The sequence below is a fragment of the Diabrotica virgifera genome, chromosome 6 (genome assembly GCF_917563875.1).
Source record: "Diabrotica virgifera virgifera chromosome 6, PGI_DIABVI_V3a".
NCBI lineage: Eukaryota > Metazoa > Arthropoda > Insecta > Coleoptera > Chrysomelidae > Diabrotica > Diabrotica virgifera.
In genome coordinates this window covers 117,892,209-118,036,387 of record NC_065448.1, presented here as the reverse complement: position 1 = coordinate 118,036,387, position 144,179 = coordinate 117,892,209, and positions in this window count along the sequence as shown.

Below are 144,179 nucleotides of genomic sequence, written 5' to 3'. Positions count from 1 at the left end.
CAGTGATTCTTTCCGACGTTAAACTGCTTCATCTTCTAACTTGGCTATACTGTACTGATGACCACTAGTGAGTCAGAAACACGAGTCTGCAGTTGCATTCCATCTTTTTTATATTGTTGATTCTGTATTCATATTCACATTGCGAGTTTTTTGCCAATGATTTTTCTTTTCTATATTTATAGTTGTACTCGCTTACTTAACATCCTTTATTGCATACGGTTTTGGCTTTTCTTTCCTCAGGTAGCTTTATCTCCGTGATTATGTTGGTAGTCGCCCTGAAAGGCAGGGTCTTCTGACATTGTTGGTACAAATGGTAACATTGCTCTTGTAGTGATACTTTCCCAAGTTAAGCCACTTCATCTTCTAACTTGGCTATACTCTACTGATGACGACTAATGAGTCAGAAACATGTGTCTGCAGTTGCATCCACCTTTTTTATATTGTTGATTTTGTATTCACATCCACATTGCGAGTTTTTGGCCAATGATTTTTCTTTTCTATATTTATAGTTGTACTCGCTTACTTAACATCCTTTATTTCATAAGGTTTTGACTTTTCTTTCCTCAGGTAGCTTTACCTCCGTTACTATGTTGGTCGTCGCCCTGAAAAGCAGGGTCTTCTGACATTGCTGTTAGAAATGGTAACATTGCTCCTGTGGTGATCCGTTCCCAAGTTAAACTGCCTCATCTTCTAACTTTGCTACACTGTACTGATGACGACTAATGAGTCAGAAACAGGTGTCTGCACTTGCATTCCATATTTTTTATATTGTTGATTCTGTATTCACATTCACACTGCGAGTTTTTTGCCAATGATTTTTCTTTTCTATATTTATAGTTGTACTCGCTTACTTAACATCCTTTATTGCATACGGTTTTGGCTTTTCTTTCCTCAGGTAGCTTTATTTCCGTGACAATGTTGGTAGTCGCCCAGAAAGGCAGGGTCTTCTGACATTGTTGTTACAAATGGTAACATTGCTCCTGGAATGATCCTTTCCGAAGTTAAACTGTTTCATCTTATAACTTGGCTATACTGTACTGATGACGACTAATGAGTCAGAAACACGTGACTGCAGTTGCATTCCATCTTTTTTATATTGTTGATTTTGTATTCACATTCACATTGCGAGTTTTTTGCCAATGATTTTTCTGTTCTATATTTGTAGTTGTACTCGCTTACTTAACATCCTCTATTACATACGGTCTTGGCATTTCTTTCCTCAGGTAGCTTTACCTCCGTGATTATGTTGGTCGTCGCCCTGAAAGGCAGGGTCATCTGACACTCTTGTTACAAATGGCAACTTTGCTCCTGTAGTGATCCTTTCCGAAGTTAAACTGCTTCATCTTCTAACTTGGCTACACTGTACTGATGACGACTAATGAGTCAGAAACAGGTGTCTGCAGTTGCATTCCATCTTTTTTTTATTGTTGATTCTGTATTCACATTCACATTGCGAGTTTTTTGCCAATGATTTTTCGGTTCTATATTTATAGTTGTACTCGCTTACTTAACATCCTTTATTGCATACGGTTTTGGCTTTTCTTTCCTCAGGTAGCTTTATTTCCGTGACTATGTTGGTAGTCGCCCTGAAAAGTAGGGTCTTCTGACATTGTTGTTACAAATGGTAACATTGCTCCTGTATTGATCCTTTCCCGAGTTAAGCTACTTCATCTTCTAACTTGGCTACACTGTACTGATGACGACTAATGAGTCAGAAACAGGTGTCTGCACTTGCATTCCATCTTTTTTTTATTGTTGATTCTGTATTCACATTCACATTGCGAGTGTTTTGCCAATGATTTTTCTTTTCTATATTTATAGTTGTACTCGCTTACTTAGCATCCTTTATTTCATACGGTTTTGGCTTTTCTTTCCTCAGGTAGCTTTACCTCCGTGACTATGTTGGTCGTCGCCCTGAAAGGCAGGGCCTTCTGACATTGTTGTTACAAATGGTAACATTGCTCCTGTAGTAATTCTTTCCGAAGTTACACCGCTTCATCTTCTAACTTTGCTATACTGTACTGATGACGACTAATAAGTCAGAAACACGTGTCTGCAGTTGCATTCCATCTTTTTTATATTGTTGATTTCGTATTCACATTCACATTGCGAGTTTTTGCCAATGATTTTTCTGTTCTATATTTATAGTTGTACTCGCTTACTTAACATCCTTTATTACATACGGTTTTGGCTCTTCTTTCCTCAGGTAGCTTTACCTCCGTGACTATGTTGGTCGTCGCCCTGAAAGGCAGGGTCTTCTGACATTGTTATTACAAATGGTAACATTGCTCCTGTAGTGATCCTTTCCCAAGTTAAACTGCTTCATCTGCTAACATGGCTATACTGTACTGATGACGACTAATGAGTCGGAAACACGTGTCTACAGTTGCATTCCATCTTTTTTATGTTGTTGATTTTGTATTCACATTCACATTGCGAGTTTTTGGCCAATGATTTTTTTTTCTATATTTATAGTTGTACTCGCTTACTTAACATCCTTTATTTCATAAGGTTTTGACTTTTCTTTCCTCAGGTAGCTTTACCTCCGTGACTATGTTGGTCGTCGCCCTGAAAGACAGGGTCTTCTGACATTGTTGTTACAAATGGTAACATTGCTCCTGTAGTGATCCTTTCCCAAGTTAAACTGCTTCATCTGCTAACATGGCTATACTGTACTGATGATGACTAATGAGTCAGAAACACGTGTCTGCAGTTGCATTCCATCTTTTTTATGTTGTTGATTTTGTATTCACATTCACATTGCGAGTTTTTGGCCAATGATTTTTCTTTTCTATATTTATAGTTGTACTCGCTTACTTAACATCCTTTATTTCATAAGGTTTTGATTTTCTTTCCTCAGGTAGCTTTACCTCCGTGACTATGTTGGTCGTCGCCCTGAAAGACAGGGTCTTCTGACATTTTTGTTACAAATGGTAACATTGCTCCTGTAGTGATCCTTTCCCAAGATAAACTGCTTCATCTGCTAACATGGCTATACTGTACTGATGACCACTAATGAGTGAGAAACAGGTGTCTGCAGTTGCACTCCATCTTTTTTATATTGTTGATTCTGTATTCACATTCACATTGCGAGTTTCAGGACAATGATTTTTCTTTTCTATATTTATAGTTGTACTCGCTTACTTAACATCCTTTATTGCATACGGTTTTGCCTTTTCTTTCCTCAGGTAGCTTTATTTCCGTGATTATGTTGGTAGTCGCCCTGAAAGACAGGGTCTTCTGACATTGTTGTTACAAATGGTAACATTGCTCCTGTATTGATCCTTTCCCGAGTTAAGCTACTTCATCTTCTAACTTGGCTATACTGTACTGATGACGACTAATGAGTCAGAAACACGTGTCTGCAGTTGCATTCCATCTTTTTTTTATATTGTTGATTTTGTATTCACATTCACATTGCGAGTTTTTTGCCAATGATATTTCTTTTCTATATTTACAGTTGTACTCGCTTATTTACCATCCTTTATTTCATACGGTTTTGGCTTTACTTTCCTCAGGTAGCTTTACCTCCGTGATTATGTTGGTCGTCGCCCTGAAAGGCAGGGTCTTCTGACATTCTTGTGATAAATGGTAACTTTGTTCCTGTAGTGATCCTTTCCCAAGTTAAACTGCTTCATCTTCTAACTTGGCTATGCTGTACTGATGACGACTAATGAGTCAGTAACACGTGTCTGCAGTTGCATTCCATCTTTTTTATATTGTTGATTTTGTATTCACATTCACATTGCGAGTTTTTTGCCAATGATTTTCCTTTTCTATATTTATAGTTGTACTCGCTTACTTAACATCCTTTATTGCATACGGTTTTGGTTTTTCTTTCCTCAGGTAGCTTTATCTCCGTGATTATGTTGGGAGTCGCCCTGAAAGGCAGGGTCTTCTGACATTGTTGGTACAAATGGTAACATTGCTCAAGTAGTGATACTTTCCCAAGTTAAGCCACTTCATCTTCTAACTTGGCTATACTCTACTGATGACGACTAATGAGTCGGAAACACGTGTCTGCAGTTGCATTCCACATTTTTTATATTGTTGATTTTGTATTCACATCCACATTGCGAGTTTTTGGCCAATGATTTTTCTTTTCTATATTTATAGTTGTACTCGCTTATTTAACATCCTTTATTTCATAAGGTTTTGACTTTTCTTTCCTCAGGTAGCTTTACCTCCGTTACTATGTTGGTCGTCGCCCTGAAAGGCAGGGTATTCTGACATTGTTGTTAGAAATGGTAACATTGCTCCTGTGGTGATCCGTTCCCAAGTTAAACTGCCTCATCTTCTAACTTGGCTACACTGTACTGATGACGACTAATGAGTCAGAAACAGGTGTCTGCAGTTGCATTCCATATTTTTTTTTATATTGTTGATTTTGTATTCACATTCACATTGCGAGTTTTTTGCCAATGATTTTTCTTTTCTATATTTATAGTTGTACTCGCTTACTTAACATCCTTTATTGCATACGGTTTTGGCTTTTCTTTCCTCAGGTAGCTTTATTTCCGTGACTATGTTGGTCGTCGCCCTGAAAGGCAGGGTCTTCTGACATTGTTGTTAGAAATGGTAACATTGCTCCTGTGGTGATCCGTTCCCAAGTTAAACTGCTTCATCTTGTAACTTGGCTATACTGTACTGATGACGACTAATGAGTCAGAAACACGTGTCTGCAGTTGCATTCCATCTTTTTTTTTATATTGTTGATTTTGTATTCACATTCACATTGCGAGTTTTTTGCTAATGATTTTTCTTTTCTATATTTATAGTTGTACTCGCTTACTTAACATCCTTTATTTCACACGGTTTTGGCTTTTCTTTCCTCAGGTAGCTTTACCTCCGTGACTATGTTGGTCGTAGCCCTGAAATGCAGGTTCTTGTGCCATCGTTGTTACAAATGGTAACATTGCTCCGGTAGTGATCCTTTCCGAAGTTAAACTGCTTCATCTTCTAACTTGGTTATACTGTACTGATGACGGCTAATGAGTCAGAAACACGTGTCTGCAGTTGCATGCCATCTTTTTTATATTGTTTATTTTGTATTCACATTCACATTGCGAGGTTTTTGCCAATTATTTTTCTGTTCTATATTTATAGTTGTACTCGCTTACTTAACATCTTTTATTTCGTACGGTTTGTCTTTTTTTCCTCAGGTATCTTTACCTCCGTGACTATGTTGGTCGTCGCCCTGAAAGGCAGGGTCTTCTGACATTTTTGTTACAAATGGTAACATTGCTCCTGTAGTGATCCTTTCCCAAGTTAAACTGCTTCATCTTCTAACTTGGCTATACTGTACTGATGACGACTAATGAGTCAGAAACAGGTGTCTGCAGTTGCATTCCATCGTTTTTGTATTGTTGATTTTGTATTCACTTTCACATTGTGAGTTTTTTGCCAATGATATTTCTTTCCTATATTTATATAGTTGTACTCGCTAACTTAACATCCTTTATTTCATACGGTTTTGGGTTTTCTTTCCTCAGGTAGCTTTACCTCCGTGACAATATTGGTCGTCGCCCTGAAAGGCAGGGTCTTCTGACATTGTTGTTACAAATGGTAACATTGCTCCTGTAGTGATCCTTTCCCAAGTTAAACTTCTTCCTCTTCAAACATGGCTATACTGTACTGATGACGACTAATGAGTCAGAAACACGTGTCTGCAGTTGCATTCCATTTTTTTATATTGTTGATTTTGTATTTACATTCAAATTGCGAGATTTTGGCCAATTATTTTTCTTTTCTATATTTATAGTTGTACTCGCTTACTTAACATCCTTTATTTCATAACGTTTTGACTTTTCTTTCCTCAGGTAGCTTTACCTCCGTTACTATGTTGCTCGTCGCCCTGAAAGAGGGTCTTATGACATTATTGTTAGAAATGGTAACATTGCTCCTGTAGTGATACTTTCCCAAGTTAAACTGCTTCATCTTCAAACATGGCTATGCTGTACTGATGACGACTAATGAGTCAGAAACACGTGTCTGCAGTTGCATTCCATTTTTTCATATGGTTGATTTTGTATTCACATTCGAATTGCGAGATTTTGGCCAATGATATTTCTTTTCTATATTTATATAGTTGTACTCGCTTACTTAACATCCTTTATTTCATACGGTTTTGGCTTTTCTTTCCTCAGGTATCTTTACCTCCGTTACTATGTTAGTCGTCGCCCTGAAAGGCAGGGTCTTATGACATTATTGTTAGAAATGGTAACATTGCTCCTGTAGTGATCCTTTCCCAAGTTAAACTGCTTCATCTTCTAACTTGGCTATACTGTACTGATGACGACTAATGGGTCAGAAATATGTCTCTGCAGTTGCATTCCATCTTTTTTATATTGTTGATTCTGTATTCACATTCACATTGCGAGTTTTTTGCCAATGATTTTTCATTTCTATATTTATAGTTGTACTCGCTTATTTAACATCCTTTATTTCATACGGTTTTGGCTTTACTTTCCTCAGGTAGCTTTACCTCCGTGATTATGTTGGTCGTCGCCCTGATAGGCAGGGTCTTCTGACATTCTTGTTCCAAATGGTAACTTTGTTCCTGTAGTGATCCTTTCCCAATTTAAATTGCTTCATATACTAACTTGGCTATGATGTACGGATGACGACTAATGAGTCATAAACACGTGTCTGCAGTTGCATTCCATCTTTCTTATATTGTTGATTTTGTATTCACATTCACATTGCGAGTTTTTTGCCAATGATTTTCCTTTTCTATATTTATAGTTGTACTCGCTTACTTAACATCCTTTATTGCATACGGTTTTGGCTTTTCTTTCCTCAGGGAGCTTTATCTCCGTGACTATGTTGGTAGTCGCCCTGAAAGGCAGGGTCTTCTGACATTGTTGGTACAAATGGTAACATTGCTCCTGTAGTGATACTTTCCCAAGTTAAGCTACTTCATCTTCTAACTTGGCTATACTCTACTGATGACGACTAATGAGTCAGAAACACGTGTCTGAAGTTGCATTCCATCTTTTTTATATTGTTGATTTTGTTTTCACATCCACACTGCGAGTTTTTGGCCAATGATTTTTCTTTTCTATAGTTATAGTTGTACTCGCTTACTTAACATCCTTTATTTCATAAGGTTTTGACTTTTCTTTCCTCAGGTAGCTTTACCTCCGTTAGTATGTTGGTAGTCACCCTGAAAGGCAGTGATCCTTTCCGAAGTTAAACTGCTTCATCTTCTAACTTGGCTATACTGTACTGATGACGATTAATGAGTCAGAAACACGTGTCTGCAGTTGCATTCCATCTTTTTTATATTGATGATTTTGTATTCACATTCACATTGCGAGTTTTTTGCCAATGATTTTTCTTTTCTATATTTATAGTTGTACCCGCTTACTTAACATCCTTTATTGCATACGGTTTTGGCTTTTTTTCCTCAGGTAGCTTTACCTCCGTGACTATGTTGGTGGTCGCCCTGAAAGGCAGGGTCTTCTGACATTGTTGTTACAAATGGTAACATTGCTCCTGTAGTGATCCTTTCCGAAGTTAAACTGCTTCATCTTCTGACTTGGCTATACTGTACTGATGACGACTAATGAGTCAGAAACACGTGACTGCATTTGAATTCCATCTTTTTTATATTGTTGATTTTGCATTCACATTCACATTGCGAGTTTTTGGCCAATGATTTTTTTTTCTATATTTATAGTTGTACTCGCTTACTTAACATCCTTTATTTCATAAGGTTTTGACTTTTCTTTCCTCAGGTAGCTTTACCTCCGTGACTATGTTGGTCGTCGCCCTGAAAGACAGGGTCTTCTGACATTGTTGTTACAAATGGTAACATTGCTCCTGTAGTGATCCTTTCCGAAGTTAAACTGCTTCATCTTCTGACTTGGCTATACTGTACTGATGACGACTAATGAGTCAGAAACACGTGACTGCATTTGAATTCCATCTTTTTTATATTGTTGATTTTGCATTCACATTCACATTGCGAGTTTTTTGCCAATGATTTTTCTGTTCTATATTTATAGTTGTACTCGCTTACTTAACATCCTTTATTGCATACGGTTTTGGTTTTTCTTTCCTCAGGTAGCTTTATTTCCGTGACTATGTTGGTAGTTGCCCTGAAAGGCAGGTCTTCTGACATTGTTGTTACAAATGGTAACATTGCTCCTGTATTGATCCTTTCCCGAGTTAAGCTACTTCATCTTCTAACTTGGCTATACTGTACTGATGACGACTAATGAGTCAGAAACACGTGTCTGTAGTTGCATTCCATCTCTTTTTTATATTGTTGATTTTGTATTCACATTGCGAGTTTTTTGCCAATGATTTTTCTTTTCTATATTTATAGTTGTACTCGCTTACTTGTAGAATGTAGAATGTAGAATGTAGAAAATGGGGCGGCCAATAGAGCCTGATACACTGCGACCTTAGTAGATCTATTGTGTTTCCCCTTTCTTTTAAAGCACTTCATCTAACTTACTCCTCTTAATGAGACTTAACAGCCTTGATAGTGGCCTTTTCATGTAGCCTGGTGCTTCCGGTTTTTCCTCACCGAGTTCTAGAGACCGCACTCGTGCGAGACCTTCGCAATGACACAGAACGTGTAGAGCGGTTTCCTCTTCTTCCAGACAGAACCGACAGGTGTCCTCTTCTGTCAGGCCTATGAGACTCAAGTGTCTATTGAGTCTACAGTGTCCAGTCAGCAGACCCACTATCATTCTGACAGTGCTTCGACTGCGCGAAAGTAAGTCTGTTGTAAATTTAGCCGAATGTCCTTTGATGAACTGTTTGGCCTGCCTCTGTCCTGGGGAGTTGTTCCACCATTCAAGAGACCTCTGTTGCGCCCATTTTTGTATAGCTGCTCTTTTTATCGTATTTGCGATTCCAAAGACGGGTTCCGGACCAACCAGTGGCGTAGATGCGCCTTCTCGGGCCAATTCATCGGCCTTCTCGTTGCCACGATAACCCTTATGTCCCGGCACCCAGGCAAGTGTCAATCTGTTTCGACTTCCCACCTGAGAGAGGACACTCAAACAGTTCCATACCAGCCATGAATCGACCTGTACCGAACTGAGAGCCTTCAGAGCCGCTTGACTATCCGAATAGATAACGATGGAGTCGTTATCTAGATTCCGACTGATTAGTTCCATAGCGCACCTTTGTATAGCAGCTACTTCGGCTTGAAATACGGTCGCATATGTCCCTAGACATACCCGGACTTCCGTCCTTGGTTTTAAGCCATATATTCCAGCCCCTGTACCTATATCGGTTTTGGAGCCGTCCGTATACCATATTGAGTTTGCCGTTATCGGCGGACCAGCTTCCCAGTCCTCTCTTTTTGGTATTGTGACTTGAAAATTTTTGTTAAAGCTATACCTCGTAACCATTCGGTCTACAGGCATTCCTAGAACGGGGTCTGCCTTTATGTCCTGGTATAGCCTTAAATTATCAGTTCCCTGCATCATACTTATTGGAGCTTGGCCCTGGATCAACCGATGTACTGTTGATCTGGCTTCACTCTGTATGTATATATGTAGAGGTGGTAGGTTTAGTATAACTTCTAGCGCGTCCGTTGGGACTGTTCTCATGGCTCCCGTAACACTCAAGCATGCAAGTCTTTGTGTGCTACTGAGCAATCGAATCGCCCCGGACTGTTGCGTTTTGTTCCACCACGCCACTGAACCGTAAGTTAGCATGGGCCTTATAACCCTTGTGTATAGCCAGAGGTTCATTTTAGGATTTAACCCCCAATTCTTGCCACACATTCGTCTACATCTGTTCAGGGCCATAATGGCCTTCTGTGTGACTTTTTGAATGTGTGCATTCCATGTCAGCCTCTGGTCGAATATTACACCTAAGTACTTGGCCTGACTTGTGAATGGGATTTCTACTCCCTTGAGCGCTAGTGGCTGTAAGCCTTGCAGTGCTCTTTTCCTGGTGAAGGGAACAACGGATGTTTTTTTAGGGTTAACCTTCAGGCCTTCTTTCTCACACCAGCTGTCCACCATCCTCAGAGCGACTTGAAGTCTCTCTGAAATTACTTTGGTAAAGCGTCCTCGAACTACAATTACCAAGTCGTCCGCATATCCCAGACAGTAAAAACCCTCCCTGGACAGCGTGTTAAGTAGGTCGTCCATAAGCGTTGCCCACAGTAATGGGGATAGAACTCCTCCTTGTGGGCAGCCGCTTACTGCCTTCGCTTCAATGGTGGCTTCACCTAACGAGGACACCATGATCCTATTTGCTAAGGTCGTCTTTGTCCACTCGCATATGAAGGCAGGAACTCCTCTCCTTTTAAGCGCTTCCGTTACAGACTCGAAGGAGACGTTATTAAATGCTCCCTCCACGTCCAGAAACGTCGCCACCGCTATCTCTTTGTCATCTAGCGACTTTGAGAGCAGTCTGTTAAGATCATCCAGTGCCAAGTCAGTTGACTTTCCTGGCTGGTATGCATATTGACGATCGCTAAGTGGTTTTTCCATCAGCACATCGTCCCTAATATACCTGTCTATCAATCTTTCCAGCGTTTTTGCTAGGAAAGAGGATAGACTTATTGGTCTGTATGACTTGGGGGTCTGGTCCATTACCCTAGCAACCTTGGGGATATATGTGACTTTCACCCTTCGCCATGCAGTTGGAATATATCTCCATGCCAAACTAGCTTTAAAGATCTTTGTTAGATGCGGGATAATCACATCCTGTCCCTTCTGTAGGAAGGCTGGATAGATCCCGTCCATTCCAGGTGATTTATATGGCTGGAATTTATTGATCGCCCACCTGACTTTTTCCGGTCTCGTGATGTCGGTAGCTAATTTCCAGTCCGCCTTAGTAGGCCTTCTGGGATAAGCTAGCTCTACCGGAGGATTATTGTCAATAGATGAGCCGGGGAAATGTGCCTTGGTGAGCATTATTAAGCTTTCCTCCAGGGTTTCCACATACGTTTCGTCCTCTTTCTTCAAGAGGCCGACCTGATTCACAATACCATCCTTAGCCAGGACCTTGTGGATTCTGGAGCATGCGGGAGCCTGTTCGACTTCCTCGCAGAACTTTCGCCACGAGTCTCTTTTGGCTTTTCGGATCTCCTTATTGTATTGCGTCAGTTTTTCTCTATATATGGACCACTCCTGGTTGAATTTGGCTTTATTGAATAGCCTTCTTACATCTGCCCTAAGCTTTTGTAAGTGTTCATTCCACCAGGGTGTGTTTTTCTTTCCTTTCTTTTCTCTCTCTGGACAATTCTCCTGGTAAGAGGCCAGAACAGCTCCGCTCACCGTTTCAATTGCCAGCTCGAGATCTTCCCTATCTCTTATGGTGCCGATTCCTCCCTCGAGAGACTTCTCGAGTGAGCCTCTATAGCCTTCCCAATCAGTCTCTCTCGGGTTCCTGAATCTTGCCACCATTCGAATCGAAGTAGCTAAATCGAATCGAATGTGCCTATGATCGGAACATGAAGGTTCCTCTGACACATGCCAATTCTTTATAGTATCATACGTTTTTTCACTGCAAAGTGTTACATCTAAGACTTCTCTGCGCGTGGCCGTAACGAAGGTAGGTTTATTTCCTATATTGGCTATTTCTAAACCCATGCTTAAGATGAACTGTAGTAAAGACTCACCTCGACTATTGATGTTCGTACTCCCCCATGCCAGATGGTGGGCATTGGCATCACATCCCAGTATTAGATGAAGGTTCTCCCTTCGACTGTAGGTTATAACGTCCTCTACTATGCCTGGGCGGAAGACCTTCTCTCCAGCGAAGTAGGCAGAACAGACCAACCATCTTTTACTACCTTCCTCGGTGGAAGCGGTTAGAATACCTGTAACAAAGTCTCCGCAGCAAAGATCCGGAATCAGTGTACAGTTTACTTCGTTGCCATATACAATGCATGCTCGAGGTGTCTCTCCTTTCGCATCGTATAGTAACTTACCTTGTTGCGGCTTTAAGCCTGCAACTCTCCCTCCGTGGAGCCATGGTTCCTGCAGTAGGGCCAAGTCCAGGCCTTCCATATCAAACCTTCTGCACAAAACCGCCGACGCAGATTTGGCATGATGTAGGTTGACCTGCAGGATCTTTATTCTGCCTTCCTCTAAATTGAAGGCTATCTTTCGGGTTTTCCCGTGTCCTCTACCCCTTCCATGGGAGAGACCACACGCTCAGTGGCTTCTAGCCTTCTGGGCGGGTCTGTAGCACTCCCCTGCAAGTCGGTGCGGACTTCTTCCGGGATTTTTCCTTCTTTTGCTCCTTCCCTTGACTTATCATCCTTAGGGGGAGCCTTGCTTTTGCTCGAAGTCTTAACCTTCTTTGACGCTACTTTAGAGCTTTGCGCCTCTGAAGGTTTCACTTCTTTTCTTTTTTGCTTAGACTTAACTGCCGAGGTTGTGGCAGTTACGCCTTGCAACCCCCTTGGTCCGGCCTCTGCAACCTTCTCAATGTGCCCATCATCCTTGACACGAAATTTAATTCTTCCTATGCCAAAGTAAGGACACATTTGAAGTTTTTTGAGTTCCTCAAAGGACTCTTTGTCCATTGAGAGGACCCATACCTGCCCTTTTCCTGCAGGCGTTTTGCCCAAAACGGTCCATAAAAGAGTGTTGAGCTTTCGGTTGCTGACCCTTAATCGAGTCAGCACACTTTCCGCCTCCAACCTCTTTCCGTCCTCGTCTGGGATGTAGACAGTGCAAGAACACGGCCTCTCGACTTCACTCTCGTCCTTAGCCTGGAGGTTTGCACCTTCCCAAGGCTTTAGAGCGGGAGTAGTGTCGATGAGCCATTGTGCGCTTGCACTATCCGCGCACGTCATTACCAGGTAACCGGGTTTGAACGTGCTCTTTAGCAGCCTGATTTGCGGCCCTCCTTCTGGCGTTCTCTCCAAAGCCTCCAAGATGGATGTTTGCACTGCCTTAAGCCTTGTGGGTTCCATCTTGACTTCGGGGAAGCCATCACATACTACCGCCACCTTTGCCGAGCAAAGGGCTTGTGTAAAAGTCATTTCTGACTTTCTCGGCCTCTTTTTGACTTCCGCTGGCGGCGTGCTGTGGTCCGACCTTTGCCGTTTCTTTGTAGGCTTTTGCGTAGCCATTTCCATTTCCAGCTTTTGCTCCGCCTTCTCTTTAGACTTAGCGGCACTGCCCTCCTGTCGTCCAAAGACCTTGGTAAAATTGGCCTTGATCACCGAGCGTTTGGCTTCAATGTAATCCTGGCCTTTTCCCACCAGATCTTTTACCTTCTTCTTGGAGGCCCCAGCCAGCCTGGCCTGAATGACCTCCTCGTCTGTCATCAGATCCACCTCCTCTAAGGAGGTGACTCTGACTGCCTTCCTTGTGGTCGGTTTCGCTATCTGCGTAGTAGTGCCTTCGGGGCTTTCTACTAAGGGTTGTTCGTGAATATTGGTTTCCATATTTTTGTCCATATTGTTCCCACGAGTAGCTAGGGAATTGCAGTCCACTCCACCAGAGCCCCGCATGCCGGAGTAACGCTAATTACTGTGAGGTGTCGCCTGGTTCCTCGCAGGAATCGCTCTCGACCAACTACGCATGGCCATTCATCCTTCGCCGCGATGTCTTCCAGCTTAGATTGCGGATTTTTTTAAAGCTGATTTTCTCCATCTGGACTCTTCTGTCTGGGTTACCATTCCATAGCCAAAGGTCCCCGTTTTGTGGCGCCAAGAATTCGCCATTCATCCCCCCTGAGGGTAAGGACTGGTCGGTGATGCATGCTGATATGCAGTTGGGCTGGTCTTCTCTTCTACTGGTATTTGTCGGAGTCCCTTATTTGGCGTCAGTGATCCCACCAGTGCCCCGCCGACAATTTCCGAGCTACGAGCTTCCTGTGGGGTATGGGGGGTGGGGGGTGGGGGTGAAGTTGGGTTGAGTGAGGCATGTCGGCTACTCCTAGATAGTGCGTCGAGAAAAACTCGAAAAAGTGTGTCGGGGGCGAGGGCGGGGGCCCGCGCACTGACAGATGCGGCCAATGCGCGGGACCCCACCGCCGCTCCCGGCGGCTTGGTTTTGGAGCTTGGCGACTGAGATTAGGGTGATTTGGAGTAGCCGTAGGGAAGTTGGAAGGGTAAACTAAAAGCTGAAGGCGAAGGCGCCGCAACTGTTCGCCTCAATTGCCACGCCTTTTTGCGTCCAGTGGCGGTGTCCGGCGGCCACCCGGTGCACAGGCGCTGGACGCTTAGGGACTGCGTTTAGTTTCACTGGTCGTGCTCCCCTCACAATTTCAAGGACCAAGACCAGTTACTCGGCCCTCCCACCGACGTCGAGGAAAAATTGCAGTCCCGGGGAGGGTACTCGCTTACTTAGCATCCTTTATTTCTTACGGTTTTGGCTTTTCTTTCCTCAGGTAGCTTTACCTCCGTGACTATGTTGGTCGTCGCCCTGAAATGCAGGGTCTTCTGAAATTGTTGTTACAAATGGTAACATTGCTCCTGTAGTGATCCTTTCCCAAGTTAAACTGCTTCATCTTCAAACATGGCTATACTGTACTGATGAAGACTAATGAGTCAGAAACACGTGTCTGCAGTTGCATTCCATCTTTTTTGTATTGTTGATTTTGTATTCACTTTCACATTGCGAGTTTTTTGCCAATGATATTTCTTTTCTATATTTATATAGTTGTACTCGCTTACTTAACATCCTTTATTTCATACGGTTTTGGCTTTTCTTTCCTCAGGAAGCTTTACCTCCGTGACAATGTTGGTCGTCGCCCTGAAAGGCAGGGTCTTCTGACATTGTTGTTAGAAATGGTAACATTGCTCCTGTAGTGATCTGTTCCCAAGTTAAACTGCTTCATCTTCTAACTCGGCTATACTGTACTTAAGACGACTAATGAGTCAGAAACAAGTGTCTGCAGTTGCATTCCATCTTTTTTATATTGTTGATTTTGTATTCACATTGCGAGTTTTTTGCCAATGATTTTTCTTTTCTATATTTATAGTTGTACTCGCTTACTTAGCATCCTTTATTTCTTACGGTTTTGGCTTTTCTTTCCTCAGGTAGCTTTACCTCCGTGGCTATGTTGGTCGTCGCCCTGAAAGGCAGGGTCTTCTGAAATTGTTGTTACAAATGGTAACATTGCTCCTGTAGTGATCCTTTCCCAAGTTAAACTGCTTCATCTTCAAACATGGCTATACTGTACTGATGACGACTAATGAGTCAGAAACACGTGTCTGCAGTTGCATTCCATCTTTTTGTATTGTTGATTTTGTATTCACTTTCACATTGCGAGTTTTTTGCCAATGATATTTCTTTTATATATTTATATAGTTGTACTCGCTTACTTAACATCCTTTATTTCATACGGTTTTGGCTTTTCTTTCCTCAGGAAGCTTTACCTCCGTGACAATGTTGGTCGTCGCCCTGAAAGGCAGGTCTTCTGACATTGTTGTTACAAATGGTAACATTGCTCGTGTATTGATCCTTTCCCGAGTTAAGCTACTTCATCTTCCAACTTGGCTATACTGTACTGATGACGACTAATGAGTCAGAAACACGTGTCTGCAGTTGCATTCCATCTTTTTTTTATATTGTTCATTTTGTATTCACATTGCGAGTTTTTTGCCAATGATTTTTCTTTTCTATATTTATAGTTGTACTCGCTTACTTAGCATCCTTTATTTCTTACGGTTTTGGCATTTCATTCCTCAGGTAGCTTTACCTCCGTGACTATGTTGGTCGTCGCCCTGAAAGGCAGGGTCTTCTGAAATTGTTGTTACAAATGGTAACATTGCTCCTGTAGTGATCCTTTCCCAAGTTAAACTGCTTCATCTTCAAACATGGCTATACTGTACTGATGACGACTAATGAGTCAGAAACACGTGTCTGCAGTTGCATTCCATCTTTTTTATATTGTTGATTTTGTATTCACGTTCAAATTGCGAGATTTTGGCCAATGATTTTTCTTTTCCATATTTATAGTTGTACTCGCTTACTTAACATCCTTTATTTCATAAGGTTTTGACTTTTCTTTCCTCAGGTAGCTTTACCTCCGTTACTATGTTGGTCGTCGCCCTGAAAGGCAGGGTCTTATGACATTGTTGTTAGAAATGGTAACATTTATCCTGTAGTGATCCTTCCCAAGTTAAACTGCTTCATCTTCTAGCTTGTCTACACTGTACTGATGACGACTAATGGGTCAGAAACAGGTGTCTGCAGTTGCATTCCATCTTTTTTTTTATATTGTTGATTTTGTGTTCAATTCCACATTGCGAGTTTTTGGCCAATGATTTTTCTTTTCTATATTTGTAGTTGTACTCGCTTACTTAACATCCTTTATTTCATAAGGTTTTGAATTTTCTTTCCTCAGGTAGCTTTATTTCCGTGACTATGTTGTTAGTCGCCCTGAAAGGCAGCGTCTTCTGACATTGTTGTTACAAATGGTAACATTGCTCCTGTAGTGATCCTTTCCGAAGTTAAACTGTTTCATCTTCTAACTTGGCTATACTGTACTGATGACGACTAATGAGTCAGAAACACGTGTCTGCAGTTGGATTCCATCTTTTTTTTTTATATTGTTGATTTTGTATTCACATTCACATTGCGAGTTTTTTGCCAATGATTTTTTTTTCTGTATTTATAGTTGTACTCGCTTACTTAACATCCTTTATTTCATACGGTTTTGGCTTTTCTTCCCTCAGGTAGCTTTACCTCCGTGACTATGTTGGTGGTAGCCCTGAAAGGCAGGGTCTTCTGGCATTGTTGTTACAAATGGTAACATTGCTCCTGCAGTGATTCTTTCCGACGTTAAACTGCTTCATCTTCTAACTTGGCTATACTGTACTGATGACCACTAGTGAGTCAGAAACACGTGTCTGCAGTTGCATTCCATCTTTTTTATATTGTTGATTTTGTATTCACATTCACATTGCGAGTTTTTTGCCAATGATTTTTTTGTTCTATATTTATAGTTGTACTCGCTTACTTAACATCCTTTATTACATACGGTTTTGGCTTTTCTTTCCTCAGGTAGCTTTACCTCCGTGACTATGTTGGTCGTCGCCCTGAAAGGCATGGTCATCTGACATTGTTGTTACAAATGGTAACATTGCTCCTGTATTGATCCTTTTCCAAGTTAAACTGCTTCATCTGCTAACATGGCTATACTGTACTGATGACGACTAATGAGTCAGAAACACGTGTCTGCAGTTGCATTCAATCTTTTTTATATTGTTGATTTTGTATTCACATTCACATTGCGAGTTTTTGGCCAATGATTTTTCTTTTTTATATTTATTGTTGTACTCGCTTACTTAACATCCTTTATTTTATAAGGTTTTGACTTTTCTTTCCTCAGGTAGCTTTACCTCCGTTACTATGTTGGTCGTCGCCCTGAAAGGCAGGGTCTTCTGACATTGATGTTAGAAATGTTAACATTGCTCCTGTAGGTATCCGTTCCCAAGTTAAACTGCTTCATTTTCTAACTTGGCAATACTGTACTGATGACGACTAATGAGTCAGAAACAGGTGTCTGCAGTTGCATTCCATCTTTTTTATATTGTTGATTCTGTATTTATATTCACATTGCGAGTTTTTTGCCAATGATTTTTCTTTTCTATATTTATAGTTGTACTCGCTTACTTAACATCCTTTAATGCATACGGTTTTGGCTTTTATTTCCTCAGGTAGCTTTATCTCCGTGACTATGTTGGTAGTCGCCCTGAAAGGCAGGTTCTTCTGACATTGTTGTTACAAATGGTAACATTGCTCCTGTAGTGATCCTTTCCCAAGTTAAGCTACTTCATCTTCTAACTTGGCTATACTGTACTGATGAAAACTAATGAGTCAGAAACACGTGTCTGCAGTTTCATTCCAACTTTTTTTTGTATTGTTGATTTTGTATTCACATTCACATTGCGAGTTTTTTGCCAATGATTTTTCTTTCCTATATTTATAGTTGTACTCGCTTACTTAACATCCTTTATTTCATACGGTTTTGGCTTTTCTTTCCTCAGGTAGCTTTACCTCTGTGACTATGTTGGTGGTAGCCCTGAAAGGCAGGGTCTTCTGGCATTGTTGTTACAAATGGTAACATTGCTCCTGCAGTGATTCTTTCCGACGTTAAACTGCTTCATCTTCTAACTTGGCTATACTGTACTGATGACCACTACTGAGTCAGAAACACGTGTCTGCAGTTGCATTCCATCTTTTTTATATTGTTGATTTTGTATTCACATTCACATTGCGAGTTTTTTGCCAATGATTTTTTTGTTCTATATTTATAGTTGTACTCGCTTACTTAACATCCTTTATTACATACGGTTTTGGCTTTTCTTTCCTCAGGTAGCTTTACCTCCGTGACTATGTTGGTAGTCGCCCTGAAAGGCAGGGTCTTCTGACATTGTTGTTACAAATGGTAACATTGCTCATGTAGTGATCCTTTTCCAAGTTAAACTGCTTCATCTGCTAACATGGCTATACTGTACTGATGACGACTAATGAGTCAGAAACACGTGTCTGCAGTTGCATTCAATCTTTTTTATATTGTTGATTTTGTATTCACATTCACATTGCGAGTTTTTGGCAAATGATTTTTCTTTTTTATATTTATTGTTGTACTCGCTTACTTAACATCCTTTATTTTATAAGGTTTTGACTTTTCTTTCCTCAGGTAGCTTTACCTCCGTTACTATGTTGGTCGTCGCCCTGAAAGGCAGGGTCTTCTGACATTGATGTTAGAAATGTTAACATTGCTCCTGTAGGTATCCGTTCCCAAGTTAAACTGCTTCATCTTCTAACTTGGCAATACTGTACTGATGACGACTAATGAGTCAGAAACAGGTGTCTGCAGTTGCATTCCATCTTTTTTATATTGTTGATTCTCTATTTATATTCACATTGCGAGTTTTTTGCCAATGATTTTTCTTTTCTATATTTATAATTGTACTCGCTTACTTAACATCCTTTAATGCATCCGGTTTTGGCTTTTATTTCCTCAGGTAGCTTTATTTCCGTGACTATGTTGGTAGTCGCCCTGAAAGGCAGGTTCTTCTGACATTGTTGTTACAAATGGTAACATTGCTCCTGCAGTGATTCTTTCCGACGTTAAACTGCTTCATCTTCTAACTTGGCTATAGTGTACTGATGACCACTAGTGAGTCAGAAACACGTGTCTGCAGTTGCATTCCATCTTTTTTATATTGTTGATTTTGTATTCACATTCACATTGCGAGGTTTTTTGCCAATGATTTTTTTGTTCTATATTTATAGTTGTACTCGCTTACTTAACATCCTTTATTACATACGGTTTTGGCTTTTCTTTCCTCAGGTAGCTTTACTTCCGTGACTATGTTGGTCGTCGCCCTGAAAGGCAGGGTCTTCTGACATTGGTGTTACAAATGGTAACATTGCTCCTGTAGTGATCCTTTTCCAAGTTAAACTGCTTCATCTGCTAACATGGCTATACTGTACTGATGACGACTAATGAGTCAGAAACACGTGTCTGCAGTTGCATTCCACCTTTGTTATATTGTTTATTTTGTATTCACATCCACATTGCGAGTTTTTGGCCAATGATTTTTCTTTTCTATATTTATAGATGTACTCGCTTACTTAACATCCTTTATTGCATACGGTTTTGGCTTTTCTTTCCTCAGGTAGCTTTATTTCCGTGACAATGTTGGTAGTCGCCCAGAAAGGCAGGGTCTTCTGACATTGTTGTTACAAATGGTAACATTGCTCCTGGAATGATCCTTTCCGAAGTTAAACTGTTTCATCTTATAACTTGGCTATACGGTACTGATGACGATTAATGAGTCAGAAACACGTGACTGCAGTTGCATTCCATCTTTTTTATATTGTTGATTTTGTATTCACATTCACATTGCGAGTTTTTTGCCAATGATTTTTTTGTTCTATATTTATAGTTGTACTCGCTTACTTAACATCCTTTATTACATACGGTTTTGGCTTTTCTTTCCTCAGGTAGCTTTACCCCCGTGACTATGTTGGTCGTCGCCCTGAAAGGCAGGGTCTTCTGACATTGTTGTTACAAATGGTAACATTGCTCCTGTAGTGATCCTTTTCCAAGTTAAACTGCTTCATCTGCTAACATGGCTATACTGTACTGATGACGACTAATGAGTCAGAAACACGTGTCTGCAGTTGCATTCCACCTTTGTTATATTATTGATTTTGTATTCACATCCACATTGCGAGTTTTTGGCCAATGATTTTTCTTTTCTATATTTATAGATGTACTCGCTTACTTAACATCCTTTATTTCATAAGGTTTTGACGTTTCTTTCCTCAGGTAGCTTTACCTCTGTTACTATGTTGGTCGTCGCCCTGAAAAGCAGGGTCTTCTGACATTGCTGTTAGAAATGGTAACATTGCTCCTGTGGTGATCCGTTCCCAAGTTAAACTGCCTCATCTTCTAACTTGGCTACACTGTACTGATGACGACTAATGTGTCAGAAACAGGTGTCTGCAGTTGCATTCCATATTTTTTATATTGTTGATTCTGTATTCACATTCACATTGCGAGTTTTTTGCCAATGATTTTTCTGTTCTATATTTATAGTTGTACTCGCTTACTTAACATGCTTTACTGCATACGGTTTTGGCTTTTCTTTCCTCAGGTAGCTTTATTTCCGTGACTATGTTGGTAGTCGCCCTGAAAGGTAGGGTCTTCTGACACTGTTGTTACAAATGGTAACATTGCTCCTGTATTGATCCTTTCCCGAGTTAAGCTACTTCATCTTCTAACTTGGCTACACTGTACTGATGACGACTAATGAGTCAGAAACAGGTGTCTGCACTTGCATTCCATCTTTTTTTTATTGTTGATTCTGTATTCACATTCACATTGCGAGTGTTTTGCCAATGATTTTAATTTTCTATATTTATAGTTGTACTCGCTTACTTAGCATCCTTTATTTCTTACGGTTTTGGCTTTTCTTTCCTCAGGTAGCTTTACCTCCGTGACTATGTTGGTCGTCGCCCTGAAAGGCAGGGTCTTCTGGTATTGTTGATACAAATGTTAACATTGCTCCTGTAGTGATCCTTTCGGAAGTTAAACTGCTTCATCTTCTAACTTGGCTATACTGTACTGATGACGACTAATGAGCCAGAAACACGTGTCTGCAGTTGCATTCCATCTTTTTTTTTATATTGTTGATTTTGTATTCACATTCACATTGCGATTTTTTTGCCAATGGTTTTTCTGTTCTATATTTATAGTTGTACTCGCTTACTTAACATCCTTTATTGCATACGGTTTTGGCTTTTCTTTCCTCAGGTAGCTTTATTTCCGTGAATATGTTGGTAGTCGCCCTGAAAGGTAGGGTCTTCTGACATTGTTGTTACAAATGGTAACATTTCTCCTGTATTGATCCTTTCCCGAGTTAAGCTACTTCATCTTCTAACTTGGCTACACTGTACTGATGACGACTAATGAGTCAGAAACAGGTGTCTGCACTTGCATTCCATCTTTTTTATATTGTTGATTCTGTATTCACATTCACATTGCGAGTTTTTTGCTAATGATTTTTCTTTTCTATATTTGTAGTCGTAATTGCTTACTTGACATCCTTTATTGCATACGGTTTGGCTTTTCTTTCCTCAGGTAGCTTTATTTCCGTGACTATGTTGGTAGTCGCCCAGAAAGGCAGGGTCTTCTGACATTGTTGTTACAAATGGTAACATTGCTCCTGGAATGATCCTTTCCGAAGTTAAACTGCTTAATTTTCTAACTTGGCTATACTGTACTGATGACGACTAATGAGTCAGAAACACGTGTCTGCAGTTGCATTCCATCTTTTTAATATTGTTGATTTTGTATTCACATTCACATTGCGAGATTTTTGACAATGATTTTTCTGTTCTATATTTGTAGTTGTACTCGCTTACTTAACATCCTCTATTACATACGGTTTTGGCATTTCTTTCCTCAGGTAGCTTTACCTCCGTGATTATTTTTGTCGTCGCCCTGAAAGGCAGGGTCATCTGACATTCTTGTTACAAATGGCAACTTTGCTCCTGTAGTGATCCTTTCCGAAGTTAAACTGCTTAATCTTCTAACTTGGCTACACTGTACTAATGACGACTAATGAGTCAGAAACAGGTGTCTGCAGTTGCATTCCATCTTTTTTTTTATTGTTGATTCTGTATTCACATTCACATTGCGAGTGTTTTGCCAATGATTTTTCTTTTCTATATTTATAGTTGTACTCGCTTACTTAACATCCTTTATTGCATACGGTTTTGGCTTTTCTTTCCTCAAGTAGCTTTATTTCCGCGACTATGTTGGTAGTCGCCCTGAAAGGCAGGGTCTTCTGGCATTGTTGTTACAAATGGTAACATTGCTCCTGTAGTGATCCTTTCCGAAGTTAAACTGCTTCATTTTCTAACTTGGCTACACTGTACTGATGACGACTAATGAGTCAGAAACAGGTGTCTGCACTTGCATTCCATCTTTTTTTTATTGTTGATTCTGTATTCACATTCACATTGCGAGTGTTTTGCCAATGATTTTAATTTTCTATATTTATAGTTGTACTCGCTTACTTAGCATCCTTTATTTCTTACGGTTTTGGCTTTTCTTTCCTCAGGTAGCTTTACCTCCGTGACTATGTTGGTCGTCGCCCTGAAAGGCAGGGTCTTCTGGCATTGTTGATACAAATGTTAACATTGCTCCTGTAGTGATCCTTTCGGAAGTTAAACTGCTTCATCTTCTAACTTGGCTATACTGTACTGATGACGACTAATGAGCCAGAAACACGTGTCTGCAGTTGCATTCCATCTTTTTTTTTATATTGTTGATTTTGTATTCACATTCACATTGCGATTTTTTTGCCAATGATTTTTCTGTTCTATATTTATAGTTGTACTCGCTTACTTAACATCCTTTATTGCATACGGTTTTGGCTTTTCTTTCCTCAGGTAGCTTTATTTCCGTGAATATGTTGGTAGTCGCCATGAAAGGTAGGGTCTTCTGATATTGTTGTTACAAATGGTAACATTGCTCCTGTATTGATCCTTTCCCGAGTTAAGCTACTTCATCTTCTAACTTGGCTACACTGTACTGATGACGACTAATGAGTCAGAAACAGGTGTCTGCACTTGCATTCCATCTTTTTTATATTGTTGATTCTGTATTCACATTCACATTGCGAGTTTTTTGCTAATGATTTTTCTTTTCTATATTTATAGTCGTAATTGCTTACTTGACATCCTTTATTGCATACGGTTTGGCTTTTCGTTCCTCAGGTAGCTTTATTTCCGTGACTATGTTGGTAGTCGCCCAGAAAGGCAGGGTCTTCTGACATTGTTGTTACAAATGGTAACATTGCTCCTGGAATGATCCTTTCCGAAGTTAAACTGCTTAATTTTCTAACTTGGCTATACTGTACTGATGACGTCTAATGAGTCAGAAACACGTGTCTGCAGTTGCATTCCATCTTTTTAATATTGTTGATTTTGTATTCACATTCACATTGCGAGATTTTTGACAATGATTTTTCTGTTCTATATTTGTAGTTGTACTCGCTTACTTAACATCCTCTATTACATACGGTTTTGGCATTTCTTTCCTCAGGTAGCTTTACCTCCGTGATTATTTTTGTCGTCGCCCTGAAAGGCAGGGTCATCTGACATTCTTGTTACAAATGGCAACTTTGCTCCTGTAGTGATCCTTTCCGAAGTTAAACTGCTTAATCTTCTAACTTGGCTACACTGTACTGATGACGACTAATGAGTCAGAAACAGGTGTCTGCAGTTGCATTCCATCTTTTTTTTATTGTTGATTCTGTATTCACATTCACATTGCGAGTGTTTTGCCAATGATTTTTCTTTTCTATATTTGTAGTTGTACTCGCTTACTTAACATCCTCTATTACATACGGTCTTGGCATTTCTTTCCTCAGGTAGATTTACCTCCGTGATTATGTTGGTCGTCGCCCTGAAAGGCAGGGTCATCTGACATTCTTGTTACAAATGGCAACTTTGCTCCTGTAGTGATCCTTTCCGAAGTTAAACTGCTTCATCTTCTATCTTGGCTACACTGTACTGATGACGACTAATGAGTCAGAAACAGGTGTCTGCAGTTGCATTCCATCTTTTTTTTATTGTTGATTCTGTATTCACATTCACATTGCGAGTGTTTTGCCAATGATTTTCCTTTTCTATATTTATAGTTGTACTCGCTTACTTAACATCCTTTATTGCATACGGTTTTGGCTTTTCTTTCCTCAGGTAGCTTTATTTCCGTGACTATGTTGGTAGTCGTCCTGAAAGGCAGGGTCTTCTGGCATTGTTGTTACAAATGGTAACATTGCTCCTGTAGTGATCCTTTCCGAAGTTAAACTGCTTCATCTTCTATCTTGGCTATACTGTACTGATGACGACTAATGAGTCAGAAACACGTGTCTGCAGTTGCATTCCATCTTTTTTTTATATTGTTGATTTTGTATTCACATTCACATTGCGAGTTTTTTGCCAATGATTTTTCTGTTCTATATTTATAGTTGTACTCGCTTACTTAACATGCTTTACTGCATACGGTTTTGGCTTTTCTTTCCTCAGGTAGCTTTATTTCCGTGACTATGTTGGTAGTCGCCCTGAAAGGTAGGGTCTTCTGGCATTGTTGTTACAAATGGTAACATTGCTCCTGTATTGATCCTTTCCCGAGTTAAGCTACTTCATCTTCTAACTTGGCTACACTGTACTGATGACGACTAATGAGTCAGAAACAGGTGTCTGCACTTGCATTCCATCTTTTTTTTTATTGTTGATTCTGTATTCACTTTCACATTGCGAGTGTTTTGCCAATGATTTTAATTTTCTATATTTATAGTTGTACTCGCTTACTTAGCATCCTTTATTTCTTACGGTTTTGGCTTTTCTTTCCTCAGGTAGCTTTACCTCCGTGACTATGTTGGTCGTCGCCCTGAAAGGCAGGGTCTTCTGGCATTGTTGATACAAATGTTAACATTGCTCCTGTAGTGATCCTTTCGGAAGTTAAACTGCTTCATCTTCTAACTTGGCTATACTGTACTGATGACGACTAATGAGCCAGAAACACGTGTCTGCAGTTGCATTCCATCTTTTTTTTTATATTGTTTATTTTGTATTCACATTCACATTGCGATTTTTTTGCCAATGATTTTTCTGTTCTATATTTATAGTTGTACTCGCTTACTTAACATCCTTTATTGCATACGGTTTTGGCTTTTCTTTCCTCAGGTAGCTTTATTTCCGTGAATATGTTGGTAGTCGCCCTGAAAGGTAGGGTCTTCTGACATTGTTGTTACAAATGGTAACATTGCTCCTGTATTGATCCTTTCCCGAGTTAAGCTACTTCATCTTCTAACTTGGCTACACTGTACTGATGACGACTAATGAGTCAGAAACAGGTGTCTGCACTTGCATTCCATCTTTTTTATATTGTTGATCCTGTATTCACATTCACATTGCGAGTTTTTTGCTAATGATTTTTCTTTTCTATATTTATAGTCGTAATTGCTTACTTGACATCCTTTATTGCATACGGTTTGGCTTTTCTTTCCTCAGGTAGCTTTATTTCCGTGACTATGTTGGTAGTCGCCCAAAAAGGCAGGGTCTTCTGACATTGTTGTTACAAATGGTAACATTGCTCCTGGAATGATCCTTTCCGAAGTTAAACTGCTTAATTTTCTAACTTGGCTATACTGTACTGATGACGACTAATGAGTCAGAAACACGTGTCTGCAGTTGCATTCCATCTTTTTAATATTGTTGATTTTGTATTCACATTCACATTGCGAGATTTTTGACAATGATTTTTCTGTTCTATATTTGTAGTTGTACTCGCTTACTTAACATCCTCTATTACATACGGTTTTGGCATTTCTTTCCTCAGGTAGCTTTACCTCCGTGATTATTTTTGTCGTCGCCCTGAAAGGCAGGGTCATCTGACATTCTTGTTACAAATGGCAACTTTGCTCCTGTAGTGATCCTTTCCGAAGTTAAACTGCTTAATCTTCTAACTTGGCTACACTGTACTGATGACGACTAATGAGTCAGAAACAGGTGTCTGCAGTTGCATTCCATCTTTTTTTTATTGTTGATTCTGTATTCACATTCACATTGCGAGTGTTTTGCCAATGATTTTTCTTTTCTATATTTATAGTTGTACTCGCTTACTTAACATCCTTTATTGCATACGGTTTTGGCTTTTCTTTCCTCAGGTAGCTTTATTTCCGCGACTATGTTGGTAGTCGCCCTGAAAGGCAGGGTCTTCTGGCATTGTTGTTACAAATGGTAACATTGCTCCTGTAGTGATCCTTTCCGAAGTTAAACTGCTTCATCTTCTAACTTGGCTATACTGTACTGATGACGATTAATGAGTCAGAAACACGTGTCTGCAGTTGCATTCCATCTTTTTTATATTGATGATTTTGTATTCACATTCACATTGCGAGTTTTTTGCCAATGATTTTTCTTTTCTATATTTATAGTTGTACCCGCTTACTTAACATCCTTTATTGCATACGGTTTTGGCTTTTTTTCCTCAGGTAGCTTTACCTCCGTGACTATGTTGGTCTTCGCCCTGAAAGGCAGGGTTTTCTGACATTGTTGTTACAAATGGTAACATTGCTCCTGTAGTGATCCTTTCCGAAGTTAAACTGCTTCATCTTCTGACTTGGCTATACTGTACTGATGACGACTAATGAGTCAGAAACACGTGTCTGCAGTTGCATTCCATCTTTTTTGTATTGTTGATTTTGTATTCACTTTCACATTGCGAGTTTTTTGCCAATGATATTTCTTTTCTAAATTTATATAGTTGTACTCGCTTACTTAACATCCTTTATTGCATACGGTTTTGGCTTTTTTTCCTCAGGTAGCTTTACCTCCGTGACTATGTTGGTCGTCGCCCTGAAAGGCAGGTCTTCTGACATTGTTGTTACAAATGTTAACATTGCTCCTGTATTGATCCTTTCCCGAGTTAAGCTACTTCATCTCCTAACTTGGCTATACTGTACTGATGACGACTAATGAGTCAGAAACACGTGTCTGCAGTTGCATTCCATCTTTTTAATATTGTTGATTTTGTATTCACATTCACATTGCGAGATTTTTGACAATGATTTTTCTGTTCTATATTTGTAGTTGTACTCGCTTACTTAACATCCTCTATTACATACGGTTTTGGCATTTCTTTCCTCAGGTAGCTTTACCTCCGTGATTATTTTTGTCGTCGCCCTGAAAGGCAGGGTCATCTGACATTCTTGTTACAAATGGCAACTTTGCTCCTGTAGTGATCCTTTCCGAAGTTAAACTGCTTAATCTTCTAACTTGGCTACACTGTACTGATGACGACTAATGAGTCAGAAACACGTGTTTGTAGTTGCATTCCATCTTTTTTTTATATTGTTGATTTTGTATTCACATTGCGAGTTTTTTGCCAATGATTTTTCTTTTCTATCTTTATAGTTGTACTCGCTTACTTAGCATCCTTTATTTCTTACGGTTTTGGCTTTTCTTTCCTCAGGTAGCTTTACCTCCGTGACTATGTTGGTCGTCGCCCTGAAATGCAGGGTCTTCTGAAATTGTTGTTACAAATGGTAACATTGCTCCTGTAGTGATCCTTTCCCAAGTTAAACTGCTTCATCTTCAAACATGGCTATACTGTACTGATGACGACTAATGAGTCAGAAACACGTGTCTGCAGTTGCATTCCATCTTTTTTGTATTGTTGATTTTGTATTCACTTTCACATTGCGAGTTTTTTGCCAATGATTTTTCTTTTCTATATTTATAGTTGTACCCGCTTACTTAACATCCTTTATTGCATACGGTTTTGGCTTTTTTTCCTCAGGTAGCTTTACCTCCGTGACTATGTTGGTCGTCGCCCTGAAAGGCAGGGTTTTCTGACATTGTTGTTACAAATGGTAACATTGCTCCTGTAGTGATCCTTTCCGAAGTTAAACTGCTTCATCTTCTAACTCGGCTATACTGTACTTAAGACGACTAATGAGTCAGAAACAAGTGTCTGCAGTTGCATTCCATCTTTTTTATATTGTTGATTTTGTATTCACATTGGGAGTTTTTTGCCAATGATTTTTCTTTTCTATATTTATAGTTGTACTCGCTTACTTAGCATCCTTTATTTCTTACGGTTTTGGCTTTTCTTTCCTCAGGTAGCTTTACTTCCGTGGCTATGTTGGTCGTCGCCCTGAAAGGCAGGGTCTTCTGAAATTGTTGTTACAAATGGTAACATTGCTCCTGTAGTGATCCTTTCCCAAGTTAAACTGCTTCATCTTCAAACATGGCTATACTGTACTGATGACGACTAATGAGTCAGAAACACGTGTCTGCAGTTGCATTCCATCTTTTTGTATTGTTGATTTTGTATTCACTTTCACATTGCGAGTTTTTTGCCAATGATATTTCTTTTATATATTTATATAGTTGTACTCGCTTACTTAACATCCTTTATTTCATACGGTTTTGGCTTTTCTTTCCTCAGGAAGCTTTACCTCCGTGACAATGTTGGTCGTCGCCCTGAAAGGCAGGTCTTCTGACATTGTTGTTACAAATGGTAACATTGCTCGTGTATTGATCCTTTCCCGAGTTAAGCTACTTCATCTTCCAACTTGGCTATACTGTACTGATGACGACTAATGAGTCAGAAACACGTGTCTGCAGTTGCATTCCATCTTTTTTTTATATTGTTCATTTTGTATTCACATTGCGAGTTTTTTGCCAATGATTTTTCTTTTCTATATTTATAGTTGTACTCGCTTACTTAGCATCCTTTATTTCTTACGGTTTTGGCATTTCATTCCTCAGGTAGCTTTACCTCCGTGACTATGTTGGTCGTCGCCCTGAAAGGCAGGGTCTTCTGAAATTGTTGTTACAAATGGTAACATTGCTCATGTAGTGATCCTTTCCCAAGTTAAACTGCTTCATCTTCAAACATGGCTATACTGTACTGATGACGACTAATGAGTCAGAAACACGTGTCTGCAGTTGCATTCCATCTTTTTTATATTGTTGATTTTGTATTCACGTTCAAATTGCGAGATTTTGGCCAATGATTTTTCTTTTCCATATTTATAGTTGTACTCGCTTACTTAACATCCTTTATTTCATAAGGTTTTGACTTTTCTTTCCTCAGGTAGCTTTACCTCCGTTACTATGTTGGTCGTCGCCCTGAAAGGCAGGGTCTTATGACATTGTTGTTAGAAATGGTAACATTTCTCCTGTAGTGATCCTTCCCAAGTTAAACTGCTTCATCTTCTAGCTTGTCTACACTGTACTGATGACGACTAATGGGTCAGAAACAGGTGTCTGCAGTTGCATTCCATCTTTTTTTTTATATTGTTGATTTTGTGTTCAAATCCACATTGCGCGTTTTTGGCCAATGATTTTTCTTTTCTATATTTATAGTTGTACTCGCTTACTTAACATCCTTTATTTCATAAGGTTTTGAATTTTCTTTCCTCAGGTAGCTTTATTTCCGTGACTATGTTGTTAGTCGCCCTGAAAGGCAGCGTCTTCTGACATTGTTGTTACAAATGGTAACATTGCTCCTGTAGTGATCCTTTCCGAAGTTAAACTGTTTCATCTTCTAACTTGGCTATACTGTACTGATGACGACTAATGAGTCAGAAACACGTGTCTGCAGTTGGATTCCATCTTTTTTTTTTATATTGTTGATTTTGTATTCACATTCACATTGCGAGTTTTTTGCCAATGATTTTTTTTTCTGTATTTATAGTTGTACTCGCTTACTTAACATCCTTTATTTCATACGGTTTTGGCTTTTTTTCCTCAGGTAGCTTTACCTCCGTGACTATGTTGGTGGTAGCCCTGAAAGGCAGGGTCTTCTGGCATTGTTGTTACAAATGGTAACATTGCTCCTGCAGTGATTCTTTCCGACGTTAAACTGCTTCATCTTCTAACTTGGCTATACTGTACTGATGACCACTAGTGAGTCAGAAACACGTGTCTGCAGTTGCATTCCATCTTTTTTATATTGTTGATTTTGTATTCACATTCACATTGCGAGTTTTTTGCCAATGATTTTTTGTTCTATATTTATAGTTGTACTCGCTTACTTAACATCCTTTATTACATACGGTTTTGGCTTTTCTTTCCTCAGGTAGCTTTACCTCCGTGACTATGTTGGTCGTCGCCCTGAAAGGCATGGTCTTCTGACATTGTTGTTACAAATGGTAACATTGCTCCTGTAGTGATCCTTTTCCAAGTTAAACTGCTTCATCTGCTAACATGGCTATACCGTACTGATGACGACTAATGAGTCAGAAACACGTGTCTGCAGTTGCATTCAATCTTTTTTATATTGTTGATTTTGTATTCACATTCACATTGCGAGTTTTTGGCCAATGATTTTTCTTTTTTATATTTATTGTTGTACTCGCTTACTTAACATCCTTTATTTTATAAGGTTTTGACTTTTCTTTCCTCAGGTAGCTTTACCTCCGTTACTATGTTGGTCGTCGCCCTGAAAGGCAGGGTCTTCTGACATTGATGTTAGAAATGTTAACATTGCTCCTGTAGGTATCCGTTCCCAAGTTAAACTGCTTCATCTTCTAACTTGGCAATACTGTACTGATGACGACTAATGAGTCAGAAACAGGTGTCTGCAGTTGCATTCCATCTTTTTTATATTGTTGATTCTGTATTTATATTCACATTGCGAGTTTTTTGCCAATGATTTTTCTTTTCTATATTTATAGTTGTACTCGCTTACTTAACATCCTTTAATGCATACGGTTTTGGCTTTTATTTCCTCAGGTAGCTTTATATCCGTGACTATGTTGGTAGTCGCCCTGAAAGGCAGGTTCTTCTGACATTGTTGTTACAAATGGTAACATTGCTCCTGTAGTGATCCTTTCCCAAGTTAAGCTACTTCATCTTCTAACTTGGCTATACTGTACTGATGAAAACTAATGAGTCAGAAACACGTGTCTGCAGTTTCATTCCAACTTTTTTTTGTATTGTTGATTTTGTATTCACATTCACATTGCGAGTTTTTTGCCAATGATTTTTCTTTCCTATATTTATAGTTGTACTCGCTTACTTAACATCCTTTATTTCATACGGTTTTGGCTTTTCTTTCCTCAGGTAGCTTTACCTCTGTGACTATGTTGGTGGTAGCCCTGAAAGGCAGGGTCTTCTGGCATTGTTGTTACAAATGGTAACATTGCTCCTGCAGTGATTCTTTCCGACGTTAAACTGCTTCATCTTCTAACTTGGCAATACTGTACTGATGACGACTAATGAGTCAGAAACAGGTGTCTGCAGTTGCATTCCATCTTTTTTATATTGTTGATTCTGTATTTATATTCACATTGCGAGTTTTTTGCCAATGATTTTTCTTTTCTATATTTATAGTTGTACTCGCTTACTTAACATCCTTTAATGCATACGGTTTTGGCTTTTATTTCCTCAGGTAGCTTTATTTCCGTGACTATGTTGGTAGTCGCCCTGAAAGGCAGGTTCTTCTGACATTGTTGTTACAAATGGTAACATTGCTCCTGCAGTGATTCTTTCCGACGTTAAACTGCTTCATCTTCTAACTTGGCTATACTGTACTGCTGATCACTAGTGAGTCAGAAACACGTGTCTGCAGTTGCATTCCATCTTTTTTATATTGTTGATTTTGTATTCACATTCACATTGCGAGATTTTTGCCAATGATTTTTTTGTTCTATATTTATAGTTGTACTCGCTTACTTAACATCCTTTATTACATACGGTTTTGGCTTTTCTTTCCTCAGGTAGCTTTACCTCCGTGACTATGTTGGTCGTAGCCCTGAAAGGCAGGGTCTTCTGACATTGTTGTTACAAATGGTAACATTGCTCCTGTAGTGATCCTTTTCCAAGTTAAACTGCTTCATCTGCTAACATGGCTATACTGTACTGATGACGACTAATGAGTCAGAAACACGTGTCTGCAGTTGCATTCCACCTTTGTTATATTGTTGATTTTGTATTCACATCCACATTGCGAGTTTTTGGCCAATGATTTTTCTTTTCTATATTTATAGATGTACTCGCTTACTTAACATCCTTTATTTCATAAGGTTTTGACTTTTCTTTCCTCAGGTAGCTTTACCTCCGTTACTATGTTGGTCGTCGCCCTGAAAAGCAGGGTCTTCTGACATTGCTGTTAGAAATGGTAACATTGCTCCTGTGGTGATCCGTTCCCAAGTTAAACTGCCTCATCTTCTAACTTGGCTACACTGTACTGATGACGACTAATGAGTCAGAAACAGGTGTCTGCAGTTGCATTCCATATTTTTTATATTGTTGATTCTGTATTCACATTCACATTGCGAGTTTTTTGCCAAGGATTTTTCTTTTCTATATTTATAGTTGTACTCGCTTACTTAACATCCTTTATTGCATACGGTTTTGGCTTTTCTTTCCTCAGGTAGCTTTATTTCCGTGACAATGTTGGTAGTCGCCCAGAAAGGCAGGGTCTTCTGACATTGTTGTTACAAATGGTAACATTGCTCCTGGAATGATCCTTTCCGAAGTTAAACTGTTTCATCTTATAACTTGGCTATACTGTACTGATAACGATTAATGAGTCAGAAACACGTGACTGCAGTTGCATTCCATCTTTTTTATATTGTTGATTTTGTATTCACATTCACATTGCGAGTTTTTGGCCAATGATTTTTCTTTTTTATATTTATTGTTGTACTCGCTTACTTAACATCCTTTATTTTATAAGGTTTTGACTTTTCATTCCTCAGGTAGCTTTACCTCCGTTACTATGTTGGTCGTCGCCCTGAAAGGCTGAGTCTTCTGGCATTGTTGTTACAAATGGTAACATTGCTCCTGCAGTGATTCTTTCCGACGTTAAACTGCTTCATCTTCTAACTTGGCTATACTGTACTGATGACCACTACTGAGTCAGAAACACGAGTCTGCAGTTGCATTCCATCTTTTTTATATTGTTGATTCTGTATTCATATTCACATTGCGAGTTTTTTGCCAATGATTTTTCTTTTCTATATTTATAGTTGTACTCGCTTACTTAAGATCCTTTATTGCATACGGTTTTGGCTTTTCTTTCCTCAGGTAGCTTTAACTCCGTGATTATGTTGGTAGTCGCCCTGAAAGGCAGGGTCTTCTGACATTGTTGGTACAAATGGTAACATTGCTCTTGTAGTGATACTTTCCCAAGTTAAGCCACTTCATCTTCTAACTTGGCTATACTCTACTGATGACGACTAATGAGTCAGAAACACGTGTCTGCAGTTGCATTCCACCTTTGTTATATTGTTGATTTTGTATTCACATCCACATTGCGAGTTTTTTCCAATGATTTTTCTGTTCTATATTTGTAGTTGTACTCGCTTATTTAACATCCTCTATTACATACGGTCTTGGCATTTCTTTCCTCAGGTAGCTTTACCTCCGTGATTATGTTGGTCGTCGCCCTGAAAGGCAGGGTCATCTGACATTCTTGTTACAAATGGCAACTTTGCTCCTGTAGTGATCCTTTCCGAAGTTAAACTGCTTCATCTTCTAACTTGGCTACACTGTACTGATGACGACTAATGAGTCAGAAACAGGTGTCTGCAGTTGCATTCCATCTTTTTTTTATTGTTGATTCTGTATTCACATTCACATTGCGAGTGTTTTGCCAATGATTTTCCTTTTCTATATTTATAGTTGTACTCGCTTACTTAACATCCTTTATTGCATACGGTTTTGGCTTTTCTTTCCTCAGGTAGCTTTATTTCCGTGACTATGTTGGTAGTCGTCCTGAAAGGCAGGGTCTTCTGGCATTGTTGTTACAAATGGTAACATTGCTCCTGTAGTGATCCTTTCCGAAGTTAAACTGCTTCATCTTCTAACTTGGCTATACTGTACTGATGACGACTAATGAGTCAGAAACACGTGTCTGCAGTTGCATTCCATCTTTTTTTTATATTGTTGATTTTGTATTCACATTCACATTGCGAGTTTTTTGCCAATGATTTTTCTGTTCTATATTTATAGTTGTACTCGCTTACTTAACATGCTTTACTGCATACGGTTTTGGCTTTTCTTTCCTCAGGTAGCTTTATTTCCGTGACTATGTTGGTAGTCGCCCTGAAAGGTAGGATCTTCTGACATTGTTGTTACAAATGGTAACATTGCTCCTGTATTGATCCTTTCCCGAGTTAAGCTACTTCATCTTCTAACTTGGCTACACTGTACTGATGACGACTAATGAGTCAGAAACAGGTGTCTGCACTTGCATTCCATCTTTTTTTTATTGTTGATTCTGTATTCACATTCACATTGCGAGTGTTTTGCCAATGATTTTAATTTTTTATATTTATAGTTGTACCCGCTTACTTAGCATCCTTTATTTCTTACGGTTTTGGCTTTTCTTTCCTCAGGTAGCTTTACCTCCGTGACTATGTTGGTCGTCGCCCTGAAAGGCAGGGTCTTCTGGCATTGTTGATACAAATGTTAACATTGCTCCTGTAGTGATCCTTTCGGAAGTTAAACTGCTTCATCTTCTAACTTGGCTATACTGTACTGATGACGACTAATGAGCCAGAAACACGTGTCTGCAGTTGCATTCCAATTTTTTTTTTATATTGTTGATTTTGTATTCACATTCACATTGCGATTTTTTTGCCAATGATTTTTCTGTTCTATATTTATAGCTGTACTCGCTTACTTAACATCCTTTATTGCATACGGTTTTGGCTTTTCTTTCCTCAGGTAGCTTTATTTCCGTGAATATGTTGGTAGTCGCCCTGAAAGGTAGGGTCTTCTGACATTGTTGTTACAAATGGTAACATTGCTCCTGTATTGATCCTTTCCCGAGTTAAGCTACTTCATCTTCTAACTTGGCTACACTGTACTGATGACGACTAATGAGTCAGAAACAGGTGTCTGCACTTGCATTCCATCTTTTTTTTATTGTTGATTCTGTATTCACATTCACATTGCGAGTGTTTTGAAAATGATTTTTCTTTTCTATATTTATAGTTGTACCCGCTTACTTAGCATCCTTTATTTCATACGGTTTTGGCTTTTCTTTCCTCAGGTAGCTTTACCTCCGTGACTATGTTGGTCGTCGCCCTGAAAGGCGGGGCCTTCTGACATTGTTGTTACAAATGGTAACATTGCTCCTGTAGTAATTCTTTCCGAAGTTAAGCCGCTTCATCTTCTAACTTTGCTATACTGTACTGATGACGACTAATAAGTCAGAAATACGTGTCTGCAGTTGCATTCCATCTTTTTTATATTGTTGATTTCGTATTCACATTCACATTGCGAGTTTTTGCCAATGATTTTTCTGTTCTATATTTATAGTTGTACTCGCTTACTTAACATCCTTTATTACATACGGTTTTGGCTCTTCTTTCCTCAGGTAGCCTTAGCTCCGTGACTATGTTGGTCGTCGCCCTGAAAGGCAGGGTCTTCTGACATTGTTGTTACACATGGTAACATTGCTCCTGTAGTGATCCTTTCCCAAGTTAAACTGCTTCATCTGCTAACATGGCTATACTGTACTGATGATGACTAATGAGTCAGAAACACGTGTCTGCAGTTGCATTCCATCTTTTTTATGTTGTTGATTTTGTATTCACATTCACATTGCGAGTTTTTGGCCAATGATTTTTCTTTTCTATATTTATAGTTGTACTCGCTTACTTAGCATCCTTTATTTCATACGGTTTTGGCTTTTCTTTCCTCAGGTAGCTTTACCTCCGTGACTATGTTGGTCGTCGCCCTGAAAGGCAGGGTCTTCTGACATTGTTGTTACAAATGGTAACATTGCTCCTGTAGTGATCCTTTCCCAAGTTAAACTGCTTCATCTGATAACATGGCTATACTGTACTGATGACGACTAATGAGTCGGAAACACGTGTCTGCAGTTGCATTCCATCTTTTTTATGTTGTTGATTTTGTATTCACATTCACATTGCGAGTTTTTGGCCAATGATTTTTCTTTTCTATATTTATAGTTGTACTCGCTTACTTAACATCCTTTATTTCATAAGGTTTTGACTTTTCTTTCCTCAGGTAGCTTTACCTCCGTGACTATGTTGGTCGTCGCCCTGAAAGACAGGGTCTTCTGACATTGTTGTTACACATGGTAACATTGCTCCTGTAGTGATCCTTTCCCAAGTTAAACTGCTTCATCTGCTAACATGGCTATACTGTACTGATGATGACTAATGAGTCAGAAACACGTGTCTGCAGTTGCACTCCATCTTTTTTATGTTGTTGATTTTGTATTCACATTCACATTGCGAGTTTTTGGCCAATGATTTTTCTTTTCTATATTTATAGTTGTACTCGCTTACTTAACATCCTTTATTTCATAAGGTTTTGATTTTCTTTCCTCAGGTAGCTTTACCTCCGTGACTATGTTGGTCGTCGCCCTGAAAGACAGGGTCTTCTGACATTGTTGTTACAAATGGTAACATTGCTCCTGTAGTGATCCTTTCCCAAGTTAAACTGCTTCATCTGCTAACATGGCTATACTGTACTGATGACGACTAATGAGTGAGAAACAGGTGTCTGCATTTGCACTCCATCTTTTTTATATTGTTGATTCTGTATTCACATTCACATTGCGAGTTTCAGGCCAATGATTTTTCTTTTCTATATTTATAGTTGTACTCGCTTATTTACCATCCTTTATTTCATACGGTTTTGGCTTTACTTTCCTCAGGTAGCTTTACCTCCGTGATTATATTGGTCGTCGCCCTGAAAGACAGGGTCTTCTGACATTGTTGTTACACATGGTAACATTGCTCCTGTAGTGATCCTTTCCCAAGTTAAACTGCTTCATCTGCTAACATGGCTATACTGTACTGATGATGACTAATGAGTCAGAAACACGTGTCTGCAGTTGCATTCCATCTTTTTTATGTTGTTGATTTTGTATTCACATTCACATTGCGAGTTTTTGGCCAATGATTTTTCTTTTCTATATTTATAGTTGTACTCGCTTACTTAACATCCTTTATTTCATAAGGTTTTGATTTTCTTTCCTCAGGTAGCTTTACCTCCGTGACTATGTTGGTCGTCGCCCTGAAAGACAGGGTCTTCTGACATTGTTGTTACAAATGGTAACATTGCTCCTGTAGTGATCCTTTCCCAAGTTAAACTGCTTCATCTGCTAACATGGCTATACTGTACTGATGACGACTAATGAGTGAGAAACAGGTGTCTGCAGTTGCACTCCATCTTTTTTATATTGTTGATTCTGTATTCACATTCACATTGCGAGTTTCAGGCCAATGATTTTTCTTTTCTATATTTATAGTTGTACTCGCTTATTTACCATCCTTTATTTCATACGGTTTTGGCTTTACTTTCCTCAGGTAGCTTTACCTCCGTGACTATGTTGGTCGTCGCCCTGAAAGACAGGGTCTTCTGACATTGTTGTTACAAATGGTAACATTGCTCCTGTAGTGATCCTTTCCCAAGTTAAACTGCTTCATCTGCTAACATGGCTATACTGTACTGATGACGACTAATGAGTGAGAAACAGGTGTCTGCAGTTGCACTCCATCTTTTTTATATTGTTGATTCTGTATTCACATTCACATTGCGAGTTTCAGGCCAATGATTTTTCTTTTCTATATTTATAGTTGTACTCGCTTATTTACCATCCTTTATTGCATACGGTTTTGGCTTTTCTTTCCTCAGGTAGCTGTATTTCCGTGATTATGTTGGTAGTCGCCCTGAAAGACAGGGTCTTCTGACATTGTTGTTACAAATGGTAACATTGCTCCTGTATTGATCCTTTCCCGAGTTAAGCTACTTCATCTTCTAACTTGGCTATACTGTACTGATGACGACTAATGAGTCAGAAACACGTGTCTGCAGTTGCATTCCATCTTTTTTTTTATATTGTTGATTTTGTATTCACATTCACATTGCGAGTTTTTTGCCAATGATATTTCTTTTCTATATTTACAGTTGTACTCGCTTATTTACCATCCTTTATTTCATACGGTTTTGGCTTTACTTTCCTCAGGTAGCTTTACCTCCGTGATTATATTGGTCGTCGCACTGAAAGGCAGGGTCTTCTGACATTCTTGTGATAAATGGTAACTTTGTTCCTGTAGTGATCCTTTCCCAAGTTAAACTGCTTCATCTTCTAACTTGGCTATGCTGTACTGATGACGACTAATGAGTCAGAAACACGTGTCTGCAGTTGCATTCCATCTTTTTTATATTGTTGATTTTGTATTCACATTCACATTGCGAGTTTTTTGCCAATGATTTTCCTTTTCTATATTTATAGTTGTACTCGCTTACTTAACATCCTTTATTGCATACGGCTTTGGTTTTTCTTTCCTCAGGTAGCTTTATCTCCGTGATTATGTTGGGAGTCGCCCTGAAAGGCAGGGTCTTCTGACATTGTTGTTACAAATGGTAACATTGCTCCTGTAGTGATCCTTTTCCAAGTTAAACTGCTTCATCTGCTAACATGGCTATACTGTACTGATGACGACTAATGAGTCAGAAACACGTGTCTGCAGTTGCATTCAATCTTTTTTATATTGTTGATTTTGTATTCACATTCACATTGCGAGTTTTTGGCCAATGATTTTTCTTTTTTATATTTATTGTTGTACTCGCTTACTTAACATCCTTTATTTTATAAGGTTTTGACTTTTCTTTCCTCAGGTAGCTTTACCTCCGTTACTATGTTGGTCGTCGCCCTGAAAGGCAGGGTCTTCTGACATTGATGTTAGAAATGTTAACATTGCTCCTGTAGGTATCCGTTCCCAAGTTAAACTGCTTCATCTTCTAACTTGGCAATACTGTACTGATGACGACTAATGAGTCAGAAACAGGTGTCTGCAGTTGCATTCCATCTTTTTATATTGTTGATTCTGTATTTATATTCACATTGCGAGTTTTTTGCCAATGATTTTTCTTTTCTATATTTATAGTTGTACTCGCTTACTTAACATCCTTTAATGCATACGGTTTTGGCTTTTATTTCCTCAGGTAGCTTTATATCCGTGACTATGTTGGTAGTCGCCCTGAAAGGCAGGTTCTTCTGACATTGTTGTTACAAATGGTAACATTGCTCCTGTAGTGATCCTTTCCCAAGTTAAGCTACTTCATCTTCTAACTTGGCTATACTGTACTGATGAAAACTAATGAGTCAGAAACACGTGTCTGCAGTTTCATTCCAACTTTTTTTTGTATTGTTGATTTTGTATTCACATTCACATTGCGAGTTTTTTGCCAATGATTTTTCTTTCCTATATTTATAGTTGTACTCGCTTACTTAACATCCTTTATTTCATACGGTTTTGGCTTTTCTTTCCTCAGGTAGCTTTACCTCTGTGACTATGTTGGTGGTAGCCCTGAAAGGCAGGGTCTTCTGGCATTGTTGTTACAAATGGTAACATTGCTCCTGCAGTGATTCTTTCCGACGTTAAACTGCTTCATCTTCTAACTTGGCAATACTGTACTGATGACGACTAATGAGTCAGAAACAGGTGTCTGCAGTTGCATTCCATCTTTTTTATATTGTTGATTCTGTATTTATATTCACATTGCGAGTTTTTTGCCAATGATTTTTCTTTTCTATATTTATAGTTGTACTCGCTTACTTAACATCCTTTAATGCATACGGTTTTGGCTTTTATTTCCTCAGGTAGCTTTATTTCCGTGACTATGTTGGTAGTCGCCCTGAAAGGCAGGTTCTTCTGACATTGTTGTTACAAATGGTAACATTGCTCCTGCAGTGATTCTTTCCGACGTTAAACTGCTTCATCTTCTAACTTGGCTATACTGTACTGCTGATCACTAGTGAGTCAGAAACACGTGTCTGCAGTTGCATTCCATCTTTTTTATATTGTTGATTTTGTATTCACATTCACATTGCGAGTTTTTTGCCAATGATTTTTTTGTTCTATATTTATAGTTGTACTCGCTTACTTAACATCCTTTATTACATACGGTTTTGGCTTTTCTTTCCTCAGGTAGCTTTACCTCCGTGACTATGTTGGTCGTAGCCCTGAAAGGCAGGGTCTTCTGACATTGTTGTTACAAATGGTAACATTGCTCCTGTAGTGATCCTTTTCCAAGTTAAACTGCTTCATCTGCTAACATGGCTATACTGTACTGATGACGACTAATGAGTCAGAAACACGTGTCTGCAGTTGCATTCCACCTTTGTTATATTGTTGATTTTGTATTCACATCCACATTGCGAGTTTTTGGCCAATGATTTTTCTTTTCTATATTTATAGATGTACTCGCTTACTTAACATCCTTTATTTCATAAGGTTTTGACTTTTCTTTCCTCAGGTAGCTTTACCTCCGTTACTATGTTGGTCGTCGCCCTGAAAAGCAGGGTCTTCTGACATTGCTGTTAGAAATGGTAACATTGCTCCTGTGGTGATCCGTTCCCAAGTTAAACTGCCTCATCTTCTAACTTGGCTACACTGTACTGATGACGACTAATGAGTCAGAAACAGGTGTCTGCAGTTGCATTCCATATTTTTTATATTGTTGATTCTGTATTCACATTCACATTGCGAGTTTTTTGCCAAGGATTTTTCTTTTCTATATTTATAGTTGTACTCGCTTACTTAACATCCTTTATTGCATACGGTTTTGGCTTTTCTTTCCTCAGGTAGCTTTATTTCCGTGACAATGTTGGTAGTCGCCCAGAAAGGCAGGGTCTTCTGACATTGTTGTTACAAATGGTAACATTGCTCCTGGAATGATCCTTTCCGAAGTTAAACTGTTTCATCTTATAACTTGGCTATACTGTACTGATGACGATTAATGAGTCAGAAACACGTGACTGCAGTTGCATTCCATCTTTTTTATATTGTTGATTTTGTATTCACATTCACATTGCGAGTTTTTGGCCAATGATTTTCCTTTTTTATATTTATTGTTGTACTCGCTTACTTAACATCCTTTATTTTATAAGGTTTTGACTTTTCATTCCTCAGGTAGCTTTACCTCCGTTACTATGTTGGTCGTCGCCCTGAAAGGCTGAGTCTTCTGGCATTGTTGTTACAAATGGTAACATTGCTCCTGCAGTGATTCTTTCCGACGTTAAACTGCTTCATCTTCTAACTTGGCTATACTGTACTGCTGATCACTAGTGAGTCAGAAACACGAGTCTGCAGTTGCATTCCATCTTTTTTATATTGTTGATTCTGTATTCATATTCACATTGCGAGTTTTTTGCCAATGATTTTTCTTTTCTATATTTATAGTTGTACTCGCTTACTTAAGATCCTTTATTGCATACGGTTTTGGCTTTTCTTTCCTCAGGTAGCTTTAACTCCGTGATTATGTTGGTAGTCGCCCTGAAAGGCAGGGTCTTCTGACATTGTTGGTACAAATGGTAACATTGCTCCTGCAGTGATTCTTTCCGACGTTAAACTGCTTCATCTTCTAACTTGGCTATACTGTACTGCTGATCACTAGTGAGTCAGAAACACGAGTCTGCAGTTGCATTCCATCTTTTTTATATTGTTGATTCTGTATTCATATTCACATGGCGAGTTTTTTGCCAATGATTTTTCTTTTCTATATTTATAGTTGTACTCGCTTACTTAAGATCCTTTATTGCATACGGTTTTGGCTTTTCTTTCCTCAGGTAGCTTTAACTCCGTGATTATGTTGGTAGTCGCCCTGAAAGGCAGGGTCTTCTGACATTGCTGTTAGAAATGGTAACATTGCTCCTGTGGTGATCCGTTCCCAAGTTAAACTGCCTCATCTTCTAACTTGGCTACACTGTACTGATGACGACTAATGAGTCAGAAACAGGTGTCTGCAGTTGCATTCCATATTTTTTATATTGTTGATTCTGTATTCACATTCACATTGCGAGTTTTTTGCCAAGGATTTTTCTTTTCTATATTTATAGTTGTACTCGCTTACTTAACATCCTTTATTGCATACGGTTTTGGCTTTTCTTTCCTCAGGTAGCTTTATTTCCGTGACAATGTTGGTAGTCGCCCAGAAAGGCAGGGTCTTCTGACATTGTTGTTACAAATGGTAACATTGCTCCTGGAATGATCCTTTCCGAAGTTAAACTGTTTCATCTTTTAACTTGGCTATACTGTACTGATGACGACTAATGAGTCAGAAACACGTGACTGCAGTTGCATTCCATCTTTTTTATATTGTTGATTTTGTATTCACATTCACATTGCGAGTTTTTTCCAATGATTTTTCTGTTCTATATTTGTAGTTGTACTCGCTTATTTAACATCCTCTATTACATACGGTCTTGGCATTTCTTTCCTCAGGTAGCTTTACCTCCGTGATTATGTTGGTCGTCGCCCTGAAAGGCAGGGTCATCTGACATTCTTGTTACAAATGGCAACTTTGCTCCTGTAGTGATCCTTTCCGAAGTTAAACTGCTTCATCTTCTAACTTGGCTACACTGTACTGATGACGACTAATGAGTCAGAAACAGGTGTCTGCAGTTGCATTCCATCTTTTTTTTATTGTTGATTCTGTATTCACATTCACATTGCGAGTGTTTTGCCAATGATTTTCCTTTTCTATATTTATAGTTGTACTCGCTTACTTAACATCCTTTATTGCATACGGTTTTGGCTTTTCTTTCCTCAGGTAGCTTTATTTCCGTGACTATGTTGGTAGTCGTCCTGAAAGGCAGGGTCTTCTGGCATTGTTGTTACAAATGGTAACATTGCTCCTGTAGTGATCCTTTCCGAAGTTAAACTGCTTCATCTTCTAACTTGGCTATACTGTACTGATGACGACTAATGAGTCAGAAACACGTGTCTGCAGTTGCATTCCATCTTTTTTTTATATTGTTGATTTTGTATTCACATTCACATTGCGAGTTTTTTGCCAATGATTTTTCTGTTCTATATTTATAGTTGTACTCGCTTACTTAACATGCTTTACTGCATACGGTTTTGGCTTTTCTTTCCTCAGGTAGCTTTATTTCCGTGACTATGTTGGTAGTCGCCCTGAAAGGTAGGGTCTTCTGACATTGTTGTTACAAATGGTAACATTGCTCCTGTATTGATCCTTTCCCGAGTTAAGCTACTTCATCTTCTAACTTGGCTACACTGTACTGATGACGACTAATGAGTCAGAAACAGGTGTCTGCACTTGCATTCCATCTTTTTTTTATTGTTGATTCTGTATTCACATTCACATTGCGAGTGTTTTGCCAATGATTTTAATTTTTTATATTTATAGTTGTACTCGCTTACTTAGCATCCTTTATTTCTTACGGTTTTGGCTTTTCTTTCCTCAGGTAGCTTTACCTCCGTGACTATGTTGGTCGTCGCCCTGAAAGGCAGGGTCTTCTGGCATTGTTGATACAAATGTTAACATTGCTCCTGTAGTGATCCTTTCGGAAGTTAAACTGCTTCATCTTCTAACTTGGCTATACTGTACTGATGACGACTAATGAGCCAGAAACACGTGTCTGCAGTTGCATTCCATCTTTTTTTTTTATATTGTTGATTTTGTATTCACATTCACATTGCGATTTTTTTGCCAATGATTTTTCTGTTCTATATTTATAGCTGTACTCGCTTACTTAACATCCTTTATTGCATACGGTTTTGGCTTTTCTTTCCTCAGGTAGCTTTATTTCCGTGAATATGTTGGTAGTCGCCCTGAAAGGTAGGGTCTTCTGACATTGTTGTTACAAATGGTAACATTGCTCCTGTATTGATCCTTTCCCGAGTTAAGCTACTTCATCTTCTAACTTGGCTACACTGTACTGATGACGACTAATGAGTCAGAAACAGGTGTCTGCACTTGCATTCCATCTTTTTTTTATTGTTGATTCTGTATTCACATTCACATTGCGAGTGTTTTGAAAATGATTTTTCTTTTCTATATTTATAGTTGTACTCGCTTACTTAGCATCCTTTATTTCATACGGTTTTGGCTTTTCTTTCCTCAGGTAGCTTTACCTCCGTGACTATGTTGGTCGTCGCCCTGAAAGGCGGGGCCTTCTGACATTGTTGTTACAAATGGTAACATTGCTCCTGTAGTAATTCTTTCCGAAGTTAACCGCTTCATCTTCTAACTTTGCTATACTGTACTGATGACGACTAATAAGTCAGAAATACGTGTCTGCAGTTGCATTCCATCTTTTTTATATTGTTGATTTCGTATTCACATTCACATTGCGAGTTTTTGCCAATGATTTTTCTGTTCTATATTTATAGTTGTACTCGCTTACTTAACATCCTTTATTACATACAGTTTTGGCTCTTCTTTCCTCAGGTAGCCTTACCTCCGTGACTATGTTGGTCGTCGCCCTGAAAGGCAGGGTCTTCTGACATTGTTGTTACACATGGTAACATTGCTCCTGTAGTGATCCTTTCCCAAGTTAAACTGCTTCATCTGCTAACATGGCTATACTGTACTGATGATGACTAATGAGTCAGAAACACGTGTCTGCAGTTGCATTCCATCTTTTTTATGTTGTTGATTTTGTATTCACATTCACATTGCGAGTTTTGGGCCAATGATTTTTCTTTTCTATATTTATAGTCGTACTCGCTTATTTAGCATCCTTTATTTCATACGGTTTTGGCTTTTCTTTCCTCAGGTAGCTTTACCTCCGTGACTATGTTGGTCGTCGCCCTGAAAGGCGGGGCCTTCTGACATTGTTGTTACAAATGGTAACATTGCTCCTGTAGTGATCCTTTCCCAAGTTAAACTGCTTCATCTGATAACATGGCTATACTGTACTGATGACGACTAATGAGTCGGAAACACGTGTCTGCAGTTGCATTCCATCTTTTTTATGTTGTTGATTTTGTATTCACATTCACATTGCGAGTTTTTGGCCAATGATTTTTCTTTTCTATATTTATAGTTGTACTCGCTTACTTAACATCCTTTATTTCATAAGGTTTTGACTTTTCTTTCCTCAGGTAGCTTTACCTCCGTGACTATGTTGGTCGTCGCCCTGAAAGACAGGGTCTTCTGACATTGTTGTTACACATGGTAACATTGCTCCTGTAGTGATCCTTTCCCAAGTTAAACTGCTTCATCTGCTAACATGGCTATACTGTACTGATGATGACTAATGAGTCAGAAACACGTGTCTGCAGTTGCATTCCATCTTTTTTATGTTGTTGATTTTGTATTCACATTCACATTGCGAGTTTTTGGCCAATGATTTTTCTTTTCTATATTTATAGTTGTACTCGCTTACTTAACATCCTTTATTTCATAAGGTTTTGATTTTCTTTCCTCAGGTAGCTTTACCTCCGTGACTATGTTGGTCGTCGCCCTGAAAGACAGGGTCTTCTGACATTGTTGTTACACATGGTAACATTGCTCCTGTAGTGATCCTTTCCCAAGTTAAACTGCTTCATCTGCTAACATGGCTATACTGTACTGATGATGACTAATGAGTCAGAAACACGTGTCTGCAGTTGCATTCCATCTTTTTTATGTTGTTGATTTTGTATTCACATTCACATTGCGATTTTTTTGCCAATGATTTTTCTGTTCTATATTTATAGCTGTACTCGCTTACTTAACATCCTTTATTGCATACGGTTTTGGCTTTTCTTTCCTCAGGTAGCTTTATTTCCGTGAATATGTTGGTAGTCGCCCTGAAAGGTAGGGTCTTCTGACATTGTTGTTACAAATGGTAACATTGCTCCTGTATTGATCCTTTCCCGAGTTAAGCTACTTCATCTTCTAACTTGGCTACACTGTACTGATGACGACTAATGAGTCAGAAACAGGTGTCTGCACTTGCATTCCATCTTTTTTTTATTGTTGATTCTGTATTCACATTCACATTGCGAGTGTTTTGAAAATGATTTTTCTTTTCTATATTTATAGTTGTACTCGCTTACTTAACATCCTTTATTTCATAAGGTTTTGACTTTTCGTTCCTCAGGTAGCTTTACCTCCATTACTGTGTTGGTCGTCGCCCTGAAAGGCCTGGTCTTATGGCATTGTTGTTAGAAATGGTAACATTGCTCCTGTAGTGATCCTTCCCAAGTTAAACTGCTTCATCTTCTAACTAGGCTATACTGTACTGATGATGACTAATGGGACAGAAACAGGTGTCTGCAGTTGCATTCCATCTTTTTATATTGTTGATTCTGTATTCACATTGCGAGTTTTTTGCCAACGTTTTTTCTTTTCTATATTTATAGTTGTACTCGCTTACTTAACATCCTTTATTGCATACGGTTTTGGCTTTTCTTTCCTCAGGTAGCTTTATTTCCGTGACTATGTTGGAAGTCGCCCTGAAAGGCAGGCTCTTCTGACATTGTTGTCAGAAATGGTAACATTGCTCCTGTAGTGATCCGTTCCCAAGTTAAACTGCCTCATCTTCTAACTTGGCTATACTGTACTGATGACGACTAATGAGTCAGAAACACGTGTCTGCAGTTGCATTCCATCTTTTTTTTATTGTTGATTTTGTATTCACATTCACATTGCGAGCTTTTTGCCAATGATTTTCCTTTACTATATTTATAGTTGTACTCGCTTACTTAACATCCTTTATTTCATACGTTTTTGGCTTTTCTTTCCTCAGTTAGCTTTACTTCCGTGACTATGTTGGTCGTCGCTCTGAAAGGCAGGGTCTTCTAACATTATTGTTACAAATGGTAACATTGCTCCTGTAATGATCCTTTCCCAAGTTAAACTGCTTCATCTTCTAACTTGGCTATACTGTACTGATGACGACTAATGAGTCAGAAACACGTGTCTGCAGTTGCATTCCATCTTTATTATATTGTTGATTTTGTATTCACATTCACATTGCGAGTTTTTTGCCAATGATTTTTCTTTTCTATATTTATAGTTGTACTCGCTTACTTAGCATCTTTTATTGCATACGGATTTGGCTTTTATGTCCTCAGGTAGCTTTATCTCCGTGACTATGTTGGTCGTCGCCATGAAAGGCAGGGTCTTCTGACATTCTTGTTACAAACGGTAACTTTGCTGCTGTAGTGATCCTTTCCCAAGTTAAACTGCTTCATCTACTAACTTGGCTATACTGTACTGATGACGACTAATGAGTCAGAAACACGTGTCTGCAGTTACATTCCATCTTTTTTTTTATATTGTTGATTTTTTATTCACATTCACATTGCGAGTTTTTTGCCACTGATTTTTCTTTTCTATATTTATAGTTGTACTCGCTTACTTAGCATCCTTTATTTCGTACGGTTTTGGCTTTTATTTCCTCAGGTAGCTTTATCTCCGTGACTATGTTGGTACTAGCCCTGAAAGGCAGGGTCTTCTGACATTGTTGTTACAAATGGTAACATTGCTCCTGTAGTGATCCTTTCCCAAGTTAAGCTACTTCATCTTCTAACATGGCTATACTGTACTGATGACGACTAATAAGTCAGAAACACGTGTCTGCAGTTGCATTCCATCTTTTTTTTATATTGTTGATTTTGTATTCACATCCACATTGCGAGTTTTTGGCCAATAATTTTTCTTTTCTATATTTATAGTTGTACTCGCTTACTTAACATCCTTTATTTCATAAGGTTTTGAATTTTCTTTCCTCAGGTAGCTTTACCTCCGTTACTATGTTGGTCGTCGCCCTGAAAGGCAGGGTCTTCTGACATTGTTGTTAGAAATGGTAACATTGCTCCCGTAGTGATCCGTTCCCAAATTAAACTGCCTCATCTTCTAACTTGGCTACACTGTACTGATGACGACTAATGAGTCAGAAACAGGTGTCTGCAGTTGCATTCCATCTTTTTTATATTGTTGATTCTGTATTCACATTCACATTGCGAGTTTTTTGCCAATGATTTTTCTTTTCTATATTTATATTTGTACTCGCTTACTTAACATCCTTTATTGCATACGGTTTTGGCTTTTCTTTCCTCAGGTAGCTTTATTTCCGTGACTATGCTGGTAGTCGCCCTGAAAGGCAGGGTCTTCTGACATTGTTGTTACAAATGGTAATATTGCTTCTGTAGTGATCCTTTCCGAAGTTAAACTGCTTCATCTTCTAACTTGGCTATACTGTACTGATGACGACTAATGAGTCAGAAACAACTGTCTGCAGTTTCATTACTTCTTTTTGTTCTATATTTTTGATTTTGTATTCACATTCACATTGCGAGTTTTTTGCCAATGATTTTTTTTTCTATATTTATAGTTGTACTCGCTTACTTAACATCATTTATTTCATACGGTTTTGGGCTTTTCTTTCCTCAGGTAGCTTTACCTCCGTGACTATGTTGGTGGTAGCCATCAAAGGCAGGGTCTTCTGGCATTGTTGTTACAAATGGTAACATTGCTCCTGCAGTGATCCTTCCCGAAGTTAAACTGCTTCATCTTCTAACTTGGCTATACTGTACTGATGACGACTAATGAGTCAGAAACACGTGTCTGCAGTTGCATTCCATCTTTTTTATATTGTTGATTTTGTATTGACATTCACATTGCGAGTTTTTTGCCAATGATTTTTCTGTTCTATATTCATAGTTGTACTCGCTTACTTAACATCCTTTATTACATACGGTTTTGGCTTTTCTTTCCTCAGGTAGCTTTACCTCCGTGACGATGTTGGTCGTCGCCCTGAAAGGCAGGGTCTTCTGACATTGTTGTTACAAATGGTAACATTGCTCCTGTAGTGATCCTTTCCCAAGTTAAACTGCTTCATCTGCTAACATGGCTATACTGTACTGATGACGACTAATGAGTCAGAAACACGTGTCTGCAGTTGCATTCCATTTTTTATATTGTTGATTTTGTATTCACATTCACATTGCGAGTTTTTGGCCAATGATTTTTCTTTTCTATATTTATAGTTGTGCTCGCTTACTTAACATCTTTTATTTCATAAGGTTTTGACTTTTCTTTCCTCAGGTAGCTTTACCTCCGTTACTATGTTGGTCGTCGCCCTGAAAGGCAGGGTCTTCTGACATTGTTGTTAGAAATGTTAACATTGCTCCTGTAGTGATCCGTCCCAAAGTTAAACTGCTTCATCTTCAAACTTGGCTATACTTTACTGATGACGACTAATGAGTCAGAAACAGGTGTCTGCAGTTGCATTCCATCATTTTTATATTGTTGATTCTGTATTCATATTCACATTGCGAGTTTTTTACAATGATTTTTTTTTTCTATATTTATAGTTGTACTCGCTTACTTAACATCCTTTATTTCATACGGTTTTGGCTTTTCTTTCCTCAGGTAGCTTTACTTCCGTGACTATGTTGGTCGTCGCCCTGAAAGGCAGGGTCTTCTGACATTCTTGTTACAAATGGTAACATTGCTCCTGTAGTGATCCTTTCCCAAGTTAAACTGCTTCATCTTCTAACTTGGCTATACTGTACCGATGACGACTAATGAGTCAGAAGCACGTGTCTGCAGTTGCATTCCATCTTTTTTATATTGTTGATTCTGTATTCACATTCACATTGCGAGTTTTTTGCAAATGATTTTTCTTTTCTATATTTATAGTTGTACTCGCTTACTTAACATCCTTTATTGCATACGGTTTTGGCTTTTCTTTCCTCAGGTAGCTTTATTTCCGTGACTATGTTGGTAGTCGCCCTGAAAGGCAGTGTCTTCTGACATTGTTGTTACAAATGGTAACATTGCTCCTGTAGTCATCCTTTCCCAAGTTAAGATACTTCATTTTCTAACTTAGCTATACTGTACTGACGACGACTAATGAGTCAGAAACACGTGTCTGCAGTTGCATTCCATCTTTTTTTTATATTATTGATTTTGTATTCACATTCACATGGCGAGTTTTTTGCCAATGATTTTTCTTTTCTATATTTATAGTTGTACTCGCTTACTTAACATATTTTACTTCACACGGTTTTGGTTTTTCTTTCCTCAGGTAGCTTTACCTCCGTGACTATGTTGGTCGTAGCCCTGAAAGGAAGGTTCTTCTGACATCGTTGTTACAAATGGTAACATTGCTCCGGTAGTGATCCTTTCCGAAGTTAAACTGCTTCATCTTCTAACTTGGCTATACTGTACTGATGACGGCTAATGAGTCAGAAACACGTGTCTGCAGTTGCATTCCATCTTTTTTATATTGTTGATTTTGTATTCACCTTCACATTGCGAGTTTTTTGCCAATGATTTTTCTGTTCTATATTTATAGTTGTACTCGCTTAATTAACATCCTTTATTTCATATGGTTTTGGCTTTTCTTTCCTCAGGTAGCTTTACCTCCGTGACAATGTTGGTCGTCGCCCTGAAAGGCAGGGTCTTCTGACATTTTTGTTACAAATGGTAACATTGCTCCTGTAGTGATCCTTTCCCAAGTTAAACTGCTTCATCTTCTAACTTGGCTATACTGTACTGATGACGACTAATGAGTCAGAAACACGTGTCTGCAGTTGAATTCCAACTTTTTTGTATTGTTGATTTTGTATTCACTTTCACATTGCGAGTTTTTTGCCAATGACATTTTTTTCTATATTTATATAGTTGTACTCGCTTACTTAACATCCTTTATTTCATACGGATTTGGCTTTTCTTTCCTCAGGTAGCTTTACCTCCGTGACAATGTTGGCCGTCGCCCTGAAAGGCAGGGTCTTCTGACATTGTTGTTACAAATGGTAACATTGCTCCTGTAGTGATCCTTTCCCAAGTTAAACTGCTTCATCTTTAAACATGGCTATACTGTACTGATGACGACTAATGAGTCAGAAACACGTGTCTGCAGTTGCATTCCATCTTTTTTATATTGTTGATTTTGTATTCACATTCAAATTGCGAGATTTTGGCCAATGATTTTTCTTTTCTATATTTATAGTTGTACTCGCTTACTTAACATCCTTTATTTCATAAGGTTTTGACTTTTCGTTCCTCAGGTAGCTTTACCTCCATTACTATGTTGGTCGTCGCCCTGAAAGGCCTGGTCTTATGGCATTGTTGTTAGAAATGGTAACATTGCTCCTGTAGTGATCCTTCCCAAGTTAAACTGCTTCATCTTCTAACTAGGCTATACTGTACTGATGATGACTAATGGGACAGAAACAGGTGTCTGCAGTTGCATTCCATCTTTTTATATTGTTGATTCTGTATTCACATTGCGAGTTTTTTGCCAACGTTTTTTCTTTTCTATATTTATAGTTGTACTCGCTTACTTAACATCCTTTATTGCATACGGTTTTGGCTTTTCTTTCCTCAGGTAGCTTTATTTCCGTGACTATGTTGGAAGTCGCCCTGAAAGGCAGGCTCTTCTGACATTGTTGTTAGAATTGGTAACATTGCTCCTGTAGTGATCCGTTCCCAAGTTAAACTGCCTCATCTTCTAACTTGGCTACACTGTACTGATGACGACTAATGAGTCAGAAACACGTGTCTGCAGTTGCATTCCATCTTTTTTATATTGTTGATTTTGTATTCACATTCACATTGCGAGTTTTTTGCCAATGATTTTTCTGTTCTATATTTATAGTTGTACTCGCTTACTTAACATCCTTTATTACATACGGTTTTGGCTTTTCTTTCCTCAGGTAGCTTTACCTCCGTGACTATGTTGGTCGTCGCCCTGAAAGGCAGGGTCTTCTGACATTGTTGTTAGAAATGTTAACATTGCTCCTGTAGTGATCCGTTCCCAAGTTAAACTGCTTCATCTTCTAACTTAGCTATACTGTACTGATGACGACTAATTAGTCAGAAACAGGTGGCTGCAGTCGCATTCCATCTTTTTTATATTGTTGATTCTGTATTCATATTCACATTGCGAGTTTTTTGACAATGATTTTTTTTTATATTTATAGTTGTACTCGCTTACTTAACATCCTTTATTTCATACGGTTTTGGATTTTCTTTCCTCAGGTAGCTTTACTTCCCTGGCTATGTTGGTCGTCGCCCTGAAAGGCAGTGTCTTCTGACATTCTTGTTACAAATGGTAACATTGCTCCTGTAGTGATCCTTTCCCAAGTAAAACTGCTTCATCTTCTAACTGGGCTATACTGTACTGATGAAGACTAATGAGTCAGAAACACGTGTCTGCAGTTGCATTCCATCTTTTTTATATTGTTGGTTTTGTATTCACATTGCGAGTTTTTGGCCAATGATTTTTCTTTTCTATATTTATAGTTGTACTCGCTTACTTAACATCCTTTATTTCATAAGGTTTTGACTTTTCTTTCCTCAGGTAGCTTTACCTCCGTTACTATGTTGGTCGTCGCCCTGAAAGGCAGGGTCTTCTGACATTCTTGTTACAAATGGTAACATTGCTCCTGTACTGATCCTTTCCCAAGTTAAACTGCTTCATCCTCAAACATGGCTATACTGTACTGATGGCGACTCATGAGTCAGAAACACGTGTCTGCAGTTGCATTCCATCTTTTTTATATTGTTGATTTTGTATTCACATTCACATTGCGAGTTTTTTGCCAATGATTTTTCTGTTCTATATTTATAGTTGTACTCGCTTACTTAACATCCTTTATTACATACGGTTTTGGCATTTCTTTCCTCAGGTAGCTTTACCTCCGTTACTATGTTGGTCGTCGCCCTGAAAGGCAGGGTCTTCTGACATTGTTGTTAGACATGTTAACATTGCTCCTGTAGTGATCCGTTCCCAAGTTAAACTGCTTCATCTTCAAACTTGGCTTACTTTACTGATAACGACTAATGAGTCAGAAACCGGTGTCTGCAGTCGCATTCCATCATTTTTATATTGTTGATTCTGTATTCATATTCACATTGCGAGTTTTTTGACAATGATTTTTTTTTCTATATTTATAGTTGTACTCGCTTACTTAACATCCTTTATTTCATACGGTTTTGGCTTTTCTTTCCTCAGGTAGCTTTACTTCCGTGACTATGTTGGTCGTCGCCCTGAAAGGCAGGGTCTTCTGACATTCTTGTTACAAATGGTAACATTGCTCCTGTAGTGATCCTTTCCCAAGTTAAACTGCTTCATCTTCTAACTTGGCTATACTGTACCGATGACGACTAATGAGTCAGAAGCACGTGTCTGCAGTTGCATTCCATCTTTTTTATATTGTTGATTCTGTATTCACATTCACATTGCGAGTTTTTTGCAAATGATTTTTCTTTTCTATATTTATAGTTGTACTCGCTTACTTAACATCCTTTATTGCATACGGTTTTGGCTTTTATTTCCTCAGGTAGCTTTATCTCCGTGACTATGTTAGTAGTCGCCCTGAAAGGCAGGGTCTTCTGACATTGTTGTTACAAATGATAACATTGCTCCTGTAGTGATCGTTTCCCAAGTTAAGCTACTTCATCTTCTAACTTGGCTATACTGTACTGATGACGACTAATGAGTCAGAAACACGTGTCTGCAGTTGCATTCCATCTTTTTTTTTTGTATTGTTGATTTTGTATTCACATTCACATTGCGAGTTTTTTGCCAATGATTTTTCTTTACTATATTTATAGTTGTACACGCTTACTTAACATCCTTTATTTCATACGGTTTTGGCTTTTCTTTCCTAAGGTAGCTTTACTTCCGTGACTATGTTGGTCGTCGCCCTGAAAGGCAGGGTCTTCTGACATTCTTGTTACAAATGGTAACATTGCTCCTGTAGTGATCCTTTCCCAAGTTAAACTGCTTCATCTTCTAACTTGGCTATACTGTACTGATGACGACTAATGAGTCAGAAACACGTGTCTGCAGTTGCATTCCATCTTTTTTATATTGTTGATTTTGTATTCACATTCACATTGCGAGTTTTTTGCCAATGATTTTTCTTTTCTATATTTATAGTTGTACTCGCTTACTTAACATCCTTTATTGCATACGGTTTTGGCTTTTATTTCCTCAGGTAGCTTTATCTCCGTGACTATGTTGGTAGTCGCCCTGAAAGGCAGGGTCTTCTGACATTGTTGTTACAAATGGAAACATTGCTCCTGTAGTGATCCTTTCCCAAGTTAAGCTACTTCATCTTCTAACATGGCTATACTGTACTGATGACGACTAATAAGTCAGAAACACGTGTCTGCAGTTGCATTCCATATTTTTCTTTATATTGTTGATTTTGTATTCACATCCACATTGCGAGTTTTTGGCCAATGATTTTTCTTTTCTATATTTATAGTTATACTCGCTTAATTAACATCTTTTATTTCATAAGGTTTTGAATTTTCTTTCCTCAGGTAGCTTTACCTCCGTTACTATGTTCGTCGTCGCCCTGAAAGGCAGGGTATTCTGACATTGTTGTTAGAAATGGTAACATTGCTCCTGTAGTGATCCGTTCCCAAGTTAAACTGCTTCATCTTATAACTTGGCTACACTGTACTGATGACGACTAATGAGTCAGAAACACGTGTCTGCAGTTGCAATCTATCTTTTTTATATTGTTGATTTTGTATTCACATTCACATTGCGAGTTTTTTGCTAATGATTTTTCTGTTCTATATTTATAGTTGTACTCGCTTACTTAACATCCTTTATAACATACGGTTTTGGTTTTCTTTCCTCAGGTAGCTTTGCCTCCGTGACTATGTTGGTCGTCGCCCTGAAAGGCAGGGTCTTCTGACATTGTTGTTACAAATGGTAACATTGCTCCTGTAGTGATCCTTTCCCAAGTTAAACTGCTTCATCTGCTAACATGGCTATACTGTACTGATGACGACTAATGAGTCAGAAACACGCGTCTGGAGTTGCAGTCCATCTTTTTGATATTGTTGATTTTGTATTCACATTCACATTGCGAGTTTTTGGCCAACGATTTTTCTTTTCTATATTTATAGTTGTACTCGCTTACTTAGCATCCTTTATTTCATCAGGCTTTGACTTTTCTTTCCTAAGGTAGCTTTAATTCCGTTACTATGTTGGTCGTCGCCCTGAAAGGCAAGGTCTTCTGACATTGTTGTTAGAAATGGTAACATCGCTCCTGTAGTGATCCGTTCCCAAGTTAAACTGCTTCATCTTCTAACTCGGCTATACTGTGCTGAAGACGACTAATGAGTCAGAAACAGGTGTCTGCAGTTGCATTCCATCTTTTTTATATTGTTGATTCTGTATTCACATTCACATTGCGAGTTTTTTGCCAATGATTTTTCTTTTCTATATTTATAGTTGTTCTCGCTTACTTAACATCCTTTATTGCATACGGTTTTGGCTTTTCTTTCCTCAGGTAGCTTTATTTCCGTGACTATGTTGCTAGTCGCCCTGAAAAGCAGGGTCTTCTGATATTGTTGTTACAAATGGTAACATTGCTCCTGTAGTGATCCTTTCCCAAGTTAAGCTACTTCATCTTCTAACTTAGCTATACTGTACTGATGACGACTAATGAGTCAGAAACACGTGTCTGAAGTTGCATTCCATCTTTTTTTTCTATATTTTTTGATTTTGTATTCACATTCACATTGCGAGTTTTTTGCCAATGATTTTTTTCTATATTTATAGTTGTACTCGTTACTTAACATCCTTTATTTCATACGGTTTTGGCTTTTCTTTCCTCAGGTAGCTTTACCTCCGTGACTATGTTGGTGGTAGCCCTCAAAGGCAGGGTCTTCTGGCATTGTTGTTACAAATGGTAACATTGCTCCTGCAGTGATCCTTCCCGAAGTTAAACTGCTTCATCTTCTAACTTGGCTATACTGTACTGATGACGACTAATGAGTCAGAAACAGGTGGCTGCAGTCGCATTCCATCTTTTTTATATTGTTGATTTTGTATTCACATTCATATTGCGAGTTTTTTGCCAATGATTTTTGTGTTCTATATTTATAGTTGTACTCGCTTACTTAACACCCTTTATTACATATGGTTTTGGCTTTTCTTTCCTCAGGTAGCTTTACCTCCGTGACTATGTTGGTCGTCGCCCTGAAAGGCAGGGTCTTGTGACATTGTTGTTAAAAATGTTAACATTGCTCCTGTAGTGATCCGTTCCCATGTTAAACTGCTTCATCTTCTAACTTAGCTATACTGTACTGATGACGACTAATGAGTCAGAAACAGGTGGCTGCAGTCGCATTCCATCTTTTTTATATTGTTGATTCTGTATTCATATTCACATTGCGAGTTTTTTGACAATGATTTTTTTTTCTATATATATAGTTGTACTCGCTTACTTCACATCGTTTATTTCATACGGTTTTGGCTTTTCTTTCCTCAGGTAGCTTTACTTCCGTGACTATGTTGGTCGTCGCCCTGAAAGGCAGGGTCTTCTGACATTCTTGTTACAAATGGTAACATTGCTCCTCTAGTGATCCTTTCCCAAGTTAAACTGCTTCATCTTCTAACTGGGCTATACTGTACTGATGACGACTAATGAGTCAGAATCACGTGTCTGCAGTTGCATTCCATCTTTTTTATATTGTTGATTTTGTATTCACATTTACATTGCGAGTTTTTTGCCAATGATTTTTCTTTTCTATATTTATAGTTGTACTCGCTTACTTAACATCCTTTATTGCATACGGTTTTGGCTTTTATTTCCTCAGGTAGCTTTATCTCCGTGACTATGTTGGTAGTCGCCCTGAAAGGCAGGGTCTTCTGACATTGTTGTTACAAATGGTAACATTGCTCCTGTAGTGATCCTTTCCCAAGTTAAGCTACTTCATCTTCTAACTTGGCTAAACTGTACTGATGACGACTAATGAGTCAGAAACACGTGTCTGCAGTTGCATTCCATCTTTTTTTTTATAGTTGATTTTGTATTCACATTCACATTGCGAGCTTTTTGCCAATGATTTTTCTTTACTATATTTATAGTTGTACTCGCTTACTTAACATCCTTTATTTCTTACGGTTTTGGCTTTTCTTTCCTCAGGTAGCTTTACTTCCGTGACTATGTTGGTCGTCGCTCTGAAAGGCATGGTCTTCTGACATTCTTGTTACAAATGGTAACATTGCTCCTGTAATGATCCTTTCCCAAGTTAAACTGCTTCATCTTCTAACTTGGCTATACTGTACTGATGACGACTAATGAGTCAGAAACACGTGTCTGCAGTTGCATTCCATCTTTTTTATATTGTTGATTCTGTATTCACATTCACATTGCGAGTTTTTTGCCAATGATTTTTCTTTACTATATTTATAGTTGTACTCGCTTACTTAACATCCTTTATTTCTTACGGTTTTGGCTTTTCTTTCCTCAGGTAGCTTTACTTCCGTGACTATATTGGTAGTAGCCCTGAAAGGCAGGGTCTTCTGACATTGTTGTTACAAATAGTCACATTGCTCCTGTAGTGATCCTTTCCCAAGTTAAGCTACTTCATCTTCTAACATGGCCATACTGTATTGATGACGACTAATAAGTCAGAAACACGTGTCTGCAGTTGCATTCCATCTTTTTTATATTGTTGATTCTGTATTCACATTCACATTGCGAGTTTTTTGCCAATGATTTTTCTTTTCTATATTTATATTTGTACTCGCTTACTTCACATCCTTTATTGCATACGGTTTTGGCTTTTCTTTCCTCAGGTAGCTTTATTTCCGTGACTATGTTGGTAGTCGCCCTGAAAGGCAGGGTCTTCTGACATTGTTGTTACAAATGGTAACATTGCTCCTGTAGTGATCCGTTCCCAAGTTAAACTGCCTCATCTTCTAACTTGGCTACACTGTACTGATGACGACTAATGAGTCAGAAACAGGTGTCTGCAGTTGCATTCCATCTTTTTTATATTGTTGATTCTGTATTCACATTCACATTGCGAGTTTTTTGCCAATGATTTTTCTTTTCTATATTTATATTTGTACTCGCTTACTTAACATCCTTTATTGCATACGGTTTTGGCTTTTCTTTCCTCAGGTAGCTTTATTTCCGTGACTATGTTGGTAGTCGCCCTGAAAGGCAGGGTCTTCTGACATTGTTGTTACAAATGGTAACATTGCTCCTGTAGTGATCCTTTCCGAAGTTAAACTGCTTCAATCTTCTAACTTGGCTATACTGTACTGATGACGACTAATGAGTCAGAAACACGTGTCTGCAGTTTCATTCCGTCTTTTTTTTCTATATTGTTGATTTTGTATTCACATTCACATTGCGAGTTTCTTGCCAATGATTTTTTTTTCTATATTTATAGTTGTACTCGCTTACTTAACATCCTTTATTTCATACGGTTTTGGGCTTTTCTTTCCTCAGGTAGCTTTACCTCCGTGACTATGTTGGTGGTAGCCATCAAAGGCAGGGTCTTCTGGCATTGTTGTTACAAATGGTAACATTGCTCCTGCAATGATCCTTCCCGAAGTTAAACTGCTTCATCTTCTAACTTGGCTATACTGTACTGATGACGACTAATGAGTCAGAAACACGTGTCTGCAGTTGCATTCCATCTTTTTTATATTGTTGATTTTGTATTCACATTTACATTGCGAGTTTTTTGCCAATGATTTTTCTTTTCTATATTTATAGTTGTACTCGCTTACTTAACATCCTTTATTGCATACGGTTTTGGCTTTTATTTCCTCAGGTAGCTTTATCTCCGTGACTATGTTGGTAGTCGCCCTGAAAGGCAGGGTCTTCTGACATTGTTGCTACAAATGGTAACATTGCTCCTGTAGTGATCCTTTCCCAAGTTAAGCTACTTCATCTTCTAACTTGGCTATAGTGTACTGATGACGACTAATGAGTCAGAAACACGTGTCTGCAGTTGCATTCCATCTTTTTTTTTATAGTTGATTTTGTATTCACATTCACATTGCGAGCTTTTTGCCAATGATTTTTCTTTACTATATTTATAGTTGTACTCGCTTACTTAACATCCTTTATTTCATACGGTTTTGGCTTTTCTTTCCTCAGGTAGCTTTACTTCCGTGACTATGTTGGTCGTCGCTCTGAAAGGCAGGGTCTTCTGACATTCTTGTTACAAATGGTAACATTACTCCTGTAATGATCCTTTCCCAAGTTAAACTGCTTCATCTTCTAACTTGGCTATACTGTACTGATGACGACTAATGAGTCAAAAACACGTGTCTGCAGTTGCCTTCCATCTTTATTATATTGTTGATTTTGTATTCACATTCACATTGCGAGTTTTTTGCCAATGATTTTTCTTTTCTATATTTATAGTTGTACTCGCTTACCTAACATCTTTTATTGCATACGGTTTTGGCTTTTATGTCCTCAGGTAGCTTTTTATCCGTGACTATGTTGGTCGTCGCCATGAAAGGCAGGGTCTTCTGACATTCTTGTTACAAACGGTAACTTTGCTCCTGTAGTGATCCTTTCCCAAGTTAAACTGCTTCATCTTCTAACTTGGCTATACTGTACTGATGACGACTAATGAGTCAGAAACACGCGTCTGCAGTTGCATTCCATCTTTTTTTTTATATTGTTGATTTTTTATTCACATTCACATTGCGAGTTTTTTGCCACTGATTTTTCTTTTCTATATTTATAGTTGTACTCGCTTACTTAGCATCCTTTATTTCGTACGGTTTTGGCTTTTATTTCCTCAGGTAGCTTTATCTCCGTGACTATGTTGGTAGTAGCCCTGAAAGGCAGGGTCTTCTGACATTGTTGTTACAAATGGTCACATTGCTCCTGTAGTGATCCTTTCCCAAGTTAAGCTACTTCATCTTCTAACATGGCCATACTGTATTGATGACGACTAATAAGTCAGAAACACGTGTCTGCAGTTTCATTCCGTCTTTTTTTTCTATATTGTTGATTTTGTATTCACATTCACATTGCGAGTTTCTTGCCAATGATTTTTTTTCTATATTTATAGTTGTACTCGCTTACTTAACATCCTTTATTTCATACGGTTTTGGGCTTTTCTTTCCTCAGGTAGCTTTACCTCCGTGACTATGTTGGTGGTAGCCATCAAAGGCAGGGTCTTCTGGCATTGTTGTTACAAATGGTAACATTGCTCCTGCAGTGATCCTTCCCGAAGTTAAACTGCTTCATCTTCTAACTTGGCTATACTGTACTGATGACGACTAATGAGTCAGAAACACGTGTCTGCAGTTGCATTCCATCTTTTTTATATTGTTGATTTTGTATTGACATTCACATTGCGAGTTTTTTGCCAATGATTTTTCTGTTCTATATTCATAGTTGTACTCGCTTACTTAACATCCTTTATTACATACGGTTTTGGCTTTTCTTTCCTCAGGTAGCTTTACCTCCGTGACGATGTTGGTCTTGGCCCTGAAAGCCAGGGTCTTCTGACATTGTTGTTACAAATGGTAACATTGCTCCTGTAGTGACCCTTTCCCAAGTTAAACTGCTTCATCTGCTAACATGGCTATACTGTACTGATGACGACTAATGAGTCAGAAACACGTGTCTGCAGTTGCATTCCATTTTTTATATTGTTGATTTTGTATTCACATTCACATTGCGAGTTTTTGGCCAATGATTTTTCTTTTCTATATTTATAGTTGTGCTTGCTTACTTAACATCCTTTATTTCATAAGGTTTTGACTTTTCTTTCCTCAGGTAGCTTTACCTCCGTTACTATGTTGGTCGTCGCCCTGAAAGGCAGGTTCTTCTGACATTGTTGTTAGAAATGTTAAAATTGCTCCTGTAGTGATCCGTTCCCAAGTTAAACTGCTTCATCTTCTAACTTGGCTATACTGTACCGATGACGACTAATGAGTCAGAAGCACGTGTCTGCAGTTGCATTCCATCTTTTTTATAATGTTGATTCTGTATTCACATTCACATTGCGAGTTTTTTGCAAATGATTTTTCTTTTCTATATTTATAGTTGTACTCGCTTACTTAACATCCTTTATTTCATACGGTTTTGGCTTTTCTTTCCTCAGGTAGCTTTACTTCCGTGACTATGTTGGTCGTCGCCCTGAAAGGCAGGGTCTTCTGACATTCTTGTTACAAATGGTAACATTGCTCCTGTAGTGATCCTTTCCCAAGTTAAACTGCTTCATCTTCTAACTTGGCTATACTGTACCGATGACGACTAATGAGTCAGAAGCACGTGTCTGCAGTTGCATTCCATCTTTTTTATAATGTTGATTCTGTATTCACATTCACATTGCGAGTTTTTTGCAAATGATTTTTCTTTTCTATATTTATAGTTGTACTCGCTTACTTAACATCCTTTATTGCATACGGTTTTGGCTTTTCTTTCCTCAGGTAGCTTTATTTCCGTGACTATGTTGGTAGTCGCCCTGAAAGGCAGGGTCTTCTGACATTGTTGTTACAAATGGTAACATTGCTCCTGTAGTCATCCTTTCCCAAGTTAAGATACTTCATTTTCTAACTTAGCTATACTGTACTGACGACGACTAATGAGTCAGAAACACGTGTCTGCAGTTGCATTCCATCTTTTTTTTTTATATTATTGATTTTGTATTCACATTCACATGGCGAGTTTTTTGCCAATGATTTTTCTTTTCTATATTTATAGTTGTACTCGCTTACTTAACATCTTTTACTTCACACGGTTTTGGTTTGTCTTTCCTCAGGTAGCTTTACCTCCGTGACTATGTTGGTCGTAGCCCTGAAAGGAAGGTTCTTCTGACATTGTTGTTACAAATGGTAACATTGCTCCTGTAGTCATCCTTTCCCAAGTTAAGATACTTCATTTTCTAACTTAGCTATACTGTACTGACGACGACTAATGAGTCAGAAACACGTGTCTGCAGTTGCATTCCATCTTTTTTTTATATTATTGATTTTGTATTCACATTCACATGGCGAGTTTTTTGCCAATGATTTTTCTTTTGTATATTTATAGTTGTACTCGCTTACTTAACATCTTTTACTTCACACGGTTTTGGTTTTTCTTTCCTCAGGTAGCTTTACCTCCGTGACTATGTTGGTCGTAGCCCTGAAAGGAAGGTTCTTCTGACATCGTTGTTACAAATGGTAACATTGCTCCGGTAGTGATCCTTTCCGAAGTTAAACTGCTTCATCTTCTAACTTGGCTATACTGTACTGATGACGGCTAATTAGTCAGAAACACGTGTCTGCAGTTGCATTCCATCTTTTTTATATTGTTGATTTTGTATTCACCTTCACATTGCGAGTTTTTTGCCAATGATTTTTCTGTTCTATATTTATAGTTGTACTCGCTTAATTAACATCCTTTATTTCATACGGTTTTGGCTTTTCTTTCCTCAGGTAGCTTTACCTCCGTGACAATGTTGGTCGTCGCCCTGAAAGGCAGGGTCTTCTGACATTTTTGTTACAAATGGTAACAGTGCTCCTGTAGTGATCCTTTCCCAAGTTAAACTGCTTCATCTTCTAACTTGGCTATACTGTACTGATGACAACTAATGAGTCAGAAACACGTGTCTGCAGTTGCATTCCAACTTTTTTGTATTGTAGATTTTGTATTCACTTTCACATTGCGAATTTTTTGCCAATGACATTTCTTTTCTATATTTATATAGTTGTACTCGCTTACTTAACATCCTTTATTTCATACGGATTTGGCTTTTCTTTCCTCAGGTAGCTTTACCTCCGTGACAATGTTGGTCGTCGCCCTGAAAGGCAGGGTCTTCTGACATTGTTGTTACAAATGGTAACATTGCTCCTGTAGTGATCCTTTCCCAAGTTAAGCTACTTCATCTTCTAACTTGGCTATACTGTACTGATGACGACTAATGAGTCAGAAACACGTGTCTGCAGTTGCATTCCATCTTTTTTTTTATAGTTGATTTTGTATTCACATTCACATTGCGAGCTTTTTGCCAATGATTTTTCTTTACTATATTTATAGTTGTACTCGCTTACTTAACATCCTTTATTTCATACGGTTTTGGCTTTTCTTTCCTCAGGTAGCTTTACTTCCGTGACTATGTTGGTCGTCGCTCTGAAAGGCAGGGTCTTCTGACATTCTTGTTACAAATGGTAACATTGCTCCTGTAATGATCCTTTCCCAAGTTAAACTGCTTCATCTTCTAACTTGGCTATACTGTACTGATGACGACTAATGAGTCAGAAACACGTGTCTGCAGTTGCATTCCATCTTTATTATATTGTTGATTTTGTATTCACATTCACATTGCGAGTTTTTTGCCAATGATTTTTCTTTTCTATATTTATAGTTGTACTCGCTTACCTAACATCTTTTATTGCATACGGTTTCGGCTTTTATGTCCTCAGGTAGCTTTTTCTCCGTGACTATGTTGGTCGTCGCCATGAAAGGCAGGGTCTTCTGACATTCTTGTTACAAACGGTAACTTTGCTCCTGTAGTGATCCTTTCCCAAGTTAAACTGCTTCATCTTCTAACTTGGCTATACTGTACTGATGACGACTAATGAGTCAGAAACACGTGTCTGCAGTTGCATTCCATCTTTTTTTTTATATTGTTGATTTTTTATTCACATTCACATTGCGAGTTTTTTGCCACTGATTTTTCTTTTCTATATTTATAGTTGTACTCGCTTACTTAGCATCCTTTATTTCGTACGGTTTTGGCTTTTATTTCCTCAGGTAGCTTTTTCTCCGTGACTATGTTGGTCGTCGCCATGAAAGGCAGGGTCTTCTGACATTCTTGTTACAAACGGTAACTTTGCTCCTGTAGTGATCCTTTCCCAAGTTAAACTGCTTCATCTTCTAACTTGGCTATACTGTACTGATGACGACTAATGAGTCAGAAACACGTGTCTGCAGTTGCATTCCATCTTTTTTTTTATATTGTTGATTTTTTATTCACATTCACATTGCGAGTTTTTTGCCACTGATTTTTCTTTTCTATATTTATAGTTGTACTCGCTTACTTAACATCCTTTATTGCATACGGTTTTGGCTTTTCTTTCCTCAGGTAGCTTTATTTCCGTGACTATGTTGGTAGTCGCCCTGAAAGGCAGGGTCTTCTGACATTGTTGTTACAAATGGTAACATTGCTCCTGTAGTCATCCTTTCCCAAGTTAAGATACTTCATTTTCTAACTTAGCTATACTGTACTGACGACGACTAATGAGTCAGAAACTCGTGTCTGCAGTTGCATTCCATCTTTTTTTTTTATATTATTGATTTTGTATTCACATTCACATGGCGAGTTTTTTGCCAATGATTTTTCTTTTCTATATTTATAGTTGTACTCGCTTACTTAACATCTTTTACTTCACACGGTTTTGGTTTGTCTTTCCTCAGGTAGCTTTACCTCCGTGACTATGTTGGTCGTAGCCCTGAAAGGAAGGTTCTTCTGACATTGTTGTTACAAATGGTAACATTGCTCCTCTAGTCATCCTTTCCCAAGTTAAGATACTTCATTTTCTAACTTAGCTATACTGTACTGACGACGACTAATGAGTCAGAAACACATGTCTGCAGTTGCATTCCATCTTTTTTTTATATTATTAATTTTGTATTCACATTCACATGGCGAGTTTTTTGCCAATGATTTTTCTTTTGTATATTTATAGTTGTACTCGCTTACTTAACATCTTTTACTTCATACGGTTTTGGTTTTTCTTTCCTCAGGTAGCTTTACCTCCGTGACTATGTTGGTCGTAGCCCTGAAAGGAAGGTTCTTCTGACATCGTTGTTACAAATGGTAACATTGCTCCGGTAGTGATCCTTTCCGAAGTTAAACTGCTTCATCTTCTAACTTGGCTATACTGTACTGATGACGGCTAATGAGTCAGAAACACGTGTCTGCAGTTGCAATCCATCTTTTTTATATTGTTGATTTTGTATTCACCTTCACATTGCGAGTTTTTTGCCAATGATTTTCCTGTTCTATATTTATAGTTGTACTCGCTTAATTAACATCCTTTATTTCATACGGTTTTGGCTTTTCTTTCCTCAGGTAGCTTTACCTCCGTGACAATGTTGGTCGTCGCCCTGAAAGGCAGGGTCTTCTGACATTTTTGTTACAAATGGTAACATTGCTCCTGTAGTGATCCTTTCCCAAGTTAAACTGCTTCACCTTCTAACTTGGCTATACTGTACTGATGACGACTAATGAGTCAGAAACACGTGTCTGCAGTTGCAATCCAACTTTTTTGTATTGTTGATTTTGTATTCACTTTCACATTGCGAGTTTTTTGCCAATGACATTTCTTTTCTATATTTATATAGTTGTACTCGCTTACTTAACATCCTTTATTTCATACGGATTTGGCTTTTCTTTCCTCAGGTAGCTTTACCTCCGTGACAATGTTGGTCGTCGCCCTGAAAGGCAGGGTCTTCTGACATTTTTGTTACAAATGGTAACATTGCTCCTGTAGTGATCCTTTCCCAAGTTAAACTGCTTCATCTTCTAACTTGGTTATACTGTACTGATGACGACTAATGAGTCAGAAACAGGTGTCTGCAGTCGCATTCCATCATTTTTATATTGTTGATTCTGTATTCATATTCACATTGCGAGTTTTTTGACAATGATTTTTTTTCTATATTTATAGTTGTGCTCGCTTACTTAACATCCTTTATTTCATAAGGTTTTGACTTTTCTTTCCTCACGTAGCTTTACCTCCGTTACTATGTTTGTTCGTCGCCCTGAAAGGCAGGGTCTTCTGACATTGTTGTTAGAAATGTTAACATTGCTCCTGTAGTGATCCGTTCCCAAGTTAAACTGCTTCATCTTCAAACTTGGCTATACTTTACTGATGACGACTAATGAGTCAGAAACAGGTGTCTGCAGTCGCATTCCATCATTTTTATATTGTTGATTCTGTATTCATATTCACATTGCGAGTTTTTTGACAATGATCTTTTTTTCTATATTTATAGTTGTACTCTCTTACTTAACATCCTTTATTTCATACGGTTTTGGCTTTTCTTTCCTCAGGTAGCTTTACTTCCGTGACTATGTTGGTCGTCGCCCTGAAAGGCAGGGTCTTCTGACATTCTTGTTACAAATGGTAACATTGCTCCTGTAGTGATCCTTTCCCAAGTTAAACTGCTTCATCTTCTAACTTGGCTATACTGTACCGATGACGACTAATGAGTCAGAAGCACGTGTCTGCAGTTGCATTCCATCTTTTTTATAATGTTGATTCTGTATTCACATTCACATTGCGAGTTTTTTGCAAATGATTTTTCTTTTCTATATTTATAGTTGTACTCGCTTACTTAACATCCTTTATTGCATACGGTTTTGGCTTTTCTTTCCTCAGGTAGCTTTATTTCCGTGACTATGTTGGTAGTCGCCCTGAAAGGCAGGGTCTTCTGACATTGTTGTTACAAATGGTAACATTGCTCCTGTAGTCATACTTTCCCAAGTTAAGATACTTCATTTTCTAACTTAGCTATACTGTACTGACGACGACTAATGAGTCACAAACACGTGTCTGCAGTTGCATTCCATCTTTTTTTTTTATATTATTGATTTTGTATTCACATTCACATGGCGAGTTTTTTGCCAATGATTTTTCTTTTCTATATTTATAGTTGTACTCGCTTACTTAACATCTTTTACTTCACACGGTTTTGGTTTGTCTTTCCTCAGGTAGCTTTACCTCCGTGACTATGTTGGTCGTAGCCCTGAAAGGAAGGTTCTTCTGACATTGTTGTTACAAATGGTAACATTGCTCCTGTAGTCATCCTTTCCCAAGTTAAGATACTTCATTTTCTAACTTAGCTATACTGTACTGACGACGACTAATGAGTCAGGAACACGTGTCTGCAGTTGCATTCCATCTTTTTTTTATATTATTGATTTTGTATTCACATTCACATGGCGAGTTTTTTCCCAATGATTTTTCTTTTGTATATTTATAGTTGTACTCGCTTACTTAACATCTTTTACTTCACACGGTTTTGGTTTTTCTTTCCTCAGGTAGCTTTACCTCCGTGAATATGTTGGTCGTAGCCCTGAAAGGAAGGTTCTTCTGACATCGTTGTTACAAATGGTAACATTGCTCCGGTAGTGATCCTTTCCGAAGTTAAACTGCTTCATCTTCTAACTTGGCTATACTGTACTGATGACGGCTAATGAGCCAGAAACACGTGTCTGCAGTTGCATTCCATCTTTTTTATATTGTTGATTTTGTATTCACTTTCACATTGCGAGTTTTTTGCCAATGACATTACTTTTCTATATTTATATAGTTGTACTCGCTTACTTAACATTCTTTATTTCATACGGATTTGGCTTTTCTTTCCTCAGGTAGCTTTACCTCCGTGACAATGTTGGTCGTCGCCCTGAAAGGCAGGGTCATCTGACATTGTTGTTACAAATGGTAACATTGCTCCTGTATTGATCCTTTCCCAAGTTAAACTGCTTCATCTTTAAACATGGCTATACTGTACTGATGACGACTAATGAGTCAGAAACACGTGTCTGCAGTTGCATTCCATCTTTTTTATATTGTTGATTTTGTATTCACATTCAAATTGCGAGATTTTGGCCAATGATTTTTCTTTTCTATATTTATAGTTGTACTCGCTAACTTAACATCCTTTATTTCATAAGGTTTTGACTTTTCGTTCCTCAGGTAGCTTTACCTCCGTTACTATGTTGGTCGTCGCCCTGAAAGGCAGGGTCTTCTGACATTGTTGTTAGAAATGTTAACATTGCTCCTGTAGTGATCCGTTCCCAAGTTAAACTGCTTCATCTTCAAACTTGGCTATACTTTACTGATGACGACTAATGAGTCAGAAACAGGTGTCTGCAGTCGCATTCCATCATTTTTATATTGTTGATTCTGTATTCATATTCACATTGCGAGTTTTTTGACAATGATTTTTTTTTCTATATTTATAGTTGTACTCTCTTACTTAACATCCTTTATTTCATACGGTTTTGGCTTTTCTTTCCTCAGGTAGCTTTTCTTCCGTGACTATGTTGGTCGTCGCCCTGAAAGGCAGGGTCTTCTGACATTCTTGTTACAAATGGTAACATTGCTCCTGTAGTGATCCTTTCCCAAGTTAAACTGCTTCATCTTCTAACTTGGCTATACTGTACCGATGACGACTAATGAGTCAGAAGCACGTGTCTGCAGTTGCATTCCATCTTTTTTATAATGTTGATTCTGTATTCACATTCACATTTCGAGTTTTTTGCAAATGATTTTTCTTTTCTATATTTATAGTTGTACTCGCTTACTTAACATCCTTTATTGCATACGGTTTTGGCTTTTCTTTCCTCAGGTAGCTTTATTTCCGTGACTATGTTGGTAGTCGCCCTGAAAGGCAGGGTCTTCTGACATTGTTGTTACAAATGGTAATATTGCTCCTGTAGTCATCCTTTCCCAAGTTAAGATACTTCATTTTCTAACTTAGCTATACTGTACTGACGACGACTAATGAGTCACAAACACGTGTCTGCAGTTGCATTCCATCTTTTTCTTTTATATTATTGATTTTGTATTCACATTCACATGGCGAGTTTTTTGCCAATGATTTTTCTTTTCTATATTTATAGTTGTACTCGCTTACTTAACATCTTTTACTTCACACGGTTTTGGTTTGTCTTTCCTCAGGTAGCTTTACCTCCGTGACTATGTTGGTCGTAGCCTTGAAAGGAAGGTTCTTCTGACATTGTTGTTACAAATGGTAACATTGCTCCTGTAGTCATCCTTTCCCAAGTTAAGATACTTCATTTTCTAACTTAGCTATACTGTACTGACGACGACTAATGAGTCAGAAACACGTGTCTGCAGTTGCATTCCATCTTTTTTTTATATTATTGATTTTGTATTCACATTCACATGGCGAGATTTTTGCCAATGATTTTTCTTTTGTATATTTATAGTTGTACTCGCTTACTTAACATCTTTTACTTCACACGGTTTTGGTTTTTCTTTCCTCAGGTAGCTTTACCTCCGTGACTATGTTGGTCGTAGCCCTGAAAGGAAGGTTCTTCTGACATCGTTGTTACAAATGGTAACATTGCTCCGGTAGTGATCCTTTCCGAAGTTAAACTGCTTCATCTTCTAACTTGGCTATACTGTACTGATGACGGCTAATGAGTCAGAAACACGTGTCTGCAGTTGCATTCCATCTTTTTTATATTGTTGATTTTGTATTCACCTTCACATTGCGAGTTTTTTGCCAATGATTTTTCTGTTCTATATTTATAGTTGTACTCGCTTAATTAACATCCTTTATTTCATACGGTTTTGGCTTTTCTTTCCTCAGGTAGCTTTACCTCCGTGACAATGTTGGTCGTCGCCCTGAAAGGCAGGGTCTTCTGACATTTTTGTTACAAATGGTAACATTGCTCCTGTAGTGATCCCTTCCCAAGTTAAACTGCTTCATCTTCTAACTTGGTTATACTGTACTGATGACGACTAATGAGTCAGAAACACGTGTCTGCAGTTGCATTCCAACTTTTTTGCATTGTTGATTTTGTATTCACTTTCACATTGCGAGTTTTTTGCCAATGACATTTCTTTTCTATATTTATATAGTTGTACTCGCTTACTTAACATCCTTTATTTCATACGGATTTGGCTTTTCTTTCCTCAGGTAGCTTTACCTCCGTGACAATGTTGGTCGTCGCCCTGAAAGGCAGGGTCTTCTGACATTGTTGTTAAAAATGGTAACATTGCTCCTGTAGTGATCCTTTCCCAAGTTAAACTGCTTCATCTTTAAACATGGCTATACTGTACTGATGACGACTAATGAGTAAGAAACACGTGTCTGCAGTTGCATTCCATCTTTTTTATATTGTTGATTTTGTATTCACATTCAAATTGCGAGATTTTGGCCAATGATTTTTCTTTTCTATATTTATAGTTGTACTCGCTTACTTAACATCCTTTATTTCATAAGGTTTTGACTTTTCGTTCCTCAGGTAGCTTTACCTCCATTACTATGTTGGTCGTCGCCCTGAAAGGCCTGGTCTTATGGCATTGTTGTTAGAAATGGTAACATTGCTCCTGTAGTGATCCTTCCCAAGTTAAACTGCTTCATCTTCTAACTAGGCTATACTGTACTGATGATTACTAATGGGACAGAAACAGGTGTCTGCAGTTGCATTCCATCTTTTTATATTGTTGACTCTGTATTCACATTGCGAGTTTTTTGCCAACGTTTTTTCTTTTCTATATTTATAGTTGTACTCGCTTACTTAACATCCTTTATTGCATACGGTTTTGGCTTTTCTTTCCTCAGGTAGCTTTATTTCCGTGGCTATGTTGGAAGTCGCCCTGAAAGGCAGGCTCTTCTGACATTGTTGTTAGAAATGGTAACATTTCTCCTGTAGTGATCCGTTCCCAAGTTAAACTGCCTCATCTTCTAAATTGGCTACACTGTACTGATGACGACTAATGAGTCAGAAACACGTGTCTGCAGTTGCATTCCATCTTTTCTTTTTTTAAATTGTTGATTTTGTATTCACATCCCCATTGCGAGTTTTTGGCCAATGATTTTTCTTTTCTATATTTATAGTTGTACTCGCTTACTTAACATCCTTTATTTCATAAGGTTTTGAATTTTCTTTCCTCAGGTAGCTTTACCTCCGTTACTATGTTGGTCGTCGCCCTGAAAGGCAGGGTCTTCTGACATTGTTGTTAGAAATGGTAACAATGCTCCTGTAGTGATCCGTTCCCAAGTTAAACTGCCTCATCTTCTAACTTGGCTACACTGTACTGATGACGACTAATGAGTCAGAAACAGGTGTCTGCAGTTGCATTCCATCTTTTTTATATTGTTGATTCTGTATTCACATTCACATTGCGAGTTTTTTGCCAATGATTTTTCTTTTCTATATTTATATTTGTACTCGCTTACTTAACATCCTTTATTGCATACGGTTTTGGTTTTCTTTCCTCAGGTAGCTTTATTTCCGTGACTATGTTGGAAGTCGCCCTGAAAGGCAGGCTCTTCTGACATTGTTGTTACAAATGGTAACATTGCTCCTGTAGTGATCCTTTCCGAAGTTAAACTGCTTCATCTTCTAACTTGGCTATACTGTACTGATGACGACTAATGAGTCAGAAACACGTGTCTGCAGTTGCATTCCATCTTTTTTATATTGTTGATTTTGTATTCACATTCACATTGCGAGTTTTTTGCCAATGATTTTTCTGTTCTATATTTATAGTTGTACTCGCTTACTTAACATCCTTTATTACATACGGTTTTGGCTTTTCTTTCCTCAGGTAGCTTTACCTCCGTGACAATGTTGGTCGTCTCCCTGAAAGGCAGGGTCTTCTGACATTGTTGTTAGAAATGTTAACATTGCTCCTGTAGTGATCCGTTCCCAAGTTAAACTGCTTCATCTTCTAACTTAGCTATACTGTACTGATGACGACTAATGAGTCAGAAACAGGTGGCTGCAGTCGCATTCCATCTTTTTTATATTGTTGATTCTGTATTCATATTCACATTGCGAGTTTTTTGACAACGATTTTTTTTTTATATTTATAGTTGTACTCGCTTACTTAACATCCTTTATTTCATACGGTTTTGGCTTTTCTTTCCTCAGGTAGCTTTACTTCCGTGGCTATGTTGGTCGTCGCCCTGAAAGGCAGGGTCTTCTGACATTCTTGTTACAAATGGTAACATTGCTCCTGTAGTGATCCTTTCCCAAGTTAAACTGCTTCATCTTCTAACTGGGCTATACTGTACTGATGAAGACTAATGAGTCAGAAACACGTGTCTGCAGTTGCATTCCATCTTTTTTATATTGTTGGTTTTGTATTCACATTGCGAGTTTTTGGCCAATGATTTTTCTTTTCTATATTTATAGTTGTACTCGCTTACTTAACATCCTTTATTTCATAAGGTTTTGACTTTTCTTTCCTCAGGTAGCTTTACCTCCGTTACTATGTTGGTCGTCGCCCTGAAAGGCAGGGTCTTCTGACATTCTTGTTACAAATGGTAACATTGCTCCTGTACTGATCCTTTCCCAAGTTAAACTGCTTCATCCTCAAACATGGCTATACTGTACTGATGGCGACTCATGAGTCAGAAACACGTGTCTGCAGTTGCATTCCATTTTTTTATATTGTTGATTTTGTATTCATATTCAAATTGCGAGATTTTGGCCAATGATTTTTCTTTTCTATATTTATAGTTGTACTCGCTTACTTAACATCCTTTATTTCATAAGGTTTTGACTTTTCTTTACTCATGTAGCTTTACCTCCGTTACTATGTTGGTCGTCGCCCTGAAAGGCAGGGTCTTATGACATTATTGTTAGAAATGGTAACATTGCTCCTGTAGTGATCGTTTCCCAAGTTAAACTGCTTAATCTTCTAACTTGGCTATACTGTACTTATGACGACTAATGAGTCAGAAACACGTGTCTGCAGTTGCATTCCATCTTTTTTTTTTGTATTGTTGATTTTGTATTCACATTCACATTGCGAGTTTTTGCCAATGATTTCTCTTTACTATATTTATAGTTGTACACGCTTACTTAACATTCTTTATTTCATAAGGTTTTGACTTTTCTTTCCTCAGGTAGCTTTACCTCTGTTACTATGTTGGTCGTCGCCCTGAAAGGCAGGGTCTTCTGACATTCTTGTTACAAATGGTAACATTGCTCCTGTAGTGATCCGTTCCCAAGTTAAACTGCCTCATCTTATAACTTGGCTACACTGTACTGATGACGACTAATGAGTCAGAAACACGTGTCTGCAGTTGCATTCCATCTTTTTTATATTGTTGATTTTGTATTCACATTCACATTGCGAGTTTTTTGCCAATGATTTTTCTGTTCTATATTTATAGTTGTACTCGCTTACTTAACATCCTGTATTACATACGGTTTTGGCTTTTCTTTCCTCAGGTAGCTTTACCTCCGTTACTATGTTGGTCGTCGCCCTGAAAGGCAGGGTCTTCTGACATTGTTGTTAGACATGTTAACATTGCTCCTGTAGTGATCCGTTCCCATGTTAAACTGCTTCATCTTCAAACTTGGCTTACTTTACTGATGACGACTAATGAGTCAGAAACCGGTGTCTGCAGTCGCATTCCATCATTTTTATATTGTTGATTCTGTATTCATATTCACATTGCGAGTTTTTTGACAATGATTTTTTTTTTCTATATTTATAGTTGTACTCGCTTACTTAACATCCTTTATTTCATACGGTTTTGGCTTTTCTTTCCTCAGGTAGTTTTACTTCCGTGACTATGTTGGTCGTCGCCCTGAAAGGCAGGGTCTTCTGACATTCTTGTTACTAATGGTAACATTGCTCCTGTAGTGATCCTTTCCCAAGTTAAACTGCTTCATCTTCTAACTTGGCTATACTGTACCGATGACGACTAATGAGTCAGAAGCATGTGTCTGCAGTTGCATTCCATCTTTTTTATATTGTTGATTCTGTATTCACATTCACATTGCGAGTTTTTTGCAAATGATTTTTCTTTTCTATATTTATAGTTGTACTCGCTTACTTAACATCCTTTATTGCATACGGTTTTGGCTTTTATTTCCTCAGGTAGCTTTATCTCCGTGACTATGTTGGTAGTCGCCCTGAAAGGCAGGGTCTTCTGACATTGTTGTTACAAATGATAACATTGCTCCTGTAGTGATCGTTTCCCAAGTTAAGCTACTTCATCTTCTAACTTGGCTATACTGTACTGATGACGACTAATGAGTCAGAAACACGTGTCTGCAGTTGCATTCCATCTTTTTTATATTGTTGATTTTGTATTCACATTCACATTGCGAGTTTTTTGCCAATGATTTTTCTTTTCTATATTTATAGTTGTACTCGCTTACTTAACATCCTTTATTGCATACGGTTTTGGCTTTTATTTCCTCAGGTAGCTTTATCTCCGTGACTATGTTGGTAGTCGCCCTGAAAGGCAGGGTCTTCTGACATTGTTGTTACAAATGGGAACATTGCTCCTGTAGTGATCCTTTCCCAAGTTAAGCTACTTCATCTTCTAACATGGCTATACTGTACTGATGACGACTAATAAGTCAGAAACACGTGTCTGCAGTTGAATTCCATATTTTTTTTTATATTGTTGATTTTGTATTCACATCCACATTGCGAGTTTTTGGCCAATGATTTTTCTTTACTATATTTATAGTTATACTCGCTTAATTAACATCCTTTATTTCATAAGGTTTTGAATTTTCTTTCCTCAGGTAGCTTTACCTCCGTTACTATGTTCGTCGTCGCCCTGAAAGGCAGGGTCTTCTGACATTGTTGTTAGAAATGGTAACATTGCTCCTGTAGTGATCCGTTCCCAAGTTAAACTGCTTCATCTTATAACTTGGCTACACTGTACTGATGACGACTAATGAGTCAGAAACACGTGTCTGCAGTTGCAATCCATCTTTTTTATATTGTTGATTTTGTATTCACATTCACATTGCGAGTTTTTTGCTAATGATTTTTCTGTTCTATATTTATAGTTGTACTCGCTTACTTAACATCCTTTATTACATACGGTTTTGGTTTTCTTTCCTCAGGTAGCTTTACCTCCGTGACTATGTTGGTCGTCGCCCTGAAAGGCAGGGTCTTCTGACATTGTTGTTACAAATGGTAACATTGCTCCTGTAGTGATCCTTTCCCAAGTTAAACTGCTTCATCTGCTAACATGGCTATACTGTACTGATGACGACTAATGAGTCAGAAACACGCGTCTGCAGATGCAGTCCATCTTTTTGATATTGTTGATTTTGTATTCACATTCACATTGCGAGTTTTTGGCCAACGATTTTTCTTTTCTATATTTATAGTTGTACTCGCTTACTTAGCATCCTTTATTTCATAAGGCTTTGAATTTTCTTTCCTAAGGTAGCTTTAACTCCGTTACTATGTTGGTCGTCGCCCTGAAAGGCAAGGTCTTCTGACATTGTTGTTAGAAATGGTAACATCACTCCTGTAGTGATCCGTTCCCAAGTTAAACTGCTTCATCTTCTAACTCGGCTATACTGTGCTGAAGACGACTAATGAGTCAGAAACAGGTGTCTGCAGTTGCATTCCATCTTTTTTATATTGTTGATTCTGTATTCACATTCACATTGCGAGTTTTTTGCCAATGATTTTTCTTTTCTATATTTATAGTTGTACTCGCTTACTTAACATCCTTTATTGCATACGGTTTTGGCTTTTCTTTCCTCAGGTAGCTTTATTTCCGTGACTATGTTGGTAGTCGCCCTGAAAGGCAGGGTCTTGTGACACTGTTGTTAGAAATGTTAACATTGCTCCTGTAGTGATCCGTTCCCATGTTAAACTGCTTCATCTTCTAACTTAGCTATACTGTACTGATGACGACTAATGAGTCAGAAACAGGTGGCTGCAGTCGCATTCCATCTTTTTTATATTGTTGATTTTGTATTCACATTCACATTGCGAGTTTTTTGCCAATGATTTTTCTGTTCTATATTTATAGTTGTACTCGCTTACTTAACACCCTTTATTACATATGGTTTTGGCTTTTCTTTCCTCAGGTAGCTTTACCTCCGTGACTATGTTGGTCGTCGCCCTGAAAGGCAGGGTCTTGTGACATTGTTGTTAGAAATGTTAACATTGCTCCTGTAGTGATCCGTTCCCAAGTTAAACTGCTTCATCTTCTAACTCGGCTATACTGTGCTGAAGACGACTAATGAGTCAGAAACAGGTGGCTGCAGTTGCATTCCATCTTTTTTATATTGTTGATTCTGTATTCACATTCACATTGCGAGTTTTTTGCCAATGATTTTTCTTTTCTATATTTATAGTTGTACTCGCTTACTTAACATCCTTTATTGCATACGGTTTTGGCTTTTCTTTCCTCAGGTAGCTTTATTTCCGTGACTATGTTGGTAGTCGCCCTGAAAGGCAGGGTCTTGTGACATTGTTGTTAGAAATGTTAACATTGCTCCTGTAGTGATCCGTTCCCATGTTAAACTGCTTCATCTTCTAACTTAGCTATACTGTACTGATGACGACTAATGAGTCAGAAACAGGTGGCTGCAGTCGCATTCCATCTTTTTTATATTGTTGATTTTGTATTCACATTCACATTGCGAGTTTTTTGCCAATGATTTTTCTGTTCTATATTTATAGTTGTACTCGCTTACTTAACATCCTTTATTACATACGATTTTGGCTTTTCTTTCCTCAGGTAGCTTTATCTCCGTGACTATGTTTGTCGTCGCGTAGCTTTACCTCCGTGACTATGTTTGTCGTCGCCCTGAAAGGCAGGGTCTTCTGACATTGCTGTTACAAATGGTAACATGGCTCCTGTAGTGATCCTTTCCTAAGTTAAACTGCTTCATCTGCTAACATGGCTATACTGTACTGATGACGACTAATGAGTCAGAAACACGTGTCTGCAGTTTCATTCAATATTTTTATATTGTTGATTTTGTATTCACATTCACATTGCGAGTTTTTGGCCAATGAATTTTCTTTTCTATATTTATAGTTGTACTCGCTTACTTAACATCCTTTATTTCATAAGGTATTGACTTTTCTTTCCTCAGGTAGCTTTACCTCCGTTACTATGTTGGTCGTCGCCCTGAAAGGCAGGGTCTTCTGACATTGTTGTTAGAAATGTTAACATTGCTCCTGTAGTGATCCATTCCCAAGTTAAACTGCTTCATCTTCTAACTTGGCTATACTGTACTGATGACGACTAATGAGTCAGAAACAGGTGTTTGCAGTTGCATTCCATCTTTTTAATATTGTTGATTCTGTATTCATCTTCACATTGCGAGTTTTTTGACAATGATTTTTCTTTTCTATATTTATAGTTGTACTCGCTTACTTAACATCCTTTATTTCATACGGTTTTGGAGTTTTTTCCTCAGGTAGCTTTACTTCCGTGACTATGTTGGTGGTCGCCCTGAAAAGCAGGGTCTTCTGACATTCTTGTTACAAATGGTAACATTGCTCCTGTAGTGATCCTTTCCCAAGTTAAACTGCTTCATCTTCTAACTTGGCTATTCTGTACTGATGACGACTAATGAGCCAGAAACACGTGTCTGCAGTTGCATTCCATCTTTTATATATTGTTGATTTTGTATTCACATTAGCCTTGCGAGTTTTTTGCTAATGATTTTTTTATATATTTATAGTTGTACTCGCTTACTTAACATCCTTTATTTCACACGGTTTTGGCTTTTCTTTCCTCAGGTAGCTTTACCTCCGTGACTATGTTGGTCGTAGCCCTGAAAGGCAGGTTCTTCTGACATCTTTGTTACAAATGGTAACATTGCTCCGGTAGTGATCCTTTCCGAAGTTAAACTGCTTCATCTTCTAACTTGGCTATACTGTACTGATGACGGCTAATGAGTCAGAAACACGTGTCTGCAGTTGCATTCCATCTTTTTTATATTGTTGATTTTGTATTCACGTTCACAATGCGAGTTTTTTGCCAATGATTTTTCTGTTCTATATTTATAGTTGTACTCGCTTACTTAACATCCTTTATTTCATACGGTTTTGTCTTTTCTTTCCTCAGGTATCTTTACCTCCGTGACTATGTTGTTCGTCGCCCTGAAAGGCAGGGTCTTCTGACATTGTTGTTACAAATGGTAACATTGCTCCTGTAGTGATCCTTTCCCAAGTTAAACTGCTTCATCCTCAAACATGGCTATACTGTACTGATGGCGACTCATGAGTCAGAAACACGTGTCTGCAGTTGCATTCCATTTTTTTATATTGTTGATTTTGTATTCATATTCAAATTGCGAGATTTTGGCCAATGATTTTTCTTTTCTATATTTATAGTTGTACTCGCTTACTTAACATCCTTTATTTCATAAGATTTTGACTTTTCTTTCCTCATGTAGCTTTACCTCCGTTACTATGTTGGTCGTCGCCCTGAAAGGCAGGGTCTTATGACATTATTGTTAGAAATGGTAACATTGCTCCTGTAGTGATCCTTTCCCAAGTTAAACTGCTTCATCTTCTAACTTGGCTATACTGTACTTATGACGACTAATGGGTCAGAAACAGGTGTCTGCAGTTGCATTCCATATTTTTTATATTATTGATTTTGTACTCACAGTCAAATTGCGAGATTTTGGCCAATGATATTTCTTTTCCATATTTATATAGTTGTACTCGCTTACTTAACATCCTTTATTTCATACGGTTTTGGCTTTTCTTTCCTCAGGTAGCTTTACCTTCGTTACTATGTTGGTCGTCGCCCTGAAAGGCAGGGTCTTATGACATTATTGTTAGAAATGGTAACATTGCTCCTGTAGTGATCCTTTCCCAAGTTAAACTGCTTCATCTTCTCATTTTGTATACTTTACTGATGACGACTAATGGGTCAGAAACAGGTGTCTGCAGTTGCATTCCATCTTTTTTATATTGTTGATTCTGTATTCATATTCACATTGCGAGTTTGTTGCTAATGATTTTTCTTTTCTATATTTATAGTTGTCCTCGCTTATTTAACATCATTTATTTCATACGGTTTTGGCTTTACTTTCCTCAGGTAGCTTTACCTCCGTGATTATGTTGGTCGTCGCCCTGAAAGGCAGGGTCTTCTGACATTCTTGTTACAAATATTAACTTTGTTCCTGTAGTGATCCTTTCCCAAGTTAAACTGCTTCATCTTCTAACTTGGCTATGCTGTCCTGATGACGACTAATGAGTCAGAAACACGTGTCTGGAGTTGCATTCCATCTTTTTTATATTGTTGATTTTGTATACACATTCACATTGCGAGTTTTTTGCCAATGATTTTCCTTTTCTATATTTATAGTTGTACTCGCTTACTTAACATCCTTTATTGCATACGGTTTTGGCTTTTCTTTCCTCAGGTAGCTTTATCTCCGTGACTATGTTGGTAGTCGCCCTGAAAGGCAGGGTCTTCTGACATTGTTGGTACAAATGGTAACATTGCTCCTGTAGTGATCCTTTCCCAAGTTAAGCTACTTCATTTCTAACTTGGCTATACTGTACTGATGACGACTATTGAGTCAGAAACACGTGTCTGCAGTTGCATTCCACCTTTTTTATATTGTTTGATTTTGTATTCACATCCACATTGCGAGTTTTTGGCCAATGATTTTTCTTTTCTATATTTATAGTTGTACTCGCTTACTTAACATCCTTTATTTCATAAGGTTTTGACTTTTCTTTCCTCAGGTAGCTTTACCTCCGTTACTATGTTGGTCGTCGCCGTGAAAGGCAGGGTCTTCTGACATTGTTGTTAGAAATGGTAACATTGCTCCTGTAGTGATCGGTTCCCAAGTTAAACTGCCTCATCTTCTAACTTGGCTACACTGTACTGATGACGACTAATGAGTCAGAAACACGTGTCTGCAGTTGCATTCCACCTTTTTTATATTGTTGATTCTGTATTCACATTCACATTGCGAGTTTTTGCCAATGATTTTTCTTTTCTATATTTATAGTTGTACTCGCTTACTTAACATCCTTTATTGCATACGGTTTGGCATTTCTTTCCTCAGGTAGCTTTATTTCCGTGACTATGTTGGTAGTCGCCCTGAAAGGCAGCGTCTTCTGAGATTGTTGTTACAAATGGTAACATTGCTCCTGTAATGATCCTTTTCGAAGTTAAACTGCTTCATCTTCTAACTTGGCTATACTGTACTGATGACGATTAATGCGTCAGAAACACGTGTCTGCAGTTGCATTCCATCTTTTTTATATTGTTGATTTTGTATTCACATTCACATTGCGAGTTTTTTGCCAAGGATTTTTCTGTTCTATATTTGTAGTTGTACTCGCTTATTTAACATCCTTTATTACATACGGCTTTGGCATTTCTTTCCTCAGGTAGCTTTACCTCCGTGATTATGTTGGTCGTCGCCCTGAAATGCAGGGTCTTCTGGCATTGTTGTTACAAATGGTAACATTGCTCCTGTAGCGATGCTTTGCGAAGTTAAACTGCTTCATCTTCTAACTTGGCTATACTGTACTGATGACGACTAATGCGTCAGAAACACGTGTCTGCAGTTGCATTCCATCTTTTTTTTTATGGTTGATTCAGTATTCACATTCACATTGCGAGTTTTTTGCCAATGATTTTTCTTTTCTATATTTATATTTGTACTAGCTTAGTTAACATCCTTTACTGCATACGGTTTTGGCTTTTCTTTCCTCAGGTAGCTTTATTTCCGTGACTATGTTGGTAGTCGTCCTGAAAGGCAGGGTCTTCTAACATTGTTGTTACAAATGGTAACATTGCTCCTGTAGTGATGCTTTCCGAAGTTAAACTGCTTCATCTTCTAACTTGGCTATACTGTACTGATGACGACTAATGAGTCAGAAACACGTGTCTGCAGTTGCATTCCATCTTTTTTATATCGTTGATTTTGTATTCACATTCACATTGCGGGTTTTTTGCTAATGATTTTTCTGTTCTATATTTATATTTGTACTCGCTTACTTAACAACGTTTATTACATACGGTTTTGGCTTTTCTTTCCTCAGGTAGCTTTACCTCCGTGACTATGTTGGTCGTCGCCCTGAAAGACAGGGTCCTCTGACATTGTTGTTACAAATGGTAACATTGCTCCTGTAGTGATCCTTTCCCAAGTTAAACTGCTTCATCTGCTAACACGGCTATACTGTACTGATGACGACTAATGAGTCAGAAACACGTGTCTGCAGTTGCATTCCATCTTTTTTATATTGTTGATTTTGTATTCACATTCACATTTCGAGTTTTTGGCCAATGATTTTTCTTTTCTATATTTATAGTTGTACTCGCTTACTTAACATCCTTTATTTCATAAGGTTTTGACTTTTCTTTCCTTAGGTAGCTTTACCTCTGTTACTATGTTGGTCGTCGCCCTGAAAGGCAGGGTCTTCTGACATTGTTGTTAGAAATGTTAAGCTCCTGTAGTGATCCTTCCGAAGTTAAACTGCTTCATCTTCTAACTTGGCTACACTGTACTGATGACGACTAATGAGTCAGAAACAGGTGTCTGCAGTTGCATTCCATCTTTTTTTTATAGTTGATTCAGTATTCGCATTCACATCGCGAGTTTTTTGCCAATGATTTTTCTTTTCTATATTTATAGTTGTACTAGCTTACTTAACATCCTTTATTGCATACGGTTTTGGCTTTTCTTTCCTCAGGTAGCTTTATTTCCATGACTATGTTGGTAGTCGCCCTGAAAGGCAGGGTCTTCTGACATTGTTGTTACAAATGGTAACATTGCTCCTGTATTGACCCTTTCCCGAGTTAAGATACTTCATCTTCTAACTTGGCTATACTGTACTGATGGCGACTAATGAGTCAGAAACACGTGTCTGCTGTTGGATTCCATTTTTTTATATTGCTGATTTTGTATTCATATTCAAATTGCGACATTTTGGCCAATGATTTTTCTTTCCTATATTTATAGTTGTACTCGCTTACTTAACATCCTTTATTTCATAAGGTTTTGACTTTTCTTTCCTCAGGTAGCTTTACCTCCGTTACTATGTTGGTCGTCGCCCTGAAAGGCAGGGTCTTATGACATTATTGTTAGAAATGGTAACATTGCTCCTGTAATGATCCTTTCCCAAGTTAAACTGCTTCATCTTCTAACTTGGCTATACTGTACTGATGACGACTAATGGGTCAGAAACAGGTGTCTGCAGTTGCATTCCATATTTTATATATTGTTGATTTTGTATTCACAGTCAAATTGCGAGATTTTGGCCAATGATATTTCGTTTCTATATTTATATAGTTGTACTCGCTTACTTAACATCCTTTATTTCATACGGTTTTGGCTTTTCTTTCCTCAGGTAGCTTTACCTCCGTTACTATGTTGGTCGTCGCCGTGAAAGGCAGGGTTTTCTGACATTGTTGTTAGAAATGGTAACATTGCTCCTGTAGTGATCCGTTCCCAAGTTAAACTGCCTCATCTTCTAACTTGGCTACACTGTACTGATGACGACTAAAGAGTCAGAAACACGTGTCTGCAGTTGCATTCCACCTTTTTTATATTGTTGATTCTGTATTCACATTCACATTGCGAGTTTTTTGCCCATGATTTTTCTTTTCTATATTTATAGTTGTACTCGCTTACTTAACATCCTTTATTGCATACGGTTTTGGCTTTTCTTTCCTCAGGTAGCTTTATTTCCGTGACTATGTTGGTAGTCGCCCTGAAAGGCAGGGTCTTCTGACATTGTTGTTACAAATGGTAACATTGCTCCTGTAATGATCATTTCCGAAGTTAAACTGCTTCATCTTCTAACTTGGCTATACTGTACTGATGTCGACTAATGAGTCAGAAACACGTGTCTGCAGTTGCATTCCATCTTTTTTATATTGTTGATTTTGTATTCACATTCACATTGCGAGTTTTTTGCCAATGATTTTTCTGTTCTATATTTGTAGTTGTACTCGCTTATTTTACATCTTTATTACATACGCTTTTGGCATTTCTTTCCTCAGGTAGCTTTACCTCCGTGATTATGTTGGTCGTCGCCCTGAAAGGCAGGGTCTTCTGACAATCTTCTAACTTGGCTACACTGTACTGATGACGACTAATGAGTCAGAAACAGGTGTCTGCAGTTGCATTCCATCTTTTTTTTTATGGTTGATTCAGTATTCACATTCACATTGCGAGTTTTTTGCCAGTGATTTTCCTTTTCTATATTTATAGTTGTACTAGCTTACTTAACATCCTTTATTGCATACGGTTTTGGCTTTTCTTTGATCAGGTAGCTTTATTTCCGTGACTATGTTGGTAGTCGTCCTGAAAGGCAGGGTCTTCTGACATTGTTGTTACAAATGGTAACATTGCTCCTGTAGTGATCCTTTCCGAAGTTAAACTGCTTCATCTGCTAACATGGCTATACTGTATTGATGACGACTAATGAGTCAGAAACACGTGTCTGCAGTTGCATTCCATCTTTTTATATTGTTGATTTTGTATTCACATTCACATTGCGAGTTTTTTGCCAAAGATTTTTTTTAACTTAACATCCTTTATTTCATACGGTTTTGGCTTTTCTTTCCTCAGGTATCTTTACCTCCGTGACTATGTTGGTCGTAGCCCTGAAAGGCAGGGTCTTCTGACATTGTTGTTACAAATGGTAACATTGCTCCTGTAGTGATCCTTTCCCAATTTAAACTGCTTCATCTTCTAACTTGGCTATGCTGTACTGATGACGACTAATGAGTCAGAAACACGTGTCTGCAGTTGCATTCCATCTTTTTATATTGTTGATTTTGTATACACATTCACATTGCGAGTTTTTGCCTATGATTTTCCTTTTCTATATTTATAGTTGTACTCGCTTACTTAACATCCTTTATTGCATACGGTTTTGGCTTTTTTTTCCTCAGGTAGCTTTATCTCCGTGACTATATTGGTAGTCGCCCTGAAAGGCAGGGTCTTCTGACATTGTTGGTACAAATGGTAACATTGCTCCTGTAGTGATCCTTTCCCAAGTTAAGCTACTTCATCTTCTAACTTGGCTATACTCTACTGATGACGAATAATGAATGAGAAACACGTGTCTGCAGTTGCATTCCACTTTTTTATATTGTTGATTTTGTATTCACATTCACATTGCGGGTTTTTTGCCAATAATTTTTCTGTTCTATATTTGTAGTTGTACTCGCTTACTTAACATCCTTTATTACATACGGTTTTGGCATTTCCTTCCTCAGGTAGCTTTACTTCCGTGATTATGTTGGTCGTCGCCCTGAAAGGCAGGGTCTTCTGACATTCTTGTTACAAATGGTAACTTTGCTCCTGTAGTGATCCTTCCCGAAGTTAAACTGCTTCATCTTCTAACTTGGCTACACTGTACTGATTACGAGTAATGAGTCAGAAACAGGTGTCTGCAGTTGCATTCCATCTTTTTTTTTATGGTTGATTCAGTATTCACATTCACATTGCGAGTTTTTTGCCAATGATTTTTCTTTTCTATATTTATAGTTGTACTAGATTACTTAACATCGTTTATTGCATACGGTTTTGGCTTTTCCTTCCTCAGGTAGCTTTATTTCCGTGACTATGTTGGTAGTCGTCCTGAAAGGCAGTGTCTTCTGACATTGTTGTTACAAATGGTAACATTGCTCCTGTAGTGATCCTTTCCGAAGTGAAACTGCTTCATTTTCTAACTTGGCTATACTGAACTGATGACGACTAATGAGTCAGAAACACGTGTCTGCTGTTGCATTCCATCTTTTTTTTTATATTGTTGATTTTGTATTCACATTCACATTTCGAGTTTTTTGCCAACGATTTTTTTTTCTATATTTATAGTTGTACTCGCTTACTTAACATCCTTTACTTCATACGGTTTTGGCTTTTCTTTCCTCAGGTATCTTTACCTCCGTGACTATGTTGGTCGTAGCCCTGAAAGGCAGGGTCTTCTGACATTGTTGTTACAAATGGTAACATTGCTCCTGTAGTGATGCTTTCCGAAGTTAAACTGCTTCATCTTCTAACTTGGCTATACTGTACTGATGACGACTAATGAGTCAGTAAAACGTGTCTGCAGTTGCATTCCATCTTTTTTATATCGTTGATTTTGTATTCACATTCACATTGCGAGTTTTTTGCCAATGATTTTTCTGTTCTATATTTATAGTTGTACTCGCTTACTTAACATCCTTTATTACATACGGTTTTGGCTTTTCTTTCCTCAGGTATCTTTACCTCCGTGACTATGTTGGTCGTCGCCCTGAAAGACAGGGTCTTCTGACATTGTTGTTACAAATGGTAACATTGCTCCTGTAGTGATCCTTTCCCAAGTTAAGCTGCTTCATCTGCTAACATGGCTATACTGTACTGATGACGACTAATGAGTCAGAAACACGTGTCTGCAGTTGCATTCCATCTTTTTTATATTGTTGATTTTGTATTCACATTCACATTGCGAGTTTTTGGCCAATGATTTTTCTTTTCTATATTTATAGTTGTACTCGCTTACTTAACATCCTGTATTTCATAAGGTTTTGACTTTTCTTTCCTTAGGTAGCTTTACCTCCGTTACTATGTTGGTCGTCGCCCTGAAAGGCAGGGTCTTCTGACATTGTTGTTAGAAATGTTAACATTGCTCCTGTAGTGATCCATTCCCAAGTTAAACTGCTTCATCTTCTAACTTGGCTATACTGTACTGATGACGACTAATGAGTCAGAAACAGGTGTCTGCAGTTGCACTCTATCTTTTTTATATTGTTGATTCTGTATTCTCATTCACATTGCGAGTTTTTTGCCAATGATTTTTCTTTTCTATATTTATAGTTGTACTCGCTTACTTAACATCCTTTATTGCATACGGTTTTGGCATTTCTTTCCTCAGGTAGCTTTACCTCCGTTATTATGTTGGTCGTCGCCCTGAAAGGCAGGGTCTTCAGACATTCTTGTTACAAATGGTAACTTTGCTCCTGTAGTGATCCTTTCCGAAGTTAAACTGCTTCATCTTCTAACTTGGCTGCACTGTACTGATGACGACAAATGAGTCAGAAACAGGTGTCTGCAGTTGCATTCCATCTTTTTTTTTATGGTTGATTCAGTATTCACATTCACATTGCGAGTTTTTTGCCAATGATTTTTCTTTTCTATATTTATAGTTGTACTAGCTTACTTAACATCGTTTATTGCATACGGTTTTGGCTTTTCTTTCCTCAGGTAGCTTTATTTCCGTGACTATGTTCGTAGTCGTCCTGAAAGGCAGGGTCTTCTGAAATTATTGTTACAAATGGTAACATTGCTCCTGTAGTGATCCTTTCCGAAGTTAAATTGCTTCATCTTCTAACTCGGCTATACTGTACTGATGACGACTAATGAGTCAGAAACACGTGTCTGCAGTTGCATTCCATCTTTTTTTTTTATATTGTTGATTTTGTATTCACATTCACATTGCGAGTTTTTTGCCAACGATTTTTTTTTCTATATTTATAGTTGTACTCGCTTACTTAACATCCTTTATTTCATACGGTTTTGGCTTTTTTTTCCTCAGGCATCTTTACCTCCGTGACTTTGTTGGTCGTAGCCCTGAAAGGCAGGGTCTTCTGGCATTGTTGTTACAAATGGTAACATTGCTCCTGTAGTGATGCTTTCCGAAGTTAAACTGCTTCATCTTCTAACTTGGCTATACTGTACTGATGACGACTAATGAGTCAGAAACATGTGTCTGCAGTTGCATTCCATCTTTTTTATATTGTTGATTTTGTATTCACATTCACATTGCGAGTTTTTTGCCAATGATTTTTCTGTTCTATATTTATAGTTGTACTCGCTTACTTAACATCCTTTATTACATACGGTTTTGGCTTTGCTTTCCTCAGGTAGCTTTACCTCCGTGACTATGTTGGTCGTCGCCCTGAAAGACAGCGTCTTCTGACATTGTTGTTACAAATGGCAACATTGCTACTGTAGTGATCCTTTCCCAAGTTAAACTGCTTCATCTTCTAACATGGCTATATTGTACTGATGACGACAAATGAGTCAGAAACACGTGTCTGCAGTTGCATTCCATCTTTTTTATATTGTGGATTTTGTATTCACATTCACATTGCGAGTTTTTGGCCAATGATTTTTCTTTTCTATATTTATAGTTGTACTCGCTTACTTAACATCCTTTATTTCATAAGGTTTTGACTTTTCTTTCCTTAGGTAGCTTTACCTCTGTTACTATGTTGGTCGTCGCCCTGAAAGGCCGGGTCTTCTGACATTGTTGTTACAAATGGTAACATTGCTCCTGTAGTGTTCCTTTCCCAAGTTAAACTGCTTGATCTTCTAACTTGGCTATACTGTACTGATGACGACTAATGAGTCAGAAACACGTGTCTGCAGTTGCATTCCATCTTTTTTATATTGTTGTTTTTGTATTCACATTCACATTGCGAGTTTTTTGCCAATGATTTTTCTTTTCTATTTTTATAGCTCTACTCGCTTACTTAAAATCCTTTATTTCATACGGTTTTGGCTTTTCTTTCCTCAGGTATCTTTACCTCCGTGACTATGTTGGTTGTCGCCCTGAAAGGCAGGGTCTTCTGACATTTTTGTTACAAATGGTAACATTGCTCCTGTAGTGATCCTTTCCCAAGTTAAACTGCTTCATCTTCTAACATTTCTATATTGTACTGATGACGATTAATGAGTCAGAAAGAGGTGTCTGCAGTTGCATTCCTGCTTTTTTGTATTGTTGATTTTGTATTCACATCCACATTGCGAGTTTTTTGCCAATGATATTTCTTTTCTATATTTATATAGTTGTACCCGCTTACTTAACATCCTTGATTTCATACGGTTTCGGCTTTTCTGTCCTCAGGTAGCTTTACCTCCGTGACTATGTTGGTTGTCGCCCTGAAAGGCAGGGTCTTCTGACATTGTTGTTACAAATGGTAACATTGCTCCTGTAGTGTTCCTTTCCCAAGTTAAACTGCTTGATCTTCTAACTTGGCTATACTGTACTGATGACGACTAATGAGTCAGAAACACGTGTCTGCAGTTGCATTCCTGCTTTTTTGTATTGTTGATTTTGTATTCACATCCACATTGCGAGTTTTTTGCCAATGATATTTCTTTTCTATATTTATATAGTTGTACCCGCTTACTTAACATCCTTTATTTCATACGGTTTCGGCTTTTCTGTCCTCAGGTAGCTTTACCTCCGTTACTATGTTGGTCGTCGCCCTGAAAGGCAGGGTCTTTTGACATTGTTGTTACAAATGGTAACGTTGCTCCTGTAGTGATCCTTTTAAAAAGTTAAACTGCTTCATTTTCAAACATGGCTATACTGTACTGATGAAGACTAATGAGTCAAAAACAGGTGTTTGCAGTTGCATTCCATCTTTTTTATATTTTTATTCTGTATTCATATTCAAATTGCGAGTTTTTTGACAATAATTTTCCTTTTCTATATTTATAGTTGTACTCGCTTACTTAACATCCGTTATTTCATACGGTTTTGGCTTTTCTTTCCTCAGGTAGCTTTACTTCCGTGACTATGTTGGTCGTCGCCCTGAAAGGCAGGGTCTTCTGACATTCTTGTTACAAATGGTAACATTGCTCCTGTAGTGATCCTTCCCCAATTTAAACTGCTTCATCTTCTAACTTGGCTATACCGTACTAATGACGACTAATGAGTCAGATACACGTGTCTGCAGTTGCATTCCATTATTTATATTTTTGATTTTGTATTCACATTCACATTGCGACTTTATTGCCAATGATTTTTTTTTGTTAATTTATAGTTGTACTCGCTTACTTAACATCCTTTATTGCATACTGTTTTGGCTTTTATTTCCTCAGGTAGCTTCATTTCCGTCACTATGTTGGTAGTCGCCCTGAAAGGCAGGGTCTTCTAACATTTTTGTTACAAATGGTAACATAGCTCCTGTAGTGATCCTTTCCCAAGTTAAGCTACTTCATCTTCTAACTTGGCTACACTGTACTGATGACGACTAATGAGTCAGTAACAGGTGTCTGCAATTGCATTTCATCTTTTTTATATTGTTGATTCTGTATTCACATTCACATTGCGAGTTTTTTGCCAATGATTTTTCTTTTCTATATTTATAGTTGTCCTCGCTTACTTAACATCCTTTATTGCATACGGTTTTGGATTTTCTTTCCTCAGGTAGCTTTATTTCCGTGACTATGTTGGTAGTCGCCCTGAAAGGCAGGGTCTTCTGACATTGTTGTTACAAATGGTAACATTGCTCCTGTAGTGTTCCTTTCCCAAGTTAAACTGCTTGATTTTCTAACTTGGCTATACTGTACTGATGACGACTAATGAGTCAGAAACACGTGTCTGCAGTTGCATTCCATCTTTTTTATATTGTTGTTTTTGTATTCACATTCACATTGCGAGTTTTTTGCCAATGATTTTTCTTTTCTATTTTTATAGCTGTACTCGCTTACTTAAAATCCTTTATTTCATACGGTTTTGGCTTTTCTTTCCTCAGGTATCTTTACCTCCGTGACTATCTTGGTTGTCGCCCTGAAAGGCAGGGTCTTCTGACATTGTTGTTACAAATGGTAACATTGCTCCTGTAGTGTTCCTTTCCCAGGTTAAACTGCTTAATCTTCTAACTTGGCTATACTGTACTGATGACGACTAATGAGTCAGAAACACGTGTCTGCTGTTGCATTCCATCTTTTTTATATTGTTGTTTTTGTATTCACATTCACATGGCGAGTTTTTTGCCAATGATTTTTCTTTTCTATATTTATAGTTGTACTCGCTTACTTAACATACTTTATTTCACACGGTTTTGGTTTTTCTTTCCTCAGGAAGCTTTACCTCCGTGACTATGTTGGTCGCCGCCCTGAAAGGCAGGATCTTCTGACATTGTTGTTACAAATGGTAACATTGCTCCTGTAGTGATCCTTTCCCAAGTTAAGCTAGTTCATTTTCTAACTTAGCTATACTGTACTGATGACGACTAATGAGTCAGAAACTCGTGTCTGCAGTTGCATTCCATCTTTTTTTATATATTTTTGATTTTGTATTCACATTCACAGTGCGAGTTTTTTGCCAATGATTTTTCTTTTCTATATTTATAGTTGTACTCGCTTACTTAACATACTTTATTTCACACGGTTTTGGTTTTTCTTTCCTCAGGAGGCTTTACCTCCGTGACTATGTTGGTCGTCGCCCTGAAAGGCAGGATCTTCTGACATTGTTGTTACAAATGGTAACATGGCTCCTGTAGTGATCCTTTCCCAAGTTAAGCAAGTTCATTTTCTAACTTAGCTCTACTGTACGGATGACGACTAATGAGTCAGAAACACGTGTCTGCAGTTGCATTCCATCTTTTTTTATATATTGTTGATTTTGTATTCACATTCACAGTGCGAGTTTTTTGAAAATAATTTTTCTTTTCTATATTTATAGTTGTACTCGCTTACTTAACATCCGTTATTTCATACGGTTTTGGCTTTTCTTTCCTCAGGTAGCTTTACTTCCGTGACTATGTTGGTCGTCGCCCTGAAAGGCAGGGTCTTCTGACATTCTTGTTACAAATGGTAACATTGCTCCTGTAGTGATCCTTTCCCAATTTAATCTGCTTCATCTTCTAACTTGGCTATACCGTACTGATGACGACTAATGAGTCAGATACACGTGTCTGCAGTTGCATTCCATTATTTATATTTTTGATTTTGTATTCACATTCACATTGCGAGTTTTTGGCCAATGATTTTTTTTTGTTAATTTATAGTTGTACTCGCTTACTTAACATCCTTTATTGCATACGGTTTTGGCTTTTATTTCCTCAGGTAGCTTCATCTCCGTCACTATGTTGGTAGTCGCCCTGAAAGGCAGAGTCTTCTAACATTGTTGTTACAAATGGTAACATAGCTCCTGTAGTGATCCTTTCCCAAGTTAAGCTACTTCATCTTCTAACTTGGCTATACTGTACTGACGACGCCTAATGAGACAGAAACACGTGTCTGCAGTTGCATTCCATCTTATTTTTTTGTATTGTTGATTTTGTATTCACATCCACATTGCGAGTTTTTTGCCAATGATTTCTCTTTTCCATATATATAGTTGTACTCGCTTACTTAACATCCTTTATTCCATACGGTTTTGGCTTTTCTTTCCTCAGGTAGCTTTACCTCCGTGATTACGTTGTTCGTCGCCCTGAAAGGCAGGGTCTTCTGACATTGTTGTTACAAATGGTAACATTGCTCCTGTAGTGATCCTTTCCCAAGTTAAACTGCTTCATCTTCTAACATGGCTATAATGTACTTATGACAGCTAATGAGTCAGAAACACGTGTCTGCAGTTGCATTCCATCTTTTTTATTGTTGATTTTGTATTCACATTCACATTGCGAGTTTTTGGCCAACGATTTTTCTTTTCTATATTTATAGTTGTACTCGCTTACTTAACATCCTTTTTTTTTCATAAGGTTTTGACTTTTCTTTCCTCAGGTAGCTTTACCTCCGTTACTATGTTGGTCGTCGCCCTGAAAGGCAAGGTCTTCTGACATTGTTGTTAGAAATGGTAACATTGCTCCTGTAGTGATTCGCTCCTAAGTTAAACTGCTTCATCTTCTAACCCGGCTATACTGTACTGATGACGACTAATGAGTCAAAAACAGGTGTCAGCAGTTGCGTTCCATCTTTTTTATATTTTTGATTCTTTATTCACATTCACATTGCGAGTCTTTTGCCAATGATTTTTCTTTTCTATATTTATTGTTGTACTCGCTTACTTAACATCCTTTATTGCATACGGTTTTGGCTTTTCTTTCCTCAGGTAGCTTTATTTCCGTGACTATGTTGGTAGTCGCCCTGAAAGGCAGGGTCTTCTGACATTGTTGTTACAAATGGTAACATTGCTCCTGTAGTGATCCTTTCCCAAGTTAAGCTACTTCATTTTCTAACTTAGCTATACTGTACTGATGACGAGTAATGAGTGAGAAACACGTGTCTGCAGTTGCATTCCATCTTTTTTTTATATTGTTGATTTTGTATTCACATTCACATGGCGAGTTTCTTGCCAATGATTTTTCTTTTCTATATTTATAGTTGTACTCGCTTACTTAACATCCTTTATTTAACCGGTTTTGGTTTTTCTTTCCTCAGGTAGCTTTACCTCCGTGACTATGTTGGTCGTAGCCCTGAAAGGCAGGGTCTTCTGACATTGTTGTTACAAATGGTAACATTGCTCCTTTATTTCATACGGTTTTATCTTTTCTTTCCTCAGGTAACTTTACTTCCGTGACTATGTTGGTCGTAGCCCTGAAAGGCAGGTTCTTCTGGCATCGTTGTTAGAAATGGTAACATTGCTCCTGTAGTGATTCGCTCCTAAGTTAAACTGCTTCATCTTCTAACCCGGCTATACTGTACTGATGACGACTAATGAGTCAAAAACAGGTGTCAGCAGTTGCGTTCCATCTTTTTTATATTTTTGATTCTTTATTCACATTCACATTGCGAGTCTTTTGCCAATGATTTTTCTTTTCTATATTTATTGTTGTACTCGCTTACTTAACATCCTTTATTGCATACGGTTTTGGCTTTTCTTTCCTCAGGTAGCTTTATTTCCGTGACTATGTTGGTAGTCGCCCTGAAAGGCAGGGTCTTCTGACATTGTTGTTACAAATGGTAACATTGCTCCGGTAGTGATCCTTTCCGAAGTTAAACTGCTTCATCTTCCAACTTGGCTATACTGTACTGATGACGGCTAATGAGTCAGAAACACGTGTCTGCAGTTGCATTCCATCTTTTTTATATTGTTGATTTTGTATTCACATTCACATTGCGAGTTTTTTGCCAATGATTTTTCTGTTCTATATTTATAGTTGTACTCGCTTACTTAACATCCTTTATTTCATACGGTTTTGGCTTTTCTTTCCTTAGGTAGCTTTACTTCCGTGACTATGTTGGTCGTCGCCCTGAAAGGCAGGGTCTTCTGACATTGTTGTTACAAATGGTAACATTGCTCCTGTAGTGATCCTTTCCCAAGTTAAACTGCTTCATCTGCTAACATGGCTATACTGTACTGATGACGACTAATGAGTCAGAAACACGTGTCTGCAGTTGCATTCCATCTTTTTTATATTGTTGATTTTGTAGTCACATTCATATTGCAAGTTTTTGGCCAATGATTTGTTTTTTCTATATTTATAGTTGTACTCGCTTATTTAACATCCTTTATTTCATAAGGTTTTGACTTTTCTTTCCTCAGGTAGCTTTACCTCCGTTACTATGTTGGTCGGCGCCCTGAAAGGCAGGGTCTTCTGACATTGTTGTTAGAAATGTTAACATTGCTCCTGTATTGATCCGTTCCCAAGTTAAGCTACTTCATTTTCTAACTTAGCTATACTGTACTGATGACGATTAATGAGTCAGAAACACGTGTCTGCAGTTGCATTCCATCTTTTTTTATATATTGTTGATTTTGTATTCACATCCACATGGCGAGTTTTTTGCCAATGATTTTTCTTTTCTATATTTATAGTTGTACTCGCTTACTTAACATACTTTATTTCACACGGTTTTGGTTTTTCTTTCCTCAGGAAGCTTTACCTCCGTGACTATGTTGGTCGTCGCCCTGAAAGGCAGGATCTTCTGACATTGTTGTTACAAATCGTAACATTGCTCCTGTAGTGATCCTTCCCCAAGTTAAGCTAGTTCATTTTCTAACTTAGCTATACTGTACTGATGACGACTAATGAGTCAGAAACACGTGTCTGCAGTTGCATTCCATCTTTTTTTATATATTGTTGATTTTGTATTCACATTCACAGTGCGAGTTTTTTGCCAATGATTTTTCTTTTCTATATTTATTGTTTTACTCGCTTACTTAACATACTTTATTTTACACGGTTTTGATTTTTCTTTCCTCAGGTAGCTTTACCTCCGTGACTATGTTGGTCGTAGCCCTGAAAGGCAGGGTCTTCTGACATTGTTGTTACAAATGGTAACATTGCTCCGGTAGTGATACTTTCCGAAGTTAAACTGCTTCATCTTCTAACTTGGCTATACTGTACTGATGACGGCTAATGAGTCAGAAACACATGTCTGCAGTTGCATTCCATTTTTTATATTTTTGATTTTGTATTCACATTCACATTGCGAGTTTATTGCCAATGATTTTTTTTTGTATATTTATAGTTGTACTCGCTTACTTAACATCCTTTATTGCATACGGTTTTGGCTTTTATTTCCTCAGGTAGCTTTACCTCCGTGACTATGTTGGTGGTGGCCCTCAAAGGCAGGGTCTTCTGGCATTGTTGTTACAAATGGTAACATTGCTCCTGCAGTGATCCTTCCCGAAGTTAAACTGCTTCATCTTCTAACTTGGCTATACTGTACTGATGACGACTAATGAGTCAGAAACACGTGTCTGCAGTTGCATTCCATCTTTTTTATATTGTTGATTTTGTATTCACATTCAGATTGCGAGTTTTTTGCACAATGATTTTTCTGTTCTATATTTATAGTTGTAGTCGCTTACTTAACATCCTTTATTACATACGGTTTTGGCTTTTCTTTCCTCAGGTAGCTTTACCTCCGTGACTATGTTGGTCGTCGCCCTGAAAGGCAGGGTCTTCTGACATTTTTGTTACAAATGGTAACATTGCTCCTGTAGCGATCCTTTCCCAAGTTAAACTGCTTCATCTTCTAACTTGGCTATACTGTACTGATGACGATTAATGAGTCAGAAACACGTGTCTGCAGTTGCATTCCATCTTTTTTGTATTGTTGATTTTGTATTCACTTTCACATTGCGAGTTTTTTGCCAATGATATTTCTTTTCTATATTTATATAGTTGTACTCGCTTACTTAACATCCTTTATTTCATACGGTTTTGGCTTTACTTTCCTCAGGTAGTTTTACCTCCGTGAAAATGTTGGTCGTCGCCCTGAAAGGCAGGGTCTTCTGACATTGTTGTCACAAATGGTAACATTGCTCCTGTAGTGATCCTTTCCCAAATTAAACTGCTTCATCTTCAAACATGGCTATACTGTACTGATGACGACTAATGAGTCAGAAACACGTGTCTGCAGTTGCTTTCCATCTTTTTTATATTGTTGATTCTGTATTCACATTCACATTGCGGGTTTTTTGCCAATGGTTTTTCTTTCCTATATTTATAGTTGTACTCGCTTACTTAACATCCTTTATTTCATACGGTTTTGGCTTTACTTTCCTCAGGTAGCTTTACCTCCGTGATTATGCTGGTCGTCGCCCTGAAAGGCAGGGTCTTCTGACATTCTTGTTACAAACGGTAACTTTGCTCCTGTAGTGATCCTTTCCCAAGTTAAACTGCTTCATTTTCTAACTTGGCTATACTGTACTGATGACGATTAATGAGTCAGAAACACGTGTCTGCAGTTGCATTCCATCTTTTTTATTTATATTGTTGATTTTGTTTTCACATTCACATTGCGAGTTTTTTGCCAATGATTTTTCTTTTCTATATTTATAGTTGTACTCGCTTACTTAGCATCCTTTATTTCATACGGTTTTGGCTTTAATTTCCTCAGGTAGCTTTATCTCCGTGACTATGTTGGTAGTCGCCCTGAAAGGCAGGGTCTTCTGACATTGTTGTTACAAATGGTAACATTGCTCCTGTAGTGATCCTTTCCCAAGTTAAGCTACTTCATCTTCTAACTTGGCTATACTGTACTGATGACGACTAATAAGTCAGAAACACGTGTCTGCAGTTGCATTCCATCTTTTTTTTTATATTGTTGATTTTGTATTCACATCCACATTGCGAGTTTTTGGCCAATGATTTTTCTTTTCTATATTTATAGTTGTACTCGCTTACTTAACATCCTTTATTTCATAAGGTTTTGAATTTTCTTTCCTCAGGTAACTTTACCTCCGTGATTATGCTGGTCGTCGCCCTGAAAGGCAGGGTCTTCTGACATTGTTGTTAGAAATGGTAACATTGCTCCTGTAGTGATCCGTTCCCAAGTTAAACTGCCTCATCTTCTAACTTTGCTACACTGTACTGATGACGACTAATGAGTCAGAAACAGGTGTCTGCGGTTGCATTCCATCATTTTTATATTGTTGATTCTGTATTCATATTCACATTGCGAGTTTTTTGACAATGATTTTTTTTTCTATATTTATAGTTGTACTCGCTTACTTAACATCCTTTATTTCATACGGTTTTGGCTTTTCTTTCCTCAGGTAGCTTTACTTCCGTGACTATGTTGGTCGTCGCATTGAAAGGCAGGGTCTTCTGACATTCTTGTTACAAATGGTAACATTGCTCCTGTAGTGATCCTTTCCCAAGTTAAACTGCTTCATCTTCTAACTTGGCTATACTGTACCGATGACGACTAATGAGTCAGAAGCACGTGTCTGCAGTTGCATTCCATCTTTTTTATATTGTTGATTCTGTATTCACATTCACATTGCGAGTTTTTTGCAAATGATTTTTCTTTTCTATATTTATAGTTGTACCCGCTTACTTAACATCCTTTATTGCATACGGTTTTGGCTTTTCTCTCCTCAGGTAGCTTTATTTCCGTGACTATGTTGGTAGTCGCCTTGAAAGGCAGGGTCTTCTAACATTGTTGTTACAAATGGTAGCATTGCTCCTGTAGTGATCCTTTCCCAGGTTAAGCTACTTCATTTTCTAACTTAGCTATACTTTACTGACGACGACTAATGGGTCAGAAACACGTGTCTGCAGTTGCATTCCATCTTTTTTTTTATATTGTTGATTTTGTATTCACATTCACATGGCGAGTTTTTTGCCAATGATTTTTCTTTTCTATATTTATAGTTGTACTCGCTTAATTAACATCCTTTATTTCATACGGTTTTGGCTTTTCTTTCCTCAGGTAGCTTTACCTCCGTGAATATGTTGGTCGTAGGCCTGAAAGGCAGGGCCTTCTGACATTGTTGTTACAAATGGTAACATTGCTCTTTTATTTCATACGGTTTTGTCGTTTCTTTCCTCAGGTAGCTTTACCTCCGTGACTATGTTGGTCGTAGCCCTGAAAGGAAGGTTTTTCTGACATCGTTGTTACAAATGGTAACATTGCTCCGGTAGTGATCCTTTCCGAAGTTAAACTGCTTCATCTTTTAACTTGGCTATACTGTACTGATGTCGGCTAATGAGTCAGAAACACGTGTCTGCAGTTGCATTCCATCTTTTTTATATTGTTGATTTTGTATTCACATTCACATTGCGAGTTTTTTGCCAATGATTTTTCTGTTCTATATTTATAGTTGTACTCGCTTAATTAACATCCTTTATTTCATACGGTTTTGGCTTTTCTTTCCTCAGGTAGTTTTACCTCCGTGACTATGTTGGTCGTCGCCCTGAAAGGCAGGGTCTTCTGACATTTTTGTTACAAATGGTAACATTGCTCCTGTAGTGATCCTTTCCCAAGTTAAACTGCTTCATCTTCTAACTTGGCTATACTGTACTGATGACGACTAATGAGTCAGAAACACGTGTCTGCAGTTGCATTCCAACTTTTTTGTATTGTTGATTTTGTATTCACTTTCACATTGCGAGTTTTTTGCCAATGATATTTCTGTTCTATATTTATATAGTTGTACTCGCTTACTTAACATCCTTTATTTCATACGGTTTTGGCTTTTTTTTTCCTCAGGTAGCTTTACCTCCGTGACAATGTTGGTCGTCGCCCTGAAAGGCAGGGTCTTCTGACATTGTTGTTACAAATAGTAACATTGCTCCTGTAGTGATCCTTTCCCAAGTTAAACTGCTTCATCTTCAAACATGGCTATACTGTACTGATGACGACTAATGAGTCAGAAACACGTGTCTGCAGTTGCATTCCATCTTTTTTATATTGTTGATTTTGTATTCACATTCAAATTGCGAGATTTTGGCCAATGATTTTTCTTTTCTATATTTATAGTTGTACTCGCTTACTTAACATCCTTTATTTCATACGGTTTTGGCTTTTCTTTCCTCAGGTAGCTTTACCTCCGTGACTATGTTAGTGGTAGCCCTCAAAGGCAGGGTCTTCTGGCATTGTTGTTACAAATGGTAACATTGCTCCTGCAGTGATCCTTCCCGAAGTTAAACTGCTTCATCTTCTAACTTGGCTATACTGTATTGATGACGACTAATGAGTCAGAAACACGTGTCTGCAGTTGCATTCCAACTTTTTTGTATTGTTGATTTTGTATTCACTTTCACATTGCGAGTTTTTTGCCAATGATATTTCTGTTCTATATTTATATAGTTGTACTCGCTTACTTAACATCCTTTATTTCATACGGTTTTGGCTTTTCTTTCCTCAGGTAGCTTTACCTCCGTGACTATGTTGGTGGTAGCCCTCAAAGGCAGGGTCTTCTGACATTTTTGTTACAAATGGTAACATTGCTCCTGTAGTGATCCTTTCCCAAGTTAAACTGCTTCATCTTCTAACTTGGCTATACTGTACTGATGACGACTAATGAGTCAGAAACACGTGTCTGCAGTTGCATTCCAACTTTTTTGTATTGATGATTTTGTATTCACTTTCACATTGCGAGTTTTTTGCCAATGATATTTCTGTTCGATATTTATATAGTTGTACTCGCTTACTTAACATCCTTTATTTCATACGGTTTTGGCTTTTCTTTCCTCAGGTAGCTTTACCGCCGTGACAATGTTGGTCGTCGCCCTGAAAGGCAGGGTCTTCTGACATTGTTGTTACAAATGGTAACATTGCTCCTGTAGTGATCCTTTCCCAAGTTAAACGGCTTCATCTTCAAACATGGCTATACTGTACTGATGACGACTAATGAGTCAGAAACACGTGCCTGCAGTTGCATTCCATCTTTTTTTATATATTGTTGATTTTGTATTCACATTCACAGTGCGAGTTTTTTGACAATAATTTTTCTTTTCTATATTTATAGTTGTACTCGCTTACTTAACATCCGTTATTTCATACGGTTTTGGCTTTTCTTTCCTCAGGTAGCTTTACTTCCGTGACTATGTTGGTCGTCGCCCTGAAAGGCAGGGTCTTCTGACATTCTTGTTACAAATGGTAACATTGCTCCTGTAGTGATCCTTTCCCAATTTAAACTGCTTCATCTTCTAACTTGGCTATACCGTACTGATGACGACTAATGAGTCAGATACACGTGTCTGCAGTTGCATTCCATTATTTATATTTTTGATTTTGTATTCACATTCACATTGCGAGTTTTTGGCCAATGATTTTTTTTTGTTAATTTATAGTTGTACTCGCTTACTTAACATCCTTTATTGCATACGGTTTTGGCTTTTATTTCCTCAGGTAGCTTCATCTCCGTCACTATGTTGGTAGTCGCCCTGAAAGGCAGAGTCTTCTAACATTGTTGTTACAAATGGTAACATAGCTCCTGTAGTGATCCTTTCCCAAGTTAAGCTACTTCATCTTCTAACTTGGCTATACTGTACTGACGACGCCTAATGAGACAGAAACACGTGTCTGCAGTTGCATTCCATCTTATTTTTTTGTATTGTTGATTTTGTATTCACATCCACATTGCGAGTTTTTTGCCAATGATTTCTCTTTTCCATATATATAGTTGTACTCGTTTACTTAACATCCTTTATTTCATACGGTTTTGGCTTTTCTTTCCTCAGGTAGCTTTACCTCCGTGATTACGTTGTTCGTCGCCCTGAAAGGCAGGGTCTTCTGACATTGTTGTTACAAATGGTAACATTGCTCCTGTAGTGATCCTTTCCCAAGTTAAACTGCTTCATCTTCTAACATGGCTATAATGTACTTATGACGGCTAATGAGTCAGAAACACGTGTCTGCAGTTGCATTCCATCTTTTTTATTGTTGATTTTGTATTCACATTCATATTGCGAGTTTTTGGCCAACGATTTTTCTTTTCTATATTTATAGTTGTACTCGCTTACTTAACATCCTTTTTTTTTTCATAAGGTTTTGACTTTTCTTTCCTCAGGTAGCTTTACCTCCGTTACTATGTTGGTGGTCGCCCTGAAAGGCAAGGTCTTCTGACATTGTTGTTAGAAATGGTAACATTGCTCCTGTAGTGATTCGCTCCTAAGTTAAACTGCTTCATCTTCTAACCCGGCTATACTGTACTGATGACGACTAATGAGTCAAAAACAGGTGTCAGCAGTTGCGTTCCATCTTTTTTATATTTTTGATTCTTTATTCACATTCACATTGCGAGTCTTTTGCCAATGATTTTTCTTTTCTATATTTATAGTTGTACTCGCTTACTTAACATCCTTTATTTAACCGGTTTTGGTTTTTCTTTCCTCAGGTAGCTTTACCTCCGTGACTATGTTGGTCGTAGCCCTGAAAGGCAGGGTCTTCTGACATTGTTGTTACAAATGGTAACATTGCTCCTTTATTTCATACGGTTTTATCTTTTCTTTCCTCAGGTAACTTTACCTCCGTGACTATGTTGGTCGTAGCCCTGAAAGGCAGGTTCTTCTGGCATCGTCGTTACAAATGGTAACATTGCTCCGGTAGTGATCCTTTCCGAAGTTAAACTGCTTCATCTTCCAACTTGGCTATACTGTACTGATGACGGCTAATGAGTCAGAAACACGTGTCTGCAGTTGCATTCCATCTTTTTTATATTGTTGATTTTGTATTCACATTCACATTGCGAGTTTTTTGCCAATGATTTTTCTGTTCTATATTTATAGTTGTACTCGCTTACTTAACATCCTTTATTTCATACGGTTTTGGCTTTTCTTTCCTTAGGTAGCTTTACTTCCGTGACTATGTTGGTCGTCGCCCTGAAAGGCAGGGTCTTCTGACATTGTTGTTACAAATGGTAACATTGCTCCTGTAGTGATCCTTTCCCAAGTTAAACTGCTTCATCTGCTAACATGGCTATACTGTACTGATGACGACTAATGAGTCAGAAACACGTGTCTGCAGTTGCATTCCATCTTTTTTATATTGTTGATTTTGTAGTCACATTCATATTGCAAGTTTTTGGCCAATGATTTTTTTTTTCTATATTTATAGTTGTACTCGCTTATTTAACATCCTTTATTTCATAAGGTTTTGACTTTTCTTTCCTCAGGTAGCTTTACCTCCGTTACTATGTTGGTCGGCGCCCTGAAAGGCAGGGTCTTCTGACATTGTTGTTAGAAATGTTAACATTGCTCCTGTATTGATCCGTTCCCAAGTTAAGCTACTTCATTTTCTAACTTAGCTATACTGTACTGATGACGATTAATGAGTCAGAAACACGTGTCTGCAGTTGCATTCCATCTTTTTTTATATATTGTTGATTTTGTATTCACATCCACATGGCGAGTTTTTTGCCAATGATTTTTCTTTTCTATATTTATAGTTGTACTCGCTTACTTAACATACTTTATTTCACACGGTTTTGGTTTTTCTTTCCTCAGGAAGCTTTACCTCCGTGACTATGTTGGTCGTCGCCCTGAAAGGCAGGGGCTTCTGACATTGTTGTTAGAAATGTTAACATTGCTCCTGTATTGATCCTTCCCCAAGTTAAGCTAGTTCATTTTCTAACTTAGCTATACCGTACTGATGACGACTAATGAGTCAGAAACACGTGTCTGCAGTTGCATTCCATCTTTTTTTATATATTGTTGATTTTGTATTCACATTCACAGTGCGAGTTTTTTGCCAATGATTTTTCTTTTCTATATTTATTGTTTTACTCGCTTACTTAACATACTTTATTTTACACGGTTTTGATTTTTCTTTCCTCAGGTAGCTTTACCTCCGTGACTATGTTGGTCGTAGCCCTGAAAGGCAGGGTCTTCTGACATTGTTGTTACAAATGGTAACATTGCTCCGGTAGTGATACTTTCCGAAGTTAAACTGCTTCATCTTCTAACTTGGCTATACTGTACTGATGACGGCTAATGAGTCAGAAACACGTGTCTGCAGTTGCATTCCATTTTTTATATTTTTGATTTTGTATTCACATTCACATTGCGAGTTTATTGCCAATGATTTTTTTTTGTATATTTATAGTTGTACTCGCTTACTTAACATCCTTTATTGCATACGGTTTTGGCTTTTATTTCCTCAGGTAGCTTTACCTCCGTGACTATGTTGGTGGTGGCCCTCAAAGGCAGGGTCTTCTGGCATTGTTGTTACAAATGGTAACATTGCTCCTGCAGTGATCCTTCCCGAAGTTAAACTGCTTCATCTTCTAACTTGGCTATACTGTACTGATGACGACTAATGAGTCAGAAACACGTGTCTGCAGTTGCATTCCATCTTTTTTATATTGTTGATTTTGTATTCACATTCAGATTGCGAGTTTTTTGCACAATGATTTTTCTGTTCTATATTTATAGTTGTAGTCGCTTACTTAACATCCTTTATTACATACGGTTTTGGCTTTTCTTTCCTCAGGTAGCTTTACCTCCGTGACTATGTTGGTCGTCGCCCTGAAAGGCAGGGTCTTCTGACATTTTTGTTACAAATGGTAACATTGCTCCTGTAGCGATCCTTTCCCAAGTTAAACTGCTTCATCTTCTAACTTGGCTATACTGTACTGATGACGATTAATGAGTCAGAAACACGTGTCTGCAGTTGCATTCCATCTTTTTTGTATTGTTGATTTTGTATTCACTTTCACATTGCTAGTTTTTTGCCAATGATATTTCTTTTCTATATTTATATAGTTGTACTCGCTTACTTAACATCCTTTATTTCATACGGTTTTGGCTTTACTTTCCTCAGGTAGTTTTACCTCCGTGACAATGTTGGTCGTCGCCCTGAAAGGCAGGGTCTTCTGACATTGTTGTCACAAATGGTAACATTGCTCCTGTAGTGATCCTTTCCCAAGTTAAACTGCTTCATCTTCAAACATGGCTATACTGTACTGATGACGACTAATGAGTCAGAAACACGTGTCTGCAGTTGCATTCCATCTTTTTTATATTGTTGATTCTGTATTCACATTCACATTGCGGGTTTTTTGCCAATGGTTTTTCTTTCCTATATTTATAGTTGTACTCGCTTACTTAACATCCTTTATTTCATACGGTTTTGGCTTTACTTTCCTCAGGTAGCTTTACCTCCGTGATTATGCTGGTCGTCGCCCTGAAAGGCAGGGTCTTCTGACATTCTTGTTACAAACGGTAACTTTGCTCCTGTAGTGATCCTTTCCCAAGTTAAACTGCTTCATCTTCTAACTTGGCTATACTGTACTGATGACGATTAATGAGTCAGAAACACGTGTCTGCAGTTGCATTCGATCTTTTTTATTTATATTGTTGATTTTGTTTTCACATTCACATTGCGAGTTTTTTGCCAATGATTTTTCTTTTCTATATTTATAGTTGTACTCGCTTACTTAGCATCCTTTATTTCATACGGTTTTGGCTTTAATTTCCTCAGGTAGCTTTATCTCCGTGACTATGTTGGTAGTCGCCCTGAAAGGCAGGGTCTTCTGACATTGTTGTTACAAATGGTAACATTGCTCCTGTAGTGATCCTTTCCCAAGTTAAGCTACTTCATCTTCTAACTTGGCTATACTGTACTGATGACGACTAATAAGTCAGAAACACGTGTCTGCAGTTGCATTCCATCTTTTTTTTTTATATTGTTGATTTTGTATTCACATCCACATTGCGAGTTTTTGGCCAATGATTTTTCTTTTCTATATTTATAGTTGTACTCGCTTACTTAACATCCTTTATTTCATAAGGTTTTGAATTTTCTTTCCTCAGGTAACTTTACCTCCGTGATTATGCTGGTCGTCGCCCTGAAAGGCAGGGTCTTCTGACATTGTTGTTAGAAATGGTAACATTGCTCCTGTAGTGATCCGTTCCCAAGTTAAACTGCCTCATCTTCTAACTTTGCTACACTGTACTGATGACGACTAATGAGTCAGAAACAGGTGTCTGCGGTTGCATTCCATCATTTTTATATTGTTGATTCTGTATTCATATTCACATTGCGAGTTTTTTGACAATGATTTTTTTTTCTATATTTATAGTTGTACTCGCTTACTTAACATCCTTTATTTCATACGGTTTTGGCTTTTCTTTCCTCAGGTAGCTTTACTTCCGTGACTATGTTGGTCGTCGCATTGAAAGGCAGGGTCTTCTGACATTCTTGTTACAAATGGTAACATTGCTCCTGTAGTGATCCTTTCCCAAGTTAAACTGCTTCATCTTCTAACTTGGCTATACTGTACCGATGACGACTAATGAGTCAGAAGCACGTGTCTGCAGTTGCATTCCATCTTTTTTATATGGTTGATTCTGTATTCACATTCACATTGCGAGTTTTTTGCAAATGATTTTTCTTTTCTATATTTATAGTTGTACCCGCTTACTTAACATCCTTTATTGCATACGGTTTTGGCTTTTCTCTCCTCAGGTAGCTTTATTTCCGTGACTATGTTGGTAGTCGCCTTGAAAGGCAGGGTCTTCTAACATTGTTGTTACAAATGGTAGCATTGCTCCTGTAGTGATCCTTTCCCAGGTTAAGCTACTTCATTTTCTAACTTAGCTATACTTTACTGACGACGACTAATGGGTCAGAAACACGTGTCTGCAGTTGCATTCCATCTTTTTTTTTATATTGTTGATTTTGTATTCACATTCACATGGCGAGTTTTTTGCCAATGATTTTTCTTTTCTATATTTATAGTTGTACTCGCTTAATTAACATCCTTTATTTCATACGGTTTTGGCTTTTCTTTCCTCAGGTAGCTTTACCTCCGTGAATATGTTGGTCGTAGGCCTGAAAGGCAGGGCCTTCTGACATTGTTGTTACAAATGGTAACATTGCTCTTTTATTTCATACGGTTTTGTCGTTTCTTTCCTCAGGTAGCTTTACCTCCGTGACTATGTTGGTCGTAGCCCTGAAAGGAAGGTTTTTCTGACATCGTTGTTACAAATGGTAACATTGCTCCGGTAGTGATCCTTTCCGAAGTTAAACTGCTTCATCTTTTAACTTGGCTATACTGTACTGATGTCGGCTAATGAGTCAGAAACACGTGTCTGCAGTTGCATTCCATCTTTTTTATATTGTTGATTTTGTATTCACATTCACATTGCGAGTTTTTTGCCAATGATTTTTCTGTTCTATATTTATAGTTGTACTCGCTTAATTAACATCCTTTATTTCATACGGTTTTGGCTTTTCTTTCCTCAGGTAGTTTTACCTCCGTGACTATGTTGGTCGTCGCCCTGAAAGGCAGGGTCTTCTGACATTTTTGTTACAAATGGTAACATTGCTCCTGTAGTGATCCTTTCCCAAGTTAAACTGCTTCATCTTCTAACTTGGCTATACTGTACTGATGACGACTAATGAGTCAGAAACACGTGTCTGCAGTTGCATTCCAACTTTTTTGTATTGTTGATTTTGTATTCACTTTCACATTGCGAGTTTTTTGCCAATGATATTTCTGTTCTATATTTATATAGTTGTACTCGCTTACTTAACATCCTTTATTTCATACGGTTTTGGCTTTTTTTTTCCTCAGGTAGCTTTACCTCCGTGACAATGTTGGTCGTCGCCCTGAAAGGCAGGGTCTTCTGACATTGTTGTTACAAATAGTAACATTGCTCCTGTAGTGATCCTTTCCCAAGTTAAACTGCTTCATCTTCAAACATGGCTATACTGTACTGATGACGACTAATGAGTCAGAAACACGTGTCTGCAGTTGCATTCCATCTTTTTTATATTGTTGATTTTGTATTCACATTCAAATTGCGAGATTTTGGCCAATGATTTTTCTTTTCTATATTTATAGTTGTACTCGCTTACTTAACATCCTTTATTTCATACGGTTTTGGCTTTTCTTTCCTCAGGTAGCTTTACCTCCGTGACTATGTTAGTGGTAGCCCTCAAAGGCAGGGTCTTCTGGCATTGTTGTTACAAATGGTAACATTGCTCCTGCAGTGATCCTTCCCGAAGTTAAACTGCTTCATCTTCTAACTTGGCTATACTGTATTGATGACGACTAATGAGTCAGAAACACGTGTCTGCAGTTGCATTCCAACTTTTTTGTATTGTTGATTTTGTATTCACTTTCACATTGCGAGTTTTTTGCCAATGATATTTCTGTTCTATATTTATATAGTTGTACTCGCTTACTTAACATCCTTTATTTCATACGGTTTTGGCTTTTCTTTCCTCAGGTAGCTTTACCTCCGTGACTATGTTGGTGGTAGCCCTCAAAGGCAGGGTCTTCTGACATTTTTGTTACAAATGGTAACATTGCTCCTGTAGTGATCCTTTCCCAAGTTAAACTGCTTCATCTTCTAACTTGGCTATACTGTACTGATGACGACTAATGAGTCAGAAACACGTGTCTGCAGTTGCATTCCAACTTTTTTGTATTGATGATTTTGTATTCACTTTCACATTGCGAGTTTTTTGCCAATGATATTTCTGTTCGATATTTATATAGTTGTACTCGCTTACTTAACATCCTTTATTTCATACGGTTTTGGCTTTTCTTTCCTCAGGTAGCTTTACCTCCGTGACAATGTTGGTCGTCGCCCTGAAAGGCAGGGTCTTCTGACATTGTTGTTACAAATTGTAACATTGCTCCTGTAGTGATCCTTTCCCAAGTTAAACGGCTTCATCTTCAAACATGGCTATACTGTACTGATGACGACTAATGAGTCAGAAACACGTGTCTGCAGTTGCATTCCATCTTTTTTATATTGTTGATTTTGTATTCACATTCACATTGCGAGTTTTTTGCCAATGATTTTTCTGTTCTATATTTATAGTTGTACTCGCTTACTTAACATCCTTTATTACATACGGTTTTGGCTTTTCTTTCCTCAGGTAGCTTTACCTCCGTGACTATGTTGGTCGTCGCCCTGAAAGGCAGGGTCTTCTGACATTGTTGTTAGAAATGTTAACATTGCTCCTGTAGTGATCCGTTCCCATGTTAAACTGCTTCATCTTCTAACTTAGCTATACTGTACTGATGACGACTAATGAGTCAGAAACAGGTGGCTGCAGTCGCAATCAATCTTTTTTATATTTTTGATTCTGTATTCATATTCACATTGTGAGTTTTTTGACAATGATTTTTTTTTCTATATTTATAGTTGTACTCGCTTACTTAACATCGTTTATTTCATACGGTTTTGGCTTTTCTTTCCTCAGGTAGCTTTACTTCCGTGAATATGTTGGTCGTCGCCCTGAAAGGCAGGGTCTTCTGACATTCTTGTTACAAATGGTAACATTGCTCCTGTAGTGATCCTTTCCCAAGTTAAACTGCTTCATCTTCTAACTGGGCTATACTGTACTGATGACGACTAATGAGTCAGAAACACGTGTCTGCAGTTGCATTCCATCTTTTTTTTTATATTGTTGATTTTGTATTCACATTCACATGGCGAGTTTTTTGCCAATGATTTTTCTTTTCTATATTTATAGTTGTACTCGCTTAATTAACATCCTTTATTTCATACGGTTTTGGCTTTTCTTTCCTCAGGTAGCTTTACCTCCGTGAATATGTTGGTCGTAGGCCTGAAAGGCAGGGCCTTCTGACATTGTTGTTACAAATGGTAACATTGCTCTTTTATTTCATACGGTTTTGTCGTTTCTTTCCTCAGGTAGCTTTACCTCCGTGACTATGTTGGTCGTGGCCCTGAAAGGAAGGTTTTTCTGACATCGTTGTTACAAATGGTAACATTGCTCCGGTAGTGATCCTTTCCGAAGTTAAACTGCTTCATCTTTTAACTTGGCTATACTGTACTGATGTCGGCTAATGAGTCAGAAACACGTGTCTGCAGTTGCATTCCATCTTTTTATATTGTTGATTTTGTATTCACATTCACATTGCGAGTTTTTTGCCAATGATTTTTCTGTTCTATATTTATAGTTGTACTCGCTTAATTAACATCCTATATTTCATACGGTTTTGGCTTTTCTTTCCTCAGGTAGCTTTACCTCCGTGACTATGTTGGTCGTCGCCCTGAAAGGCAGGGTCTTCTGACATTTTTGTTACAAATGGTAACATTGCTCCTGTAGTGATCCTTTCCCAAGTTAAACTGCTTCATCTTCTAACTTGGCTATACTGTACTGATGACGACTAATGAGTCAGAAACACGTGTCTGCAGTTGCATTCCATCTTTTTTATATTGTTGATTTTGTATTCACATTCAAATTGCGAGATTTTGGCCAATGATTTTTCTTTTCTATATTTATAGTTGTACTCGCTTACTTAACATCCTTTATTTCATACGGTTTTGGTTTTCTTTCCTCAGGTACCTTTACCTCCGTGACTATGTTGGTGGTAGCCCTCAAAGGCAGGGTCTTCTGGCATTGTTGTTACAAATGGTAACATTGCTCCTGCAGTGATCCTTCCCGAAGTTAAACTGCTTCATCTTCTAACTTGGCTATACTGTACTGATGACTACTAATGAGTCAGAAACACGTGTCTGCAGTTGCATTCCAACTTTTTTGTATTGTTGATTTTGTATTCACTTTCACATTGCGAGTTTTTTGCCAATGATATTTCTGTTCTATATTTATATAGTTGTACTCGCTTACTTAACATCCTTTATTTCATACGGTTTTGGCTTTTCTTTCCTCAGGTAGCTTTACCTCCGTGACTATGTTGGTGGTAGCCCTCAAGGCAGGGTCTTCTGACATTTTTGTTACAAATGGTAACATTGCTCCTGTAGTGATCCTTTCCCAAGTTAAACTGCTTCATCTTCTAACTTGGCTATACTGTACTGATGACGACTAATGAGTCAGAAACACGTGTCTGCAGTTGCATTCCAACTTTTTTGTATTGATGATTTTGTATTCACTTTCACATTGCGAGTTTTTTGCCAATGATATTTCTGTTCGATATTTATATAGTTGTACTCGCTTACTTATCATCCTTTATTTCAAACGGTTTTGGCTTTTCTTTCCTCAGGTAGCTTTACCTCCGTGACTATGTTGGTCGTCGCCCTGAAAGGCAGGGTCTTCTGACATTGTTGTTAGAAATGTTAACATTGCTCCTGTAGTGATCCGTTCCCATGTTAAACTGCTTCATCTTCTAACTTAGCTATACTGTACTGATGACGACTAATGAGTCAGAAACTGGTGGCTGCAGTCGCAATCAATCTTTTTTATATTGTTGATTCTGTATTCATATTCACATTGTGAGTTTTTTGACAATGATTTTTTTTTCTATATTTATAGTTGTACTCGCTTACTTAACATCGTTTATTTCATACGGTTTTGGCTTTTCTTTCCTCAGGTAGCTTTACTTCCGTGACTATGTTGGTCGTCGCCCTGAAAGGCAGGGTCTTCTCACATTCTTGTTACAAATGGTAACATTGCTCCTGTAGTGATCCTTTCCCAAGTTAAACTGCTTCATCTTCTAACTGGGCTATACTGTACTGATGACGACTAATGAGTCAGAAACACGTGTCTGCAGTTGCATTCCATCTTATTTATATTGTTGATTTTGTATTCACATTTACATTGCGAGTTTTTTGCCAATGATTTTTATTTTCTATATTTATAGTTGTACTCGCTTACTTAACATCCTTTATTGCATACGGTTTTGGCTTTTATTTCCTCAGGTAGCTTTATCTCCGTGACTATGTTGGTAGTCGCCCTGAAAGGCAGGGTCTTCTGACATTGTTGTTACAAATGGTAACATTGGTCCTGTAGCGATACTTTCACAAGTTAAGCTACTTCATCTTCTAACATGGCTATACTGTACTGATGACGACTAATGAGTCAGAAACACGTGTCTGCAGTTGCATTCCAACTTTTTTTTTTATTGTTGATTTTGTATTCACATTCACATTGCGAGCTTTTTGCCAATGATTTTTCTTTACTATATTTATGGTTGTACTCGCTTACTTAACATCCTTTATTTCATACGGTTTTGGCTTTTCTTTCCTCAGGTAGCTTTACTTCCGTGACTATGTTGGTCGTCGCTCTGAAAGGCAGGGTCTTCTGACATTCTTGTTACAAATGGTAACATTGCTCCTGTAGTGATCCTTTCCCAAGTTAAACTGCTTCATCTTCTAACTTGGCTATACTGTACTGATGACGACTAATGAGTCAGAAACACGTGTCTGCAGTTGCATTCCATCTTTTTTTTTATATTGTTGATTTTGTATTCACATCCACATTGCGAGTTTTTGGCCAATAATTTTTCTTTTCTATATTTATAGTTGTACTCGCTTATTTAACATCCTTTATTTCATACGGTTTTGGCTTTTCTTTCCTCAGGTAGGTTTACCTCCGTGACAATGTTGTTCGTCGCCCTGAAAGGCAGGGTCTTCTGACATTGTTGTTACAAATGGTAACATTGCTCCTGTAGTGATCCTTTCCCAAGTTAAACGGCTTCATCTTCAAACATGGCTATACTGTACTGATGACGACTAATGAGTCAGAAACACGTGTCTGCAGTTGCATTCCATCTTTTTTATATTGTTGATTTTGTATTCACATTCACATTGCGAGTTTTTTGCCAATGATTTTTCTGTTCTATATTTATAGTTGTACTCGCTTACTTAACATCCTTTATTACATACGGTTTTGGCTTTTCTTTCCTCAGGTAGCTTTATCTCCGTGACTATGTTGGTCGTCGCCTTGAAAGGCAGGGTGTTCTGACATTCTTGTTACAAACGGTAACTTTGCTCCTGTAGTGATCCTTTCCCAAGTTAAACTGCTTCATCTTCTAACTTGGCTATACTGTACTGATGACGACTAATGAGTCATAAACACGTGTCTGCAGTTGCATTCCATCTTTTTTTTTATATTGTTGATTTTGTATTCACATCCACATTGCGAGTTTTTGGCCAATAATTTTTCTTTTCTATATTTATAGTTGTACTCGCTTACTTAGCATCCTTTATTTCGTACGGTTTTGGCTTTTATTTCCTCAGGTAGCTTTATCTCCATGACTATGTTGGTAGTCGCCCTGAGAGGCAGGGTCATCTGACATTGTTGTTACAAATGGTAACATTGTTCCTGTAGTGATCCTTTCCCAAGTTAAGCTACTTCATCTTCTAACATGACTATACTGTACTGATGACGACTTATAAGTCAGAAACACGTGTCTGCAGTTGCATTCCATCTTTTTTTTATATTGTTGATTTTGTATTCACATCCACATTGCGAGTTTTTGGCCAATAATTTTTCTTTTCTATATTTATAGTTGTACTCGCTTACTTAACATCCTTTATTTCATAAGGTTTTGAATTTTCTTTCCTCAGGTAGCTTTACCTCCGTTACTATGTTGGTCGTCGCCCTGAAAGGCAGGGTCTTCTGACATTGTTGTTAGAAATGGTAACATTGCTCCTGTAGTGATCCGTTCCCAAGTTAAACTGCCTCATCTTCTAACTTGGCTACACTGTACTGATGACGACTAATGAGTCAGAAACAGGTGTCTGCAGTTGCATTCCATCTTTTTTATATTGTTGATTCTGTATTCAAATTCACATTGCGAGTTTTTTGCCAATGATTTTTTTTTTCTATATTTACAGTTGTACTCGCTTACTTAACATCCTTTATTTCATACGGTTTTGGCTTTTCTTTCCTCAGGTAGCTTTACCTCCGTGACTATGTTGGTGGTAGCCCTCAAAGGCAGGGTCTTCTGGCATTGTTGTTACAAATGGTAACATTGCTCCTGGAGTGATCCATCCCGAAGTTAAACTGCTTCATCTTCTAACTTGGCTATACTGTACTGATGACGACTAATGAGTCAGAAACACGTGTCTGCAGTTGCATTCCATCTTTTTTATATTGTTGATTTTGTATTCACATTCACATCGCGAGTTTTTTGCCAATGATTTTTCTGTTCTATATTCATAGTTGTACTCGCTTACTTAACATCCTTTATTACATACGGTTTTGGCTTTTCTTTCCTCAGGTAGCTTTACCTCCGTGACGATGTTGGTCGTAGCCCTGAAAGGCAGGGTCTTCTGACATTGTTGTTACAAATGGTAACATTGCTCCTGTAGTGATCCTTTCCCAAGTTAAAGTGCTTCATCTTCAAACACGGCTATACTGTACTGATGACGACTAATGAGTCAGAAACACGTGTCTGCAGTTGCATTCCATCTTTTTTATATTGTTGATTTTGTATTCACATTCAAATTGCGAGATTTTGGCCAATGATTTTTCTTTTCTATATTTATAGTTGTACTCGCTTACTTAACATCCTTTATTTCATAAGGTTTTGAATTTTCTTTCCTCTGGTAGCTTTACCTCCGTTACTATGTTGGTCGTCGCCCTGAAAGGCAGGGTCTTCTGACATTGTTGTTAGAAATGGTAACATTGCTCCTGTAGTGATCCGTTCCCAAGTTAAACTGCATCATCTTCAAACACGGCTATACTGTACTGATGACGACTAATGAGTCAGAAACACGTGTCTGCAGTTGCATTCCATCTTTTTTATATTGTTGATTTTGTATTCACATTCAAATTGCGAGATTTTGGCCAATGATTTTTCTTTTCTATATTTATAGTTGTACTCGCTTACTTAACATCCTTTATTTCATAAGGTTTTGACTTTTCGTTCCTCAGGTAGCTTTACCTCCGTTACTATGTTGGTCGTCGCCCTGAAAGGTCTGGTCTTATGGCATTGTTGTTAGAAATGGTAACATTGCTCCTGTAGTGATCCTTCCCAAGTTAAACTGCTTCATCTTCTAACTAGGCTATACTGTACTGATGACGCCTAATGGGACAGAAACAGGTGTCTGCAGTTGCATTCCATCTTTTTATATTGTTGATTCTGTATCCACATTGCGAGTTTTTTGCCAACGTTTTTTCTTTTCTATATTTATAGTTGTACTCGCTTACTTAACATCCTTTATTTCATACGATTTTGGCTTTACTTTCCTCAGGTAGCTTTACCTGCGTGATTATGTTGGTCGTCGCCTTGAAAGGCAGGGTCTTCTGACATTCTTGTTACAAACGGTAACTTTGCTCCTGTAGTGATCCTTTCCCAAGTTAAACTGCTTCATCTTCTAACTTGGCTATACTGTACTGATGACGACTAATGAGTCAGAAACACGTGTCTGCAGTTGCATTCCATCTTTTTTATATTGTTGATTTTGTATTCACATTCAAATTGCGAGATTTTGGCCAATGATTTTTCTTTTCTATATTTATAGTTGTACTCGCTTACTTAGCATCCTTTATTTCATACGGTTTTGGCTTTTATTTCCTCAGGTAGATTTATCTCCGTGACTATGTTGGTAGTCGCCCTGAAAGGCAGGGTCTTCTGACATTGTTGTTACAAATGGTAACATTGCTCCTGTAGTGATCCTTTCCCAAGTTAAGCTACTTCATCTTCTAATTGGGCTATACTGTACTGATGACGACTAATAAGTCAGAAACACGTGTCTGCAGTTGCATTCCATCTTTTCTTTTTTTAAATTGGTGATTTTGTATTCACATCCACATTGCGAGTTTTTGGCCAATGATTTTTCTTTTCTATATTTATAGTTGTACTCGCTTACTTAACATCCTTTATTTCATAAGGTTTTGAATTTTCTTTCCTCTGGTAGCTTTACCTCCGTTACTATGTTGGTCGTCGCCCTGAAAGGCAGGGTCTTCTGACATTGTTGTTAGAAATGGTAACATTGCTCCTGTAGTGATCCGTTCCCAAGTTAAACTGCCTCATCTTCTAACTTGGCTACACTGTACTGATGACGACTAATGAGTCAGAAACATGTGTCTGCAGTTGCATTCCATTTTTTTATATTGTTGATTCTGTATTCACATTCACATTGCCAGTTTTTTGCCAATGATTTTTCTTTTCTATATTTATATTTGTACTCGCTTACTTAACATCCTTTATTGCATACGGTTTTGGCTTTTCTTTCCTCAGGTAGCTTTATTTCCGTGACTATGTTGGAAGTCGCCCTGAAAGGCAGGCTCTTCTGACATTGTTGTTACAAATGGTAACATTGCTCCTGTAGTGATCCTTTCCGAAGTTAAACTGCTTCATCTTCTAACTTGGCTATACTGTACTGATGACGGCTAATGAGTCAGAAACACGTGTCTGCAGTTGCATTCCATCTTTTTTATATTGTTGATTTTGTATTCACATTGCGAGTTTTTTGCCAATGATTTTTCTGTTCTATATTTATAGTTGTACTCGCTTACTTAACATCCTTTATTTCATAAGGTTTTGAATTTTCTTTCCTCAGGTAGCTTTACCTCCGTTACTATGTTGGTCGTCGCCCTGAAAGGCAGGGTCTTCTGACATTGTTGTTAGAAATGGTAACATTGCTCCTGTAGTTATCCGTTCCCAAGTTAAACTGCCTCATCTTCTAACTTGGCTACACTGTACTGATGACGACTATTGAGTCAGAAACAGGTGTCTGCAGTTGCATTCCATCTTTTTTATATTGTTGATTCTGTATTTACATTCACATTGCGAGTTTCTTGCCAATGATTTTTCTTTTCTATATTTATATTTGTACTCGCTTACTTAACATCCTTTATTGCATACGGTTTTGGCTTTTCTTTCCTCAGGTAGCTTTATTTCCGTGACTATGTTGGTAGTCGCCCTGAAAGGCAGGGTCTTCTGAAATTATTTTTACAAATGGTAACATTGCTCCTGTAGTGATCCTTTCCGAAGTTAAACTGCTTCATCTTCTAACTTGGCTATACTGTACTGATGACGACTAATGAGTCAGAAACACGTGTCTGCAGTTGCATTCCAACTTTTTGTATTGTTGGTTTTGTATTCACTTTCACATTGCGAGTTTTTTGCCAATGATATTTCTTTTCTATATTTATATAGTTGTACTCGCTTACTTAACATCCTTTATTTCATACGGTTTTGGCTTTTCTTTCCTCAGGTAGCTTTACCTCCGTGACTATGTTGGTGGTAGCCCTCAAAGGCAGGGTCTTCTGGCATTGTTCTTACAAATGGTAACATTGCTCCTGCAGTGATCCTTCCCGAAGTTAAACTGCTTCATCTTCTAACTTGGCTATACTGTACTGATGGCGACTAATGAGTCAGAAACACGAGTCTGCAGTTGCATTCCATCTTTTTTATATTGTTGATTTTGTATTCACATTCACATTGCGAGTTTTTTGCCAATGATTTTTCTGTTCTATATTTATAGTTGTACTCGCTTACTTAACATCCTTTATTACATACGGTTTTGGCTTTTCTTTCCTCAGGTAGCTTGACCTCCGTGACGATGTTGTTCGTCGCCCTGAAAGGCAGGGTCTTCTGACATTGTTGTTACAAATGGTAACATTGCTCCTGTAGTGATCCTTTACCAAGTTAAACGGCTTCATCTGCTAACATGGCTATACTGTACTGATGACGACTAATGAGTCAGAAACACGTGTCTGCAGTGGCATTCCATCTTTTTTTTTATATTATTGATTTTGTATTCACATTCACATGGCGAGTTTTTTGCCAATGATTTTTCTTTTCTATATTTATAGTTGTACTCGCTTACTTAACATACTTTATTTCACACGGTTTTGGTTTTTCTTTCCTCAGGTAGCTTTACCTCCGTGACTATGTTGGTCGTAGCCCTGAAAGGCAGGGTCTTCTGACATTGTTGTTACAAATGGTAACATTGCTCCCTTATTTCATACGGTTTCGTTTTTCTATCCTCAGGTAGCTTTACCTCCGTGACTATGTTGGTCGTAGCCCTGAAAGGAAGGTTCTTCTGACATCGTTGTTACAAATGGTAACATTGCTCCGGTAGTGATCCTTTCCGAAGTTAAACTGCTTCATCTTCTAACTTGGCTATACTGTACTGATGACGGCTAATGAGTCAGAAACACGTGTCTGCAGTTGCATTCCATCTTTTTTATATTGTTGATTTTGTATTCACATTGCGAGTTTTTTGCCAATGATTTTTCTGTTCTATATTTATAGTTGTACTCGCTTAATTAACATCCTTTATTTCATACGGTTTTGGCTTTTCTTTCCTCAGGTAGCTTTACCTCCGTGGCTATGTTGGTCGTCGCCATGAAAGGCAGGGTCTTCTGACATTTTTGTTACAAATGGTAACATTGCTCCTGTAGTGATCCTTTCCCAAGTTAAACTGCTTCATCTTCTAACTTGGCTATACTGTACTGATGACGACTAATGAGTCAGAAACACGTGTCTGCAGTTGCATTCCAACTTTTTTGTATTGTTGGTTTTGTATTCACTTTCACATTGCGAGTTTTTTGCCAATGATATTTCTTTTCTATATTTATATAGTTGTACTCGCTTACTTAACATCCTTTATTTCATACGGATTTGGCTTTTCTTTCCTCAGGTAGCTTTACCTCCGTGACAATGTTGGTCGTCGCCCTGAAAGGCAGGGTCTTCCGACATTGTTGTTAAAAATGGTAACATTGCTCCTGTAGTGATCCTTTCCCAAGTTAAACTGCTTCATCTTCAAACACGGCTATACTGTACTGATGACGACTAATGAGTCAGAAACACGTGTCTGCAGTTGCATTCCATCTTTTTTATATTGTTGATTTTGTATTCACATTCAAATTACGAGATTTTGGCCAATGATTTTTCTTTTCTATATTTATAGTTGTACTCGCTTACTTAACATCCTTTATTTCATAAGGTTTGACTTTTCGTTCCTCAGGTAGCTTTACCTCCGTTACTATGTTGGTCTTCGCCCTGAAAGGCCTGGTCTTATGGCATTGTTGTTAGAAATGGTAACATTGCTCCTGTAGTTATCCTTCCCAAGTTAAACTGCTTCATCTTCTAACTAGGCTATACTGTACTGATGACGACTAATGGGACAGAAACAGGTGTCTGCAGTTGCATTCCATCTTTTTATATTGTTGATTCTGTATTCACATTGCGAGTTTTTTGCCAACGTTTTTTCTTTTCTATATTTATAGTTGTACTCGCTTACTTAACATCCTTTATTTCATACGATTTTGGCTTTACTTTCCTCAGGTAGCTTTACCTCCGTGATTATGTTGGTCGTCGCCTTGAAAGGCAGGGTCTTCTGACATTTTTGTTACAAATGGTAACATTGCTCCTGTAGTGATCCTTTCCCAAGTTAAACTGCTTCATCTTCTAACTTGGCTATACTGTACTGATGACGACTAATGAGTCAGAAATACGTGTCTGCAGTTGCATTCCATCTTTTTTTTATATTGTTGATTTTGTATTCACATTCACATTGCGAGTTTTTTGCCACTGATTTTTCTTTTCTATATTTATAGTTGTACTCGCTTACTTAGCATCCTTTATTTCATACGGTTTTGGCTTTTATTTCCTCAGGTAGCTTTATCTCCGTGACTATGTTGGTAGTCGCCCTGAAAGGCAGGGTCTTCTGACATTGTTGTTACAAATAGTAACATTGCTCCTGTAGTGATCCTTTCCCAAGTTAAGCTACTTCATCTTCTAACTGGGCTATACTGTACTGATGACGACTAATAAGTCAGAAACACGTGTCTGCAGTTGCATTCCATCTTTTCTTTTTTTAAATTGTTGATTTTGTATTCACATCCACATTGCGAGTTTTTGGCCAATGATTTTTCTTTTCTATATTTATAGTTGTACTCGCTTACTTAACATCCTTTATTTCATAAGGTTCTGAATTTTCTTTCCTCAGGTAGCTTTACCTCCGTTACTATGTTGGTCGTCGCCCTGAAAGGCAGGGTCTCCTGACATTGTTGTTAGAAATGGTAACATTGCTCCTGTAGTGATCCGTTCCCAAGTTAAACTGCCTCATCTTCTAACTTGGCTACACTGTACTGATGACGACTAATGAGTCAGAAACATGTGTCTGCAGTTGCATTCCATTTTTTTATATTGTTGATTCTGTATTCACATTCACATTGCGAGTTTTTTGCCAATGATTTTTCTTTTCTATATTTATATTTGTACTCGCTTACTTAACATCCTTTATTGCATACGGTTTTGGCTTTTCTTTCCTCAGGTAGCTTTATTTCCGTGACTGTGTTGGAAGTCGCCCTGAAAGGCAGGCTCTTCTGACATTGTTGTTACAAATGGTAACATTGCTCCTGTAGTGATCCTTTCCGAAGTTAAACTGCTTCATCTTCTAACTTGGCTATACTGTACTGATGACGACTAATGAGTCAGAAACACGTGTCTGCAGTTGCATTCCATCTTTTTTATATTGTTGATTTTGTATTCACATTCACATTGCGAGTTTCTTGCCAACGATTTTTCTTTTCTATATTTACAGTTGTACTCGCTTACTTAACATCCTTTATTTCATACGGTTTTGGCTTTTCTTTCCTCAGGTAGCTTTACTTCCGTGACTATGTTGTTCGTCCCCCTGAAAGGCAGGGTCTTCTGACATTCTTGTTACAAATGGTAACATTGCTCCTGTAATGATCCTTTCCCAAGTTAGCTTTATTTCCGTGACTATGTTGGAAGTCGCCCTGAAAAGCCGGCTCTTCTGACATTGTTGTTACAAATGGTAACATTGCTCCTGTAGTGATCCTTTCCGAAGTTAAACTGCTTCATCTTCTAACTTGGCTATACTGTACTGATGACGACTAATGAGTCAGAAACACGTGTCTGCAGTTGCATTCCATCTTTTTTATATTGTTGATTTTGTATTCACATTCACATTGCGAGTTTTTTGCCAATGATTTTTCTGTTCTATATTTATAGTTGTACTCGCTTACTTAACATCCTTTATTACATACGGTTTTGGCTTTTCTTTCCTCAGGTAGCTTTACCTCCGTGACTATGTTGGTCGTCGCCCTGAAAGGCAGGGTCTTCTGACATTGTTGTTAGAAATGTTAACATTGCTCCTGTAGTGATCCTTTCCCAAGTTAAACTGCTTCATCTTCAAACACGGATATACTGTACTGATGACGACTAATGAGTCAGAAACACGTGTCTGCACTTGCATTCCATCTTTTTTATATTGTTGATTTTGTATTCACATTCAAATTGCGAGATTTTGGCCAATGATTTTTCTTTTCTATATTTATAGTTGTACTCGCTTACTTAACATCCTTTATTTCATAAGGTTTTGTATTTTCTTTCCTCAGGTAGCTTTACCTCCCTTACTATGTTGGTCGTCGCCCTGAAAGGCAGGGTCTTCTGACATTGTTGTTAGAAATGGTAACATTGCTCCTGTAGTGATCCGTTCCCAAGTTAAACTGCCTCATCTTCTAACTTGGCTACACTGTACTGATGACGACTAATGAGTCAGAAACATGTGTCTGCAGTTGCATTCCATTTTTTTATATTGTTGATTCTGTATTCACATTCACATTGCGAGTTTTTTGCCAATGATTTTTCTTTTCTATATTTATATTTGTACTCGCTTACTTAACATCCTTTATTGCATACGGTTTTGGCTTTTCTTTCCTCAGGTAGCTTTATTTCCGTGACTATGTTGGAAGTCGCCCTGAAAGGCAGGCTCTTCTGACATTGTTGTTACAAATGGTAACATTGCTCTTGTAGTGATTCTTTCCGAAGTTAAACTGCTTCATCTTCTAACTTGGCTATACTGTACTGATGACGACTAATGAGTCAGAAACACGTGTCTGGAGTTGCATTCCATCCTTTTTATATTGTTGATTTTGTATTCACATTCACATTGCGAGTTTCTTGCCAATGATTGTTCTTTTCTATATTTATAGTTGTACTCGCTTACTTAACATCCTTTATTTCATACTGTTTTGGCTTTTCTTTCCTCAGGTAGCTTTACTTCCGTGACTATGTTGGTCGTCGCCCTGAAAGGCAGGGTCTTCTGACATTCTTGTTACAAATGGTAACATTGCTCCTGTAATGATCCTTTCCCAAGTTAGCTTTATTTCCGTGACTATGTTGGAAGTCGCCCTGAAAAGCAGTCTCTTCTGACATTGTTGTTACAAATGGTAACATTGCTCCTGTAGTGATCCTTTCCGAAGTTAAACTGCTTCATCTTCTAACTTGGCTATACTGTACTGATGACGACTAATGAGTCAGAAACACGTGTCTGCAGTTGCATTCCATCTTTTTTATATTGTTGATTTTGTATTCACATTCACATTGCGAGTTTTTTGCCAATGATTTTTCTGTTCTATATTTATAGTTGTACTCGCTTACTTAACATCCTTTTTTACATACGGTTTTGGCTTTTCTTTCCTCAGGTAGCTTTACCCCCGTGACTATGTTGGTCGTCGCTCTGAAAGGCAGGGTCTTCTGACATTGTTGTTAGAAATGTTAACATTGCTCCTGTAGTGATCCGTTCCCAAGTTAAACTGCTTCATCTTCTAACTTAGCTATACTGTACTGATGACGACTAATGAGTCAGAAACAGGTGGCTGCAGTCGCATTCCATCTTTTTTATATGGTTGATTCTGTATTCATATTCACATTGCGAGTTTTTTGACAATGATTTTTTTTTATATTTATAGTTGTACTCGCTTACTTAACATCCTTTATTTCATACGGTTTTGGCTTTTCTTTCCTCAGGTACTTTACTTCCGTGACTATGTTGGTCGTCGCCCTGAAAGGCAGGGTCTTCTGACATTCTTGTTACAAATGGTAACATTGCTCCTGTAGTGATCCTTTTCCAAGTTAAACTGCTTCATCTTCTAACTGGGCTATACTGTACTGATGACGACTAATGAGTCAGAAACACGTGTCTGCAGTTGCATTCCATCTTTTTTATATTGTTGATTTTGTATTCACATTCACATTGCGAGTTTCTTGCCAATGATTTTTTTTTCTATATTTATAGTTGTACTCGCTTACTTAACATCCTTTATTTCATACGGATTTGGCTTTTCTTTTCTCAGGTAGCTTTACTTCCGTGACTATGTTGGTCGTCGCCCTGAAAGGCAGGGTCTCCTGGCATTTTTGTTACAAATGGTAACATTGCTCCTGTAATGATCCTTTCCCAAGTTAAACTGCTTCATCTTCTAACTTGGCTATACTGTACTGATGACGACTAATGAGTCAGAAAGACGTGTCTGCAGTTGCATTCCATCTTTTTTAATTGTTGATTTTGTATTCACATTCACATTGCGAGTTTTTTGCCAATGATTTTTCTTTTCTATATTTACAGTTGTACTCGCTTACTTAACATCCTTTATTGCATACGGTTTTGGCTTTTATTTCCTCAGGTAGCTTTATCTCCGTGACTATGTTGGTAGTTGCCCTGAAAGGCAGGGTCTTCTGACATTGTTGTTACAAATGATAACATTGCTCCTGTAGTGATCGTTTCCCAAGTTAAGCTACTTCATCTTCTAACTTGGCTATACTGTACTGATGACGACTAATGAGTCAGAAACACGTGTCTGCAGTTGCATTCCATCTTTTTTTTTGTATTGTTGATTTTGTATTCACTTTCACATTGCGAGTTTTTTGCCAATGATTTTTCTTTACTATATTTATAGTTGTACTCGCTTACTTAACATCCTTTATTTCATACGGTTTTGGCTTTTCTTTCCTCAGGTAGCTTTACTTCCGTGACTATGTTGGTCGTCGCCCTGAAAGGCAGGGTCTTCTGACATTCTTGTTACAAATGGTAACATTGCTCCTGTAGTGATCCTTTCCGAAGTTAAACTGCTTCATCTTCTAACTTGGCTATACTGTACTGATGACGACTAATGAGTCAGAAACACGTGTCTGCAGTTGCATTCCATCTTTTTTTTCTATATTGTTTGATTTTGTATTCACATTCATATTGCGAGTTTTTTGCCAATGATTTTTTTCTATATTTATAGTTGTACTCGCTTACTTAACATCCTTTATTTCATACGGTTTTGGCTTTTCTTTCCTCAGGTAGCTTTACCTCCGTGACTATGTTGGTGGTAGCCCTCAAAGGCAGGGTCTTCTGGCATTGTTGTTACAAATGGTAACATTGCTCCTGCAGTGATCCTTCCCGAAGTTAAACTGCTTCATCTTCTAACTTGGCTATACTGTACTGATGACGACTAATTAGTCAGAAACAGGTGGCTGCAGTCGCATTCCATCTTTTTTATATTGTTGATTTTGTATTCACATTCACATTGCGAGTTTTTGGCCAATGATTTTTCTGTTCTATATTTATAGTTGTACTCGCTTACTTAACATCCTTTATTACATACGGTTTTGGCTTTTCTTTCCTCAGGTAGCTTTACCTCCGTGACTATGTTGGTCGTCGCCCTGAAAGGCAGGGTCTTCTGACATTGTTGTTAGAAATATTAACATTGCTCCTGTAGTGATCCGTTCCCATGTTAAACTGCTTCATCTTCTAACTTAGCTATACTGTACTGATGACGACTAATGAGTCAGAAACAGGTGGCTGCAGTCGCAATCAATCTTTTTTATATTGTTGATTCTGTATTCATATTCACATTGTGAGTTTTTTGACAATGATTTTTTTTTCTATATTTATAGTTGTACTCGCTTACTTAACATCGTTTATTTCATACGGTTTTGGCTTTTCTTTCCTCAGGTAGCTTTACTTCCGTGACTATGTTGGTCGTCGCCCTGAAAGGCAGGATCTTCTGATATTCTTGTTACAAATGGTAACATTGCTCCTGTAGTGATCCTTTCCCAAGTTAAACTGCTTCATCTTCTAACTGGGCTATACTGTACTGATGACGACTAATGAGTCAGAAACACGTGTCTGCAGTTGCATTCCATCTTTTTTATATTGTTGATTTTGTATTCACATTTACATTGCGAGTTTTTTGCCAATGATTTTTATTTTCTATATTTATAGTTGTACTCGCTTACTTAACATCCTTTATTGCATACGGTTTTGGCTTTTATTTCCTCAGGTAGCTTTATCTCCGTGACTATGTTGGTAGTCGCCCTGAAAGGCAGGGTCTTCTGACATTGTTGTTACAAATGGTAACATTGGTCCTGTAGTGATCCTTTCACAAGTTAAGCTACTTCATTTTCTAACATGGCTATACTGTACTGATGACGACTAATGAGTCAGAAACACATGTCTGCAGTTGCATTCCAACTTTTTTTTTTATTGTTGATTTTGTATTCACATTCACATTGCGAGCTTTTTGCCAATGATTTTTCTTTACTATATTTATGGTTGTACTCGCTTACTTAACATCCTTTATTTCATACGGTTTTGGCTTTTCTTTCCTCAGGTAGCTTTACTTCCGTGACTATGTTGTTCGTCGCTCTGAAAGGCAGGGTCTTCTGACATTCTTGTTACAAATGGTAACATTGCTCCTATAGTGATCCTTTCCCAAGTTAAACTGCTTCATCTTCTAACTTGGATATACTGTACTGATGACGACTAATGAGTCAGAAACACGTGTCTGCAGTTGCATTCCATCTTTTTTTTTATATTGTTGATTTTGTATTCACATCCACATTGCGAGTTTTTGGCCAATAATTTTTCTTTTCTATATTTTTAGTTGTACTCGCTTACTTAACATCCTTTATTTCATACGGTTTTGGCTTTTCTTTCCTCAGGTAGCTTTACCTCCGTGACAATGTTGGTCGTCGCCCTGAAAGGCAGGGTCTTCTGACATTGTTGTTACAAATGGTAACATTGCTCCTGTAGTGATCCTTTCCCAAGTTAAACGGCTTCATCTTCAAACATGGCTATACTGTACTGATGACGACTAATGAGTCAGAAACACGTGTCTGCAGTTGCATTCCATCTTTTTTATATTGTTGATTTTGTATTCACATTCACATTGCGAGTTTTTTGCCAATGATTTTTCTGTTCTATATTTATAGTTGTACTCGCTTACTTAACATCCTTTATTACATACGGTTTTGGCTTTTCTTTCCTCAGGTAGCTTTATCTCCGATACTATGTTGGTCGTCGCCCTGAAAGGCAGGGTGTTCTGACATTCTTGTTACAAACGGTAACTTTGCTCCTGTAGTGATCCTTTCCCAAGTTAAACTGCTTCATCTTCTAACTTGGCTATACTGTACTGATGACGACTAATGAGTCAGAAACACGTGTCTGCAGTTGCATTCCATCTTTTTTTTTATATTGTTGATTTTGTATTCACATCCACATTGCGAGTTTTTGGCCAATAATTTTTCTTTTCTATATTTATAGTTGTACTCGCTTACTTAGCATCCTTTATTTCGTACGGTTTTGGCTTTTATTTCCTCAGGTAGCTTTATCTCCGTGACTATGTTGGTAGTCGCCCTGAGAGGCAGGGTCTTCTGACATTGTTGTTACAAATGGTAACATTGTTCCTGTAGTGATCCTTTCCCAAGTTAAGCTACTTCATCTTCTAACATGGCTGTACTGTACTGATGACGACTTATAAGTCAGAAACACGTGTCTGCAGTTGCATTCCATCTTTTTTTTTTATATTGTTGATTTTGTATTCACATCCACATTGCGAGTTTTTGGCCAATAATTTTTCTTTTCTATATTTATAGTTGTACTCGCTTACTTAACATCCTTTATTTCATAAGGTTTTGAATTTTCTTTCCTCAGGTAGCTTTACCTCCGTTACTATGTTGGTCGTCGCCCTGAAAGGCAGGGTCTTCTGACATTGTTGTTAGAAATGGTAACATTGCTCCTGTAGTGATCCGTTCCCAAGTTAAACTGCCTCATCTTCTAACTTGGCTACACTGTACTGATGACGACTAATGAGTCAGAAACAGGTGTCTGCAGTTGCATTCCATCTTTTTTATATTGTTGATTCTGTATTCAAATTCACATTGCGAGTTTTTTGCCAATGATTTTTTTTTCTATATTTATAGTTGTACTCGCTTACTTAACATCCTTTATTTCATACGGTTTTGGCTTTTCTTTCCTCAGGTAGCTTTACCTCCGTGACTATGTTGGTGGTAGCCCTCAAAGGCAGGGTCTTCTGGCATTGTTGTTACAAATGGTAACATTGCTCCTGCAGTGATCCATCCCGGAGTTAAACTGCTTCATCTTCTAACTTGGCTATACTGTACTGATGACGACTAATTAGTCAGAAACGCGTGTCTGCAGTTGCATTCCATCTTTTTTATATTGTTGATTTTGTATTCACATTCACATTGCGAGTTTTTTGCCAATTATTTTTCTGTTCTATATTCATAGTTGTACTCGCTTACTTAACATCCTTTATTAGATACGGTTTTGGCTTTTCTTTCCTCAGGTAGCTTTACCTCCGTGACGATGTTGGTCGTCGCCCTGAAAGGCAGGGTCTCCTGACATTGTTGTTACAAATGGTAACATTGCTCCTGTAGTGATCCTTTCCCAAGTTAAACTGCTTCATCTTCAAACACGGCTATACTGTACTGATGACGACTAATGAGTCAGAAACACGTGTCTGCAGTTGCATTCCATCTTTTTTATATTGTTGATTTTGTATTCACATTCAAATTGCGAGATTTTGGCCAATGATTTTTCTTTTCTATATTTATAGTTGTACTCGCTTACTTAACATCCTTTATTTCATAAGGTTTTGACTTTTCGTTCCTCAGGTAGCTTTACCTCCGTTACTATGTTGGTCGTCGCCCTGAAAGGTCTGGTCTTATGGCATTGTTGTTAGAAATGGTAACATTGCTCCTGTAGTGATCCTTCCCAAGTTAAACTGCTTCATCTTCTAACTAGGCTATACTGTACTGATGACGCCTAATGGGACAGAAACAGGTGTCTGCAGTTGCATTCCATCTTTTTATATTGTTGATTCTGTATTCACATTGCGAGTTTTTTGCCAACGTTTTTTCTTTTCTATATTTATAGTTGTACTCGCTTACTTAACATCCTTTATTTCATACGATTTTGGCTTTACTTTCCTCAGGTAGCTTTACCTGCGTGATTATGTTGGTCGTCGCCTTGAAAGGCAGGGTCTTCTGACATTCTTGTTACAAACGGTAACTTTGCTCCTGTAGTGATCCTTTCCCAAGTTAAACTGCTTCATCTTCTAACTTGGCTATACTGTACTGATGACGACTAATGAGTCAGAAATACGTGTCTGCAATTGCATTCCATCTTTTTTTTTTATATTGTTGATTTTGTATTCACATTCACATTGCGAGTTTTTTGCCACTGATTTTTCTTTTCTATATTTATAGTTGTACTCGCTTACTTAGCATCCTTTATTTCATACGGTTTTGGCTTTTATTTCCTCAGGTAGATTTATCTCCGTGACTATGTTGGTAGTCGCCCTGAAAGGCAGGGTCTTCTGACATTGTTGTTACAAATGGTAACATTGCTCCTGTAGTGATCCTTTCCCAAGTTAAGCTACTTCATCTTCTAACTGGGCTATACTGTACTGATGACGACTAATAAGTCAGAAACACGTGTCTGCAGTTGCATTCCATCTTTTCTTTTTTTAAATTGTTGATTTTGTATTCACATCCACATTGCGAGTTTTTGGCCAATGATTTTTCTTTTCTATATTTATAGTTGTACTCGCTTACTTAACATCCTTTATTTCATAAGGTTTTGAATTTTCTTTCCTCTGGTAGCTTTACCTCCGTTACTATGTTGGTCGTCGCCCTGAAAGGCAGGGTCTTCTGACATTGTTGTTAGAAATGGTAACATTGCTCCTGTAGTGATCCGTTCCCAAGTTAAACTGCCTCATCTTCTAACTTGGCTACACTGTACTGATGACGTCTAATGAGTCAGAAACATGTGTCTGCAGTTGCATTCCATTTTTTCATATTGTTGATTCTGTATTCACATTCACATTGCGAGTTTTTTGCCAATGATTTTTCTTTTCTATATTTATATTTGTACTCGCTTACTTAACATCCTTTATTGCATACGGTTTTGGCTTTTCTTTCCTCAGGTAGCTTTATTTCCGTGACTATGTTGGAAGTCGCCCTGAAAGGCAGGCTCTTCTGACATTGTTGTTACAAATGGTAACATTGCTCCTGTAGTGATCCTTTCCGAAGTTAAACTGCTTCATCTTCTAACTTGGCTATACTGTACTGATGACGGCTAATGAGTCAGAAACACGTGTTTGCAGTTGCATTCCATCTTTTTTATATTGTTGATTTTGTATTCACATTGCGAGTTTTTTGCCAATGATTTTTCTGTTCTATATTTATAGTTGTACTCGCTTACTTAACATCCTTTATTTCATAAGGTTTTGAATTTTCTTTCCTCAGGTAGCTTTACCTCTGTTACTATGTTGGTCGTCGCCCTGAAAGGCAGGGTCTTCTGACATTGTTGTTAGAAATGGTAACATTGCTCCTGTAGTGATCCGTTCCCAAGTTAAACTGCCTCATCTTCTAACTTGGCTACACTGTACTGATGACGACAATTGAGTCAGAAACAGGTGTCTGCAGTTGCATTCCATCTTATTTATATTGTTGATTCTGTATTTACATTCACATTGCGAGTTTCTTGCCAATGATTTTCCTTTTCTATATTTATATTTGTACTCGCTTACTTAACATCCTTTATTGCATACGGTTTTGGCTTTTCTTTCCTCAGGTAGCTTTATTTCCGTGACTATGTTGGTAGTCGCCCTGAAAGGCAGGGTCTCCTGACATTGTTGTTACAAATGGTAACATTGCTCCTGTAGTGATCCTTTCCCAAGTTAAACTGCTTCATCTTCAAACACGGCTATACTGTACTGATGACGACTAATGAGTCAGAAACACGTGTCTGCAGTTGCATTCCATCTTTTTTATATTGTTGATTTTGTATTCACATTCAAATTGCGAGATTTTGGCCAATGATTTTTCTTTTCTATATTTATAGTTGTACTCGCTTACTTAACATCCTTTATTTCATAAGGTTTTGACTTTTCGTTCCTCAGGTAGCTTTACCTCCGTTACTATGTTGGTCGTCGCCCTGAAAGGTCTGGTCTTATGGCATTGTTGTTAGAAATGGTAACATTGCTCCTGTAGTGATCCTTCCCAAGTTAAACTGCTTCATCTTCTAACTAGGCTATACTGTACTGATGACGCCTAATGGGACAGAAACAGGTGTCTGCAGTTGCATTCCATCTTTTTATATTGTTGATTCTGTATTCACATTGCGAGTTTTTTGCCAACGTTTTTTCTTTTCTATATTTATAGTTGTACTCGCTTACTTAACATCCTTTATTTCATACGATTTTGGCTTTACTTTCCTCAGGTAGCTTTACCTGCGTGATTATGTTGGTCGTCGCCTTGAAAGGCAGGGTCTTCTGACATTCTTGTTACAAACGGTAACTTTGCTCCTGTAGTGATCCTTTCCCAAGTTAAACTGCTTCATCTTCTAACTTGGCTATACTGTACTGATGACGACTAATGAGTCAGAAATACGTGTCTGCAATTGCATTCCATCTTTTTTTTTTATATTGTTGATTTTGTATTCACATTCACATTGCGAGTTTTTTGCCACTGATTTTTCTTTTCTATATTTATAGTTGTACTCGCTTACTTAGCATCCTTTATTTCATACGGTTTTGGCTTTTATTTCCTCAGGTAGATTTATCTCCGTGACTATGTTGGTAGTCGCCCTGAAAGGCAGGGTCTTCTGACATTGTTGTTACAAATGGTAACATTGCTCCTGTAGTGATCCTTTCCCAAGTTAAGCTACTTCATCTTCTAACTGGGCTATACTGTACTGATGACGACTAATAAGTCAGAAACACGTGTCTGCAGTTGCATTCCATCTTTTCTTTTTTTAAATTGTTGATTTTGTATTCACATCCACATTGCGAGTTTTTGGCCAATGATTTTTCTTTTCTATATTTATAGTTGTACTCGCTTACTTAACATCCTTTATTTCATAAGGTTTTGAATTTTCTTTCCTCTGGTAGCTTTACCTCCGTTACTATGTTGGTCGTCGCCCTGAAAGGCAGGGTCTTCTGACATTGTTGTTAGAAATGGTAACATGGCTCCTGTAGTGATCCGTTCCCAAGTTAAACTGCCTCATCTTCTAACTTGGCTACACTGTACTGATGACGACTAATGAGTCAGAAACATGTGTCTGCAGTTGCATTCCATTTTTTTATATTGTTGATTCTGTATTCACATTCACATTGCGAGTTTTTTGCCAATGATTTTTCTTTTCTATATTTATATTTGTACTCGCTTACTTAACATCCTTTATTGCATACGGTTTTGGCTTTTCTTTCCTCAGGTAGCTTTATTTCCGTGACTATGTTGGAAGTCGCCCTGAAAGGCAGGCTCTTCTGACATTGTTGTTACAAATGGTAACATTGCTCCTGTAGTGATCCTTTCCGAAGTTAAACTGCTTCATCTTCTAACTTGGCTATACTGTACTGATGACGGCTAATGAGTCAGAAACACGTGTCTGCAGTTGCATTCCATCTTTTTTATATTGTTGATTTTGTATTCACATTGCGAGTTTTTTGCCAATGATTTTTCTGTTCTATATTTATAGTTGTACTCGCTTACTTAACATCCTTTATTTCATAAGGTTTTGAATTTTCTTTCCTCAGGTAGCTTTACCTCTGTTACTATGTTGGTCGTCGCCCTGAAAGGCAGGGTCTTCTGACATTGTTGTTAGAAATGGTAACATTGCTCCTGTAGTGATCCGTTCCCAAGTTAAACTGCCTCATCTTCTAACTTGGCTACACTGTACTGATGACGACAATTGAGTCAGAAACAGGTGTCTGCAGTTGCATTCCATCTTTTTTATATTGTTGATTCTGTATTTACATTCACATTGCGAGTTTCTTGCCAATGATTTTTCTTTTCTATATTTATATTTGTACTCGCTTACTTAACATCCTTTATTGCATACGGTTTTGGCTTTTCTTTCCTCAGGTAGCTTTATTTCCGTGACTATGTTGGTAGTCGCCCTGAAAGGCAGGGTCTTCTGAAATTGTTGTTACAAATGGTAACATTGCTCCTGTAGTGATCCTTTCCGAAGTTATACTGCTTCATCTTCTAACTTGGCTATACTGTACTGATGACGACTAATGAGTCAGAAACACGTGTCTGCAGTTGCATTCCAACTTTTTTGTATTGTTGGTTTTGTATTCACTTTCACATTGCGAGTTTTTTGCCAATGATATTTCTTTTCTATATTTATATAGTTGTACTCGCTTACTTAACATCCTTTATTTCATACGGTTTTGGCTTTTCTTTCCTCAGGTAGCTTTACCTCCGTGACTATGTTGGTGGTAGCCCTCAAAGGCAGGGTCTTCTGGCATTGTTCTTACAAATGGTAACATTGCTCCTGCAGTGATCCTTCCCGAAGTTAAACTGCTTCATCTTCTAACTTGGCTATACTGTACTGATGACGACTAATGAGTCAGAAACACGAGTCTGCAGTTGCATTCCATCTTTTTTATATTGTTGATTTTGTATTCACATTCACATTGCGAGTTTTTTGCCAATGATTTTTCTGTTCTATATTTATAGTTGTACTCGCTTACTTAACATCTTATATTACATACGGTTTTGAATTTTCTTTCCTCTGGTAGCTTTATCTCCGGTACTATGTTGGTCGTCGCCCTGAAAGGCAGGGTCTTCTGACATTGTTGTTAGAAATGGTAACATTGCTCCTGTAGTGATCCGTTCCCAAGTTAAACTGCCTCATCTTCTAACTTGGCTACACTGTACTGATGACGACTAATGAGTCAGAAACATGTGTCTGCAGTTGCATTCCATTTTTTTATATTGTTGATTCTGTATTCACATTCACATTGCGAGTTTTTTGCCAATGATTTTTCTTTTCTATATTTATATTTGTACTCGCTTACTTAACATCCTTTATTGCATACGGTTTTGGCTTTTCTTTCCTCAGGTAGCTTTATTTCCGTGACTATGTTGGAAGTCGCCCTGAAAGGCAGGCTCTTCTGACATTGTTGTTACAAATGGTAACATTGCTCCTGTAGTGATCCTTTCCGAAGTTAAACTGCTTCATCTTCTAACTTGGCTATACTGTACTGATGACGGCTAATGAGTCAGAAACACGTGTCTGCAGTTGCATTCCATCTTTTTTATATTGTTGATTTTGTATTCACATTGCGAGTTTTTTGCCAATGATTTTTCTGTTCTATATTTATAGTTGTACTCGCTTACTTAACATCTTTTATTACATACGGTTTTGGCTTTTCTTTCCTCAGGTAGCTTGACCTCCGTGACGATGTTGGTCGTCGCCCTGAAAGGCAGGGTCTTCTGACATTGTTGTTACAAATGGTAACATTGCTCCTGTAGTGATCCTTTACCAAGTTAAACGGCTTCATCTGCTAACATGGCTATACTGTACTGATGACGACTAATGAGTCAGAAACACGTGTCTGCAGTGGCATTCCATCTTTTTTTTTTATATTATTGATTTTGTATTCACATTCACATGGCGAGTTTTTTGCCAATGATTTTTCTCTTCTATATTTATAGTTGTACTCGCTTACTTAACATACTTTATTTCACACGGTTTTGGTTTTTCTTTCCTCAGGTAGCTTTACCTCCGTGACTATGTTGGTCGTAGCCCTGAAAGGCAGGGTCTTCTGACATTGTTGTTACAAATGGTAACATTGCTCCCTTATTTCATACGGTTTTGTCTTTTCTATCCTCAGGTAGCTTTACCTCCGTGGCTATGTTGGTCGTAGCCCTGAAAGGAAGGTTCTTCTGACATCGTTGTTACAAATGGTAACATTGCTCCGGTAGTGATCCTTTCCGAAGTTAAACTGCTTCATCTTCTAACTTGGCTATACTGTACTGATGACGGCTAATGAGTCAGAAACACGTGCCTGCAGTTGCATTCCATCTTTTTTATATTGTTGATTTTGTATTCACATTGCGAGTTTTTTGCCAATGATTTTTCTGTTCTATATTTATAGTTGTACTCGCTTAATTAACATCCTTTATTTCATACGGTTTTGGCTTTTCTTTCCTCAGGTAGCTTTACCTCCGTGACTATGTTGGTCGTCGCCATGAAAGGCAGGGTCTTCTGACATTTTTGTTACTAATGGTAACATTGCTCCTCTAGTGATCCTTTCCCAAGTTAAACTGCTTCATCTTCTAACTTGGCTATACTGTACTGATGACGACTAATGAGTCAGAAACACGTGTCTGCAGTTGCATTCCAACTTTTTTGTATTGTTGGTTTTGTATTCACTTTCACATTGCGAGTTTTTTGCCAATGATATTTCTTTTCTATATTTATATAGTTGTACTCGCTTACTTAACATCCTTTATTTCATATGGATTTGGCTTTTCTTTCCTCAGGTAGCTTTACCTCCGTGACAATGTTGGTCGTCGCCCTGAAAGGCAGGGTCTTCTGACATTGTTGTTAAAAATGGTAACATTGCTCCTGTAGTGATCCTTTCCCAAGTTAAACTGCTTTATCTTCAAACACGGCTATATTGTACTGATGACGACTAATGAGTCAGAAACACGTGTCTGCAGTTGCATTCCATCTTTTTTATATTGTTGATTTTGTATTCACATTCAAATTACGAGATTTTGGCCAATGATTTTTCTTTTCTATATTTATAGTTGTACTCGCTTACTTAACATCCTTTATTTCATAAGGTTTGACTTTTCGTTCCTCAGGTAGCTTTACCTCCGTTACTATGTTGGTCATCGCCCTGAAAGGCCTGGTCTTATGGCATTGTTGTTAGAAATGGTAACATTGCTCCTGTAGTGATCCTTCCCAAGTTAAACTGCTTCATCTTCTAACTAGGCTATACTGTACTGATGACGACTAATGGGACAGAAACACGTGTCTGCAGTTGCATTCCATCTTTTTATATTGTTGATTCTGTATTCACATTGCGAGTTTTTTGCCAACGTTTTTTCTTTTCTATATTTATAGTTGTACTCGCTTACTTAGCATCCTTTATTTCATACGGTTTTGGCTTTTATTTCCTCAGGTAGATTTATCTCCGTGACTATGTTGGTAGTCGCCCTGAAAGGCAGGGTCTTCTGACATTGTTGTTACAAATGGTAACATTGCTCCTGTAGTGATCCTTTCCCAAGTTAAGCTACTTCATCTTCTAACTGGGCTATACTGTACTGATGACGACTAATAAGTCAGAAACACGTGTCTGCAGTTGCATTCCATCTTTTCTTTTTTTAAATTGTTGATTTTGTATTCACATCCACATTGCGAGTTTTTGGCCAATGATTTTTCTTTTCTATATTTATAGTTGTACTCGCTTACTTAACATCCTTTATTTCATAAGGTTTTGAATTTTCTTTCCTCTGGTAGCTTTATCTCCGGTACTATGTTGGTCGTCGCCCTGAAAGGCAGGGTCTTCTGACATTGTTGTTAGAAATGGTAACATTGCTCCTGTAGTGATCCGTTCCCAAGTTAAACTGCCTCATCTTCTAACTTGGCTACACTGTACTGATGACGACTAATGAGCCAGAAACATGTGTCTGCAGTTGCATTCCATTTTTTTATATTGTTGATTCTGTATTCACATTCACATTGCGAGTTTTTTGCCAATGATTTTTCTTTTCTATATTTATATTTGTACTCGCTTACTTAACATCCTTTATTGCATACGGTTTTGGCTTTTCTTTCCTCAGGTAGCTTTATTTCCGTGACTATGTTGGAAGTCGCCCTGAAAGGCAGGCTCTTCTGACATTGTTGTTACAAATGGTAACATTGCTCCTGTAGTGATCCTTTCCGAAGTTAAACTGCTTCATCTTCTAACTTGGCTATACTGTACTGATGACGGCTAATGAGTCAGAAACACGTGTCTGCAGTTGCATTCCATCTTTTTTATATTGTTGATTTTGTATTCACATTGCGAGTTTTTTGCCAATGATTTTTCTGTTCTATATTTATAGTTGTACTCGCTTACTTAACATCCTTTATTTCATAAGGTTTTGAATTTTCTTTCCTCAGGTAGCTTTACCTCCGTTACTATGTTGGTCGTCGCCCTGAAAGGCAGGGTCTTCTGACATTGTTGTTAGAAATGGTAACATTGCTCCTGTAGTGATCCGTTCCCAAGTTAAACTGCCTCATCTTCTAACTTGGCTACACTGTACTGATGACGACTATTGAGTCAGAAACAGGTGTCTGCAGTTGCATTCCATCTTTTTTATATTGTTGATTCTGTATTTACATTCACATTGCGAGTTTCTTGCCAATGATTTTTCTTTTCTATATTTATATTTGTACTCGCTTACTTAACATCCTTTATTGCATACGGTTTTGGCTTTTCTTTCCTCAGGTAGCTTTATTTCCGTGACTATGTTGGTAGTCGCCCTGAAAGGCAGGGTCTTCTGAAATTGTTTTTACAAATGGTAACATTGCTCCTGTAGTGATCCTTTCCGAAGTTAAACTGCTTCATCTTCTAACTTGGCTATACTGTACTGATGACGACTAATGAGTCAGAAACACGTGTCTGCAGTTGCATTCCAACTTTTTTGTATTGTTGGTTTTGTATTCACTTTCACATTGCGAGTTTTTTGCCAATGATATTTCTTTTCTATATTTATATAGTTGTACTCGCTTACTTAACATCCTTTATTTCATACGGTTTTGGCTTTTCTTTCCTCAGGTAGCTTTACCTCCGTGACTATGTTGGTGGTAGCCCTCAAAGGCAGGGTCTTCTGGCATTGTTCTTACAAATGGTAACATTGCTCCTGCAGTGATCCTTCCCGAAGTTAAACTGCTTCATCTTCTAACTTGGCTATACTGTACTGATGACGACTAATGAGTCAGAAACACGAGTCTGCAGTTGCATTCCATCTTTTTTATATTGTTGATTTTGTATTCACATTCACATTGCGAGTTTTTTGCCAATCATTTTTCTGTTCTATATTTATAGTTGTACTCGCTTACTTAACATCTTTTATTACATACGGTTTTGGCTTTTCTTTCCTCAGGTAGCTTGACCTCCGTGACGATATTGGTCGTCGCCCTGAAAGGCAGGGTCTTCTGACATTGTTGTTACAAATGGTAACATTGCTCCTGTAGTGATCCTTTACCAAGTTAAACGGCTTCATCTGCTAACATGGCTATACTGTACTGATGACGACTAATGAGTCAGAAACACGTGTCTGCAGTGGCATTCCATCTTTTTTTTTTATATTATTGATTTTGTATTCACATTCACATGGCGAGTTTTTTGCCAATAATTTTTCTTTTCTATATTTATAGTTGTACTCGCTTACTTAACATACTTTATTTCACACGGTTTTGGTTTTCTTTCCTCAGGTAGCTTTACCTCCGTGACTATGTTGGTCGTAGCCCTGAAAGGCAGGGTCTTCTGACATTGTTGTTACAAATGGTAACATTGCTCCTGTAGTGATCCTTTACCAAGTTAAACGGCTTCATCTGCTAACATGGCTATACTGTAGTGATGACGACTAATGAGTCAGAAACACGTGTCTGCAGTGGCATTCCATCTTTTTTTTTTATATTATTGATTTTGTATTCACATTCACATGGCGAGTTTTTTGCCAATAATTTTTCTTTTCTATATTTATAGTTGTACTCGCTTACTTAACATACTTTATTTCACACGGTTTTGGTTTTTCTTTCCTCAGGTAGCTTTACCTCCGTGACTATGTTGGTCGTCGCCCTGAAAGGCAGGGTCTTCTGACATTGTTGTTAAAAATGGTAACATTGCTCCTGTAGTGATCCTTTACCAAGTTAAACGGCTTCATCTTCTAACTTGGCTATACTGTACTGATGACGACTAATGAGTCAGAAACACGAGTCTGCAGTTGCATTCCATCTTTTTTATATTGTTGATTTTGTATTCACATTCACATTGCGAGTTTTTTGCCAATGATTTTTCTGTTCTATATTTATAGTTGTACTCGCTTACTTAACATCTTTTATTACATACGGTTTTGGCTTTTCTTTCCTCAGGTAGCTTGACCTCCGTGACGATATTGGTCGTCGCCCTGAAAGGCAGGGTCTTCTGACATTGTTGTTACAAATGGTAACATTGCTCCTGTAGTGATCCTTTACCAAGTTAAACGGCTTCATCTGCTAACATGGCTATACTGTACTGATGACGACTAATGAGTCAGAAACACGTGTCTGCAGTGGCATTCCATCTTTTTTTTTTATATTATTGATTTTGTATTCACATTCACATGGCGAGTTTTTTGCCAATGATTTTTCTGTTCTATATTTATAGTTGTACTCGCTTGCTTAACATCTTTTATTACATACGGTTTTGGCTTTTCTTTCCTCAGGTAGCTTGACCTCCGTGACGATATTGGTCGTCGCCCTGAAAGGCAGGGTCTTCTGACATTGTTGTTACAAATGGTAACATTGCTCCGGTAGTGATCCTTTCCGAAGTTAAACTGCTTCATCTTCTAACTTGGCTATACTGTACTGATGACGGCTAATGAGTCAGAAACACGTGTCTGCAGTTGCATTCCATCTTTTTTATATTGTTGATTTTGTATTCACATTGCGAGTTTTTTGCCAATGATTTTTCTGTTCTATATTTATAGTTGTACTCGCTTAATTAACATCCTTTATTTCATACGGTTTTGGCTTTTCTTTCCTCAGGTAGCTTTACCTCCGTGACTATGTTGGTCGTCGCCATGAAAGGCAGGGTCTTCTGACATTTTTGTTACAAATGGTAACATTGCTCCTGTAGTGATCCTTTCCCAAGTTAAACTGCTTCATCTTCTAACTTGGCTATACTGTACTGATGACGACTAATGAGTCAGAAACACGTGTCTGCAGTTGCATTCCAAATTTTTGTATTGTTGGTTTTGTATTCACTTTCACATTGCGAGTTTTTTGCCAATGATATTTCTTTTCTATATTTATATAGTTGTACTCGCTTACTTAACATCCTTTATTTCATACGGATTTGGCTTTTCTTTCCTCAGGTAGCTTTACCTCCGTGACAATGTTGGTCGTCGCCCTGAAAGGCAGGGTCTTCTGACATTGTTGTTAAAAATGGTAACATTGCTCCTGTAGTGATCCTTTCCCAAGTTAAACTGCTTCATCTTCAAACACGGCTATATTGTACTGATGACGACTAATGAGTCAGAAACACGTGTCTGCAGTTGCATTCCATCTTTTTTATATTGTTGATTTTGTATTCACATTCAAATTACGAGATTTTGGACAATGATTTTTCTTTTCTATATTTATAGTTGTACTCGCTTACTTAACATCCTTTATTTCATAAGGTTTGACTTTTCGTTCCTCAGGTAGCTTTACCTCCGTTACTATGTTGGTCATCGCCCTGAAAGGCCTGGTCTTATGGCATTGTTGTTAGAAATGGTAACATTGCTCCTGTAGTGATCCTTCCCAAGTTAAACTGCTTCATCTTCTAACTAGGCTATACTGTACTGATGACGACTAATGGGACAGAAACAGGTGTCTGCAGTTGCATTCCATCTTTTTATATTGTTGATTCTGTATTCACATTGCGAGTTTTTTGCCAACGTTTTTTCTTTTCTATATTTATAGTTGTACTCGCTTACTTAACATCCTTTATTTCATACGATTTTGGCTTTACTTTCCTCAGGTAGCTTTACCTCCGTGATTATGTTGGTCGTCGCCTTGAAAGGCAGGGTCTTCTGACATTCTTGTTACAAACGGTAACTTTGCTCCTGTAGTGATCCTTTCCCAAGTTAAACTGCTTCATCTTCTAACTTGGCTATACTGTACTGATGACGACTAATGAGTCAGAAATACGTGTCTGCAGTTGCATTCCATCTTTTTTTTTATATTGTTGATTTTGTATTCACATTCACATTGCGAGTTTTTTGCCACTGATTTTTCTTTTCTATATTTATAGTTGTACTCGCTTACTTAGCATCTTTTATTTCATACGGTTTTGGCTTTTATTTCCTCAGGTAGCTTAATCTCCGTGACTATGTTGGTAGTCGCCCTGAAAGGCAGGGTCTTCTGACATTGTTGTTACAAATGGTAACATTGCTCCTGTAGTGATCCTTTCCCAAGTTAAGCTGCTTCATCTTCTAACTGGGCTATACTGTACTGATGACGACTAATAAGTCAGAAACACGTGTCTGCAGTTGCATTCCATCTCTTCTTTTTTTAAATTGTTGATTTTGTATTCACATCCACATTGCGAGTTTTTGGCCAATGATTTTTCTTTTCTATATTTATAGTTGTACTCGCTTACTTAACATCCTTTATTTCATAAGGTTCTGAATTTTCTTTCCTCAGGTAGCTTTACCTCCGTTACTATGTTGGTCGTCGCCCTGAAAGGCAGGGTCTTCTGACATTGTTGTTAGAAATGGTAACATTGCTCCTGTAGTGATCCGTTCCCAAGTTAAACTGCCTCATCTTCTAACTTGGCTACACTGTACTGATGACGACTAATGAGTCAGAAACATGTGTCTGCAGTTGCATTCCATTTTTTTATATTGTTGATTCTGTATTCACATTCACACTGCGAGTTTTTTGCCAATGATTTTTCTTTTCTATATTTATATTTGTACTCGCTTACTTAACATCCTTTATTGCATACGGTTTTGGCTTTTCTTTCCTCAGGTAGCTTTATTTCCGTGACTATGTTGGAAGTCGCCCTGAAAGGCAGGCTCTTCTGACATTGTTGTTACAAATGGTAACATTGCTCCTGTAGTGATCCTTTCCGAAGTTAAACTGCTTCATCTTCTAACTTGGCTATACTGTACTGATGACGACTAATGAGTCAGAAACACGTGTCTGCAGTTGCATTCCATCTTTTTTATATTGTTGATTTTGTATTCACATTCACATTGCGAGTTTCTTGCCAATGATTTTTCTTTTCTATATTTATAGTTGTACTCGCTTACTTAACATCCTTTATTTCATACGGTTTTGGCTTTTCATTCCTCAGGTAGCTTTACTTCCGTGACTATGTTGTTCGTCCCCCTGAAAGGCAGGGTCTTCTGACATTCTTGTTACAAATGGTAACATTGCTCCTGTAATGATCCTTTCCCAAGTTAGCTTTATTTCCGTGACTATGTTGGAAGTCGCCCTGAAAAGCCGGCTCTTCTGACATTGTTGTTACAAATGGTAACATTGCTCCTGTAGTGATCCTTTCCGAAGTTAAACTGCTTCATCTTCTAACTTGGCTATACTGTACTGATGACGACTAATGGGTCAGAAACACGTGTCTGCAGTTGCATTCCATCTTTTTTATATTGTTGATTCTGTATTCACATTCACATTGCGAGTTTTTTGCCAATGATTTTTCTGTTCTATATTTATAGTTGTACTCGCTTACTTAACAACCTTTATTACATACGGTTTTGGCTTTTCTTTCCTCAGGTAGCTTTACCTCCGTGACTATGTTGGTCGTCGCCCTGAAAGGCAGGGTCTTCTGACATTGTTGTTAGAAATGTTAACATTGCTCCTGTAGTGATCCTTTCCCAAGTTAAACTGCTTCATCTTCAAACACGGCTATACTGTACTGATGACGACTAATGAGTCAGAAACACGTGTCTGCACTTGCACTCCATCTTTTTTATATTGTTGATTTTGAATTCACATTCAAATTGCGGGATTTTGGCCAATGATTTTTCTTTTCTATATTTATAGTTGTACTCGCTTACTTAACATCCTTTATTTCATAAGGTTTTGACTTTTCGTTCCTCAGGTAGCTTTTCCTCCGTTACTATGTTGGTCGTCGCCCTGAAAGACCTGGACTTATGGCATTGTTGTTAGAAATGGTAACATTGCTCCTGTAGTGATCCTTCCCAAGTTAAACTGCTTCATCTTCTAACTAGGCTATACTGTACTGATGACGACTAATGGGACAGAAACAGGTGTCTGCAGTTGCATTCCATCTTTTTATATTGTTGATTCTGTATGCACATTGCGAGTTTTTTGCCAACGTTTTTTCTTTCTATATTTATAGTTGTACTCGCATACTTAACATCCTTTATTTCATACGATTTTGGCTTTACTTTCCTCAGGTAGCTTTACCTCCGTGATTATGTTGGTCGTCGCCTTGAAAGGCAGGGTCTTCTGACATTCTTGTTACAAACGGTAACTTTGCTCCTGTAGTGATCCTTTCCCAAGTTAAACTGCTTCATCTTCTAACTTGGCTATACTGTACTGATGACGACTAATGAGTCAGAAATACGTGTCTGCAGTTGCATTCCATCTTTTTTTTTATATTATTGATTTTGTATTCACATTCACATTGCGAGTTTTTTGCCACTGATTTTTCTTTTCTATATTTATAGTTGTACTCGCTTACTTAACACCCTTTATTGCATACGGTTTTGGCTTTTATTTCCTCAGGTAGCTTTATCTCCGTGACTATGTTGGTAGTCGCCCTGAAAGGCAGGGTCTTCTGACATTGTTGTTACAAATGGTAACATTGCTCCTGTAGTGATCCTTTCCCAAGTTAAGCTACTTCATCTTCTAACTTGGCTATACTGTACTGATGACGACTAATGAGTCAGAAACACGTGTCTGCAGTTGCATTCCATCTTTTTTTTTATTGTTGATTTTGTATTCACATTCACATTGCGAGCTTTTTGCCAATGATTTTTCTTTACTATATTTATAGTTGTACTCGCTTACTTAACATCCTTTATTTCATACGGTTTTGGCTTTTCTTTCCTCAGTTAGCTTTACTTCCGTGACTATGTTGGTCGTCGCTCTGAAAGGCAGGGTCTTCTGACATTCTTGTTACAAATGGTAACATTGCTCCTGTAATGATCCTTTCCCAAGTTAAACTGCTTCATCTTCTAACTTGGCTATACTGTACTGATGACGACTAATGAGTCAGAAACACGTGTCTGCAGTTGCATTCCATCTTTATTATATTGTTGATTTTGTATTCACATTCACATTTCGAGTTTTTTGCCAATGATTTTTCTTTTCTATATTTATAGTTGTACTCGCTTACTTAACATCTTTTATTGCATACGGTTTTGGCTTTTATGTCCTCAGATAGCTTTATCTCCGTGACTATGTTGGTCGTCGCCATGAAAGGCAGGGTCTTCTGACATTCTTGTTACAAGCGGTAACTTTGCTGCTGTAGTGATCCTTTCCCAAGTTAAACTGCTTCATCTTCTAACTTGGCTATACTGTACTGATGACGACTAATGAGTCAGAAACACGTGTCTGCAGTTACATTCCATCTTTTTTTTTATATTGTTGATTTTTTATTCACATTCACATTGCGAGTTTTTTGCCACTGATTTTTCTTTTCTATATTTATAGTTGTACTCGCTTACTTAGCATCCTTTATTTCGTACGGTTTTGGCTTTTATTTCCTCAGGTAGCTTTATCTCCGTGACTATGTTGGTAGTAGCCCTGAAAGGCAGGGTCTTCTGACATTGTTGTTACAAATGGTAACATTGCTCCTGTAGTGATCCTTTCCCAAGTTAAGCTACTTCATCTTCTAACATGGCTATACTGTACTGATGACGACTATTAAGTCAGAAACACGTGTCTGCAGTTGCATTCCATCTTTTTTTTTTATATTGTTGATTTTGTATTCACATCCACATTGCGAGTTTTTGGCCAATAATTTTTCTTTTCTATATTTATAGTTGTACTCGCTTACTTAACATCCTTTATTTCATAAGGTTTTGAATTTTCTTTCCTCAGGTAGCTTTACCTCCGTTACTATGTTGGTCGTCGCCCTGAAAGGCAGGGTCTTCTGACATTGTTGTTAGAAATGGTAACATTGCTCCTGTAGTGATCCGTTCCCAAGTTAAACTGCCTCATCTTCTAACTTGGCTACACTGTACTGATGACGACTAATGAGTCAGAAACAGGTGTCTGCAGTTGCATTCCATCTTTTTTATATTGTTGATTCTGTATTCACATTCACATTGCGAGTTTTTTGCCAATGATTTTTCTTTTCTATATTTATATTTGTACTCGCTTACTTAACATCCTTTATTGCATACGGTTTTGGCTTTTCTTTCCTCAGGTAGCTTTATTTCCGTGACTATGTTGGTAGTCGCCCTGAAAGGCAGGGTCTTCTGACATTGTTGTTACAAATGGTAATATTGCTCCTGTAGTGATCCTTTCCGAAGTTAAACTGCTTCATCTTCTAACTTGGCTATACTGTACTGATGACGACTAATGAGTCAGAAACAACTGTCTGCAGTTTCATTCCGTCTTTTTGTTCTATATTTTTGATTTTGTATTCACATTCACATTGCGAGTTTTTTGCCAATGATTTTTTTTTCTCTATTTATAGTTGTACTCGCTTACTTAACATCATTTATTTCATACGGTTTTGGGCTTTTCTTTCCTCAGGTAGCTTTACCTCCGTGACTATGTTGGTGGTAGCCATCAAAGGCAGGGTCTTCTGGCATTGTTGTTACAAATGGTAACATTGCTCCTGCAGTGATCCTTCCCGAAGTTAAACTGCTTCATCTTCTAACTTGGCTATACTGTACTGATGACGACTAATGAGTCAGAAACACGTGTCTGCAGTTGCGTTCCATCTTTTTTATATTGTTGATTTTGTATTGACATTCACATTGCGAGTTTTTTGCCAATGATTTTTCTGTTCTATATTCACAGTTGTACTCGCTTACTTAACATCCTTTATTACATACGGTTTTGGCTTTTCTTTCCTCAGGTAGCTTTACCTCCGTGACGATGTTGGTCGTCGCCCTGAAAGGCAGGGTCTTCTGACATTGTTGTTACAAATGGTAACATTGATCCTGTAGTGATCCTTTCCCAAGTTAAACTGCTTCATCTGCTAACATGGCTATACTGTACTGATGACGACTAATGAGTCAGAAACACGTGTCTGCAGTTGCATTCCATTTTTTATATTGTTGATTTTGTATTCACATTCACATTGCGAGTTTTTGGCCAATGATTTTTCTTTTCTATATTTATAGTTGTGCTCGCTTTCTTAACATCCTTTATTTCATAAGGTTTTGACTTTTCTTTCCTCAGGTAGCTTTACCTCCGTTACTATGTTGGTCGTCGCCCTGAAAGGCAGGGTCTTCTGACATTGTTGTTAGAAATGTTAACATTGCTCCTGTAGTGATCCGTTCCCAAGTTAAACTGCTTCATCTTCAAACTTGGCTATACTTTACTGATGACGACTAATGAGTCAGAAACAGGTGTCTGCAGTCGCATTCCATCATTTTTATATTGTTGATTCTGTATTCATATTCACATTGCGAGTTTTTTGACAATGATTTTTTTTTCTATATTTATAGTTGTACTCGCTTACTTAACATCCTTTATTTCATACGGTTTTGGCTTTTCTTTCCTCAGGTAGCTTTACTTCCGTGACTATGTTGGTCGTCGCCCTGAAAGGCAGGGTCTTCTGACATTCTTGTTACAAATGGTAACATTGCTCCTGTAGTGATCCTTTCCCAAGTTAAACTGCTTCATCTTCTAACTTGGCTATACTGTACCGATGACGACTAATGAGTCAGAAGCACGTGTCTGCAGTTGCATTCCATCTTTTTTATATTGTTGATTCTGTATTCACATTCACATTGCGAGTTTTTTGCAAATGATTTTTCTTTTCTATATTTATAGTTGTACTCGCTTACTTAACATCCTTTATTGCATACGGTTTTGGCTTTTCTTTCCTCAGGTAGCTTTATTTCCGTGACTATGTTGGTAGTCGCCCTGAAAGGCAGGGTCTTCTGACATTGTTGTTACAAATGGTAACATTGCTCCTGTAGTCATCCTTTCCCAAGTTAAGATACTTCATTTCCTAACTTAGCTATACTGTACTGACGACGACTAATGAGTCAGAAACACGTGTCTGCAGTTGCATTCCATCTTTTTTTTATATTATTGATTTTGTATTCACATTCACATGGCGAGTTTTTTGCCAATGATTTTTCTTTTCTATATTTATAGTTGTACTCGCTTACTTAACATCTTTTACTTCACACGGTTTTGGTTTTTCTTTCCTCAGGTAGCTTTACCTCCGTGACTATGTTGGTCGTAGCCCTGAAAGGAAGGTTCTTCTGACATCGTTGTTACAAATGGTAACATTGCTCCGGTAGTGATCCTTTCCGAAGTTAAACTGCTTCATCTTCTAACTTGGCTATACTGTACTGATGACGGCTAATGAGTCAGAAACACGTGTCTGCAGTTGCATTCCAACTTTTTTGTATTGTTGATTTTGTATTCACTTTCACATTGCGAGTTTTTTGCCAATGACATTTTTTTCTATATTTATATAGTTGTACTCGCTTACTTAACATCCTTTATTTCATAAGGTTTTGACTTTTCGTTCCTCAGGTAGCTTTACCTCCATTACTATGTTGCTCGTCGCCCTGAAAGGCCTGGTCTTATGGCATTGTTGTTAGAAATGGTAACATTGCTCCTGTAGTGATCCTTCCCAAGTTAAACTGCTTCATCTTCTAACTAGGCTATACTGTACTGATGATGACTAATGGGACAGAAACAGGTGTCTGCAGTTGCATTCCATCTTTTTATATTGTTGATTCTGTATTCACATTGCGAGTTTTTTGCCAACGTTTTTTCTTTTCTATATTTATAGTTGTACTCGCTTACTTAACATCCTTTATTGCATACGGTTTTGGCTTTTCTTTCCTCAGGTAGCTTTATTTCCGTGACTATGTTGGAAGTCGCCCTGAAAGGCAGGCTCTTCTGACATTGTTGTTAGAAATGGTAACATTGCTCCTGTAGTGATCCGTTCCCAAGTTAAACTGCCTCATCTTCTAACTTGGCTACACTGTACTGATGACGACTAATGAATCAGAAACACGTGTCTGCAGTTGCATTCCATCTTTTCTTTTTTTAAATTGTTGATTTTGTATTCACATCCCCATTGCGAGTTTTTGGCCAATGATTTTTCTTTTCTATATTTATAGTTGTACTCGCTTACTTAACATCCTTTATTTCATAAGGTTTTGAATTTTCTTTCCTCAGGTAGCTTTACCTCCGTTACTATGTTGGTCGTCGCCCTGAAAGGCAGGGTCTTCTGACATTGTTGTTAGAAATGGTAACATTGCTCCTGTAGTGATCCGTTCCCAAGTTAAACTGCCTCATCTTCTAACTTGGCTACACTGTACTGATGACGACTAATGAGTCAGAAACAGGTGTCTGCAGTTGCATTCCATCTTTTTTATATTGTTGATTCTGTATTCACATTCACATTGCGAGTTTTTTGCCAATGATTTTTCTTTTCTATATTTATATTTGTACTCGCTTACTTGACATCCTTTATTGCATACGGTTTTGGTTTTCTTTCCTCAGGTAGCTTTATTTCCGTGACTATGTTGGAAGTCGCCATGAAAGGCAGGCTCTTCTGACATTGTTGTTACAAATGTTAACATTGCTCCTGTAGTGATCCGATCCCAAGTTAAACTGCTTCATCTTCTAACTTAGCTATACTGTACTGATGACGACTAATGAGTCAGAAACAGGTGGCTGCAGTCGCATTCCATCTTTTTTATATTGTTGATTCTGTATTCATATTCACATTGCGAGTTTTTTGACAATGATTTTTTTTTTATATTTATAGTTGTACTCGCTTACTTAACATCCTTTATTTCATACGGTTTTGGATTTTCTTTCCTCAGGTAGCTTTACTTCCGTGGCTATGTTGGTCGTCGCCCTGAAAGGCAGGGTCTTCTGACATTCTTGTTACAAATGGTAACATTGCTCC